Source organism: Lygodium microphyllum, chromosome 12 (genome assembly GCF_053477565.2).
Source record: "Lygodium microphyllum isolate KBCC chromosome 12, Lygodium_microphyllum_v1.1.10, whole genome shotgun sequence".
Taxonomy (NCBI): Eukaryota; Viridiplantae; Streptophyta; class Polypodiopsida; order Schizaeales; family Lygodiaceae; genus Lygodium; species Lygodium microphyllum.
The window spans coordinates 126,908,947-127,053,125 of record NC_141146.1 but is presented as its reverse complement, the minus strand read 5'-3'; positions in this window follow the sequence as shown (position 1 = coordinate 127,053,125).

Sequence of the window (144,179 nt, the reverse complement as noted above, 5' to 3'; positions counted from 1 at the left end):
ACAGGAAGTTTAGGAATGCTGGGACTTGGCTGGAGAGATGGCTTAGGGTTTGTATTTGTGTTTGATGGTAAAGCAGGTGGTCGTGTCCAAGATTTACGGAATGAAGATGGAAGGAAATGGTTTTGATTAAATCTTCAAAAATTTGAATTGAATTGTTTTGAACCAAAGTTACCATTGGTTTGAAATTGTTATGGTCACTTCTCTCGTCCTCAAATTTTGTCTTTAGTGTCATGGGCCAAGGAAATTGCATCTTCGAGAGTCGTTAGCTTGAACATGTTGACCTTCGCATAAAAATGCCTAAGTAAGCCAGACATAAACTTCTGTTTATGGATTGCCTCAGGTACATCTTCAAGCATTCGTAGTTGCAATAAAGCATTCCAGAAACGCTCGGTATATTGTGAAATAGGCTCACGATCCCTCTGTTGCAGAAGATCCCATTGTTTGATAGCTTTTTTGTGGAATTGGGGTGGAAGGAAATTCTGCAAAAAATTCTTTTGGAAAGTCTCCCAAGTAGTAGGACAATCAATGCTCTTGCGACAACAGTCCACCATAGGGATGCTCGGTCCACTAGATGATTAGTGACATACTTAATTTTGTCTTTCTCAGCATAGTGTTCTTCATAAAAATAATCATCGAATTGACTGATAAAAGCAAGTATAGTCTTTCCATCGTGTGATCCATTGAAAGTACGAAATTTGAAATTTCTTTTACTTATATTTGTTTCTTTCCGAATAGATTGCGCTTCAAGTGTTATATCGATCGTACGTCGTATAAGATCTTTAGATTACGGTCCATCTTGGTTGGTGGTAGATCGTTGCAGATTGGCCAATTGAGCTTGCAAGGTTTGACGTGCTCTTCATTCCTCTTGAAGCTACATCATAATCAAATCCAGTTTTTGCTCCATCGTTGGTTCGGGTACGTCACCTTTAGCCATAAAATCTTCCATGGTTTGATCGGACATCCTGCAAAATTCCAAAAGACCTCACACACTCGAAATCTTGTTAGCGGGATGAGCATAGCTCAAAGTCGGGTTTACAAGGCTTATTTCTCTTTTTCCTTTTATGGCTTTTTCTAGTATTTCTTCTTTATAGATGCGGTATTTGATATTACGGTCGTCTTCCAAGAAGATAATTGTGCGTGCAGGCTGTGTGTTGCAAACTGTTTGCTGGAATCTAGCTCTGTCAGTCCACAGGTGTGAACAGGGGATTCCAGAGAGTTGAAGACAAGTTCATGTTTAGTCTGGTGGGAACTACCGCTATGGAAGAGAGTTGAAAATTGGGTTTTTGAGCCTTAGTAAAGCTTTAAGCTTTAGTAAGCTTTTAAAGCCTTACGCTTTTAAAAAAACTTAACGATTTTTTTTTGAAACGTCTGAGATAAGAGGACATTGATGACGGAATCGGCGCCCAAGATTACACACCGCCGTTGTCGTCGCCGAAATTTTGGGGATTAAGCTTTATTAAAAAGCTTATTAAGCTTTTAAGCTTAAATTGACTTATTTGTCTTCTTTGGTCTTAAAGAAAAAAAAAACATGTTGATGAAGAAGCTTCCCGTGTGGTCCTCTGCCTACAAAGACCGGTCCTTCACGATCTGAGTGCGTAGCAGGGGGTTCTTGACTGTCAGAAACACGCTGGTATTGATGGATTGCCACAAGACTGACTGTAGAGCTCGATCATTCCAAGATCTCCGTCTTTGCGCGAGATGATAAGTGATTGAAAGCTCTCGATCTCAGCTTCGCTTTGATACCACTAGTGCACAGATCGGATGTTGTATGCGTGCATAGTGAGCCTCGAAAGGTCCCCAAGAATAAAAAAACTCTACTTTTGCACAAAAAACAAGAGAGAAGACTTGTACGACATGAAGCAAAAGACTATTTGGGTACAATCTCCCCCCATGCCTTGTGTGACTGCTCCACAAAGCATGTATTTGATATATTATTCATCTCCAAGCTCAAAAAATAGCCCAATTTACAATTAGCACGCTTTAGCTTTTGTGTTTGCTTTTGTCCCACTAAAGAATTAAAGCTATTGGGTGTCCAAAGAGTCGGGCGGTGCCCAAATACAATGTCCAATACAAATATTTAAATCATGCGCCCATGCGCATACAAAATAATAAATGTCAAGCGCTTCAATAAATAAGTGTGTCAAAATAAATATTGGTGCCACGCCTAAGATGCGTGCCTATAAAAAATGATAATAACTTGAATACATGCTATCCCCCAGTGCTTCCCAACGCCACCGTTGCCTGCTCTACACATCAACTGAAGCATTCACAATTGTTAGAAAATAATAAAATTAAATCGACAAAAGTGAACACCTAGCAGTCTTCAGCTACAAAATAAATAATTTGGTCAAAAATCAATCCTAACCTTAATTTATTATGAGTGCGTGCTCTAAACTCATAAACATCTATTAATTTAAATATGTATTTTGTGGAATCACTCGCTATGGAATCACCCACTTGCACATTAAATTAACAAGACGCCTGAAAAGGACAAGCGTCCCCATCGACTTTTCGCACAAGGAATCCACCTTGTGTATAAGCCTCGGCAATAAATAAAATTTTACGGAATCTATCGCAAAACCTAACGGAATCCACCGTGGAATATGCCTCCTAGCATCAGAAGGCAAGGTAGCTATTTGCAAATCGTTAGATGCAAATGTCAATCACAAGTGATAGAGCCCGTGTAGTCATACACATGGAAAATTAATTTATATATTACCATTCTTTGTGGCATCACATATGATGCCACATGTTGACAAGGAAAACCCATCTTCCTTCCTTTTTGCCATTGAACTAGAAGTTGAGAAGCAATAGGTTTCTTCTATGTGCAACTAGAACTTTTAGAGGCTATAAGTTGAGGCCCAAGAAGATAATAGGATACCATATGAGCTTTGACTGGTGGGACTATTTGGTGTACCCATAAGAATCATGTCATTGAGAGCCATTCTAATAGTTGTGTGTCTCATATGAGTTTTGACATGTTAGACTATTTTGATAAACCATAAGAGTTATGTGTTTGAGAGCCATTCTAATTATTCATATGGGATCAAGCCTAAAGGTGGAAGTTTTGTGAATAATGGATCTCAAGTTAATATTGAATCCTACTACGTCTAGAGGGAAGATTATTGTACTTTCATAAAGCCTTATACATGTCCTTTTATTCTTCGACATCAAACTTATATAGCTTTTAAAAATACGTCTTCCTTTAGCCACCTACTAACAAGTTTTGCATATTCAAACAAGCACCTCAAGTTTCCAAGGTTTATAAAAAGGGACCAATGCACTTTGTGTGCTATATAGTCACAATGCAACTTCACTTGCTTGCAAGAATTCATTATGCTTTGCATTAAGACTTGGTTTGCTTGGGCAAAGAGAGCCAAACTCTCATAATGCTCAACTTCTTATGGAAATCTACAAATGTAAGAATGTTGAAATAAGCTAACTCTTTTTTTGGATGCAAAAATGAAACAAAAGGCATGCACATAGCCTTAGAGAAAAATTCATGTGTATACCATGTTGAAGCTCAAATATGCATTTGCGCATTATTAATTGCCAATATGGGTTTTTCTAAGCTCAAAATATTTTCTATTATTATATGTAAGTGTCCCATTAAATTACTAGTAAAGGTAGTTAGCTTCTTTTATTTGATAGGTTCAAGCAAATTATAATGATTCAAACACTGCAATCTTAACTTTAAAAACCACATTTAATCAAAGGCTTGACATTATAGTGGGTTCAACCTAGTTTTACACTCCAACTTTGAGAGTTTCAAAGTTTGGGGAGTAGAGTGCTCCAAATCTGTTAGCTTTAGCCTATAAATAAACATCTTAGCATCAGAAAAGCATCAAATACACATAGGGACTTGCTTGTTTTGAGGACAAGCTTAAAGCTAGCTTTCTAAAATTATGGAGTGGCTAAATTCCTAGAAATACATGTTGTTCTTTTGGAGTATTCTAGCAAAAGCTTTTAAACTTCTGGAAACAAAGGTAGGGAATGGGCTAGTGGAAAGCTTATCCAATCTTCTAGGATGGTTGTCATGCTTTGAATGCGTGGAGCTTGTGGAGACCCAATTTCCTTTACTCAATAACCAAAAGTATTGTAAGGATTTGTGTACCCCTAGTGATGAATTCTCGAGGCCACTTCACTAATTCATTTTGGTTTTTGTCTAGTTGGCTATTTTGTAGTCCTTATTAGGATCTAGGAATGCTAGCATTTTAAAGGCCTAGATGAGAACATTTGTTGTCTAAGATTGGAAATAAGATTTTGTGGTATGTGAAGTTACCATCCCAGTCCAATGTTACTGATTGTGACCTAGTCTCTAGCATAAGGGCTTTTGTTATCTAGTTTCTTCAACATAGACCCTAAAATTGGATCTAGTTTGCAGAAGAATTTATTGATGAATCTATATTTACATGCATCCAAGTTTATCTCTATGGGTTCCTAATTGACTAGTTATTCTATCATGTGCCATTTTGTCAAATTTTAAGGTACTAAATGCTATAGCATGCACACGTGCATTCACACATGTGCACATGCACACACACTCTCCAGAAAGTGAAGGTGGTAATGACATAACCGATTGAGCTATATTTATGTTAAAAGTACATATCTAGTCAAAATGCGGATTTGATTCATCATGTATAAGCATGAAGAGCTTGTTTATGTAAATTAGGAAACTAGAACTTCTATAAAATGCTTTATTTCTATGTAAATACTTTATAGACACATAAATTAACTTGACTTCCAATCCACGGTCATAGCACTATACATAATTGAATTGATGAACCATGTATTTATTATTCAAATATGCATTGTAATTTATTGCTACCTACCAACACATATAAATTGAAAGCATGGAGATAAAAGGCTAAGTTGACTCCCGACTCCCCATTGACTTTGTAAATAGCAAAGTGGTTACATAATGCTACCTTATCATGAGTAGAAAGTGAGAAGTGAATAGACCAAATATTGAGAGAAGTTGACCTCAAACTCCATATGCAATTCACAAAGAGTAAAGCAACAACATCCTAAAGATGAAAATGAAAGTGTGAAAAGGGGTATGTTTAGGATTTCCTTTTAGTATATATATGTCCACCTACTGAAATTGGTCATGATTTTGTGAGAATGAGTACAAAAGAAGGGGTTTAGACATCCTTTGAGTACTTTATCATGTGGGCCAAACCATTGGACGTTAGTCTATGCAAGTTAAAAACACCTTTACTTTTCAATTGTAACTCCCATGCACCACTCGAGTTTCTTTCCTAGAAGACAACTATGATCACTTTTGGACCAAAGGATGCCCTCAATAAAGTATTTCAATAAATGAATCATTAGTGTTCCGCGTGCGCTTAACGCTAGACCACTTCGCTGCCTCGAAGTAGCAAGTGAAGTTGTCATGCGATTCGCTCACAACAATCCATTTCTCATCTTTCTCTCTCCTCTTTTCCCTCTCTGTTTCTAATTTTTTTCTTCACCCTCTCTCTCTCCCCCCCAATTCCCTATGTCCATCTCTCTCTCTCTCTCTCCCCCTCTCTCCTCTCTCCTCTCTTTTACTTCTCTCTCCCTCTCCTCTTTTCTCCTTTTTTTTCTTATTCTTCTTTCTCTTTTTAAATTTGTTCTTCTCTCTCTCTCTTTCTCTTTAATTTTATATTTCCTCTCTCTATTATTCACACACGCACACACTCTCTCTCTTGAAGTATGCAAATTTTATCTTTTTCCTATATATAATTCTCTCTTTATATTCATATTCTCTCTCGTCTCCTCCTCTCTCCTTTTATTCTCTCTCTCTCTCTCTCTCTGTCCCCTTTTTTCTCCTCCCCTTTCTCCTAAATTTCCTCTTTTTCTTCTCTCCCTTCTCCTAATTTTCATTTTTTTCTTCTCTCTCTCTCTCTCTATTTAAATTTTATATTCTCTCTCTCTCTCTCTCTCCTTCTCTCTCCCTTCTCCCTCTCTCAAAAAATATTTAAATTAAAAAATACTTTTCTCTTTCCTCTTTTTCCCCATCTCTCTTCCCCTTTTCCTCTTTATTATTATTATTCTCTCTCTTTCTCTCTCTCTTTCCACTTTTCTTCTCTCTCCCTCTTCTCTTTTTTCCTTTTTTTTCTTCTTCTCTCTTTAATTTTTTTTCTCTTTCTTTTAAAATTAATCTTTCCTCTCTTTATAGTTCTCTCTTTGTTCAAATTATTTTCTCTCTCTATCTCTCTTCCCCTCTCTCCTCTATTTTCCTCTCTCTTTGTCTTAAATGTATATTTTCTCTCTTTCTCTCTCTGTTCCCCCTCTCTCTCCTCTTCTTTCTTTTTTGCTCTCTTTGTATCTTTCTCTCATTCTCTCTCTCTCTCTCTCTCCTTATTTTTCTTTTCCTCTTTCTCTTTCAAGTTTTTTTATCTCTATATATTTTTTCTTCTCTCTCTCTATTGCTATTTCCTCTCTTTTCCTTTTTCTCCCCCTATTTTCTTTCTCTTTCAAATTATATATTTCCTCTCTTCTCTCTCTCTAAGTCAAAAATGATATAAAAAAAGTTTAATAAAAAAAAGACTATTCTCTTTTTTATTTCCCCCTCTCTCCATCTTTTTCTCATTCTTCATCTTCTTCTTTTTCTTCTATCTCCCTCTTAAAGTGTGTGAAAAACTATGTTAAAAAAACTCTAAATTAAAAAAAGCTTTTCAAAATGTTTAATTACAAGAAAGTTTAATCTAATTGAGAGAGAGAGAGAGAGAGAGAGAGAGAGAGAGAGAGAGAGAGAGAGAGAGAGAGAGAGAGAGAGTCTAGGCCCTACACATGAGAGAGAGGGGGGGGAGGAGGGGAAGAAAAATGTTTAATTTAAAAAAGAATATTCTCTTTCCTCTTTCCCCTCCTCTCCGTTTTTTTTCTTCTTCTTCTTCTCTCTCACTCTCTCTCTCTCTCTCTCTCTCTCTCTCTCTCTCTCTCTCTCTCTCGCTCAAAGTGTATGAAAAACTATGTCCAAAAAACTTTAAATTTAATTTTTTAAAAAATATTTATTTAAAAGAAAATGTTAAATTAAAAAGTTTAATCTAATTGTGAGTGTGTAAAAAACTATGATCGAAAAACTTTAAATTTAAAAAAGCTTTTAAAAATATTTGTTTAAATGAATAATTTAAATTAAAAAGTTTAATCTAACACACACAGAGAGAGAGAGAGAGAGAGAGAGAGAGAGAGAGAGAGAGAGAGAGAGAGAGAGAGAGAGAGAGAGAGAGAGAGAGAGAGAGGAGGGGAGGGGGTTTTAATTGAAAAAGGGAGGTTTGGAAAAGGGGGTAGGTTCGGGAAGCCCTTTGGAGGTTTGGAGCTTTCCGAACCTACAACCAAAATAATATAGTGGTAAGATGCATAGCTTGATACAAAGTAGGTAAAGTGAAACAAGTCAATGACATTTAGAATTGTAAGGTTGAAATTTATAAGTAAGTGATATATACATGTAAATATATTCGCACACATGTGCGCGCACACATGCACACATGTATGCAATGGCAAGTCTAGCAACAAAGTCTAACAATATTTCAACCATAATATTTATGTCTAAATATTATGTTATGAATTATAATTTAATGTCCTTTCCCACAATGTTAAGAAATGATTCTATCAACTATTGACAAGTTTGATTGGGCTATGGTTATGAGCAAGCACGTGCACACGCGCACACACACACACACACACACACAAACTATATTTCCATATCCGTAAAGCTAATTTAGTCTTAATTGAATCCTAACACATTGTTTAAATACTCGTGAGTATGCTTGGGATTGCATGGTGGAAAACATGCTTTATGTGTGTGGGGGGTGTATGTGCATGTGTGTTTGTTTATATGGATGTGCATATGTATATACCTATACACATCACAACACATGCACATAAAACTAGGTGCATGTTTTGACACGCCCTAACGGTTCCCTTTTTGCCTTATTAGAGAGTTATGGTGATATTTCAGTGATAATATCTGGCTCAATGGATACACATTAGGCCTATTTATTATGAGGTCATTGTTGGAGGAACTTATACATTCTACATTTGTAAGAAAGGGTAGAAACATGCCCCTTTTTTTCAAGGAAGAGACATTTAAAAAACTCATGTGGTTTCTCTTATATCTTACAAGTTTAGGGCTATTTATCTACTTAGCCATGTAGATATAATCCAATAATTTACAATGGCTTAGGGAATGGTATTGAGAAGCTATGGTTGTACAATGTGCAATACCTTTCCAAACAGATATGGCCCAAGTTTATTTATGGGCTCCTTAAAAGATGAAGTTTTGTCCATACACTTGTAATAATATTGTAATAGACAGACATATCTACTACAACCACAACAATTACTTATTGGAGAGTCTCAACCTTAGTCCAAAGTTATCAAGTGGAAAGGGACTCTTGCCTTTCAACGCACAAAGATTTGTGTAAAATATATGACCTAAATTTTGGCACCAAGGGTATACACCTACATTCAAACAATCAAGGCAATGAGATATCATCCATACCAAAGCTTATCACTGTTTTCAATCAATGCCATTGCAATGCATGTATCTTTTTGTGGCATTACATGCATCCAGGACAATGTATTTTTCATAATGAGTATATAACATGTTTTTCATTTGATAAATTTAAAAGGTTGTACGTACTACCTTTAGTTTAACATGAAAAAGAAAATAAACATTTTCAACTGACTAATATTAAGGCCAATAGAATACACATTATCATGACTTTCAAGTCATGCAAATGAACAATTACTTAATAGTCATGCCTTTTTGGATAGAGCATCATCCACATTTGCATTATAACAACTAGTGCTCCTTGTATGCTTCATGCACAAAAAGAATGCTAGGCTGCTTTATTACATCATATAAAGGTGCCACAAAGCCAAATTGTGAGGAAAGTAAAGTTGTGCTACCGCACGGCAACTCTATTTCCCTTGTTTCTTCCCTGTGCAAAACTTCACCTCCTTGCTTGCACTCTCTATGTGTGTGTGTGTGTGTGTGTGTGTGTGTGTGTGTGTGTGTGTGTGTGTGTGTGTGTGTGTGTGTGTGTGTGTGTGTGTGTGTGTGTGTGTGTGTGTGTTTTCTTTTATTCTATCCCTTCTCTCACTCACTCACTCTCCTTTCTCATTCTCTCTCTCTCTCTCTCTCTCTCTCTCTCTCTCTCTCTCTCTCTCTCTCTCTCTCTCTCTCTCTCTCTCTCTCTACAAGACATGGACGGCTAACATTAGGATTTGAGGGCACTTTCATGGTGGCCTTAGCCTAAGAGATTTAGGGATACTAAGGTAATTTGATTATGATATATAATATACAAGACTTTCCAAAGGGGTCAAAGACATATGCACCCCAATACATATATGAAAAGCTAAAAAACCCCAAGGTTGTACCTTCAATGACACTTGCTTATGATTGCATGCCATAAGATTATGCATGGATTTGGGGTAGTGTGCAAAAAGCGCGCGCGCACACACACACACACACACACACACACATCCAAGGGTTATTTATTAAATTGTAGTGAGATACATTCATAGCTTAGTAAAGTAACATGTAGCTTCAAAGGTCTCTAACTTGCATATGCATAGCATGCAATCAAGGTATGAATGTGGCGCGCGTGCGCGCACACACACACACACACACACACACACATCCAAGGGTTATTTATTAAATTGTAGTGAGATACATGCGTAGCTTAGTAAAGTAACATGTAGCTTCAAAGGTCTCTAACTTGCATATGCATAGCATGCAATCAAGGTATGAATGTGGCGCGCGCGCGCACACACACACACACACACACACACACACACACTCTCTCTCTCTCTCTCTCTCTCTCTCTCTCTCTCTCTCTCTCTCTCTCTCCCCCATCCAAGTGTTCTTTCTTGAATTGTAGTGAGATACATTCTTAGTAAAGTAACATGTAGCTTCAAAGGTCTCTAACTTGCATACGCATAGCATGCGATCGATGTATGAATGTGGTGTGTGTGTGTGCACACACACACACACACACACACACTCTCTCTCTCTCTCTCTCTCTCTCTCTCTCTCTGCGTGTCTCTGTCTCTGTCTCTGTCTCTCTCTCTTTGTGGGAGTTCAAGGTATGTGTGTGTTCTTATGTGGACCCAACATAAAAATGGTAATGATAGTCCATAAATATTATTTAATAAAAATAAAATAAAATATAGTATGTATTTTAAAATCACCACTAAAATCAAGGAGCGTGCCACCATTGATGGCTTTGACATACACACCCCTAGCTAGGCTAAAGGAGGCAATGTTTAGGAGTTGATCAAGCACCTCTCCATGTCTAACGCCATCTAGATCCAATTCGGATACACAAACTTAGCTAGTCGAGTAGTCTTTGAGTCTCCTTCGTATAAGTAGCAAAACATCAAGGCCTCAACTTAAAGGATTGACATGAGGGTTCCTAAACTACAAAGGTCTCTTAAATGATAGTCTAAGTTTTTTAAACTTCCACGGTCATTTGGACTACTACTCAACTACAATGTGATCCCGTAAAATGGTATTAAGTTTGTTCTATTTTACCAAATTGGGGGATCACATTCTAACAACTCTATCTAGTGTTTAGGAAAGCTATATTGGTTGGGTCTACTCATTCAACAACCATATATTCATTAGTTCCATGGATCTAATGCTATTTATGCTCTTAAATTTTCTTATCAGTTCACAAGCAAAATCATAAAATAGTCATGATAGAGCAATTGATACAACCCTTTTTCAATCCATAATAATTGTTAATACATTAGTCCTTACAGCTTAAATAAAATAACTAAATATAAGATAAATAATTCAAATTTGATTATACTAATTAAAATAACTAGGTATGCTCTTGTTTGTATCCTCCATGATGTCTTTATCACACAGAATGCCCTCCTTAAGTTTTCTAGAAGTGCCTTTCCCTGATGAACTCCTTTCCTTCATAATGTTTTTTAGGGGCCCTTAATTTAAACTAATATTGACAAAGATTCCATGAATAAAAAAGGTTGAATGGATTTTAATAGAGCTTTTGTGTAATTAAAAGAGAGAGAAAAAGCTAGATAAATTTTGATAGAGTTTCTACATGATTATGGCAAAGAGAGAAAAACCTCAATAGATTTTGACAGAGCTTTCATGCAAGTATAGAAAAGAGCGAAAAAGCTCGGTGGATTTTGGCAGAGCTTCCATAACAGTGTAGAGAAGAGAGCAAAAGCTTGGTGGATTTTGGCGAAGCTTTTGCAGGAGTATGGAGAAGAGAGAAAAAGCTCAGTGGATTTTGGCAAAGCTTCCATGTGATCATAAAGAAGAGGAGAAAATAATGATGGATTTTGGAAGAGCTTCTATACAATCATGGAGAAGAGGGAAAAAAATTAATGGATTTTGCTCAATGGACTTCAATAGAGCTTCCACGTAAGTGTGGAGAAGTAGGGAAAATATTTAATGGATTTTGACAAAGCTTCCATGCAAGTATGGAGAAGAGGAAAAAATCTTGATGGATTTTGAGTGGATTTCGACAGAGCTTTTGCATAAGTGTAGAGAAGAGGTGAAAAGCTTGATAAATTTTAGTGGAGCCTTCACACAAAGATTGAGGAGAGTCAAAAATCTTGGTGGACATTAGTATAGTTCCCATGCAATAGCTAAAGAGAGAAGAGAAGCTAAGAGAGAGATACTTCCTCCAACTTTTCTCGCACCTTTCAATTGGTGTCTCCTCCAAGGGATTGGTTAACTCTTATAAAATAATCAAAGTGATTATTTAGTTGATATTATGGAAAAGGAACATTCTCTTATGGATGATAGGCTGATTGCCTTGGTTGTGTATTTGCACAAAGTTCTTATGTCCCCATGGGTTTTTGGTTGCACACTAAACTTCCCTAAGGTTAGTGGTGGGAGCCCTTTCCCAAGGGGCTAGTTTAACCACGTTGGAGGCTAGGACTGGCCCTAGATACGGGTCTCTCTGTAGGGAGGGTGTTAGGCTTGGAGGTGACAAGGGTGGTAGGGGGACTCTAGCTAAAAATCTCTTGGGTTTGTTGAGCCTATGATAGACTTCCTGGAAGGCCTTGATGTTAGATAAGAGCAAATTGGTGGATTGTGTGCCATAAAATTTGGACACAAGTTCCAAATTAAGGAACAAAATGTTGGTTTGGCATTGCACCTTGGAGAAGGTGTGGATAAATATTTTTGTTTTGCAATACTTTTCAAAAGAATGATTGATATTGTCTTTATGTTGTGGATTAACTTACATGAACTCACCGTGTCTAAATGGTTAAGGAAGTCACCTTTATGTGTTAAAACTAAAACATGTTAGGTAATTAGACAACTAAAGCTGATCCAAAAAAAGGAAAGTGGGAGAGCGTGATCCTTGACATGTCATTCTAAGACACAATGGTCTCAATTAGTTGAGAGCTTCTTCAAAATGTGATAGCTAAAAGCTACACATTGACCCAATGAGAAGATTAAATAGAACCTTAACTTGATTCATTTTAGGGGACCAGAATGAGACTATGTCCTATTGACAAGAGGTTTGATGTGATGTATTCCCCTTCATTTCACATTCTCTTTGAACCAAGTGGATATGAGTTGGCTTCACAGCTCAAGTGATCTAGTGCAAAGCGGATACTCAAAGACTGATACTAGATGAACCAACATGTAACCTTAGTCTACTCTAAGAACCCAGATTTATTTTGATCCTTGTGGATTACAACCGAAACCTTTTGTTGTAAAGTGGATTTAAGCAAACCTAGGTGTACCCCATGTTATTCTAAGAAGTACTAGGTGGCATCACTTAAGAATATCTCTAGACGAGCCATTAAAATTGGTGTCAGTGAAGGCTTCTCAATTAGGCATGTTACACATGGTATTAGAGTAAAATATTATGAGTGGAGGAGTAAAAAACTTTGCATATGTTTGTCTAATGATTTGATTTATGGCTTCAAGGAGAAGAGAGCTAAACAAACCCTAAAGAGATATTCTAAACATTGTGATATTTGTTCCTAGTAGGTACTTTTTACAATCATGAACACGGATCTCTTGATGCAAATTAAGTTGCGTGAATTAATGGGGAAAGGATCCAATGTTGAGACTGATGCTAAAGTTTGGATTGAAACCCTTGAATATTATTTTTATGTAGTAGGAATAAGTGCAGCTAACAAGCTTATGATTTCCAAACTAAAGTTGATAGGTGAGGCATCCTTTGTGGTGGAAGCAATGGTGTCGAGACAACACTACCACCAAAACCCTTGTAAGTTAGGAAGATATCAAGAAGGCCGTAAGACAGAGACACTTGCTACCTTTCTATTATACCATCAAGATGAGCAAGTTCCTTCCCTTGTGCTAGCTAGGACTGAGCTTGGAGGCCTATTTTCCTAGTTCATGACACTGCAAAAATATGCACTGCCTTTGAATACTACCTAACAAGTGGCCAAAGTTTGCCCTAGATTGAATCGATTGTTGGACACTCATTTAGAGTCCCTAAGACCGATTGACTAGCAAGAAACTCTTTTTACAAGTCAAAGCTTTGATTGGGCCTAATGGAGATCAGCTTCTTAAAGGTAACTACTTCCTAATATATGCTAAAGAAGACTATGATGACTCAAAGGATCAAGGAAAGATGTGTTATGAGTGTAGTGAGATAGAGAATATTTGAAAGAGATGCCCAAATCATGGGTGCTTCCTTTGCAATCAGCTAGGGTATATCTAAGTCGATTGAACTAAATCAGATTAGAAGAGGAGGAATGGGCCACAAATCAAAGCCTCACATGTTCAGTATTTGACTTCCTTTTAAAATTGGATAGTGATGGGCCTAGAGGCCATTGCAATCTTCAAAGATGGTTAGAAGTCCTAGAAAGATCTTCATGAGATGTAATAAACCCTATACTTGTAATAAAACTACCTTGCAATGACTATTGTACATTGCCTATGTACTCATCATATTGCTTTGTAATTTGAATGCTTGTAAAGATAGGCATATATAACTAGAATAGCACAATAGAAGCTTGGTGGGTCCTAACCCACAAGTCCTACAATCCAACTTGTTCATTAGCTTTGAGATGAGGACACGTCGACTCCTCTAAGGGGGAGAGGATGTAATGCCCCACCCTCACCATGTGAATGGGGGGACTTGAAGGGGAAACTAATAAGATTTTAGACCTTAAATTTTTAATTAAAAAAGTAACCTCAAAACTTACCTTTCTTCTAATTAATGGATCGTCTTGCCAACTCAACCTACCATCACCATCATTCTTGACCTACTACCGTGCGATGCAAACACCCTCTTCATCATGGACTTCCCAACTCTCATAGAATTGCACTCTCCCCCCACCATTTCAACCATATATATATATATATATATATATATATATATATGTATATATATATATATAAAGATAGAAGGAGAGAGAGGGAGGTAGAGAGAGAAATAAAGAGAAAAGGAGAGAAGGAAGAGAGAGAGAGAGAGAGAGAGAGAGAGAGAGAGAGAGAGAGAGAGAGAGAGAGAGAGAGAGAGAGAGAGAGAGAGAGAGAGAGAGAGAGAGAGAGAGAGAGAGAGAGAGAGAGAGAGAGAGAGAGAGAGAGAGAGAGAGAGAGAGAGAGAGAGAGAGAGAGAGAGAGAGAGAGAGAGAGAGAGAGAGAGAGAGAGAGAGAGAGAGAGAGAGAGAGAGAGAGAGAGAGAGAGAGAGGGGGGGGCAGAAGATAGGAGCACATGCAAGAGGAAGTAGAAGTTGGGAGTGATTGGATAAAGTTCATAAGACCAACTATATGCATAAAGCTTGAGGTCTATCAAGAAGTTGAAAACTTGGAAGCATGAAGGAAAAGAGAATTGTTGGAGAGAGATTAGGTTCATCCATCAAAGGAAATCCCATCAAGCCCGCACATTGTAAGGGACCCCCATGTGCTCCGCTAGTTGTTCTTACTCTTAGTTTCTACTTCTTTCTAGACACAATGGGTTGGAACTATTGAGGTGAGACAAAAATATTAGTTTAAGCTCATCAACACCTAATTTAAAAACTCTTGCATAGAAATGATGGGATGATCACTTATTAAAGTGCATGTTATTCATGGGGTTAAAATGAAGAGAGTTATGCATGGCTTGTGTATGATAAAGTGTTGAATCATTCAGAGAAAAAGCTTACGATGTAAAGAAAAGGCTAGAGATGCGTTATCTTAATGTGTGACCTAAATACTAAGGAGAGTGGCATGTATCACTTTATGTGTTGCACTCTAAGAAGGAATAGGTTGTTGTGGATTGCATTTTCTTTTGCAAAGTATCTAAGGGACATTGTTTTGGTTTGTTGAATTTGTCTCTTAAAGAAAAGATTGATTCTTTTGGGAAAGAGATGGTCTCCCTAGCCAAGATAAATTGGCTAACTCTTATGTAATAATCAAAGTGATTATTTGGTTGATATTATGGAAAAGGAATGCTATCCTAGTTGTTGTTTTGCTGATGATAGGCTAATTGCCTTGGTTGTGTATTTGTACAAAAGTTCTTATGCCCCCATGGGCGGATTTTTGGTTATGCACTAAACCTCCCCTAAGGTTATTGGTAAGAGTCCTTCACGAGGCCTTTGCCAAGGGGCTAGTTTGATCATCTTGGAGGCTAGGTGTAGCCCCAAATGAGTGAGGTCTTTCTATAGAGAGGACATTAGGCTAGGAGGCGATAAGGGTACAAAGGGGGGTTCTTGCCATAAATCCCTTGGCTATATCAAGGACTAGCCTAACCCCTATGAGCCCAGGATGGATTTCTAAGAAGGTCTTGATGTTAGATAAGGGCAAATTGGTGGATCATGTGCCATGAGATTTGGACACAAGTTTTGGATTAAGGGATGGATGTTGGGTTAGCATTACATCTTGGAGAAGATGCGGATAAATATTCTTATTTTGCAACTATGTTTAAAAGAATGTTTGATATCATCTTTGTGTTGTGGATTAACTTATGTGAAAAACCCAAGGGCCCTAAATGGTTGATTAAGGAAGCTACATTTATGTGTTGAAACTTAAATTTGTTAGGTAATTAGACAATTAAAGCTAATCTAAAGAGGGAAGTGGAAGGGCATGATTCCCAATAGATTCTTCGCCCTAAGGTAAAGTGGTCTCTGTTAGTAGATGAGAGCTTCTTCAAAATGAGATATCTAGAAATGACGTGTTGACCTAATTAGGAGATTAAATAGAGCCTTGATTTGTGTCGTTTTAGGGGATCGGAATGAGACTCTGTCCTATGGATAGGAGGGTTGATGTGTTGCACTCCCCTTCATTTCTCATTCTCCTTGAACGAAGTGCGACATGAGTTGGCTTCGGCTTGGGTGATCTAGTGCAAAGCGGAAGCTTGAAGTTTGACCTTAGTCTACTCTAAGAACCTGGACCCTTGTGGACTTTGATCAGAACCTTTTGTTGTAAAGTGGACTCAAACAAACCTAGGTGACAAACCCCATATTAGTCTAAGGAGTACTAGGGAGTGTCACTTAAGGATATCTTTTGATGGGTCACTAAATTTGTGTCACTAAGGGCTTCTTGGTGAGGCACGTTACACATGAACTTCACTTGTGTATCTTCAACCTATATTGCTTGTCAGTTAGCAATATTGATGAAGAGGCAATAACTATATTCATGCTACCATGTAGGCATCCATAGAACCTATACTTTCTCACCTTGTTAGGAGCATGAGAAAGTGTACCCAACTGAGGTGTAGCCAAGACATCTCACAACACATTTGGTATTTAGTGTTATTTGATAGTTGTGCATCATTAGACGAGTCTGTAAAGAGAGGTATGTATTAAAGTTTGTACCATTGCCTTAGCTAATAATTGTAGCAAGGAGATTGACTAGTAAGATTTAGCTAAGATAGGTCTAAGGTTGGTTTTAGGATAGTGAACATATTTGATAGCTAGTTATTAAAGTGGTAGATAATTGGTAGCTACTAGAGTTTATTGGTACCAACAATCCATGTGTGGCTATACTAGTATTATTATCAAAATGCATTGCTACTTGAATGTATACTATGTGGTGGGTACCAGAAAAATTGGTAGCTAACAATATAATTGATATTTAGAAGTACAACTATACTAGTAGCTACTAGTTATAGTATAATTGATAGCTACAAGTACAAGTGTATTGGTAACTATCAATAAATTTGGTAGCTACTACTTATATTGGTAACTATCTGATATCTACTTGTTATACTAGTACACATAATAGCTACTAGTTCAACTTTTGTTCGAGTAGCTACTAGTTGTATTGGTAGCTAACTACTACTTATACTAGTGGATGCCAAGACACTAGGAGCAACACAACTATAGCTACCACTATAACTGGGACAATTGGTAGCTTCCAATATACCAATACAATTTGTATCTACTATTATAAGTGGAAGCTACTAGTGTAAGTGATAGTCACTACTTATATTGGTAGCTAGTAATTGGACCAGTGGCCACCAATTGTCTTGGTAGCTACCAATGATACTAGGATCTACCAATATTCTATGGCTCAACCATAGTATTAGTGGGTACGATAGTATTGGTAGTTATAGGTAGCCACTATAGTATTGGTAGTTGTCGCAATATTGGTGGTTACCATAGTACAAGTAGCTACAATAAACTAGTAACTATCACTATACTAGTAGCTACTTCAGTGGCAATAGCAACATATTTGTGTTAAGCACCATGATGTTTTTAGTTAGTAGTACAACTAGTGATTTGTATCTAGATTGTTTGTATACTAACCACATAGTTTAATATATTGTCACATGCTTGTAGACTGTACACCTCAAAAGGAGGTGAAAGAAGAGAAACCATATGCCAAAATCAGAGTTTGGAAATGGTAATATCTATCTACTTGAAAGATTAGATCTAGACATTTGAGCTATTACTACTTACTATCATGCTTAGCATATTGTTTCTTACCCACAAAATCTATATGTGAACAAGAGGCCAAGCACGACTAGGATCCACTAGTATTATCAAACTTGAAGATCGACACAACACCCATATTTTAAAAATATAATCAACATTTCCTAAAAATATATTTATTGCATAGAAAACTAAGTCACATCCAAGCTAGTAGTAATTAAGCATGTAGTTACCATGGTAATAGTCCAAGTTATGTAGGTAGCAACCATCTTGGTGACAACTATATTGGGAGTTCCTTGAATGCTACTATATATGTGGCTACTCACATCCTATCATTTAGGTAGCCACCTATATTCTACCATATTAGTAGATTCTACTATAGGTCACCATTCTTTGAGTGTTGATTGCATATAATGAGCTGATGCAAGCAAACCACCCCACAATTATTGTGAGTCACAAAACCAATAAAAAACCTTATAGTGTAAATATAACAATGACTTGGAGTTGCTTAAGAAGATGCATGGGGTGTATTGAAAAACATATTCTCCCAATATGCTTTCAACACATGTCTTTGTTATTGGGGGAGACATGGGTATTGGTTGTCCAAAATGACATTGCTAATTCCTTGACCTCATCATTGCTTGCGTCCTTTATACATGGTTGTCATTCACACAAAGTGAAATGTATTTCTCTTCAATCTATCTCTAGCTGCATAAAAGTTCCTTCAATGCATCCTTAAAAGTTTTGATGTTGTTGGAATATTTGTTGTTGTAGCATTCGTAAGCATCATGATAGTTTCCCTCTTTAAAAATAAATCTTTAGAGCTTCTAGGTTTCTTGATGACATTGAGTTTGTCCCTTAGAGTTGTTAGCAATAAATGTTTTGGTCACATCTGAGTTCTCCTTCCGATAATGACAAACCAATAGCTCCTTGGCAGATATACTGCCATCCACCTTTAGATGATGTTTAGTGCCTTTTGCATAAACAAAGGTCAACTTCTTTTCACCTTTCACTTCTTTAATAAAGGTCCCACGAATGACCTTTGGATACATATCTAACTTCTTCAAGAGATTATATTTCTCTTTTGATGATTATTTATTGGAACCAGCTTCTTCTTTCTTGGATTGCAACTGTTTGGATCCCTTGGGATGTTGAAATGGTACGAGTGTTGTCTCTGGTTTGGATTGTAATATACTTTCTCATTTTTAGATTTGATTTTAGTAAACCATAAAGCTTCAGCACCACTTTGTTGGGTCCCCTACCTAGGTTTAGCGTTCCTTTGAACCAATCAATCCTTGCTCGTGCTTCAAATAGCTATGGTTTTCCTAGCAACAATAGAGGAATAGGTCCCATAGGAGTTTGGATTCACCATTAAGTATATAAACCAATAATCTCTTCATGTAATTGTAGTCTTGACATATGGGAGGATGCCTAAAGACTTGATTCTACTTTGATTTGCTAGTCAACTAAGCTACTGAGTTGGCTACATGTCTTGCAAGCCCAAATTGTTTATTGTCTCATCTATTATGATGTGCACTGAAGAGCCTCTGTCTATCAATAAACTTATGCAACCTTCTATCCAAATGCTAATCTCTAGAGTGTCAAGATCTAAAAAGACATTGGCCATATCTACTTCTTTCACAAACTCTAGGGCACTATTGGTTTTGGTAGTAGTTGTAGTTTGGGCAATCCTTCGCATGAAAATACTTTTGAACCTTGTTTTATAATTGGAAGATAGCATCAACAGTTGTCACAATATCACATTAGGATAGAATATATCCATGCCTTTTACCAAGTCATACTCTTTTATGAGATCCAATGGCTTATCTACCCACTTTGTTTTTTCCTACTTCTTCAATTAGTGGTTGCATCACTATATCTTCTATTAATAGAGGTATATCCATCTCTTCCATATCTTAGATATTTGGTCCTTTCTTTTGGACTATCTCTGTATCCTTTTGTGGCACTGAAGTGCTCTACATTGTACTATCTTGTGATGTAATGCTTTATGGCTCTGTTGGGAGCTAAAACTTTATAGCTTTTATAGGTGGAATGTTTTCTTTTGGAACTATAGGTTATGTTTTCTTGGCTTGCATAATTGTATCTATTTCTTATTCTACTAGGTTAGAGGTAGGCCCTTGATTCTTTTGCTAGTTATTAGTGTGGTAGTAGTCTTAACATGGGCTAGACAAGGATAGTCTTTAGCAGTGTGGCCTTCTCCTTTGTATTGATTACAAAGAGGCTTGTAATTCATGGATCTTCTAGGGTGTGGATAGTTTGGGGAGATATGACCCTTCTCTCCATATCTATAGCATTCCACTTCTGATCTCTACCCACCATCAGAAAATCTTCCTTTGTAACTTTGGTAGGGGAACCTCTTGGGATCAAAATTTCTAGGCTTTGATCCAATGTTTTGGGTTGTCATCTTGGATTCTAGCAGGTTGAATATTTCTTCCTCATCTTTCTTTCTTCTAACATGCATCTGCATCAGAGAGGAGATTTCCTCTGTGTGGTTCTTTCTTAGGCAATAAGAATAGAAGGCTCTAGGGATGGTTGGATTTTGGGTACATTTAGTGGATAAATATCCCCCTTGGTGGTACTTTCCACACAAATTGCTTGATCACAAGACATATCTTCTTCCTCTTGCAATGTTTGATAGCTTGGTAGTATTTAGTTTAAGTGGTTGTAACTCTTTTATAATCATATTCATCAACTCTTTCTTGATGTTTATGACTAAATTGGACAAGTAATCCTTCGAATTTTCTCCTCTTGGAACACTTGCAGTGGGGCTTTGGGAGTCTCTATAATCATTGTACAAACTAGTTAGCTTGATATAGAGGGGACTCTATTTTGATTTTGGCTCAGGGCTCCTATTTAGACTATTGACTACTAATTCCAATTGGTAGGGTTTCACTCTAGTTGTTGATTTGCCATTAGGATAATTAATTGAGGCCATTGCTATTGTGGTTAGATCATCATTGGGGGCACTATCTATGACTATTGTGGAGTTGGTTCACTCCGTTGAGGCACTATAGGCATTTGAGAGATGCATTGGTAACAGATAGTCCATGGGAGTACATTAAGCAGATATGCCATTTTAGGCAATAAGGGAGGCAAGGTCCCCTGCTCAAAGTCATGAGCAATCTAGCTTCAACTTCATCATATAGTCTTATACATTTCACTATAGCTTACAAATTAGATTGTCTTCTCGATTTCACAGACTTGTGAACTTCTAGTTATAGGGCCCTAATAAGGAAGACTCCCTTTTCGATACCTTTATCGAAATTGTGGTTGGTCCATCCATCCAGTATGGATTCCATTCTAGAGACATATGCTTTCACTTGTTCTCCAAAGAAATATCTCAAATTCATAAACTCCTCTTGCATTTGCTCTTCAAAACCTTCACACCTAAATTTAGTGAGAAAGGCCACCTTTAATTCGTCCCATCTACCAAAAGTTCCTATTGCTTGTCTCTCATATTATTAAAACATTGTGCCTTTGAAAATAGGAGATAATGTTACCAACCAATGCTCTAGGGTTTTGTTATTATTGGCCACACAGACTACTATGAACTCGACTACATAAAGATCGGGGTCTTCGTTGTATTCTTCCTTGAAAGTTAGCAATGGAATTATATTTTTTGGCCTGTCATCAACATTTCTAGGATGGATCTAGCTAGGAAGAGGACCTTGATTCACCATTAGGACTTTTGCAAAGAGTTCTACAAGGGTATCAAAGGAGGCTTCTCTTACTAGCTCATTCTTAGCTCTGGGTTTTGCTTTCTATCTTCTCATGTACCTTTAGAGTCGTTCTAGTGCTTATTTCTTTATCACGTCATTCATCAGGGACTTAGCTCCACATAGTTTATTAGTACTCAAAAGAAGGGGAACATAGGGGTTTCAATTGTTGGAGAACTCTCTTGCCAATATTTTCTCCCTTTCTTTCTTTTCACAATCTCTAAATTTTTCTTTCATGCCATTGTAGAGTGTGTTATTTTTATGAGCTTTTGATTTCATGATTTTGTAATTGAAACTCATTTTTTGAGCTTTTTTGAGCTCCCAATGAAACGTATACTATCCAAACAAAGGGAGAAGCAGTATAAAATTATCACTATAGAAGAAATATTCTAGCTTTTGCATCAGCCAAAAAGAGTACAATATCTAGAAATTTTCCAAGATTGCTACACCCTAATCTTCTTATGATTAGAAATGACATGCCACACCTTATTGATGTGAGCACGATGATGAGTGGGCCAAAATAATGAATGAGCCGTGCTTAGTTTTGGGATTCTTACATGATGTGGCATATCTCATGTGTCTGCCCTAACATAAAGGCAAGGTCAGTGAGAATTAGTGCACGCTGATGTATGGCCATGTGCTCCCTAGGTTGACGGCCAAGTATGTGCATGTACACATAATACATATATTTGCAGTCAAAAAATTCATTTTGGGTAGATTCTCTTTTCTGAAAATTAGAACAAGTGCACCTAGACTAGGCTCTTCTTTGATGTGTAAATCATAATAGCACTCTGTCAAGACTAAAAATATTGAATGCTACCTCTCAAGTTCCATTTTCTCCTCTAAAGGTCTCAACCATGCAAGCAACAACCTCTATTCTCTTTTGTGCATCTTTGGAAATTCCATGTCTCCACTTGCATCTCCTCCCATTTAAATCACCTTTGTAGAAATAAGAGTTTTGAAACCATTCCATTTTAGACTACTAGTAACACTCTTCCTTTGACATATTTGCTCCTATATCAACTGGCCACAAAGATGGAACAATTGGTGAGAGTATCATTTGTTTCTACACAATGTTTATATAGCTGACATCATGATTGCAAAAACATATCCATTATGCAATGGCCTTTTTTCTATAGGCTCTCTCAAACCAAAAACATGGTGCAACTAGCCCCACTTGCTGACTTTGTAATTTGTTGTTGCAACTCTTTCTACCCTTCATATCAAAATACTTTTTCACATAGTTAGGTGGCATCCTTTGTAAAGACCACTCCTCTCGTGTCACTTCTACCTCTTCAACATATGTAGATGTTCCCATGTTTGGCACACTTACTCCACTTGTAAAGGGCTTGATTGGTATCTCTTCATCCTCCTCATCATCCCAAATATATCTCTTCCATCTTACCATCATCGAATTTTATACTCCATGGCTTGCCCCAATTTTTGTATTGCTTTAACTCTGTCACGTATCCTGACTTGTGGAAACTTGTAGGTGCTCCACTTTCCTTCTTTTTTCTATGCATAGTCTCCCTATCACCTTGCATTATGGGCTCCTCATACAAAGGATTGGCAACTACAACACCTTGCAATGCACGTGCAACATAGAGGTAGGATTTGGGGATTCCCTTTTGCTATCACTAGCCAACAAAGAGTCCATTGAAGGCCTAGATCCAATAAACCTACTTGTGGTATAGCCCAACCTCTTTGCACATTGAATATATGCATTCAAAATTTCACTAACACATGCATCATAGAGTGATATCTTTCATTTTCCACCTTCAACTACTAACCAACTAGCATGGATGCTTTCCAACAAGTTTATTCTTGGAATCTGAGCACATTCCCACAGACTTTTGTTAGCCTATAACATCAAATCCAAAAATAGAGTTAGTAGCTCTCCGCATCAATACATTATGTGGCAATTCTTTCAATGACCTAAGAAAAACAACACACCTACATGAGATTCAATTCCTCCCTAATGGGCAATTCTTTTGCTGCCACCATTTTAATCACCTATCCAAAGCCTTAATGTTATCCTTGTTTACATTTTGTGTCCACCAATCTTGGATAGTAGAGGCTTCAGGCGAGGCCTATTGAGTTGTCATTCCATGCTTCACACATTTCAATGTGATGCATTTGTTTATCCATAGTGACTAATTTCTCATTGTAAACTTTGCTCCCAATGAAAAAGACAAGAGCACTCCCTCCCTTCCATTATGTTATTTGGTCCTCCATTGTATATAGACCTTATTGACAACTAATTCACATTTGCCTCATTGAACATGAATCCAACAAAGTCAAGAGGATTATGGCCATGTCGAACCATGACAAAATTCAAATTTCTCCAAAATAAGATTTGAGACTATTTATGCTTCTCTTTATATTCACATATTGCAATCACCTGCAATGTTCTCATGTTAGCCTGATGATTGATACGCTAGTACAGTATTTGCTAGCAACAATTCAATTTCAATATAAGCTGTAATAATGTTACCACATACCCAGGAACATAAACGAAGCAAGACATTGTTGCCCATTCATCAAACTTATGGGTGTGATTGAAGTGTACCCATGCACTTTGTATATCTCAAAAACTTGTTTGCCTTATTCGATTCATTAAGTCCACCCTTGATGCTAGTCCCTTGGTGAACATTTTAAACAAGAAGCACTTCTCCTTGGCATTATCTTACCCGAGAAATCTACTTCCATGGAAAAATGGAAGGCCACAATGTTTTTGCAAAAGAAGTATATTATCATATCCATTACCATTGACTTGGTCTTGATTAGCTCTCTCTTGTGAAACAATACCTTTGAACCTATGCATTTATTAGATGGTTATTTCAAATATAGGGCATACAATGTTAGAGAAAATTAATAATACACAAGGTTACCCTTTATTCTACACTAATGGCATCATTTGTTCTAAAAAATGATTAAGATCCACCTAAGTTGCCTTTGATTTGTCTTCTTTTGTCAAATATTCAAACAACATCTACTAAGTTCTAACATCTAAATTTTTTTTGTGGGTCCCCTCTTTTTGATCTTTAGAACTGTGTTGACAAGGCTCCACACCTTTTCCATGGTTGCCCTTTTTATGCCATGTTGAACACTATAAGCATGCTTCCCAACATGGATCACCAACCATGCCATTGTAGGGTCTAGTGGCAACACATAATAGATTAAGCATCTATAAATGGATGTACAACTGACAACCTTTTTACAATAGTGACATTTTATCTTGGAGTTTCCCTCACTTGCAGGATAGCCCATGCTCACTTGTCTATCTAAGTGACCATGGAAAAAAAATTCATTGTGTCTTCTCTCAATTATGTAGTAAGGACAAGTGATCCCAAGACATTGGTCTTTGTGAGGACCATGACCAAAGGTGACCATCATATTTCTATTCCATATCCATCATTTGTTTCTTACTATGTGTAGTTGGAAGTTTAAAAGCAATCATATCATTATACCCGGTTGGGAACTCATCCACCTTTTGCAGTGGTCTACAGAGTACTGGTAATTTTTTCAATCTACTTGGCCTGGATTTCTCCTCAATGAAGGCCACAATGGACTTATCATAGTAAGACACATCCTTGCTTTTGTTGTCAACATGCAGCTCCTCAATATTTGTGTCATGTAGTCCCATGTAGACACCTCTGTCATTGTATATAGCTTTTGACATGAGCACTTTGTCAACATCCTTATTATCATCTGAGGACATATCAAGACACACTGGAGGTGATTTGCTACAACTAGGAGTATAATCAATGTAGTAATCAATTCCTCCTTTTATTGACTTAATACTATCTAACATGTGCACATAGTCATTTGAGTGTGTGATGGAGTAGGTGGTTGATAATGTGCTATCAATAAGGTAGTATGCATGCCCTTCTAGGGGTTCTAAGCCTTCATAGAGCATGAAGGTGGAGCAAAGACGGTCAATGCGTTTCTAATATTTTACATGTAGTACTCACTCAAAATAATCTCTCCATTTCTTAATGAAACCCTATGGTCTATGCAATCACCAGCTATTCTCCATGTCAAAACAACAAAACTTGACATGTTGTGCTTTTTGTTGGGTTAGAATTTGATGAAAGAAAAGACAACTATATTGAGCTTATAGTGAGGATTTGATAGAGGAAGGCAATTGAGGAATGTGCAAAGGAAAAAGGGAGGCACAAAGAAAGTCTCAAGAGGGTTTGAATAACCTAACAATTGTAGCGGCCATCACTACAAATGGAGAAGACTAAACAATGAATGAGCAGAATCATCAAAATTTAACAATCACAATGAATGAGAAAATTCATCAAAATTTTAGAGCCTTAAGTCACATAACTATCCATTTATGATATGCTATACAAAACACTTAGTAGCGATAGCTCAATAACTTTAAAACATCATTAGGTTGAGTGAGACACTTACATGACAGATGTAAAGAAAACGACACAAAAGGGAAAAAGTGAAATCCACACCCAAATCTAAGAAAAAAATGTGTGAAAGAATGCTAAAGTAGAAGTCCTAGTTTTTCTCTTAAGATGGTAAAAATCCCTAGCATGCTCAATCATAATATAATGCACACTCATCCTTTGATGCATTTATGTGTTTTTGTGGGGGAGGCAAGAAAACTTGCATTGTATACTTATGATAACTAAGATTACATGGCAAGAGTATTTATGCTTAAGATAAAGATGATCAATCTGTGAGGATTTTAAGATGCAAAGGAATATCTTATGCATGTTACTAGAAGATGGTTACATGATTGTTGGCTATATTGTATGGCTTTTTAATACATTGGATTTTTCTTGCAAAGTATTCAACAAGTTGTTGTATAATATGTTTGTATGCTAGTTATAGTGCCCTTGATGTATGTATATGGACTCGAATGTATAGTGAGGATCTTTTCTATCTCTTGAGGTTGTGATGTTGTGGGCTATATCTACCTATGCAATTTGGGACAATTATTCATACAACTATTTCTTTTGCATTTGTTGAGCAAATCAATGCATGGGACAAGAGATCAATCCTTGTTGATGCATTTTGTAATCTAATAATACTAATATTAGTACATAAAGTTTGGTTGGGTTTAATTGGTATGCATGTCTATTTTTCATCACTCTAACTTGGGTTCATTACCAAGGTGAACCATTGCATATACAATGCCTTTTTGGCCTCAAAGTTAAATAGTTTTGGACCTTGGCTTGTAAAATCACTAAGTTTAAGTGACAAAGCTTTTTATGTAAAGCAATTGGGATAATGTATATATCTAGGGACATTTGTTTATTTATACGACTTATCTATTCATGTCTACAAAGAAAAAGGTGGAAGAAAAGGGGGGTGGGGGATGCACTCCATTGGTACACTGTATATCAAGTTGTGTGTGACCTATTGGGATGTATGTATCATTATGTTTGTATTAGTATTGTTTGTTGTAGGTAAGTAGTATCACTTAAATATCAGTAATATTGACATTTTACACACACCCACTATGTAGATACACAATATATATCAAGCTACATGTGGGTTGTTTGCTAGGATGTAGGTAACATTACTATATTTGATGTTTTACACTCACACTCATTACTACAACCCTCTTGGCCTAACTAATTATGATGTGGGAATCAAAGGGACTATATCAAGCTAGTGTGGGCTTTTGTTGGGATGTAGGTAGCATTACTATATTTGACATTTTACACTCACATGCATTACTATGACCCTCTTGGCCTAATGAATTATGATGTGGGAATCAAAGGGAGTACGCATGTTGCCTTAGTAACATAATCTCCAGAGTCGTTAGAAGCTACCTTGGTATGATCCTACTTAAGAACATTGCCTTTCCAAAGAAGATGTCTACATGAACTCTTAATTTTGTCAATGTCTTTCTCTCACACTCTCTCTCACAAAACTTTGAGTGCGTCTCTCCCCCTCGCTCCCTCACTCCCTCCCTCCTCTCTCTCTCTCTCTCTCTCTCTCTCTCTCTCTCTCTCTCTCTCTCTCTCTCTCTCTCTCTCTCTCTCTCTCTCTCTCTCTCTCTCTCTCTCTCTCTCTCTCTCTCTCTCTCTCTCTCAAACCTTTATGTGTGTCTTTCTCTCTCGCTCAGGATTGTGAAGCGCTAGGTCATGGAGTTGCAGATCATCCTCCTCACAGGATCATAAAGCAATCGGATCATTCACGCACACATAGATCACAAGGGAGATGTGTAGGTGAACTTGCTCAAGATCTTGTCCTTTTCTTATGCTTGCCACCTACACTAAGAAAAAAGGGGGGCAATAGTCCCCCCCATCATCTATGTGCATGTGGAGGATGGGGGGTACATGTAATTGCACATTATGATGTAAGCATTTTATGTGAGCATTATGATGATGTAAGCATTATGATAATGTAAGCATTTTATGTGAGGCGATCACCACATTTTTCATGCACATTATTCTTCCCAAGTCTTCATCATGTCGCTACTTTCTAGAACCAGGCACTGGAAATAGTGATTGATTCCTTCTTTAGGACCCTATCTTGCTTGATTTGCTTAGCCCTTATTTCCATGTCAATCATATCTTCCTTATCTTATTTGCTTCTAAGAAAAAGGATATGACATGAGTTATTAAGTTTTTAAGCATTTTACGCAAATTAGACGGTTTTCCATGTGAACGCGCTTTTCTTGCTTCGAAACCGTGATTTGACGTCCTAGTCTTGACAATCACTTTTCCTTTGATATTTTTTCTTTTTATTCCGAGTCCTTCCGATGCACGATTTGTCCAGTATTAATTTTCCGGTTTTTGAAGACTTTTTCGTGCGTCTTTTTTGCCTTCCCTTCTTTCTCAAACTCTCCTCTTGGGATATAAGCTCACCTCTAGACTATCTCTTCATGATTTTGATCCAACTATCAAATATTTCATGGGAGCTAGCATACATCCACCTTGAAGCAAGTGTGTGAAAGGGGGACTTACAAAGGTTTAAATCAACCTTCTCTCCAACCAAAACCATGTGACCCTTAAGAAAACCACCCATCTAAGTGGTTTTAGGTAGCAAGGAGATTTTGTAGTAGAGGATGAGAGGATTGAATCAAATCACACAAATATTTTGCCACTCGTGTGAGTCTCAAAAACTGCCCCCATCTTTGCCAAACTCATTGATTCCATCTCGCCATCAATGAACGACATTGCTCCCATTTTCCCCCCACAATGATGATGCTATTCATGAAAATGTTTAAGCTACAAAGCTTAGAGCTATAAGCTTAAAAAATCTTAAGCTTAATCAAAGTGGATTTTTTTCAACTGCTAATTTTTCTAAGTGGAGGAAGAGGACCCATTACCCTTACCCCCATAAAAATCCTTAAGCCCCATTAGAGATAGCCTCCATCCATACTTCCTTTCTTTTCACTTTTTGAGAAGATTGTTCTATGTGAGAAAGGCACTATGTATTTTCCAACCCTTGCTCATACACAAATATCACACAAATAGCCTTCCATCTACAAAAGCATTCAAGAACTTCTTCACATGTAGAAAATTCCAATGTATGAGATTTTCTAAAGGCTACTCCTATGTAACCATATTGGGACCTTCAATATGGATGAAGTAAATATGGAATTGCCTATTCTAGAGATTAATTTGCAACAAAAAAGCGATATTGTTCAACCTAATTTGAAGGAAGTTACTAAAGTGCTTCAACAGTGTGAATGACAATACAATCCAACCTCTCAAGATGAAGATGGTCGTATTATTGCTTGAATTTTGAAAGGAAACTTCAAAGTGCAACAAACCAAGAATGATAAAAAAACCAGTGTTTTTATTTCTAAATTTAATGGTAAAAAGGATGAAAAAACTATTTTATCTTGGGAGCCACTTTTATGATTATTTCAATGACGAAGCTTTTTTGGAAAATGAAAAAATCAAGTGTGCTAACAATTATTTGATGGATAAAGCATCACTTGGGTGGAGCATTTTTCACCATAGCCAATTACTTGAAGAAGTGGGATGATTTTCAAGAAAAAGGCAAGAATCTTTCATATTACCTATGTTTTATCTCCATGCAAGAAGCTAAAATTGAAAAAAATTATCATGGCAAGAAGGGGATAATGTGTTCATGTACAGTAAAATGTTTTGGCAATTACTTTTGCTATTGTATATGCTTAAGGAAGTCCTTAAGAGTACATGCAATGCAAATATGAAGAGGGAATTCAATCGAGCATCCAAGCTAAATTATTTTTCCTTAAACCCACTTTACTTCATGATGCTATTTCTTATACCCATGATGCTTAAAAAGATCCAATAACAATCCGAATATGATCTAGTTGCACAACATTAAGGAGATACTTGACTATAGACACATTGCAGCAAGAGGTATTAACTAAAGAAAAACTAGCTATGCTTACTTCTTTACATTCTTTGTTTAAGATAAAAGGTTATGTGAAAGATTTTGATGTCACTATTCTGCACGATGATGGTAGTTCTCATGATTTTATTTGAAAAAAACCAATTAGAGGTTGCAACTAAAGAGTAGTGCTTCATTGTACAATGTTAAATCTGCATTTCAAGGTATTAGATATAATGGAAGATGGAAAATCAAAGGGTTAGAAATTTCTATTTGTACATATACAAAGAAATGTTATTTCCTTGTTGCACCTCTCCAATCATCAAACATCATCCTTGGTATGTCTTTTAGACATAAATTTAATCATGGCATTGACTATCATACTCACACTACTACGTTTGAATTTGAAGGCCAAACTATTTCTTTGACTAGTAACCCTAAGATTATTTCCATTGATTAGCCACACAAAAGCTAAAAGAGCACTTAGGAAGCATCAAAGGACTTGCATGTTTTTTAAATCTAAAGTAGAAACCCCTAAATCTTCTACATGGTCACCTGCATAAAAAAAGTTCTCAAATTCTTACAAGCATTGTTTTGTGGATGATTATTGACTTGAATTTCCACCCTCTCGTGGAGACCTAGATCACAAATTGAGCTTTTCCCTAGGGTCATATACATAAAAAACATCTTAGTATTGTTTTTGACTTACAGCAAAAAAATCACTTGTATGCAAAATCCTCATGAGAGTGTTTCTTCCAAAGTCAATTTGAATATTTGGGACACACAATTTGTGTTGAAGGTATCACTATTGACCCTAGGAAAATTCAAACCATTAAAGATTACCCTAATCCTAAGAGTGTGCATGAAGATTGATCTTTCCTTGGATTAGCATGTTTCTACCAAAAAGGTATATGAAAATTTTCATTGCTTTGCCTTTAACTATGTTGTTGCATAAAATCATTGTTTTTCATTGCACTCCTAGTCAATAGAAATCTTTTAATACTTTGAAATATATTTTAATTCATGCACCTATCCTTCAATTGCAAGATTTTTCCTAACCTTTTTTTCTTTGTTGGGGGTAGAGGCACTTGTGCCTAATTGCCTATGTATGTAGTACACTGATAGTAGCCACACACATGTATGTTACATGTAGTAGGCGCTTATCATTGTCACTTCATTCTTTATTCTTTCAGTGTAGAGTCTAAATGACAACACCAAATCAAGAGTAAGAACAAAGTAGGAGTTATGGTGAAAGAAGCAAGAGAGCAAGAGCAAGATACACAAAATGTGGAAACTCCAATAGTCACAATGTGTGACCGACCTTCCCTTATTCAAATGTCATTGAAAGAATAAAGAATGAAGTGACAGTGATGGGTGCCCAACCTTGTCTTTTTTCTCAAAGCTCTTAGGCTACTGCATATAAATCTCATCATGCAAGTCCCCATGTAAGAAAATTGTCTTAGCATCCGTTTGATAGAGATCTAAATCAAGATGTGCAACCAAAGCCTAAACCAAGTGTAGGGTAGTAATCTTAATGATAAGAGAGAAGGCTTTATCAAAGTCTACACCATACTCCCGTTTAAAACCCTTAGTAACCAATTTAGCCTTATAGGCTAGCTTGAGGTATCTAGGGATACTCTTCAACTTGTACACCCACTTGCATGGCATAGCACATTTTCCATTAGGCAAAGGAACCAAATCCCATGTATGATTTTTCTATGGTGAGGTATACTCTAACTACATGGCTCTCTCCCAAGAGTAAGTATCACCTCCACACATGGTCTCATAATAGGTAAGAGGCTCACCAGTATCTGTTACCATAACATAATCCATAGAGGGCACAAATCAATTAGGTTGACCTCTATCTCTAGTAGACTACCATAAAATAGGTTGTGGAGCATGTATCTCCTATCTAGTTTCATGGTCCTAGGCCACTAGGGTATCAATTGTTGTAGGATATCTAGCTAGTTGTATGGTAATAGGAGGCTCCTCCTGAAAGATTATCTTGCATACCTTAATGGCCTACTCAGGCTACCTGAGCCTATAGATCCCATAGGTGATAGCCCATCTCATCTACATCTCAATAACAAAAAAAAAAGAACCATTTTATAGACTTAGGATCCAACTTATTGCACTTGTCCTTGGGAACATGACAAAAAGCCTCACAACCAAAGACATGCAAATGAGTATATGATAGATGTTTTCCAAACCATACCTCCTCTACAAGCTGATAGTTAAGAGTAGTACATGGGGATTGATTAATCCAATGCAAAGAAATGATACCTGTCTCAGTCCAAAAGTGTTAGGTAAGCCTGCTTGACTAAGCATAGTACAAACTTACTCTTGAATTGTCCTATTCATGCGCTCAACTATACCATTTTAGAGTGGGGTGTACACGGTGGTCAATTGACACTTAATACTTCTAAATGGAGTAGCAGTGCATCTTAATGTGCTTTGTCTTCACATGGAAGATTGAATTCTTGGCCAACTAAATGGCACTCATAGAATTTGAATGCAGTATAGGGACCACATTAGTAATACCAAGGTCTGTGACTAGACAGTCTAACCAAAGAGCCTCGTTGCAAGCCTCAATGATTGTAACATACTTTGCCTCTATAGTGGAAAGATGTGTGCATTTTTGCACCCTGGACATCTAAGGAACAATACCTTTAGCAAAGGTAAAGATATAACGAGAGATGTACTTTCTACTATCTGCATGTCCTACATAATCATATTTAGTGTACCCCGTGACACATGTATCTTGTTGACCACTATAACATATGCACATACTTGTAGCTTCTTCTCTTGATATTTCACAATTAACTAATGCCTCATCTACCTATGTTCAGTGTTGGCTGCTTGATTCAAGGGCTTTATTTAATGTCATGCCTTATCAAGATTGGTTCCACTCCTATCATAGCATGACAAGATCTATCAGATTATTGGATAATGGCCTAACATTGGATATTGTTGGTATTGGAGATGTCCAACTGTAGTTTTCTTCAAGCAGTATGTTTACTTTGCATGATGTATGCCATGTTTTGGCTTTGACTAAAAGCCTACTTTCAACCGGATAGTTAGATGATGCAAGCTATGTTATCTCTTTTGGTGATTCTTTATGCAAGCTTACCCATGATAATCTTGTCTTGGCACTCTTTACCCCTTACTTGTATTTGGATCTATTGACTATGTTTTGGCAATGGCTATAGTACCACATGTATCATTATGGCATCATCACCTTGGGCACATGTCCTTAAAGAAAATGAAAATGCTTATCCATTTGTAGTATCTTTCGCCTCTTGACTATAAGTGTTTTGATTCTTGTTGTCTTAATGGCAGGTAAACCCGTTGTTCGCATAAGGGGCCATGCATTACATGTATGGGTGAGCCTTTGGCTCTTATTCATTCTAATGTTTGTGCCTTGCAAGTCATTAGATGGTACGAAGTAATTCATTACTTTCATTGATGATTACTTGTATAAGTTTAGGCATACCACATGAAACAAAAATCAGAAGTCTTGGCCACCTTTTAGCATTGGCGTACTTTTGTTGAGAACCAATGTAGGATTGAAATACATATGTTCTAATAATGGGGGAGAGTATGTCTCTAAAGCCTTTGAGTAGTTTTGTGATGAGGGTAGAGAACAAGTCTATTGAGCTTGTTAAGATCTTGATTGACGAGAATCCTACAAATCTACTCACTAAAAGTTTCTCAATTGAATGTTTTTCCTTTCTAATAAAGATGATGGGTGTAGGATGTCATTATATTTATTTCTCATCCTACTGTACTTTATGTACATTTATACTTTGTCCCTTTTTTCTTGTTCTCTCCTTTCACTAGGAGCACATTCCTTCACCTTTAAGTGGGAGGTTGTTGGGGGTAAAAGCGCATGTGCCTAACCATCCATGTATTCATTATATTGATAGTATCCACACACCTATACAATGCAGGTGGTGGGCATCCATCACTGTCACTCACTACATTTTTATTCTTTTAGTGATATTTGAATAAGGGAAGGTCTGTCATACATTGTGATATTGGAGTTTCCACATTTTGCTCTTCACCATAGCTTTTGCTTTGTTCTTGCTTCCACTTGTGTGTTTCCACTCATGCTCAACCTTTCATTCTTATAGTTACTAATACTAGTGGTTCAAGAATATGTACAATTTTAATGCATAATGGTCATCATATAGCCTATGAGAGCCACAAATTGAATCCTTTTGAATAAAAATATAGTACATATGATAAAGATTTATTGATTGTAGTTCATGCTTTAGATATTTGGAAACATTATCTCATGGGATCTAAAGTTCTCATTAAAATTAATCAACAAGTCATAAGATATCTATTGAACCAATCTCTTATATCTAACTACCATATTGAATGGGTCTCTTTTATTCAAAACTTCTATCCAATGATTCAATACTTGCAAAGTCATGTTAATGCAGTTATCAATGTATCGAGTCGTAAACCTATCGAAAATATTACATCTCATCATTTGCTTGGTTTTAATAAAAGTAAAAGTATGTATTTGAATCATGTTTCTATTGTTGAAGTTCAAACTTTTGATTCAATGATTCCTACTTATGCTTTGAATTTTGTTTTTTAAATCAATTGGCAAAGATTTCATAATACTAATACCACTACTTTTTATAATTATACTTATGTGAATGGATTTTTGTATTGTCAAGGAAAGTTATGTGTTATTGTACCTTTTACGAACATTACTGATTGAAACGTAGGCACTTGCTTACATGAAACACATAGAAATTTAATCTACTATAGTTGCATATAAAGAATATATTTATTGTCTTGAAATGAAGCTTGATATTGCAAAATTTGCATTTGAATGCATTATGTATAAACACATTAAATCATCATGAAAAATCTTATAGATTACATATGCCTTTACATGTCCCTAATGAACCATGGGAGCAATTCTTTGGATTTTGTTAGTCTTCCCATGACGTTTGCGAACCATGATATGATTCGAATAATAGTGGATAGATTCAATAAATAGGCTTATTTTCTTCCTTGTACAAAGACTATCCTCTCCACAACTGCTAAAATTCTCACTAACACTATCTTTCCTCATCACAAGTTTCTTAAAGTAATACTTTCTCATCATGATGGTCGATTTTGCAATCATTTTTAGGTAGCACTGTTTAAAAGTGGTGGGTTCTAAGATAGATTTCACCTTAACTTCCCATATTGAGAGCAATGGTTAGACTAAAGCATCTAATAGCACTATCCTTAACTTTCATAGATCTTATAGCATTGATAGACCAAATAATTGAGATCAATGCTTGCCTCTCTTCCAATTTTCTTACAACAACACTCCACATTTTGGTATTGGTAGACCACCCTTTAAAGTTGTTTATGGAAAGAAAATACATATCCCCATGACCACAATTGCTACTAATGTTCTTGTAACCAATACTTTACCTAATGATCATAGAAAAATTCTAGAAGAAGTGGTTGAAAAGATTAAGCAATCCCAATTGAGGTATACAGCCCAAGCAAACAAGAAATGTAAGGCTATTACATATTTTAACAATGATTTAGTGTGACTGCAAATCGAAAAGAGGAGGTTAAAATCTATTGAAAAGTATTTGAAAATTAAACTAGCTCTAAGGTATTATGGCTATTATGTATTGTTTATAAATTTCATGAGAATACATTTAGATTGAGCATTCCTCCTCATTGAAAAATGCATAATTTTTTTCACATTAGTTTTTTGAAAAATTTTAAGGAAACTCCTCTATTGATTGCAGTCATAGGTAACCCTCCATTGTTAGAAGAAGATAAAGAAATTAAAATACATAAAGTAGTTCTTGACCATTATACAATCATAACTAGAATTGAAAATCTACAAAAATCATTATGTGGAAGAATATCAATGGAATCAAAAGTCTACGCTAACTCTAAATTATGATAATCTAATTAATGACCACAATCACATTAATGTTCCATGGACACATTTTCCACATAAGACAATGTTTCGTACAAACTCATGGAACCTTATTTTCATGGAAAAGTATAGATTTGTCATATGCGACAACATTAGCACATGGTTGTTCACACATGGTTTTCTTTGTTTTATCAATTGAGGATAGTCGATTTTTAATCCCCAAGAAATCTTATGAAAATATGATATTTATCAAAATGTTACTATAAAAATAATATATTTTTTAATTTATTTATTTTCGTGAGAATTTTATTTATTTGCTACATGATCCATAACTTATTATGCATAGTGCTATGTGTGACACTAATCGCACTACGTCTAGTAGATATGTAGAAAGATAGTAACGTTCTTTGTGTTGTTATGAGTAGATTATTAGGATAGAGTTATATAGGATAAATATTTCGTAGAAGCAAATTTTGATGCATAGGAATTCATTATGATTCAGCAATTCACATTGTGAAATCATTATATTTTTGTGCACTTCTTAGTGCAAGAAAATCATATGCACTCATGCATAATTTATTTATTTGGATATAATTATTCTATAAGATCTAGAAGGCTTGATTATTAATATTTTGTAAGCCTTAATTTAGGTTTATTTGACAGGAGTTAGAAATATTGGAGCAAAAGCATAGAGTTTATGCAAGAAAAGCAAGAGCCTTAAAAAGAAATGCTTTTCAATGTTATTTTTAAATATAAAGTGTAATAAAATTCATTAATACATGCATGGGGAATGTGCTTACCCTTGTGTGGAGGGAGATTGTAGTCAATGAGCTTGTGTCATGCAAGTCTTGTTTATTTCTCTTCCTTCTTGCAAATTGTTCTCTATCAAATTTCTATCAATATGTGGATATTGTATGATGAAGACTAGCATTACATTAACACATTATTTAAGGCAACATGAGTTTCTTAATGATGATTGAAGGAGTAGGATAAATTTTGGCACATAATAATCCACTCACAAGATCCAACAATATTATATATATCTTACTTATATTCATAAAGAGATAAGAGAAAAGAACAATAAATAAAAAATAGGAGAGTACATGAAGAAGTGTGCTAATAGAGCACAAAATGAAAACAGTTCATGCAGGAGATGTTAATTCACAGAGGGCCTGTAGGAATGAAGGATGCAATGTGAGTTGTGATTATGGAAGCAATATCATGCAATTAGCATGGAATATGTACTAGCCTTCTACTATATAGGATTTTGAATTAAGGGACCAACAAATCATATTTTGAGATGAAGAACCACAATTTGCATATTGCTTGAGCCACACATAAGAATGGCCCAAAATTTGGATGCTTAATGGCTCTTGAGATGTGGAGCAAGAGTGAAAGCACAAGAAGAAGTAAGAGAGAAACAAGAGCTATGCAGGTTCAAGTAAGAGAGAGGAAGACAGTGTGTGGAAACTCTAATAGTCATGATATGTGAATTGCCTTCCCTTATTCTATTGTCATAGAAAGAATAAAGAACAAAGTGATAGTGATTAGTGACCACCACCTACAATAAATATAGATCTTGAAATGTGGAGCAAGAGTGAAAGCAAAGAGGAAGTAAGAGAGAAACAAGAGCTATGCAGGTTCAAGAGAGAGGAAGACAGTGTGTGGAAACTCTAGTAGTCATGATATGTGAATTGCCTTCCCTTATTCTATTGTCATAGAAAGAATAAAGTGATAGTGATTGGTGACCACCACCTACAATAAATATATAGGTGTGTGGGTACTAAGTACAAGTAAATGTAGGTAGCTATGCACAAACGATCTTTAACCCCTAACAACCTCTCACTTAAAGGTGAATTTGTTCGAGCACAGATAAAATAAGAAAAAAGCAATAAAGCATAATATGCATATAGAAGTATAATAGGATAGAAATAGATGCCATCTCATCTGACGACCATCATCTTCTTAAGGAAGGCATAAGGTTCCACTAGGAGATTTTTAGTGAGCAAATATGTAGGATTATCATCAATCAAGATCTTCATAAACTCTATTTGCTTGTCCTCAATCACCTTTCTGATGAAGTGATAATGGATCTCAATATGCTTGGTCTTCGCATAAAAGATTGGATTACGTGTCAACTAAATGGCACTCATAGAGTCCAAATATAGTATAGGAGTTAGAGTCATACCAAGGTCTACAATCAGATAGCCTCCTTGCAAGCCTCAATGATTGCAATATACTTGGCCTCGGTAGTAGACAAGGCCGTGCATTTCTATACCCTAGACATCTAAGAAACATTACCTCTAACAAAAGTGAAGACATAGCCAAAGGTAGACTTTCTATCACTTGCATGTCCTGCATAATCAGAGCTTGTATAGCCCATGACTCAAGTATCTTGGACACCATAAGAAATTCATATTTTTGTAATATCCTTAAGGTATCTCATGATACCCTTTACGATGTTCCAATGGTGCTTGCCAAATGTTGCCATATAGTAATCCACAACTCCCACTAAAAATGCTATGTTAGGTCTAGTGGCTATCATGCATACATCAAGATGTCCATTGTGAATACATATGGGATCCTAGCCATATCAACCTTCTCATTATTTGGCTAGGGACAATTTGCCCGACTAACCTTCAATGATAATGTTACATGTAGCCTATGTTCTTACCTCGTTGCATACGAAACCACTCAAGGACTTTATGAATATACTCATTTTGTGACAAGTAGAGGAGTCCATTAGAGCGATTACATGTAATGTACGTGCCAAGTATGTGAATGGCATATCCCATGTCTTTTATCTCAAAGCTCTTCTTAAGCTGTGAGGCTTCAAAGTATCTAGCTCATCATGAGCACTCCCAATAATCAGCATGTCATCTCCACATAGCACCAAAATGATAAGGCTATCATCATGGGCCTTATTTGTGTAAAGACATAGATCTATATCACTATGGAAATAATCATGTGAACACATAAAGGCATCAAACTTATGATACCGTTCCCTAGATACTTGCATAAGTACATAAAGACTCTTCCTCAACTTGTACACTAGGTGTTCCCTACCCTTTTTCTCAAAGCCCTTAGGCTACTGCACATAGATATCCTCATGTAGGTTGCCATATAAGAAATTTGTCTTAATTTATATTGAGTACAAGTCTAGGTCCATCTATGCAACCAAGCCAATACCAAGTGAATGATTGTTATTTTGACCACATGGGAGGAAATTTTATCAAAGTCAACTCCCTTTTCCTACTTAAAGCCCTTAGTAACCAAACATGACTTGTATGCTAGCTTAGGGCATCCAAAAGTACTCTTCAACTTATACACCCACTTGCATGGCAATGCATGTTTATCATTTGGCAAGGAAACCAAATCCTATGTACAATTTTTTTTACAGTGGTTCAAACTCACTCTACATGTTTACTATCACCTCATAAGTAAAAGGCTCACTAGAATTTGTCACCATGACATGATGCATAGAGGGATCAACATAATCAAGAGGATGTGAGACTCTAGCATAACATCTCAAAACTAGCTATGGGACATGTATAAATTTTCATGTCTATTTAACATCATGATCTTGCATAACATGCAAATCTTAGGCCACTACACCATCATCGATTGTTGAAAGTTGTCTAACTAAGATTGGCTATACTATAAGAGAAGGCTTTTCCTGAAAGATCACCGCGCATACCTCAACTACTTGCTTTGGTCTCATATAGATCTTGTCCTTATGAAAGAAAATATCCTATTATGGATAACCTTCAAAGCATGCGGATTCCAAAGGTGATAACCCATCTCACTTACATCACTATACCTAAGAAAAATGCATTTGATGAACTTTTGATCTAGCTTATTATATTTGTCTTCGGGAATATGGCAAAAAGCCTTATATTCAAAGACTTGCAAGTGTACATATAAGGGAGGTTTACCAAACCATACCTCCTTTGAAATTCTACCACGTTTTCTTAAATAGTTTATATTCATGTACTCTATAACATCATTTGGGGGTGGGGTGTAAGGGGCAATCAATTGATGTTTAATGCTCCTCTCATCACAAAATTACTCAAATGCCTTAGAGACATATTCACCCCATTGTTAGATCTTTGGTATAAAATCCACATAGTAAGAAAGCGCTAGAAAGAGGGTAACACCTTTGACTTCTACTTAATAGGTTAGGCCCAAACCTTATTATATGCATAGTCATCAATAAACATGACAAAATACTTAGCACCACCTAATGGCTGATAGGGCATGGAACCACAAACATCTAAGTGCACAAGAGACAATACCTCACCCATGTGCATGGAACAAGAATTTTTATGCGAGTTATGAGTTTGTCTACCATATAAACAATGATTATAAGAGTCAAAATATGAGTAATCAAGAGGCGATAAATACTATAGACACGTCAGTACTTTTATTCATTTAAAGAACATATGTTCAAATGATGATACCAAAGAGATAAGTGTGGAAAATCAATCATTGCCAAAATATGATCAACAGATCTAGATACAAGCAAGGGATACATGCTACTAACCTTGGTACCTTTAGTAAAAATGAGGTTATCATGTTTAATATTCCATGTAAAATCACCAAAGGAGACATGATACCTATCATCATTTAACTATCTAGTAGAGATTAAGCTTTTAGTTAAATCCATGACATTACATATATCATGAAGAATAAATGGAGCACCAATACCAAACTGCAATCTTACATCCGCTATGCCAACAATGTCATGTGAATATATGATTATCACCCAGTCTGATTGAACCTATAATAGTGTGGTGGATATAAAAACAATAACGATGTAGGGTAACATGGAAATAAGCTCATGAATCAAGAAGGTAACACTAAGAATAAGCAAACCAAACATTAAGTAACTAAGTAGCATTAAGTGATGAGGCAACAAGTAATCACCTAAGATGTATTCCAAGGCATTTATCTCTTCTATCTCAACATTAAACTTAGAAACAATATTGCAACCATCAAAAGATTTGGCGTTATCTTATGCTTTTTCTTTGCCTTTTTTGTGTCTATCATTACATATCTTATGGTGTTGTAGCCTTATGTGACCTTGATGCCCAATAATAACAAGTAAGAGAGGACTTAGGACCACATGACTTACCATGTAATTACCCATAAGAGTTAGACTTGCCTCTATTGGGCTATGAGTCTCTACCATGATTGTTATTCTCATCACCATGTTTGTCTTTAACAACAAGTGAAAGCTACATCAATATTCTTCCTATTCACTTATTATGTAAGTAATGTACTCTCATCATTAAAGCATTTAAAGCCATCTTCAAGAGAATTAGCATTGACAGTAGTACAGAATGTATCCCAAGACTTAGGTATTTTGACATGCAAGAATTATGACTTTATGTTATCCTCAAATTGAATGCCCTACAACAGGGCAAGCTAGTTGAAAATAGATGAAACTCATTCAAACAAGTGGATATAGAGTGCCCTTGTTCATCCAAAGGACTACAATATTCTTCAACCAATATAACTATAAGGCAAGAATTTGCTTATCATAAAGATCACATATATTTTTTCATAAATCACAAGCACCATCTTTAGTCGAAATAACATTGAAGTACACATTCTTAAATAAATAAAATATAATGGTGGACTTACATATCTCATTAAGCACATTCCGATTACCTCTTTCCCAAATTTATGGCTTCATTTCCTTGGTTTAAATGGCCTAACTTGTTTCTTTTGCACCAATACCTGTCAAATATGAGTATTTCAATACTAAAAGTTATTGCCATCCAAGTTCTCAATGTTAAAGATGGCATTGTCATTGAAGAAAGAATTTGAAACACCTGTCATTACGTCCAAACCAAAGGTAGTAGGGGCTACTGTAATAATTACAAATTAGCTCCAAAACTCAACCAAAAAACCATACAATAGGGAGAAGTTGATCTCAATACACTATATTGTCTACAAGCATGAATCACTAGAGTGTTGGATACAAGTGTTTGCTCTCAAATAAATTGTTCAAAATTGATTTTTAAAATGGTTATCTATAAAATTGAAATAAATAAACATGTAACTTTAGGCAAACATGCAAAGGAGTAAGCTTTCACTACTAGGAAAATCCAGGTAGCAACTAAGATGTACAATGCAACTAGTAGTGTAAAGATAGAGCATAAAACACCAAGTACTAAAGAACATCTAAGGTATCAAGTACATAGACGTATACCAATATACGTGCTAAGCACATATCCAACACTAAACAACCCATTGGCTAGAGGTACACAATATCCAAATAAAAGGCAAATCAATCCACAACATAAACCTCTACAGTGACAGTATATGCATAAACCAAGAAAGCATAAGACAATCCCCCATTGACTCAAATAAACCAATCTTTGCAAAGAAAATACCATTTACTCCCATTAAAAGTGAATCTAGAGTGTACGAGAGAAAATAAAGCTAAATGCATAAAGCTCATAACATGCGAGTGCCCAAAATACATCATATATATTTGGGAATATATATGGTTAGAGAAACCGCTAAAGTAAATAGCCACTACCCAAATGTAATTGATCAAGGTTAAGTCCAAGACATAGAGCTCAATATAAGAATATTTAGGCATAAACATCAATACCAAGCAATCAAATATATACACATAGCATACTTGAGTAGTATGTAGGCATTTAATACATGGACATTCATTATGAATGCTTGCTATCCAAACTTTTCTATGACAAAGAACCCTTCAAATATTGAGTTATTTGAGCTTTAATCAATCCAATAAGGTTTGTTCAAGCGCCAAACCAACATTTGGGCATCAAAAACATATCACATAAGCATCATATGAGCCATAGGCATTCAAATACATACTATGGTATTACAATAGGTTTATCTTGAATCACAATCAATGGCTAAAGGTCAATGTGTGCCTAAATGCAAGCCCTCAATGTCAAGGTGTATGCCCAAGGGTTTACCCAAGTATGAGGGACTAAACCATGAGTTGTAAGAGATTATATATGTTAGGAATAGGGGTAGGGATACTAGATGCAAACATGTGGGCTAATCTTGGTGTTGCTGCTGGTTGGAATGAAGTAAATAGCCACAAGGGGGCACTTGGCAAGTCTCAAACAATTCCCATTGGAAGACCGCAAGAAACTCTAGAATAAGTTGAAGCAAGTGAAAAGCCACCAATGCATACCTTGGTAGTATAGGGTTGGAGTAGCCAGAAAAGCTTCATGCATTCATGCAAGCTCTTCTTCCCTAGCTAAAAGTAATGCCGATGAAGCTCCTTGAATGCATGCTCTAATACCAGTTGAAAGATGGAGTAAGAGTGGAAGTATAAGTGAAAGTAAGAGAGAAGCAAAAGCTATGAGCAAGAGAGAGCAAGACGATGTCTGGGACTCCAATGGTTACAATGTATAACCTACCTTCCCTTATTCTATTATTATAAAATGAATAAAAAATAAAGTGACAATGATGAGCAGTCATTACTTACACTATATAGGTGTATGAGCAGCAAGTACAAGTAAATATAGGCAGCTAGGCATAAGCGGACTTTAACCCCCAACATCCCTACAATCGATCGCATGTAGGTGATTTACAAAAAGAAAAAAACCAAAAGACATGCCAGCTTAAATCATGACATGATATTGAATAAAAACAATTAGAGCATTAGGACAATGATTATATTGGTAGCAAGGACAATCAATCCACCCAGATCAAGAATCAATAGTGTTGTACCAAATGCATATTAATATGCAATGAGATGTAAGAAGTAGAAGGAGGGTTTCAAGGAACTTATGCAATGAAGCAACTTGAGCGAATAGTAGGGTAGAAAGGACTAATGTGGTTGTACCTGAAAATGAGAAGGCCATAGTAGAGCAGATAGAAAATTATTTTCCAGAACTAGAGCAGTCATTGTCGCTGTAGAAATATGTATTGCATTGGAATGCATGGAGGCATCACGAGTATAAACCAAATGGTCACAAGTCTCCCTTTCTAGCAACTCCTTGTGATACCCATGAGCCATGGCCTTAGAGTAGTGGCCCGATTTTGGGAGGGAAAATGGAAAAAAGCATGTTCGTGGAAGGGGTCGATGTAAGGGCCTTGTAGCTATACCATGGCATTGTTGCAAGAAACACCTATATAGAGAGTAGTAGTGACTCTAAGCCCTGCTTGGTTTCCACTCTATCTGTGATTTCCTATACCTTGTGGTGAACCCTCACATGTGTGGTGTCATGAGGGTGTAGTCATGGGATTTGTCTATGTTGTACCATTTAGATAATTGAATAATACAAGAATATACCTTACTCTCACATATTGTGTTACCTTTTTGTACCAGGTCGAGTGAGTGATCGAGTGCAAGTGCATTACACTTGGTAAGAGAGCAACTCTTGCTGGGAGTGAAGGAGAACTCACATAACCAAGAGAGAAGATCCATCCTAAGGACCCCTGGTGTGACCACACTTGGCACAATGACCTCAATACAAATCACTGTCTAAAGATGTGATGCGGCTTTGCATAGGCGTTTCCTACTAGATTCATTATCATGTTGGAAAGGATGTGTTGTCTTCAGTTTCTCCCTACGGCCACAACATTAAGACCAAGGCACAACCCCCCACAACAACATGGAGGACAATGGAGAGAATGCACCTATCCCAGTGGTTGAAGAGAGAAAGGAGAGTCGAGATCAAGAACGAAGAGAAGCTCAGGAACAAAAAATAGTCAGATTAGAGAGGCAATTGGAGGGCATGTCATGCTTGTTAGACTCAATTTGGCAGAATATGCAAATGAAGGAAGAAGAGGAGGAAAAGAGAAGAAAGTTTGAAGAGGAGCAAGGGTATAGGGAGAGGCTAACACAACAATAGGAGGAAGAGAAGAGACACAAACTACAAGAAGAGGTGGATAGATTGGTAGATAGGTTAGCTAGGAAGGAAACATTTAAGAGAGCTCAAAATACAAAGAAAGATAAGGGGAAGAAAGATAAAGTAGGAAACAAGAAGAAAGACAAGAGGGAAAACAATAAGGATGAAGAGAAGAGTAAAAGTTTAGAAGATGACTATGGCAAGTTCAAAATACCTCAACCCACCAAATACGAGAGAGAGAGAGAGAGAGAGAGAGAGAGAGAGAGAGAGAGAGAGAGAGAGAGAGAGAGAGAGAGAGAGAGAGAGAGAGAGAGAGAGAGAGAGAGAGAGAGAGAGAGAGAGAGAGAGAGAGAGAGAGAGAGAGAGAGAGAGAGAGAGAGAGAGAGAGAGAGAGAGAGAGAGAGAGAGAGAGAGAGAGAGAGAGAGAGAGAGAGAGGCTAATTTTGAAGAAATGGATTGCGGATATAGATAGATACTTGAAGTATGCTAGAATCACTAAAGATAGGAAGGGAGATGTGTAAGCCATCTATCTAGAGGAGAACACTACTAGTTGGTACCTATTGGAAAAGGAGCAAGGATGCACTATGTTCTCATGGGTAGAACTACAAGAGGAACTCAAAAGGTTACTTCATCTTGAAGATGGAAAAATTCAAAGTTAGAGATAAGTGGAGAAATATCAAGCAAGCACAAGGGAATATGAAGGAGTATATTAGTAAGTATAGATAGTTGATGCTACAACTATTCAACATGGACATAGACACAAAGTTACATGGATTCCTATTCAACATGCAAGAGTGGGCCAACAGAGACATAAAAGGACAAGAACCAACTAGTTTGGTAGAGGCCATGCAGATGACTGAAAGATTAGTAGACTAATAAGGGAGGAGGATAGCCCAAGGGAGGCAAGCTAGATTCAACACCAACCTTACTACCAACTCCTGGACCTTGAGACCCCCAAGAGGCCCTATCTCAAAGATTACAAGTTAAACTCAAGAGTAACCCTAGCCACTCCGCAATCAACCTTGGCACCAAGAGAAGCATTTGGATGGTGGGGAACATCTTATGGGTGTGTAAGATCAAACACATCATAGTGGAGACTCCAAGCCTCAACCATAGGGGTTAGATGTTTCAAGTGCAGGGGGCCACATGATCAAAATAGATGCCCCATGGAAGATAGCCTCAACAAGTAGGTCTAGGTAATAGCCACAAGTGCTTATGGAGGAGAATACCCACAACCCCCACTCATTTAGGAGATCCATAGTGGAAGTGAAGAGATCTCAGACCACCCAAGAGTGGGGAAAGTTAGTGCACGTCCCCAATACATGGTAGCTCGAGTAGCAATAGTACATCACTTATACCTCAAGGGAAGAGTTAGTACAGGGGATCAATCAATCATGGTAGATACATGATCCACTCACAATTTTATCACACCGGATTGTGCAACACAAAACATGGACTAAAATTGTTTAAGGCCCCAAAAGATAACAATGAATTTTGTGCAAGGAGAAGCAAAGGAAGTAAAGCAAGTATTTGTAGTACAAGTAAAAGCTAGAAAATGGAAGGCATGGCTCAATTTTCTAGTAATATCCATGGATGGCTTTGAAGTCATTTTGGGTCTCGAGTTCTATGAAAAGTATGTCATTGTAATGTTTGGCAAAGGAGTTAATGAGATGCCACTAGATATGCAAGGAGAGGGCGTAAAAGTACCATGTGAGAAGATGCAACTCCCAAGGTAGGATGCCAATTAAAGTGCAGCAGATAAAGGAGAGGAAGCCTAGAGTCTCTTGCCAAGCTACAAAGTCGAAACCTAGCAAACCAAGAGCTCTAGTTCAAGTAATACCTCAGCAAGTCACAAATATTAGGCCCCACATCATAATCTACCGTGCCAAATAGGTGGAGAAAATAGTAAAGTAGAGAGATATGATGTACTTATGTATGATCCAACCTATGGAATAAGAGGTCACCAAGAATTCTAAAACAAAGAAGTGGAAGCAATATTTAAGGAGTATGTAGATGTGATGCCCACAAAACTACCCAAAGGCTTACCCCCCCAAAAGAGAGATAGACCACAAGATTAAGCTAATCCCAAGGGTAGTCCCACTAGCTAGAGCCCCATACCACATGAATCACACCAAACTAATAGAGTTGAAGAAACAATCACATGACTTGGAAGAGCAATGCTTTATTCAACCAAGAAATTTCCCCTTTGGTGCCCTAGTGTTGTTTGTCAAGAAGAAGGACGAGGGACTTAGATTGTATGTAGAATATAGGGCTCTTAGCAAGACACTATCAACAACAAATATCCCATGCTCTTAGTTGAAGACCTATAAGATAGACTCCATGGACCAAAACACTTCAGCCACATAGATCTTAAGTCAAGTTACCACCAAATCTGTATAGCTGAAGAAGATATTCCCAAAATAGCTTTTTGTTCTAGATATGGAAGATTCGAGTGGCTTGTCTTAGGGTTTGGATTGAGTAATGGGCCAAGTACCTTTTATGGCTTAATGGATGGAGTATTTCGGCCAAAGATTGATGTATTCATCATTATCTACATAGATGATCTCCTAGTGTATAGCAAAACTTTAGAGGAATACAAGCAACATCTAAGATTAGTATTTGAGAAGCTAGACAACACAAATTGTATGCCAAACTCGAAAAATGTGAGTTTGCAGTGAAGAAGTTAGAATTCCTAGGGTTCATTGTAGGCAATGAACCTTGAAGGCATCAAAATAGATCTCAAGAAATTCACCACAATGAAGAAGTGGCTAGTACTTAAGACCATTAGAGAAGTTTAAGAATTCTTAGGGTTCACTATGTCTTGTAGAAGATTTGTAAAGGATTACAACATGGTGATAAACCCACTATCTCACCTAACCAAAGGAGAAAATTTTCACATGGGTAGTGAGCAACAAGCCATCTTTGAGTTGATGAGAGAGTGTATGAGTCAAACTTTTGTACTGAAAGTGTCAGACTTTACCAAGCCCTTCGAAATCTCCATAGATGCATTGGATTATGGCATTGGGGGAGTGTTGATGCAAGATGGGCACCCTCCTAGCTTATGAATCCAAGAAGTTCATAGACATAGAAACTAGATGGAGCAGACATGAGAAAGATATGCTAGCAACAATTCATTGCCTTAGAAAATGAAAGCACTATGTACAAGACAAACACACAATTGTGTTCACAGACAACATCTCACTCAAATACTTCTAGTCCCACAGTCCACGTTATCTGCCAATCAAGCTAGATGGTTGGACTTCCTAGTAGAGTTTGACTTGATTTGAAAATAGTGAGTGTGGCCAATAGCAACTTCCTAGTAGAGTTTGACTTGGAAATCAAACACAAGCTAGGGTCCATAAACAAAATAGTAGATGCACTAAGTCATAAGGCCAATTCGAAAGTAGTGAATGAGGCCAATAGCAACTTCCTCAAGTTACTGAAAGAGGTATTAGAACATGACAAAAAAATGCACAAAATCATAGAAGAAGTGTCAATTGAAAGGATGCCATATGGCATGTATGATATGGAGGAGGGAATTCTATTTGTTGACAAGAAATTGTATAACCCCAACAATGTGGAGTTGAAGAAAATCATACTACATGAGGTGCATACCGACAAGCTAGGGGGACACAAGGGCCAAAGTAAGACACTCTTTGGAAATAATTCTTTTGGCCAAACATTAAGGAGGAAGTCATAGACTATGCCAAGACTTGTCCCACTTGCCAACTAATGAAAGCACCACGCTCTAAGACAACAGGATTACTTCAACTAATGCTAGTGTTCAGTCATGGATGGGATATCATTAGCATGGATTTTATTGTGGATTTTCCAAAATCCCATGGCTATACCATCATCTTTGTAGGGGTGGATTGTTTCTCCAAACAAGCCTACTTCTTTATACTTGCCAAGCCACCATTGAATACTAAGGAGTTAGCCCGTCTCTTCTTCACGCATGTCTTCAAGGTACATGGGCTACCATTAGCCATTGTATCAAATTGAGATGGTCACTTCATGAGTGACATGTGGAAGGAACTTCTTAAGAGTCTAGAAACATAGCTTAGATTCTCATCATCCTTCCACCCTGAAACATATCAAAAAATAAAAAGACTGACCCAAGACATTGAAGACTATCTTAGAAGCTATGCCATGCCAGGGTGGACCATAAAGATTAGGCCTTGTATCATGACGTGCTCTAGTTCCACTACAATGGCTCAATGCATTCAATAATAGGTTACATACCCTTTGAGTTGGCCATAGGGAAAGAAGTCATAACACCCTTAGCCTTAGCCTTAGGAGCTACCAAATCCAAAGATCAGCATGTAGAAAACTTCTTGAAGGAATGGAGAAAGAGAAATGCACCAACTAAGCAAAGTTTGGAAAAGAGTAAAATTACCATGATTAAATAGGCCGAAAATAAATGCAAGGCGGTCCTTTTCACCAAAGGAGACATGATTCTCGTCAGCTCCAAGCATATGCCCCTACCAAAGAACAAGAGCCCCAAGTTCAACCATCGATATTATTCCTTAAATGTAATTAAGTCGAGGGTGGACTAGAATAACAACAAAATAAAAACCAAGTCTAGATGGGGTAGACACTGGCCATCTTGATAGGGAAAGTCGTGTTAAGATCCCCAAGTTGTAGTGTGGTGGACACTGACCAGCTTGATAAGAAAGGATACTTTAAGATCCTTCTAATGAGTCAAGTCTTAGACTGACAAAAATTGACTAGCTTGATAAAAGAAGCTGTGTTAAGACCCCCAAGATGAGTCAATAAGCACTACTTTTAGATTGTTGAGAACAATAATCCATTGTGTGGGGGTGAGTGTAAGGGCTTTGTAGCTATACCATGGCATTGCTACCAAAAACACCTATATAGGGAGCAGTAGTGACTTTGAGCTTTGCTTGGTTTCCACTCTATATGTGTTATTCTCTATACCCAGTGGTGAACCCTCACATGTGTGGTGTTAGGAGGTTGTAGTCTTGGGATGTACCTATGTTGTATCATTTCTTTCATTGAATAATATAAGAGTATACCTTGCTCTCACATATCGTGTTACCTTTCTGTGTTGTGTCAAGTGAGTGATTGAGTGTAGGTGCATTACAAGGGTGGGGGTTCGAGAGATAATTGGGAACCTCCCATATCTCCAAGAGAGGTTCCTATTTTCAATCAAAACTATCCCAAAAACCCCTACATGAACAACTTCCTTGTATGCCCAAGGGATAAATTCTAGAATCCAAAGCATGGGGTGATAAAAGTATCAAGGATGAAGGTAGATGTGGAGAGAATGTGGGCATGCATGAGGAAGGAGGCTAGGAGGCAAGGTTCAAGAGTAGGGCCACAACTACAAGGGCCTATCATCGGTGGTAGGAAGCGGGTCCACATGGATAGCATCACTATGATCATTTGTGATATTGGACTTGATGAATATGAATCATTGCATGAGGATATCCTAGGTGGAGGCTAGGTGATGGAGAGATTTAGTTGATTGAGGTGGGGCAAAGAAGCAATAATGGATTCATCAGGTGAAGGAAGTAGGCAAGGGCATTATCATGACAATGCAACCACTGAAGTAGGCAACAAATCAATGGTCAATAAAGTGGACAAGGAGCATCATTAGGATCAAACAAGCATCACAGTAGGTGAGGAGCAACATCATCATTGTTATAAATAGCACCATTATGATCAATCAAAAGACATTACACAAGCAAGAATGCAAAGAAGGCAAAATAGACCAACTGTGAGACCCAATTTGTGGAGTGCATGAGGGAAAGGGAGTGGTGGATTGTGTAGGCTCTAGCCTACCACCATGTAGTGAGCATACGACAACAGTCAAATCTATTTTTCTCTCTTTATAAAATGCCATGGGGAAATGTAGTGGCTATCTTGCTATCTGCATTTTAGTATAGGGTTAACAAGTTACTCATGCTCTATGCAAGACAAGTGTATGCTTTTATACTTGGAAGCCTTTACTCCAAAATGTACAATTATTGTCAACAAAGTTTTATTTAATTCTCGATTTTTGGAGTGAGTAAAAGTGTCTCTAACATGTTAGTAATCTCTTAGACGCATTGCTCACTTTTGCTTGTATACATGCACAGTATTGCTCAAGCATGATCAAGCTTGTAAAAGAATATGCAACAAATGCAATGTGGTTTTCTCCTAATTCACTCTTACTATTCCATTTCTTCACAAAGTACTCCCAACTTAGAGTTCTATTATTGCACAAATATAAATGTCACTAATATTAACATAGTGTGAGAGAGAATTGGGGAGGGAATGCTAGAGAGACACCTATAATATCTATTATTTCAATTGTTCAAAGGCTAGCCCTATCCTAGGTGGCCATTTAGAGTGACCTAAGCCCAAGAAAGCCTCCACTTATTTAGGAACTCCTACCTTTTATTTTATTTTATTTTATTTTTGGAGAGAGAGAGAGAGAGAGAGAGAGAGAGAGAGAGAGAGAGAGAGAGAGAGAGAGAGAGAGAGAGAGAGAGAGAGAGAGAGAGAGAGAGAGAGAGAGAGAGAGAGAGAGAGAGAGAGAGAGAGAGAGAGAGAGAGAGAGAGAGAGAGAGAGTGTGTGTGTGTGTGTGTGTGAGTGAGTGAGTGAGTGAGTGAGTGAGTGAGTGAGTGAGTGAGTGAGTGAGTGTGAGGCAATTAGGTTCTCTCTTAAAGGTTGCATTCATATAAATTTTTACCTTTGTCTTATTTTATTTTGGCTCTTTGGTAGCCCAAGTTGTTCACTATTAAAGGAAATCACTATGTTAAACCCAATATAATAGGTGGTTTCATAAGTGTGACAATGTAATTTGAGAAACTGAAGTGGTATGGAAAAATTATGAGAAAACATGCTTGATATATATGTTGATTGAATAGAAATGCATCAATTTTCTTAAATCTTTATGACAAGCCATGCATTTGTTCTATTATGGATATGAGTGAACAAAATGTTTAGAATGGATATGCATGATGAAGAGCTTTTATACTCCAATTTGTAGTAGTATTTCACTATTCCAATGGGTAGCTTATTGTGTTTTGACCACATCCTTCACGAATGTGAACTTGGAGATACCATTATTGGAAACACACACACACACACACACACACACACACACACACACACACACACACACACACACACACACACACACACACACACACACACACACACACACACACACACACACACACACACACACACACACACACACACACACACACACACACACACACACACACACACACACACACACACACACACACACACACACACACACACACACACACACACACACACACACACACACACACACACACACACACACACACACACACACACACACACACACACACACACACACACACACACACACACACACACACACACACACACACACACACACACACACACACACACACACACACACACACACACACACACACACACACACACACACACACACACACACACACACACACACACACACACACACACACACACACACACACACACACACACACACACACACACACACACACACACACACACACACACACACTCTCTCTCTCTCTCTCTCTCTCTCTCTCTCTCTCTCTCTCTCTCTCTCTCTCTCTCTCTCTCTCTCTCTCTCTCTCTCTCTCTCTCTCTCTCTCTCTCTCTCTCTCTCTCTCTCTCTCTCTCTCTCAAATCTATACACACACTCTAAGCTCTCTTTCCTTTCTCTAGATAGATAGAAATATAATGATGTGAACCACAAACTCAAAAGAATAGATAAATCCTTGGTCCTTGTCTATTTCAACATCTATAAGTAATGGCATTTGCATTCGCAACAGTAGTGACTTTGGTGTGAAACATAATTGAGTCATGGGAATTTCATGAAAAAATGAGTTATGTCCACATGTGCGTCTCCTTGAAGATATAATTTGAAGGGATCTTCTTGCATGTGCTTTGTATTCTTGCAAGAGCAACTCAACATCTCTACCAAGGAAGGTACTTATAATAATGGCAAAAGTAATGATATGATGAGCAAGCCATTGATATGTGTCTCCATGTGTTTTCTTTTGCTCTCCATGTTTCTTGAAGTTGAATATGCCCATCTTGGGCCACATGTTCACTTTTAATATCCACTAAATGTAATACATAAAATCATATCTCTAGGGAACTTATTTGCGTACAAATATAATTTGCTCTATAGGAAAAAGTATTGGCACCAAAAAAGTTCCGTGCATGCTCATTTCAATCTAGAAAACAATGAAAAACATCCAAAATATATTTCTAAGGAATGGAATTTTTGATGTATTTTACACATCCAAAAGTTATCTAAAAATATATTTCACTTTGGTTGTGTGTCACTAGTACCAAAAGACAAATTGAGCAAATTTATGCATGGTCCTTGCACATAGTGGGGCCAATGCATAGATCTATCCATAGTCGCCAGCACTAGCCCAACCAAGCACTTATAACCCACTTTAGCCACGTATGACCCAATTTTCATCATCTTGCAAAGCTAAATATGAAGTCCAAAAGTGTCAAAGAGGCAATGTGTTTGCATATAAAATCTTGGCTCACCTGCAAGCATGTGTGCACAATCTACCACATGTTGGTATTGGCCTCTTCAAAACTATGTTGTATGCACAAATCTCTCTCTCTCTCTCTCTCTCTCTCTCTCTCTCTCTCTCTCTCTCTCTCTCTCTCTCTCTCTCTCTCTCTCTCTCTCTCTCTCTCTCTCTCTCTCTCTCTCTTCCTCAAGCCTTGATTGCCCTGCCTCAGCCCTCTTTGGCCGATGCCTACCCTTTGCTTAGTGGCTCTTTCCAGCCTTGCCCTAACTTGCCCCATCCTACCTTGCCCCTACATTGCCCTTACCCACCCACCAGTGCCCCTTCCCTAGCCCTTGTCCTTCCTCAACATCACCCACCCCTACCCCTACCCCTAACCTACCCTACCCTCTTCATTGCCTCACCTAAGTAGCATCATGTCCCTACCTTGACCTCTCAAACCTTGCCTCACCTTTTGTAGCGTGCCTGATCTCGGCCTCTGACCTACCGCAACTTACCTCGACCTCTACAAACCCCACCTCACCTTTTGCAGCTTGCTCGACCTTGGCCCTTGAGCTACCCCAACCTTTGGAAGCCTTTCGCCACCTTCTACAAACATGGCCTATATGTAATCGACCATGGCGCACTATCGTGCCCTACCTACCTCAGCTTTGCCACCTCCCACAATGGTAAATTGGTCCTAAATATGCCTAAACCCATTTGAGCACATAGACTGCCCACCCATGGCACTCCAATGTGACTAGCCTATGGATGAATAGAAAACAAGTAGTAATTGTATATGATGTGATCCTCTAAGAAAAGTAGGGTAACCCCACCATCTATTAGCCACACAACAGGGGAGGAGTGAGAAATACTCAGCTATTTAAAATAGAATCAACAAAGTGAAAGATTCTCATACTAAGAAGGGCATGGAGGCACTCTGGGATTTATGTAAAATGCATGACCAAGATATAAAAAAGGTCAAAGAGATGATGCAACAATGTGTGATGCAGCCATACAATAAATCAGGGAAGAGATAGCTAAGAAGATGCAAGAATGGAAGAATGACATATACGAGGAGATTACAACACACTTTACCTCTTGGAAAATAGACATTGAAGCCTCTCTACAAAAAAGAAATAAGGTGATTGAATAACTTTGACATGAGATCACCAAGTATCAAACCCAGCTTGATCTCCTTAAGAAGGAGGAAGGGGAAATCACTAAAGCGATGCCCAACAAAGTACAAATTGAAATAAATGAGCTGAAGACACACATGATGAAGGACATCAATACATGGGCAACCATAGTGAAACAAGCACAAGCTAAAGTGGCTGAAAACTCCAATGGATTGAAGTGGCAAAGAAGACTCCAACAAAGAAGGAAGAGCTCGTGAACATAGCACTTGAAGAGGAGAAGAGAAGAAAAATTAGAGCTCTACCTATACAAGTGGTTGGATGGAAAGAGAGAGATATCCCTCTAGAAGATGCAAAGAGCATGTGTGGAAAAATGGGAGTGGATGAGCCCTCCGTTGTGGAGCACAAATGGCACGAAGGAAAGGATCAAGAAAAGGGCCGGTCCCTTATCCTTAAATTTGCTGATTTGGAGATAGGAAAAATATTCCTCTCCAAAAAGAAGGCTCTCAAAGGAGAAAAATCTTATCTTAAGGATGATTCACACCCACCTAGATGCCCACCACAAGGAATGCACGGCTTAAATTATGAAGGCTTGCAAAGCAAAAAAATGGGAAGTATATATAGATGGATGCATCATTATCACAATAGGCACCAATGATGGGATGTAGCCTATGAGACACCCTTGAAATTTGCATTGTGGAACTATAATGGAGCCATGAGGATTGATGCAAGGCTATTCCTGAAGACCTTCACTGGCAGAGGTATCATCTTGTATACAAAGATGCACTAGAGTTTGAGCACATACTTGCTAGATGTGAGAGGCTATACATGGGAGACAAATGCCACCCTAGAGCCAGATCATGAGGACTAGAGGGTCTAGAGGTGTGGTTGTACTATAGAGGGAGGAGTTATAGCAAATGGTTCAGGTCCTATGGAGGGATGAGGAGGCTCACTTCATGTGGATCTAGATACATACAGATCACCCCCATGATATATACATGGCAGTGTGCTACTTTTGCTCCAGAAAATTCCCCATATGCACCATGGGGGGAGAGACCATATTTACCACTATATGAGGATATTATGCATTATTCCACTATTGGATATGTCTTGTTAGTGGGGGACTTCAATGCTCGCACAACACGTAGATAGGTTCCCTTGTTTGAGAATGAGAATTACATTTACAATGAGATAGCACTAGAGGAGATGGAGCTCATCTAAAGATCACATGACATAGCTAAGAGCATAGACTATGGTGACCACCTCCAAGCCTTGGGAGGGGCACATGGATTAGTCATCCTTAATAGCTTGGATAGATGGCCTAAATTGGATGCTCTTTCATGCTTTTGACATAAGAATGCATCCAGATGTGTAGGAGGATGCCCTTTTGGAGGGTCTATATAGAGACTAGGAGCAACCACAATGAACTATCTCTTAGGACCCTATAGTGTCCCCTCATCCATTAGTAGTGGTAGCCAACCACGCCTACCTATAGTTTACCATCACCTATAGACATGATGTTATCCCTGTAGTGGTGAGTAGCCACTTGAGATTCCCCATATACCACTCATCATATTGACATGAGAGCCTACTCAGATCACCTCTATTGGAGATTTTAGGAGATGGATCCCCACCTACACTTGGAGGAGTTTACAGCATAGCTTGCTAAAGCACTTCACATCTCAGGTGCAATGTATTTTCCCACACGTGCTCCCATTCCACCCCTCCAATAAAGAATGTTCCACATAATAGCTAGTATTATGAGGAGTGCAAGGAAAATCGTCTTTGTCTCCAACAAGGTGAAACACAAGGGGTCTACACACATAGCTCGACACACTCAATCTTTTGTCACCTAGTGCAATGGAAGAAGAGGGCACATCTATCTATATTGGAGCACAAGTTCTACTAGCTATTCTTGGGACATGATAGCAAGTAGGAGTGGAAGGCATTCTAGGAGCCCCAAGCCGATACACCCATTACCTCCCCAAATATGTGGTATGCATATGCTACCTCACTATAACAAGTACCCAAGCAACGTCGGTCATCAGACAGGACCCACATCATCTACATTCTTCAGCACAACGAGGGTTTGTGACACCATCGGCAAACTCCAAAATGGTGGATGGGCCTAGGACCACGATTGACTAGTAGTTGAGCATCAACTGAGCATGAGCTCAGCAAATGGGCAGGGAAGGATCAACATTGAGCATGTGCATAGGCAAGATTTAGGAGGGGAAAGTCCACTCTGGATCATAATTTCACACTCTGAGCCATCATCAGGGAGAGCAAGCACAAGGGAAATGGGTATACTATTGCATTATGGATTTTTGTAAGGCCTTTTTGATACAATACCATGTGTCATGCTCATCTAGAGACTACTGAAGGTGTTCCAATGGAGATGAGATGGGTGGTATTAGCATGGTATCAGTGTGTTATAGGATGAGTATGAGCACTAAGAGGGATGTCAAAGGAGATCACTAGCACCATTGGAGTGAAACAAGGATGTTCACTCTCATCTACCCTATTTGGCCTTTATATGGATGAAATATCACATTACATTGATAAACTTGGAGGAAAGGGTGTCGGCCTTGGGGATTGATATCCATATTGTTGTATACAAATGACAGAGTCCTCATCTCCAACACATTGGAGGGATTGCAACACCACTTAGATGCATTGCAGGCCTTTTGTTAGGTCATAGATCTCATAGTGAACCTTGGAAAAAGCAAGGTTCCAGTGTTTAAAATACTTTCCCCTAGTGGATTCGGTGATTAGTATCTCATTTCAAATATGGAGACGAGACAATGGAGGTGGTCTAGTGATATATTTACTTGGGGATTACATTTCTAGGGCCAAGATAGACCTAAGGTTATGCAGCTCTAAGATCAATGGAGAGCCAGTGCATGTACATACAATTTCAGGAGTCTCAATTGAAGATTTGGCTCTTCAACACTTTGATCACACCACAATGTTTGTATAGAGCCCCCATATGGGGATCAAGCCTCTACCATATAAGGAGAGCCACATAGGATCCACTATTACCTAGGGGGAGGAGATATATAAGGGGTGGGAGTAGATGGAGAGACCCCTAGTACTAATCATTTCATAGATGATTTAGAGTAAGCCCTCTATACCACATTAGGTTATCAAAGTAGAGGTGGGAGCACCACCCGTAGTGGTAGAGGCCCTCTTCCATATAGTGACTTTCTTCCATAGGCTTTGGACCTTGTTGAGATAGAGATACTCCTAGCTCACACCATAGTCATCTAGATAGCTAGCATTACAGGTGGACACTGAGTGTAGGTATGCTCGGATAGAGGCATGGTTAAAACTACATGGATTACACATGGATCACCTCCTAGCAGTATAGTATAGCTTGGATTGCCCTCACTTGGAGCTTAGCCAAGAGGAGCTGAACTGCATTATCAAGATGGACATCATTTAGATACACACAACCAAGACATGGGTGACACCTATCGAGGATCTAGGGACAAAGATGGCTTTCTATTGAAGGCATCTTCTACACATATCCCCCAATGGCTTTGTTATCTACCCATGATACTTGGATGCACACCTCTCTCATGTGGTACAATGCACCATTGGACAACTCTGTACATCCTCACACTAGTTACAAATCAAGATAAGTAGATATGACGTAGGCTCCCTCCCCTTGAAGGACATAATTTTCCAGCTCTGCTAGATCAAGCTAGAGACAAAGGAATATTACTTATACAAATGTCCAATGTATCATGAGATTAGAGGGCGCTTCCATTGCCTATTTAGAGAGGGATTTGGGCCACTATCTAGGGTGATGGATTTCCTAGATCAGAGATGTCTTGGCCTCCTCCTATTGAAGCTACACCATCACACAGAGACCACTCTTACGGACCCAAGTGTAGAGACAAGGAGTTGCACACTAGTGTACACTCATAGAGTTCTGCAAAGCATCGACTACTCCCTCCACTACAAAGCCCTCATCAAACAAAATGTGGCCCCTCTACTGGGGATTACCCTAGACATAGACATAGAGAGATGCAGAGCTCATTGTCCATGCCTAGCGGTCCACACCATCCCAGGAGGCATCATCTACAAATACATAGGATATTACATTGTCTTCAAGGGACCATACCCCATTACTTCAACTTCTCTATGCTAGATAAACCCATGAGAGATATATGCGGGTGAGAGTACCTCTTGAGCACTTCCACATTGTAACTAGCCTAGATATCATTCTCTATTCATTCGCTATGTATTGTTTGTTTTCTATTTTCCATTTAGTGCTAGCCATGGCATTAGATGACAACTATTTTGGGACTTGGAAAATTCCCTAACTTTTCAAATGTAACATTTTGGTCTCATAAGCCAATTTGTCATTTTGTAGATGTTAATATAGCTTCCTTTCTTCTTTCTTTATTTATTTCTCTCTCTCCCCCCTACATATTTGTGAGGATGTCTTATTAGATAACAATTTTCATATTCGCATGATGGTAACTTCAAGTTTCCAAACCCATAAAATATATATTGTACCATAATAGCATCTAGATTATGCAAGCCTGGGTATCACATAACATGTAATGCTTTGTATTTTCAAGTGGATAACAATTAAAGAAATCTATTCGATCTTATGCATCGCATGAGCTTCATAATGAGATAAGAGTAAAGCAAGTTCTCTTTGCAAGGCAATTACTCAATTACAAATCAGTCAAACGTACATCATTACCTATCGTATGTGCTCCATGAGCTATTTGTACTAATTTATGAGCAAAGAAAAAGGACATCAACCCTACTATTGCATGATTTGTTTCTTCGCAAACTCAATGATGCCAACCACATGAAGCATGATTAGGGGGACTTGCTAGCTTGCTGCTAGCTAGTACATAGACTAGTTACACACCCATCCAAACTTTCCACCTAACCCTATAAATACAAGGGTGCAATGTTGTGTGCCAAAAAGATGTTGGCTTTTCAATTTTCAAGCCATGGACAGACCAGAACGAGCAAATAACCCTTGCCCAAGTGAACCATTTGCGCACCTAGGGCATATAAGACAAGGATATGGCACTCAAAAAATTAGTGAATTTAGTGGGATTTGAACACCCACCACTTCTTTCAAACTCAATTAGCTTAATTCCAAGCCATCAAATCATTTTTGAAAGTCTCTAGCCGTTTTAGTATGCAATCAACCTATGCCTAGTTTATTAGTTCTTTGAAGTAGGCTATTCTTCGTCATGCCTAAAAATTTTCACTAGCACAAGTTTACATAATCAAGTTTAATAGTGTGTGGCTAGTTTATTTGACCACTCTTAACTTTGTGTCATAACTTTAGAGATTTTATGGAGTACCTCTAAAACTAGTGGTACTCCATGAACTTTGAAAAGTCCAAAGACTTGGCAATCATTGATTGGGGAAACCATGCCTTCTCTCTCTTGAAGACCTTTTTCTCCCTCCTTTAAAGAGATCTCTTTCACCTCAAACAACCTCTCTACTTGTTGGCACAAGTGCGATCCTTACATAGTCAATGCGTGGGTGGCCTTGGTAGTACTCCCCAAACCTCTTTATCTTAAAAAAATTCTCTAGTCCTAGTCTTCACCATCCCTCCTCTCTCTCTCTCTCTCTCTCTCTCTCAGAGCTTATGAACACAAGGTCCAAAAGGTGTTGTCAAAAGGTGTCGTGGCAACTAGTAGTGAGGGGCAACATTTGATGTGGCAAGCATAGTGCCTACCATGTGATAAAGGAAGGTGCTGTTGAAATTGGCTATTGATCCTTCCGTCTGATGAAGAGGAGATGTCTTCAGCACACAACCATTGATGGAGATTGTATCCAAACCTTTCAATTTTGTGAAATTTGATGTCATGTGGTCTAAATCTATTGTGCAGTAGGCTACCATACCCCAACCTATTTCACTTTTGCTAACCTACCACATGCCCTCATGTGCTAGATCTCTCTCTCTCTCTCTTTGTGTCTCTCTCACATCCGCAACAAACTTTTCTTTTATTTGTATTACAAATCTCCACAAATGTGCAACATCATCATTCTCACTTGACATCCCACAATGGCCCTTGCCTTCCCATCTCTTTCTCTCATGTGGAGGTGAGGATGAAGCTCCACATGAGCAAATGCATATTTTGCAATGGTGGTGAGGATGAAGCTCTGTATGAGAAAATGCATATTTTGTAGTGGCATCATGAATTGCAGTTGGGAAAAAGCCATTATAAGTTGCAAACAACATCAATTGGTGCAAGAGGAGGCATTGTGAACAATGGCAGTTGGTGTAGGAGGAGGTTGGGGGCAAGCCATCTTTCCTAATGTGGTAGGGGAACTATGTTGCAACAACGATAGAGCACTTGGTGGAGGACCCAGTTGGAGCTTTCCTTGGATGCTAGCCAAGTCATTTATGCCCAACACTAAGTTCATTTTCTTCAATGGCAATAAAAGTTAGTTGGTTAGTTCAAAAGTTAGTTAGTCAATTAATTAGTTAGTAAGGTTACTAACTAAAGTAAATAAATTAACTAACTTTAATAAATAACTAATGTTAATAACTAGCTAACATTAATAACTAACTAACATTAAAAATAAATAAATAAATAAAATTGAGAGTTGTAACTCGATTATTATTTTTTGAATTAACAAGGACCGTTGCCACCCTTCATGGAAGTTACAACGTGAATGAGAGTTATGAGCTATATTAATCACTAATGTTAACATGTATAGTATAAATGGTCTAAAAATATTAGATTTTTGGACAAGACTAGTATATTTTAGATATTATCCTAAAAAAAGATATGAAGAGAATGGTACTCTTTTAAGTAAAGAACACCTTGTTGTCCTTACATCAAGAGAGTGTAAATAACAAAGATCCCATCATAGCTCATCAATGCTAACCAAGAATGATTGGATTGAGCTTCTTCTTACATTCTTGAAGTGAAATAGAGAAAAAGCCCCATGAATAGAACTATAATGGACCAAGGTTTAAGAGGATTATCATGATGCCCTACTATCTAAGGAAATGAGGAATGAAGAATACACCAAATCTTGAGAAATCAATGATTTGATGCAATGGTAATAAGATGTTTGATGCTGAGTTAGAGATTTAATATCATGAGTGGAGAAATGTCAAAACCCCTTCTAACCTTCAAGAAATTGATAAACAAATCTTGTTGTCCACTTACTATTCAAAAACCTCCATATCTAGGATCTGTGATGCTCAACAGAAGCTCACGAGGAGAGAATACCATCCTAGGTTGAGAAGGACCAATCTAACATGCAAAAGAGCTTGGCACAAGCTCTAGAATGGCACTCAATGACCAAAACTTTCAGCATAAGAGGGCTGAATGAGCTGTTGCCCTATTATAATCAACATTATACATGGAATGTTATGCTTCAATGGAGGTTATTAGTCATAATATGGCCCAATGGAGTGATACTTAGATTGAATAGAAGCTTTAAAGACCATCTAGACTACCATTCATGGCATTACTATGTTGTCCCCTGTAGTGCTAAAAAACTAGCACAAAATGTGTTGCTCCTCCTATAGCCCATGTGGCACTAAGTCTTGTCTTCATGCTACTTCATGGCTTCCTCTTGATGCAAGGAGTCAAGTACATAACATCTTTGCTACCATGAAAGCTTGCTGAGAGCTTAAAAGATAAGAGAGAAAAACTGTTTTTAAAAGAGTAACCCTTCTTTTTGCTCCCACAAGACATGTAAGTCCCTTCTTAGTAAAAAAAACCACCAAATTTGGCTCCAATGTATCCACGACCTAGTAAAATGTCTTGGATCCAGCCATTTCTATCAAAATCCTCTTGAAATGTCTTCAATGGTGATCATGATTAATCGTCAAAGCTTGTTTTCAGTCAAACTTTTTAGAGCGACCAAGAATATACCTCTAGTTACTTATCATAACTGTTGAAACCACGTCTATAACTTGAAACTGACCTACCAATTGGATCTAACTATAGATCTAATACCAATGTAATGAAAGGATCTTGACTTAGCCTAACTTAGCCTGATTGAGCCTAAATCTAACTAGAAAATTGATAAAAATGATCAAAGGGATGTCTACAATAACATTCTCTCAACTATCTATATTCTACTCCAACCTCATTAGTTATATTTATTTTTCTCTTATTCACAAGACTTTCATCCAGTGTTAATACAAAAGGTTTAAGGTCTATGGATTAATTTCTTACATTATAGAAGAACGTGAAAGCCACAAATTTTTTTGTGTGGAAATTACTAGGCCTTGGAAAAGAAATCAACTGTTGCAAAAGAGGAGTGGGCTCACTCCCATGTAAATTTTAACTAATTCCAATAGTACTTAGCATAGGAACATGTAATTGAGTGCATTATTAAAGGGAAGACTTGATCTTTAGCTCAAAAAGCGGATTGGATGTCCGAGGGGAGTGGGAAAACCTTCTCCCAAAAAGTTTTATAAAAAGGACAAAAGAGAATGGAAAAGGCTATTCATGTGTATGCTCATTTCTTGTTCTCACTTTATTGTTTTCCATTGTATGAGAGAGAGAGAGAGAGAGAGAGAGAGAGAGAGAGAGAGAGAGAGAGAGAGAGAGAGAGAGAGAGAGAGAGAGAGAGAGAGAGAGAGAGAGAGAGAGAGAGAGAGAGAGAGAGAGAGAGAGAGAGAGAGAGAGAGAGAGAGAGAGAGAGAGAGAGAGAGAGAGAGAGAGAGAGAGAGAGAGAGAGAGAGAGAGAGAGAGAGAGAGAGAGAGAGAGAATATGTGTGTGTGTGTGAGACCAAGGGTGAAGCCCCCACATCTTCTATTGAGTGCTCTCTCATGCCTATCCTCATGCTCCCTCTTTGTATATGAAATCCATAGAGGATGAGAAGGGAAAGTGGGTGCATACATGGAACGTGGAGCCTTCCAAGTGCTACCTTCATTCTTGAAGGAGGGTCAAGGGAGCTCAACAATGGTTTTGGGCTTCTTGTAATGTGTAAGAGGCTAGAGAGCTAGCCCAAGGATTTTACATGTCAAAACTCTTGAAATACCAAGAGTGTGTTCAATGGTCCAATACATTGAGCACATGTTGCCCAACATTTTTGGTTCCTTTGCTAGGACCAAAGACATGCCACAAAGTCACACGTGCATTGCGCATTGCAAAATAGAAGGGGTGAGTAAGTACCAGCTCCAAAAATGAGCGCCTAGTTAGAAGCTTCTTTTTTTAATCAACTCGAGTTCATGGATAAAAAGACCAATATTGCTTGCATGAAATAATGAGAATTATTTGTCCCTATACTTCTATTTGTTTTTGTTTGATTTCACTCATTTTATTTATTAATTAAAAATATGGTTTTTAATTAATTGTAGTCATGGTGTGTATTTTGATAAATGAGAAGTAAAAGGGAAGAAATAAGAAAAAGAAGAGAGAAAAAGAAGAAAAAGAAGAAGGGAAGAAAAGAAAGGAGAGAAAGGAGAAAGAAAAGAAGAAGGAGAATGAATAGGTGGTAGCTATGCAAGATCATCAAATAGTATCACGAGCTTCTTGCTGAATGGACTAACTAGCGAGCCTTGGCCAACACTCACTATCTGGTGCATTATTATATCAAATGTTGTCCTAATTAACATGGACATCCCAATTATTGTTATCATTTTGGAGATTGAGATGGATGTATCAACGATGCTCAAGAGTTGAAGTTGTAATGGCTTTGCATTGAGATTCATTTTGTGTAGTCTGGTAATAGTGAGACCACATATTTGTTTTTGTCTTTGTTCAGTAGAGACATGCACAACATTTTGTTATCATCATGTTGACTCTATGTTGTTGGCATACAAGGATGGGAATAGTGCTTAACTAAGCCATTGTTACTTGTATTTATTTTGTAGATGCATTATTTTTTTGTGAGATGACAGATGATATTGCATTGTGACTATACCACAGGATGCATCCATTGTTAGTGTTCCAATGATGCTTTCACATTATGTTGCCTAAGATGGTCCAAATTTGCGGCAAAGGGTTTTAATGATGTCTTTCTACAAGCCATAGCTTTCATTTTTCTAGAAGTCTTGGAGGATGTCCTATGACTTTAATTTTGCATAGCATCCATTATTGCTAATAAGAATAATACATTTGTATCATTCAACTACACTATACTTGTTCATGAAAATGACATGCTATACTTTGTAATTATATTTAAAAAAAAAGCTAGTTTATCTCTTTTATGTGTGAGAATGATGATTTTTAACTATTTTTCTTCATAATAATTCAAATAAATAAATAAAATAAATAAATATTAAAATAAATAAATAATATTAATATTTCAAAAATAAATGAAAAATATGCTATATAGCATATTGAAGAGTTGGCACATGTCTCTTCGTATTAAAATAATTATGAAAAAATGTGTCAATTCCTTGTCTACTCAAAATATGTTGTTTTTTCAAAAGAAATATTGTTTTGTTTTTTCCAAGTACATTTGAAAGATCGTTATGCTTTCATTTTTTTCATACGTTCAAAACATATTTTTTTTTCATTTCATTTCACAAGGATTATAATAAAATTTTACTTACCATATTTTTACTTGGTCAACCTTTTACCATAGAAAGAAATTTTACAGCAAGTGGGTTAACTCTTTCCTTTGATGACTTCTTTCTTTGGTTGATTGAGGGTAGTGCTTTTCAAGCTTGATTATGATCAGTGGTCAAGCTTCTTTCCTTGCAGAAATAAGACAAGCTCTCGACTTGGGGACTCAAGTTTAGTGTGTGCACTTATTTTTGGGTTTTTGGGTCTTGAAAATGACCATTTTATTCGTATATACAATGAGATCCATTTATTGAGGGATAGAAGTATTGGAAACCCACCATTCATAGAAGTCTAGATTGTACTCTAAGTCAACAAGAGCATCTAGGTTGTTAGGACAGATAAGGAACTCATAAAGATATGATGTGAGGTCATCCAAGAGTGAATGCCTATTGAAGTGACTAGAGACATGGAGTTGTCTTTAGATAACAACTTGTCGAGGGGTGGATGGTGAAGAACCCCTTGGATGGAGATAGCACATGAGACTTAATAATGGTGACAAGAGATGTGGTCTCACAATATGTGGATCATACTTTGAGAAGCTTACAATCTTTTTATGTTTAGCAATGGTAACGATATTTCTTCCAAGCATTGCAGCTTCATGTTGGAATGAATACCATTTATTCAATGAGTGGTAGATTTGCATAATTTTTCCAAACTATTGATAGCACAAGAGTACTTAAGAATTATATTTATCACATAGGTATTGAGTGTTGAAATGACTATATTTTAACCTATTTTTAATTAAAATTTGGGTAATTTTTATTTGATTTTGTAGTTCATTGTTTGATTTTTGGATAGTTTTGAAGTATTTTGGAGTGTGTTGGAATGGATTAAGTGGGTTTGAGAAGGTCATGATGGTTTTATAGTCGAGTTATGATGTGTTGTTTGGTTTTGATGGGTCTGTTTTGATCTGTTTTCTTTTTGTTTGAGAGGTTATGATTGTGAATGAGTGGTTTGAGAAATGATTGAGATCATGTTAGATGTCTTTTGATGTATTGAGTTGGTTTTGGTTTGAGGTCTATGGTTCTTATGCCTTCTACAAACATTATGTAGTGTCTTTTTGAGCTTATATATGCCTTTTGTTGTCTTTTGTATGCAGAATGTAAGTGTTCCGATGGGTGGATGTTTAGCCTGGGGATGTTTTCTAATCTTGAAAAGAGAAGAATGAAATCTCTTAATATCTTGAAGAAGCCGAAGAAGCAGATGATATAGACTTGAAGTGAATACTAAAGTGATAGTGACACTAATGAGCTCTCAAGGGACATTGTAGTGGCTCTAGTGTCTCTTTATATCGGACATATCTCTTAGGAGGTTTAGCCATAAACAAGAGAGGATTATTGAGTGTAATTCTTTGTTATTCTCATATACTATTGAGAGAGCATATGTGAGAGATGTATGAGAGAGAGCTAATTTCTATGAAGAAACATTGTATCTACATGAGAGAGATTGAGAGAAAGACTATGAAGACTATGAAAATGATAAAACATGAATACTATGTGATGAATTCCATTCAAAGTTAAGTATTCCTTTGTGTTTTTTTGGTTCTTTGATGGTTTGTATAAAGAATATGAAGAATATGTTGAAGTTTTGTTGTGATAAATCCATGGGAGATTCACCATATGATATTGCATACAAAGTTTATTTGTTGTTGAAGTAGCCTATTAGTGTGATACGATAGATTTTATTGCAGTAGTTTCCCCATTTTCTTGGTGTTCCTCTTGGGGATCCATATTTTTGGTACATGATTGATAAAAACTATCATCAAGAAGTACCAATAGAGGCTGAAAATGGAAGTAGTGGCATTGTTGAAGAGGAAGAAAAGCAATGAAAGATTGTGGAATTCTTGTTACTGTTGAAGAATTGGGTATCTTCATTGCCAAATCCACTTTTTATAAGAAGTGTATTTCTCGATGGTAAAAACATGTCACTATCTTAATGTAAGCTCTATGTGATAGAATGATCTTAGTATCTTCTAAAGCCATAGAAAGTTGTATTGATTATAGCCAAGTATTTTTCACAAAACAAAAAGAATGAGTATAAATGAAAGATTTAGTCTTCATTGAAGAATTTCTAGACATTATCAAGTGGGAGATTGTGAAGAAGCTTCATGAGTCATGGTATTTACAAGAATAGGAAGGAAAAGAGCTAGGACTTATTCGTAGATACACAATAGCAAGATACATGGGATGCTTGCTGCATAGACAACCTTGTCCAATTTGCAACCCATTGGAAGCTAGTAGATAGAGTGTTCTTCACAACCTATTCTACCTTTAATTTCCTTCTATTGACTATAGACAAAGTGGGTTGAGTCAACTCCCTGATAAATGATGCAATAAAGAGGAAAGCACTAGAATGAATCTAGAGGTATGTGAGAAGAGTGAAGGCAAAAATCAAAGCCACGAACAAGATAGTAGCAGAAGCCTCCTTTGACACCCTTGTGGCACTCTTCATCATAGAAGTCCCAACAAGGTCCCCTTTCTACCCAAATCCATCCTAGAGATATTGATGACAAGCCAGTGAATGTAGTCCTGTCACCAATCTTTAAGGGAGAATACAATGAAGATCCCAATCTTCATGTAGCTGAGTTCACGGTAGCATGTGTACCCAACAATGCCATAATCCCAGAGTATTGGTTGGCAATCTTTTCCACTACTTTCAAAGGTACATCATTTCAATGGTATGAGAGATAAGTATTAGAAAAGTTTGGCACATGGGATGACCTGAAGGTGGCCTTTATTACTAAATTCAAGTAGAAGGTTTTGAAGAGGGGATGCGAGAGGAGTTTATAAACTTAAGAAACTTAAGTTAGTCCTCTGGAGAATAGGTGGAAGCATGTGTCTCTAGAATAGAATCCAAATTGAAGAGATGGGACCAACCATAACTTGGATGAAGGCATCCATAAGGGAGTTTTTCTTAAAGGCCTATAACCAGAAGTTCATAAGTTTATAGAGTTGAGAAGTCTAATCAACTTGCAAGTTGTGATGGAAGGTGCAAGACTGTATAATAAAGTTGAAGCAAGGCTATCTACTATGACCTTAGGAAGAGGAGTCATACCTCCTACAATGCCAATAATGGTTTATCCACCAAATGTAGTCCCATGGATTGTTTCTACTCCTATCCTCAGATGCAAACAACGCCGCAATATAATGCATTGAATCCACAATGGCCGCAAACAATAGTGCCTCAAATGATAGATCAATCACAATATTAGTGGCATCAAAAAATTCTCCCAATGGAAAATTAACAATAACAATGGAACCCTACCAACTAGAACCAACAGCACCAACTATCCCAATAGGGACTTTGAACCAAAGTTAGAATAGAGAACCCTCTACACCAACCCAACTATTCTATGTGATGATTACAAAGATGCCCCAAAATCCTTCTTTAAGTACTCTAGGAGGAGAAATTTAGAAGGACTATTTGTCCAATTCAGTTTCTTATATCAAGAAAGAGTTGATGGATTCACATTATCGAACAACCGTAGATATTAAAAGTGAATGCTGCTAGCATATCCAACACTACAGCAACAAAAAGAGATGTGATGCAATCGAACACATGGTGTGGAAAGTGCCATCAAGTGGTACATTTAGACATTGAATATACCTAAAAGCCAACTATCCTTGGAGCCTTTTATTCTTATTGCCTAAGAAAGAACCATGCAGAGGACATGTGCTCTCTAAATGAGATGCATGATAGAAGGAAGAAGGATGAGAAAGCAAGGTTCAACATGTTGGAACCCAAGATAACAACACAAGAAATCAACCCAAATCCCAGAGAAATTGGTCTTAATTTTGGTCTAATGAGGCTCCCTGCCTAAAGTTATAGAGAAAGTTTGGTGGTGGATAGAGATGAGAAGTGAAATGCTACAAATGTAGAGAAAAGGGTTGTATCTCCCTAAATTACCCAAACTTTAGAAGATCCATGGATTACAAGCCCCTTTGTAGTTGATGCAAAGGAGAAGGCTACACCGCTAAAGACTATCACAATCAAGGCTAATGCCATAGACAACCAACAAAAGATGAGTCCTTGAGTCAAGAAGTAATTAGCACTCATTTTTTTTAAAAAAAGTATTGATATCATTTCAACATCCCAAAGAACCAACAAAATTGGTTCTAGTAGAGATTTGACGAGGACACCACTCCCTTGAAGGAGTTGGATCTGTACCCAAAAGCAATCCACATCACCTTCATTCAAGAAGTGAAAGGTAAAAAGAAGTTGACTTTTATTGATGTAGATGGCACAAAAAGACATCTCAAAGTGAATAGCAGCCTTCCAAAGAGGAGTTATTGACTCTTCATAACCTAGTGGAGGAGAATTTGGATGTTTTTGCTTAGTCTTATAAAGACTAAAGGGGATTGATCCTATTGTATGTCAACACCCCATTGACCTAGAGCCTAATGCTAACTAGTACGGTAACATCAAAGGTGTATAAATCCCAATTATTCTACCCTAGTCAAGATAGAGTTGTTGAAGCTCTTATAAGCTAAATTCATTTGCCAAATGGACAATAGTAAGTATCGTGGTTGTACTTAAGAAGAATGGAAAGTTGTGTAGTTGTGTGGATTTTCAAAATTTGAATTCCAAAACAAAGAAATATCATTTTCCTATCCCCTTCACCGACCAACTATTAGACACAATGGCAAGTCATGAACTCTATTCCTTGATGTATAGTTTTATTGGATACAATCAGGTGCAAATTGTAGAAGAAGACCAGTCCAAACTAATCTTGACTATAGAATGGGGGACCTATGCTTACAAGCTAATGCCATTTGCACTATGTGACACCCTACTACCTTTCAACAAGTTATGATGGCTACATTCTAAAATCACCTACATGATTTCATTGAGGTATATCTAGATGATTTACGCTTGTTCAACAATAATTGTAGACTCTCGGCCTTAGTGAAAAATACCATATTTTCATAAAGAATGTAATTACTAAACTTCTTGGTGGCAAACACCATAGCCAAACATACTTTTTCTAAATAAGTATAATAGAGCTCCAAAATGCCTAATTTTCAGCTTACAAAAGCGATCGGATGATAAAGCTATGTATCCCAAATCTGGGATAGGCAACAATTGATACTACACCTCATTGCAGCTATAAAGATATTAAAAATCTCACCCCTCTTTGGAGCTTTTAATACTTGCATTTTGGATGATTCCATCTTATAACATCCTCAAATGCCACTACACACTATTCAATCCATTTGAAAACATGGCTATGCACTAAGAGATTTATCAAAGGTAATGAAACCTTGGCCAATGCATTAATGAACCAACAATAATAGCCCATAGATAAAACAAAGCTATGAACCTCCCTAGGGTTGGTGGGTGGGGGCCACAATTACTACTACTTTCTCAAGATCAATGGCAATGCCAATCACACTCACAACATGGCCAAGCAATAAGTAGTAAAGTGACCCTGAATACACACTTTCGAGGATTTAATGTTATGGAGTACTCACGACAATGCTCAAAGCACTTACATAGAACAATGAGTTGTCTATCACGGGTTGTGGTAGCCGCCCCCGAATCATTTGTAAGAAATATCGAGAAACATATTATTAGCATTTCTTTGCCAAGACCCATGAGCATTGCATAGACCAAAAGCTATGACATGGTATGGAAAGGTACCAAAGGCTATAATGAACATCATTTTCAACTTATCCTCCTCAACAATGGCCATTGATTATACCTTGTAAAACAATCCATGAAGGAGTACATTTCTCACCCTGCCAACTAGTTTAAAATCTGTTCAATAAAGGGCAAAGTGTAGTAGTCATTTATTGTCTGCTTATTCAGTTCCTTAAAATCTACTAATAGGTAGATTTGATTATTATTCTTCTTTCTTATCACAATCGACGAACACCATTTAGTATGTTTAACAAGAAATATCAAACCTACCTTCCTTAACCACATCAATTCCTCAAAAACAGGCTCTCTTAGCTCAAAAGGCATTTGCCTAACTTTCTATCTTATTGGCTTACTGCCTTCTTTAATGGGATTATGTGTATGGCAATAGTAGGGGGAATTCCCTTCAATTTATCGTAGTTCCATGAAAATATATCCCTAAACTCCTATAGGAGCAATACATAGTTTGCATACTCATCATTAAATAATATGGTATTGAGTTTGATTGGATGGGGATCATTAAGAGTCCCAAGATCCCACTCTATTACAACAGCGTCGCTTATTCGATATTTTTTCCCTATCGACTCATTTAAACATACTTGATATATTTCCTTTGATGTTGTGAAACCCTCATCAGACTCATTGGAGCTAGAAGTTTCGGTGACAAAGGTGCCCTCAAGTGCCTCCCATTCTATAGTGGGAGGTGGTGCCCTTTCATTTAGTGGGCATTCAGGGTAAACATCCAAAATCATTCTCCTTGATCCATGCCCAAAGATCAATTGACTAGGATATCTACCAAGAATTTAAGAGTGTAATATCCACAATTGCCCCAATAGCAACTAATAACTTGGTTTCCTAGCAAATCGGATAACACAAAAATCAAGAACACTATCAATATGCACTATTGTTACATGTACTTGAGATACTATTCCTTCTAGCTATCTTAAATTGTCATTTGCCATTTTTAGGATAGTTGTAACATCATTTTGAATGGGTAAACCAAGCCTCTCTAGTAAGTCCATACTCATAATATTTACGGATGCTACCATAGAATTTCCTATCATGATGCCATCAATATACGCTAGCACCCTTGGCAGCATTTCTCTACATATTCCCACCATTCACTGCCCACTCAATTGACACCAGCAGGTTCTACAACATAACCCATTCATAAGATTTTCTTGAACTCCTTGCAAATGTTAGGTGACAATTGTATTAATTGTGGCAAGTTCACATTTGGCTTGACTTTACATAGAGCATTTGCTAGATCGAACTCACGAAAGTTTGCAACAACCTTTTTTCCTTGCCAGACCATCCTCTCTTTTGGATCTTTGATAACCTTAACAACTTCCTAATCTTTTGACTTGCGCTTGCTATTAACCGTAGGCTCCTCTAAAATACCATCATATTTAATAGGAGCTCATGGTCAGATTTACTTGTACCTAGGTATTGGGATTTGCAGCCTTCTTGTCAACCACGATAGACCTAAGAGTTAGATTTACTTATACTTAGGTCATCATTTTGAACCTCTTTCATTTTTTGGCCCTAGTGACCACTCTTACATTGTTGGAGTCTGTGTTCCCATCAATTAGAAGTGCCTCTACTAGATTAACCCCACTGGGAACTTTCTCTAGGGTGGGCTTTTCTCTTTGCAAGATTTACTTAGGGCCCTTCCCTCAAGGATTTGTATCATTTGAACAATGATTCACTAGCCTGGGTTGTTGACTACCTTGTTGGAGCGAAGTAACTCTACTCCAACATGTATTGGCCATATGTCCTGAATTCTCACATATATCACACTTCATATAAGGGCAATTTTGCAAGAGGTACTGACCACCACACCACTTACAACTAAATCATGATGGACCACCCTTTCAGGGCATAGACTTTTTATAAAATTTTACTACTTCTTCAAGAAGTTTATGTCTATAGCTATTTGTCTATATTGTTCATTCATCATGTCAGTATCATGCTTCATCATGTCCTTGACTTTTCAAAGAACATTTGGTGTATTAGACTCATAATTGTAATCATCCCTGTGGTATCCCAATGGCTTAACCACCTGGTTAGGTATTGGGGGTTGATTAGTTGGCATTACATTGAGGTTCATCATTTGGCTCCCACTATTTAATGGTCCCATTTGACTAGGCATTGGCATGGTAGCATTAGGAGGAGCTAGCAGCATAGACATATTTTGCATAATGCCTCCTCTTGCATTAGGATTTGTTATAGAGGTAGACATATCACACTTGACCTCCACTAGTTGTAGGTAATACCAAATTATTGCTAGGACATAGACTTGAATACATATTTGCCCTAGATATATAGGCCACTTGTAATCACGACTTTATCTCCTCCGCTCATGTAGTGGCAATATCTATATTAGATAGAGGAACACTACTCAATTGCACTTGGATGTTGAAATCGGATCCATGTAGAAAATACTGTAATTGGGCAACAAGTGGAATGGAAATAGAGGCTTGCAATTTGCAAAACCCCTCCTTCAATTTCTTAGCATAAGCTCGAGTATTCTCAAGAGGCTCTTAATGTGTTACATTCAAAACACGCAACCAATATTGACCACCTCTCTCAGGGGGAATCTCCCTTTGGAAGGCCGCATAAAATAGATCTATTATGGTTGTGGTTCTGATTTCCAAAGCTATGATATCACACCGGAGCTCTTCCATTCAAAGTCATATTAAAGAACATCATAAGATGCCCTTCGTCCTGAATCTAACAATTAAACTTTAACTTTTGGAACTCACAAATATGGAGTCATGCATCTTCTTCTCCTAACCCATTAAAAATGGATAGGGAAAAACTGTATGTCATTTGTTGAGATATCGAGCTCCACTCGTGATACGCCAGGGTGACCGTTGTGTATTTATGTCACCGACTTGTCAGTTGCAGACGCGGTTGGTACACCGCCCATGAATAATAGCTACATGATAGCTATCCTTATCTACTCTAGTTCATGGCTCAGTTAGTATGCCACCTTAGTTAGTTGAGTTTGGTTTGAGACCCATACATAGGGTTCTTCTATTTCTTTGTACTTGAGTTCTTTTGGCTTACACAACTAAGAAGAGGAAAACTGTTTTCAGCCTCCATCCTTGTGTGTATTCCCCCATTGTGCAAGCAAGAAAGCTTCAAGTGAGACTCCTTCCTTCTCTCCCACAATCTTGACATGGTATCAGAGCCTTGTTCGTGGTAAGGAGCTCAAGAAAGCAAGCCAAGCTCGCGGTGTTCTGGTAAGAGGAGCAGTGTTGCTTTCATTTTCTATTTTGGGAGCAGATCTCTGCAGATAGCACAGCCGGAAAGTGGATGAGTGCATTGTCTCAGGTTGAGACGCCCTTCGCGGTGAAGCAAGAGGGCAGTATATGCTTGAGGCCATTTCGGGGCCTGTTTTTTTTATTTGAGGCCATTTCGGGGCCTGTTTTGGAGGCGGAAGTTTTCTGCACGCACTCAGGAAAAGGCCCAATTTTATGTTGTGCAGCCACTGTTCTACAGATCGGTGAAAAGTTACTGTAGAAATTGCATCGTATGCTTGTGCGCAGAGACATTGGGAGTTACAGAATCATCCCTGTTGCTTGTTGATGCAAAATCGTCACTAGGAAGTGACTGTGTGGTCAAATACCACTTTCGTCAGTTTTGCAGATTTGCCTTTGTGAGGCTGAAGCTGTGTTCTTTGCAGTGACAGAATTTTTTGCAGTGTTCTGTAATGGCGTCTGATTCTCTCTCACAGATTGTCACTGAAAAGCTTGACAAGAACAACTTCCAAGCATGGAAGTTTAGAATGACGAATTTCCTTATGGGAAAAGGATATTGGGAATTTGTTGCAGGAAATGAAGAAGAACCAGTTCTTCCTGATGTTCCCAATCAACAGCAAATGCAGGCATTTAAAGCATGGCATGAGAGAGCCAGGAAAGTTATGTACTGGCTGTCTATCAGCATTTCAGACTCTATGATTGTGCATATTCAAGATGCAAGTACGCCAAAGGAGGCATGGGATACTTTGTCAAAAATGTATAGCACAAATACGCAAGCCAGGAAAATGCAACTCAAGCAAGAGTTGCATAATGTGCAAAGAGAAAATATGAGCATCAATGACTACCTCATGAAGGTGAAGAAGATTGCAGATGCACTTGCTTCCATTGGGTCGCCAGTGGAAGATGATGATTTAGTTTCTGTGACCTTGAATGGTCTAGGAAAGGATTATGCACAGTTTCGGACATCCATTTTAGTTCGTGAAAGATTTTCTGATTTTGAGGAGTTGATTGCTCTTCTAATTTCTGAGGAGCAGAGAAATGGTGGTGCATCTTCTTCACGAGGAACTTCAAAAGAAGCTGTCTTCTACTCAAATGCTGGAAGAGGTAGAGACAGAGGTAGAGGAGGACGATTTGGAGGCCGTGGTAGAAATCAGAATATGCAGCAAACTCAAGATAACCAGTCCTATGGAGGAGGACATGGTAACTCTAGAGGCAGGGGGAGCCAAAGAGGTCGTGGTGGATGGCAAAGAGGCCAAAATGGAAACAGTAATGTTGAATGCTACTATTGTGGTAAAATGGGTCATATGGCTAAAGACTGCTATAAAAAGCAGAATGACATCATGAATGGAAAACTGCAACAAGAAAATTATGCATCCTCTAGTAGACAGGGTGATGACATAAATGAGCATCTGTTTATGGTGCAGCACATGAACAATTCTGTGACAAGTGCAGAAGAAAGCAACGATGTATGGTATGTTGACTCAGGTGCATCAAACCGCATGATAGGTCATGCAGAATGAATGGAGGATGCAAGGAAAATGGAAAAACCAGGATTTGTGGAGACTGGTGATGATACTGTACATTCTATTGTGCATATTGGAAAAATTCCTTTGTCTATGCAGGATGGGGAAAAGAAATACCTGTCCGATGTATTTCATGTCCCGAATATCACCAAGAATCTGGTTTCTGTTGGTCAAATGGTTGAGCAGGGCTTGCAGGTCAGATTTAATCCTCATGGATGCTTTGTTGAAGATATGAAAAATAAAGGTTGCTTGATAGCAAAAGGAAAGAAGAAGGGTAGAATGTTTACATTGGATGCAGACATGTCTGAATTGAGTGTAGCAATGTTTGCACATGGGACCGGTGTAGTTGCAGATATTGATATCTGGCATAAACGCATTGGTCATGTTAATGTACAGCGACTTAAATCAATGCAAGCCCAAAATATTGTTGCAGGTTTGCCTAAATTCAAGGTTGCAGAAATGCATAAGGTATGTGAAGCCTGTCAGTTTGGAAAACATGCAAGGAAACCATTTCCTAGAAATGTTCAAGAGAGTGAGAAGCCATTGGAATTAATCCACTCTAATGTGTGGACTACTAAAGCTGCATCTCTTGGAGGCTGTCATTATTTTGTCACTTTTATTGATGACTATAGCAGAAAAATTTGGGTGTATTTTATGAAAAAGAAAAGTGAAGTTTTTGGGCATTTCAAAACTCTTAAAGCTATGGTTGAAAAAGAAACAGGCCTGCAGATAAAATGCCTAAGGTCAGATGGAGGGGGAGAGTACCTCTCAAATGAGTTTGCAAGGTTCTTGCAGGAGCATGGCATAAAGCAGCAATATTCATGTAGTCATACCCCACAACAAAATGGAATTGCAGAAAGAAAAAACAAGCATATTGGAGAGGTATCTCGTGCCATGCTCAATGAAAAAGACTTGCCAGATTTTTATTGGGCTGAAGCAGTTGCTACAGCAGTCTACATAATGAACAGGACTCCCACTGTAGCAATACATGGAATGATTCCAGAGGAGAGGTATACTGGTAGGAAACCAGATATTTCTCATTTGAAATTTTTTGGTTGCATTGCCTATGTACATGTGCCAGATGAGTTGAGATCCAAGTTGGATCCAAAAGCTGAGAAGTGCATCTTTATTGGTTACTCTCTGCAGCAAAAAGGGTATAGATGCTATAACCCTTCTATTCGTAAGTTTACAGTGAGCAGAGATGTTGTTTTTGATGAGATGAGTAGCTGGTATAAACCACTAAATGTGATTGATGATGTAGATGCACAAAATGGTAATGCTGCACAAAATTCACAGCAGCAGTCACAAAATATTAGTGGACCTGGAGCATCCTCTAGCAGTGGTTCACATTCTTCGCCATGGACAGGCAGATTGAGATCAGGAGAATCTTCTCAAAGTAATGCAGATAGTGGTATGCAGGTATCACGAAAAGGAAAAGAGAAGGTTGATCAGCCCATGTTTGATGTGAATGCAGGTCACTCTTATGTGGATGGTGAATCCAGTGGCTTAGAACAGAGCATTGATGATGAGTTGGGTATTCCTTCTATTGTTACACCTGGATTAAGGAAGACCAGGGATGTTTTGAGAGCACCTGGGAGTGAACCTACTTTGCGCAGGTCTACGAGAGCTAGGTATCCTGTGGATAGGCTGAAATATGATGGATTTACAGCCACTCACTATGCATATATGGTTAAAGTGATACAGGAACCAGAACCCACTTCTTTTGAGGAAGCCATGGGAAAAGAAAAATGGGAGAAAGCCATGGATGAAGAAATGGATGCCTTGGAAGCAAATGCTACATGGGAATTGGTACCTTTGCCTAAAGGTAAAAATGCAATTGGCTGTAAGTGGGTTTATAAGGTGAAGCACAATGCAGATGGTTCTGTGAATAGATACAAGGCAAGATTAGTAGTCAAGGGGTATGCACAAACATATGGCATTGACTATGAAGAAACGTTCAGTCCGGTTGCAAGGATGGCAACCGTAAGAGCAGTCATTGCTATGGCTGCATCAAAGGGATGGTCTTTACATCAGATGGATGTAAAGAATGCCTTCTTGCATGGTGATTTGCAAGAAGAGGTCTATATGGAGTAGCCACCAGGTTATGTGCATGCTGTTCATCCTGAGTTTGTTTGTAGGTTGAAGAAAGCCTTGTATGGCTTGAAGCAAGCACCTAGAGCATGGTCTGACAAGATAGGACAGTATCTTGTCACTATTGGCTTTCAGATTTCCAAGGCAGATTTCTCACTTTATGTGAGAAAAACAGAGAAAGATATTATGCTACTTGTCATTTATGTTGATGATTTAATTATGACAGGTGACAGTGATGAAGATATCCTTCATGTGAAAATGCTATTGAAGCAGAAGTTTGAGATGAAGGATTTGGGAGAGCTGCGTTATTTCTTGGGCATTGAGGTGATTAGATCACCAAGTGGGATACAGCTCTTGCAGAGGCAGTATGGATTGGACATGCTGTCCAAATATGGGATGACAGGCTGTAAGCCTATTTCAGTTCCTTTGGAGCCGAATGTGAAGCTGAGCACAGATGCAGGTGAGCTTCTAGAAGACCCTACTATGTACATACGCATAGTAGGAAGTTTGATTTATATGACTATTACCAGGCCAGATTTGAGCTATGGTGTTGGATTGGTAAGTCAGTTTATGCAGGCTCCAAGGAAACCACATTTGGATGCGGCTAGACGCATACTTAGGTATGTGAAGTCCACATTGCAGCATGGACTATTTTATGAGACTGGGGTTCAGATACAGTTGCATGGATACACTGATACTGATTGGGATGGTAGTATTTCTGATAGAAGATCTACCAGTGGATATGTGTTCTCTTTTGGGAGTGCTGCAGTCACTTGGAGCAGCAAGAAACAGCCTACAGTTGCCTTGTCGAGCACAGAGGCTGAGTACAGGGGTGCAGCAATGGCTGCATGTGAGGTAGCTTGGTTGCATAAGCTACTTTATGATATGCATCAGTCTACAGATGGGCCATTTGTCATTTATTGTGACAACATGAGTAGTATACACTTGGCAAATAACCCAGTCTATCATGCTAGAACAAAGCACATTGAGGTGCATTATCACTATGTGCGAGAGAGGGTTTTACTAGGTCTTATTGATCTAGTTTATGTCAGCATAGAGGATCAGGTAGCTGACATATTCACGAAGGCATTGGGCGCAGAGAAGCTGCGCAAGTTCAGAGACCTGCTTGGTGTGCAGGAATTGGGATTGAGCTCGAGGGGGAGTGTTGAGATATCGAGCTCCACTCGTGATACGCCAGGGTGACCGTTGTGTATTTATGTCACCGACTTGTCAGTTGCAGACGCGGTTGGTACACCGCCCATGAATAATAGCTACATGATAGCTATCCTTATCTACTCTAGTTCGTGGCTCAGCTCGTATGCCACCTTAGTTAGTTGAGTTTGGTTTGAGACCCATACATAGGGTTCTTCTATTTCTTTGTACTTGAGTTCTTTTGGCTTACACAACTAAGAAGAGGAAAACTGTTTTCAGCCTCCATCCTTGTGTGTATTCCCCCATTGTGCAAGCAAGAAAGCTTCAAGTGAGACTCCTTCCTTGTCTCCCACAATCTTGACATCATTCTTGCAGGTATCACAATTGGTTATGCCATCATGAGAACTGGGCTTGCTCTAAGGATTTGTATACTAATGGGTTTACACTCCTACTCAAAGTAAACTGACTTTTCAGGAAAAGGGGGAATGCTAAAGCTTTCTCCTTCCCCCGATGGACTAATTGGGATATTAATTTGGTCAATAAGGTCTCTCACTCTTAGCGATATTAGACTGATGCGCTTAGGAGAATACCTCATAATGAACTCTACTCTTCGTCTAGCATTTTCAGCTCTTTCTTGTCATTGAATCTCTGCTTGAAGGTTTCTATCGAGATATATTGGATTTATCTCCACACTTTTTGGCATGCATTAACTAATTGGGTCCCTATTAGGCGATGTTCAAAAACCATCACACTTATTAGTGGCTCTTGGCAAACACACCACCTGTCGTCGCGACTAAAAATGGGCTCAATACTAGCTCTAAGGCTCTAGCCATTGAGCTCCTACACACCAAACAACCCCCACATGGCCTCATGGCTAGTAGTGTCTGGATAATACGAAATGATCTATCTATCAAATACATTTTTAGACATGAGTTTCAAACTATAGTCCAACGTACTGCTCATCCTAACTCCAAGCAAAGGGAATATCCCATATATATATAGGTGACTAATACCTCATTATATATACAAATAGAGCATCCCTAGCTGATTGTTGTGGCTCCTATGGCTCTCCTATACCCTTGGATTGGCCCCAGGATGCATCATCTCAAGCATAAAGAACAAACATGACAAAATCCTCTCATGATATATATAACAATCCAAGAATATTTCAATCTCACATAATGTCTCTCCAAAGATCAGTGTGCTATCCTACAGTAAAGGAACCTCACACTGTCAGCATAGGTCACGACTACGCATACAAGTACTATGCATCTAGGAGTTTCCCTTTTGATACCATAATCAAATGAAAATGCAACATGTATGACTCATTGTGCTCAAATAATTTCAATTATAAGCCAGCCATGTGTCGTGTGAAAATAGCCTTTTCATGATTTCATTTCTCTAATGTTATACTGTGTTACAAAGAGGTAGTACTGGGCTAACCCGTGCTACTATTCCTCTTCAAACTTAAATAAATTGAAGTCTAAATGCCATAATATGTAATGAAATCAAAACTCATTTAAATCTTATATCTTTTTAGTCATTTTTTCCTTGCCATTTAGTTTTTTCTTCTGTGCATAGGTGTAAAAGGGTTTTTTTTGGTTATTTTTTGTATGAATAAGTAGTAAATACATACTTTTCAAACACAAATAGAGGTAGGCTTAGGAAATTATCATGCCCTATCCCCATTATACATCCACACACTCTCTCTTAATTTTTGATACTTTTTCACGTATTAAAACTATTTTTTCTCTATTGTTCCCTTTAAAAGTGTTATGTTTTTTAATACAAATTACCGATTTTTCTTGATTTTTTAATTTATGAGACTAGTATGGATTGTGGTCCATCAATATTATTCCATGCGAAGAGCATTGAGCTCTCAAAATCCAATAAAAATTCCATTTCTCTATTAAATCCCACATCTCAATTTTTGTGATTTTAATTATTTTTATATAAATGACTAAAAGTGACTAAGTTTTTAATCATTTTAGACATCAATATCTCAACCCATACGAATAACAATTACAGCAAATGAGAAAGAGAAGAGAGAAAAACTAAAATCTAAACTTTCCATGGACTGTATCATTTCTTGCCGAAAAAATGGCATCCCCCCTCCCCTTCCTTATGTTTCTTGAGATTTGCTTCTTAAGCCTAATTAACATGTAGCTTGCCAAATAACTATTCGATCCCATTGCATTTGCATTGTTTGAAAGTGGTTTTGGGCCAAACAGAGGGGCAAACAACCTTGGATTCGCAATTCGACTATACGAGCGACTTCTTGGCATCGTAAACTATTACCTTAGCCTTCTCACTTACTTTTCAGCTTCTAGATCAGGTAGTTGCTTTATAATGCTAAACCTTGGACCATTAAATGGGGGGTCAATGGACTCAGATCGACAAATGGATGCTTGTGTTGAATTCCCAATGTCAAAATGCACCTAGGAAAACTCTAGCTTCTTGATCCATGATCGACACATTTTCCACCAAAACTCTAGCTCTCATGCCACTACTGCGCTTTAAATTCCCCCTTGAAATTAGCTCTCATTGACCTTACAACCTTCCATTCCTCAATCCACCATCATGAATGTTAGGGTTATCACCACCATTAGCAACATAGACCCACTGATGAGCCTCTTATCCTAGCCATGCATACCTTCACATCCGTCTCACTTTCACTCACGCTCAAATATAACATGTGAATGCATAAGGCATCATGGAGCCAAGACCGTATGTCAACAGAGCATCCAGAGCACAAGGGATTGGTTAGGCATCCCCTACAACATCCATACATCATGTAATAGTCAATGTCAAATCTTTGACAACCCAAATAAGCATCCAAGAGCTCCAAAGTATGCAAATGAATATCTATTTGAAGCTCCAAGTGGCAACCAAACACAAACAATGTAAGGAGATCAAATGCCAACCAAGACGGAGCTTGATAGAATCTCAAAAGGAATTTCAAGCAATACAAGACATGTACCAACCTCTGTATACATTTGTGTAGTCATATGAGTCACCCGGGAAGCACCTGTTGACCAATAGGTAGAGCATACATTGACCAAATAGGCTTCAGCCCTGGTTATTACAACAACAAATTCACTATCAAATTTGAGTAAATTATTCCTCAAATGAAGCTCAAAGCCACCTTAAATCACAGGCATATGATATACCAATGTATTATCATCAATGGTGCACATAAGGAGTGCATATAGAACACCTGAATCATAGCTAGAAGTAATAGGCATATAAAATTCATGTTAAAAGAGGTTCAACTCTGTTGTATATAATAATGAATAGATTGTCACACCAAGCTATTTCAATACCAAAATCAGCACTAAATCCAACCCATAACACGGGCATAGCATTCCCATACATGTAGACATCACTTCAGCATAATCGGGCTTCATAAGACCAACAAAGTTGACCATAGAAGCATCCAATAGAGTGCTGCCCTATATTTCTAGCCAGCAAACCTCAACAAAAATAGAGTAAATGAAGTGGTTAAATCAATCCAAAGTCAACTCCAAGAAATGGCATAGAATCCCCATATATATAAGCATCAACCGGGCATCATCCAACCAATGGCAATGAGTGTAGACATCAAAGAAAGTGTTGCCCTATTTTATAATAGTCCAAAACTAAATCTTAGTGCTCAAATGGAATGCTAAGAGTGGAAGGATCAATATCAAGCATCAAAACCAAGCATATAAGTGCTTGTATAGCTACCCAATGAAGACGATATGCTGTAGGAGATGAAAAACGTGAGCTGTTGCTTAAAAAGGTATTGTTCCACACAATGTGATGCTACACCAGCAAGGTGAGGACTATGGGGGCTGCTCCAACTTACTCGAGAAGGCTCAAAGAGTGCCCAAGAAGAATGCAACCGATAGAAAGCTCGAATGGAGTAGCTATGGTGGCTACCAACAGAGAGATGGCTACTGTAGATATTCAAATGGAAGTTGAGAGTGTGCTCGGACCAAGCTCAAGCTCACAAAGAAGAAGGCTCTGATACTAGTTGAAGGAAGGTGGGCCCTAAAGTGGAAGCATGAGCACGAGTAAGAGCTATGGTGGAAGGAGCAAGAGCAAGAGAGAGAGACCGGCCTTCCCTTTTTTCAAATGTCACTAAAAGAATAAAGAATGAAGTGACAGTGATGGGTGCCCGCCGCCTACAGTGTGCAGGCGCAGATACTGTCAATGTAATAATACACGGGCGGCTAGGCAAAGGCGCCTTTACCTCCAATAGAAGATAAGAACCCCTTATTGTTACTCATGTGTGGTAGAACAAAGTCTCAAGTAGTTATATATCTACTATTTGTTGAGCACATTGCTTGGAGCCCCAAGAGGAACACCAAGGAAAAGGGGATTCTACTGCAAGAAAATCTATCTTGTGACATCAATAAGCTTTTATTTCATTCTTTTGATGGCCAAAACAAAGGAAACAACAATTCTTCACGTAACATCATAGTAGAATCAACCATAATCTTCAACATCTTCATAGAATCCTTCAATAGAACAATGAATATGAAAGAATACACCATTTTTGAATGTAAATCAATCACATAGTATTCATCTTCAATGTCTTCATAGTTTTCTCTCTCAATCTCTCATATACAAATACACTGTTTTAATAAAATTGGCTCTCTCTCTCTCTCTCTCTCTCTTTTGAACTTAGATTCATCCTTTCCAAAAGTTAGAAAAATTTTCCAAAGTCACACATACATTCTATAGAACACTTACAAAAGATCTACAGAACATAACAGAACAGGAACAAAGCAGAGACAGAACAGAGACAGAGGCTCTACAAAAGATTTACAGAGGGTTATAGAAGGTCATTAGAGAACATCAAATCCTCATAACTCATACTAAAACGATTCCAAACTATCAAAAGCTATTCGATAAACTTCCAAAAGATTTCAACCTTCATCAATAATCAATTCATGCTTCATAGAGAAGAAAATCAGAACAAAACAGAGGCTATACAAAAGGTATCAGAACCAATCAGAACCTCAACAGAACCTATCAAAATATCACAGAGCCTCATATTTCCACTGAGAATCATTATGAGCTTCCAAAACATCATCAATACCATCCAAAACACTCTCAAACACTTTCATTAACAACCATACATCACTCAAAATCCATAAAAAATCAATCACTCAGATCTCAAAAACAACAAAAATCAGTCAAAAATTCAGTCTTTTCCCACTCTCAACATATCCCCACACTTAGAAGGAAGCGTCCTTGAGACTTAAGGAAAAGAAGAATATAAGTTCACTAAAGAGCTCAATTTAATCTTCTTTAGTATCTTCAACAATCACTCAACCACGACCCCAACTTATCACTGAACAAATAAATGAGAGAGATAAAGGGAAAATAAAAGAGAAAGAGAGAGACTATGCCTTGATCTATTAGGATAGAAACACATACACACACACACACACACTCACTCACTCACTCACTCACTCACTCTCTCTCTCTCTCTCTCTCTCTCTCTCTCTCTCTCTCTCTCATCCATCCACCACTACAACCTCAAAATCAAATCCTCATGCCCAATATTCTAAGGGATGTGTCATCCCAAATACCATTATCTTGAGTCCCCTCTAAAACTTGACCTCTATTCAAAAATCATAAATCCTACCCTATGACTCCTAAGAAAGATGGAGACAATAGAAACACATGCATGCATGCACATTTACACAAAAACAAACCCCCTAACATGAAGTCTTAATCCTTTGATCCCTAGATTGACATTCTTAGGTCATCTTTGCTCCAAACTAGATCCCCTTGCCAAAATATTAGCTAGAATAAATCACATAATTTTTCTCCATCTTTTGTCTTGGACGATTTATTCCCTTCAAAATAAGTCATAATATACATTTGGATCTATCTAAAGTGGGAATTTAGTCATCTAAACATGATACTAGAGATTTTAGACCATTTTAGTAACCTAGTCCTGCTTATTGTAAATCTTGTAGGGATTCTGCAGTACGTATACACACAAATAAACTAAGTAATGGGGACATTACACCATATTGAAAGTTTGATTTCTCATACATGCCCATCACACACACACACATACACACACACACACACACAAAGTGTGTAAAAAGAAGAAGAAGAAGGAGAAGAAAAAAAGAACATGGATAAAAGGAGAGAGAGAGAGAGAGTGTGTGTGAGTGAGTGAGTGAGTGAGTGAGTGAGTGAGTGAGTGAGTGAGAAGAAGAAAATAATATGGATTTAAAAAATAGAGGAGAGAGAGAGAGAATGAAAGAATAAAGGAGAGAGAAAGAGAGATAAGGGAAAAATAGAAGAGAAAGAGAGAGTGTGTGTTTGGATTTTTTGGAAGAGAAAAATGGAGGAGAGAGAGACAGAGAGAGAGAGATCCTAGCTCTAATCCACACTTCACAACCTCAAAACCTAATCCACATGCCCAAAACTCTAAGGGATGTGTCCTTCCAAATACCATTGTCTTGAAAAAGGAGAGATGAGAAAGTTGAGCTAGTGGGTCTTTAAAGCTTATCAACATAACCTCGAAATAGTTCATTTGGCAAGCCATCCCATCCAAGGCTTTTATTGCATGGAAGATAGGATATGATACCCTCCATCTTTGCATTAATTATACCAAACAACATAAAATTTTCCCATTTGGGATTTGCTTAGTCCCCCACCATATCCACAATATATTACAAGCAGCATGAATCCTAAGGCCAACAAAGGTTGATAGTAATGCAAGCACATTTCAATTATAGTGTGAGGCTCAACAAAACCACATACTCTTGAGCATCACATCAAGGGAAATATATTTTCAAGGGAATATTTTTTATGGAGCTGAGTAGAAGAGCTATGAGTTTGATGTGTGTGTGTGTGTGTGTGTGTGTGTGTGTGTGTGTGTGTGTGTGTGTGTGTGTGTGTGAGAAGGAAAGTGAACTACAATGTGTAGAAAAGGAATGAGAAAAGAAAGTTTTCATGCTATCAAAGATAAAAACAAAATACAATGTGTGTGAAAGAAGTGAGGAAAGCGAAGTTGCTATGTGACACAACAACTTTGCTTCAGTCTCACAAAGCTGCTTCAATGGTGGCTTCATGGAATCAAAGTGATAAAAGCAAAGTTTCTATGTGGCACAATAACTTTGCTTCCCTCACAAAGTTGCTTTGTGCTAGCTTTGCATGAATCTATTACAAAGTAGCTTAGCATTCCATGCACACTTCCTGTGTGGCAAAATAACTTTGCTTCCCTCACAAAGCTACTTCGTGAGGGCTTTGCATGATAGCACGAAGCTATTGTGAAGTGACTTAGCCTCCCATGCACATAAAGTGTGCAATGATAGCTAGTCTTTTTTATGGAGATGAGTAAAAAAATTGAGTTTGATGAGAGAGAGAGAGAGAGAGAGAGAGAGAGAGAGAGAGAGAGAGAGAGAGAGAGAGAGAGAGAGAGAGAGAGAGAGAGAGAGAGAGAGAGAGAGAGAGAGAGAGAGAGAGAGAGAGAGAGAGAGAGAGAGAGAGAGAGAGAGAGAGAGAGAGAGAGAGAGAGAGAGAGAGAAGAAGGAGGAGGAGGAGGAGGAGGAGGAGGAGGAGGAGGAGGAGGAGGAGGAGGAGGATGATGATGATGATGATGATGATGTAATGTTCCGCCCCCTCTCCGCATAAAACCCCCCTTTACTTAGGATAAACCGCCATTGAACAAATGACGGGGGGAAGGAGGATGACGAGAAAGCCGAGGCGGGGGGAACCAAGAGGAAGTAGGACACGACAGTGGCATGGAGGAAAGTCGACGTGATGATGCTAGGACAACGTCAACGAGGGAGGAGGAGCTACAAAAACCAAACAACGTGGAGGGTGGCGACGAGCACGAGGAAGGGGAGTTGGCGATGATGACGACGAAGTGGATTACATGGTGGCAGCTCCACCTTGGCCGCCCACATGGAAGGGAGGGCCTCCGTCACACACCCCCCCCCCCCCCCCCCCCCCCCCCCCCCCCATCGTAATAGGAAAAAGGGATAGGAAGCCTTGGAGGGCCTGGACCTGCTACTAGCCATGAGGGGGAGAGAGAGAGAGAGAGAGGAAGAGAAAGAAGAGAGGTGAGTAGAAAGAGAAGAAGAAGAAGAAGAGGGAGAGGGAGAGGAGAAGAAGAAGAAAAGAAGAGAGGGAGAGAGAGATAGGAGAATAAGAAAGAGAGAGAGAGAGAGAGAGAGGAGAAGAAGAGAAGAAGAAGAAGAGGGAGAGAGAGAGGAGGAGGAGGAGGAGGAGGAGGAGAAGAAGAAGAAGAAGAAGAAGAAGAAGAGGAAGAAGAAGAAGAAGAAGAAGAAGGAGCCCTTCCCCTCCTTAGAGGGTGACCACACGCGTTGCTCTTCTCCTCATCTCCCCGCGAATCTAATCCTTTCGAGAAGAATCACCCCGGCACACCATCTCTCTAACGAGAGAAAATAGTGATTTATAGGCTGGAAGTATGACCCCAAAATGGAGAGAGACACGCATTAGCAGAAATCCCGCATCCAACAATGGAGCCACCGGCCAAGGCATTTCTGCGAATATGAATACCACGTCGGGTATGGATCATTCATATCCAAGCATCCAGGTACAAATTTCCATCTCCGCTCTTCATTGAGGCACATGTATGTGCATGAATTCAATACAACAAGTAACTTGAATTTATCTTTTTCGACAATTAACGAACTCATAGGAGATCATAGGAATACCAAGTCGGGTATGGATAATTCATATCTGAACATCCAGGTACAAAATTCCATCTCTGCTATCCATTGAGGCATAGGTATGCACACGAATTTAATTCAACAAGTAGTTTGAATTTATCTTTTTCAACAATTAACAAACTCATAGGGGATCATAGGTTAATTCTTTATGCAACCATAGATGGCCTCACATAGATTTATGCATATGGTGCATTGAGGTTCTCACAAACCCATGTACTCAAATACTTTGCATCCCAGTGCTACGCGACGAAGTCATACGTGGCATAAAAAACATAAAGGTTACTTAAGGGTTATGCACATAGACGGTGCATGCATGGGAAAGATTATATGGCACATACATCGATGGTACACAAATTGACCTTGCATTAAAGTCTTGCTAATATCACGAGCTACTAGTTCATTGGGTTCTTGAAGTTATGCCTAGCTAGTGCAAACAACATTCATTAGGATTATAACTATGATGCCTTGAGATCCATCCGATAGTGAATATGTTTATCAATCCTATTCAGAGTTAGGCTAGATGCAACAACAACCTTAGGGCAAGTGAAGAGCTCAAGGACTAGGAAACCCTAAGTCAAAGGAAAGACCAATGCTTTTGTACTTGCTAGGGAAAAGGTCGGGTTGTCGATCAAAGTAAGTGCTCAATAAAACTTACATTCTTGAGACCTTGGCATGTGTCTAAGGCAACATGTTAAGTAAATTTTGTCATGGAACTACTTAGATCCCAAGGGGGAGAGCGAATATGCAAGGGAAGGGTTATCACGACTATTCTTGCAATGTTTGGAAAGGAGTACCATTGTTTGTTGGTTGATCAAATAACGTCCTAAATGCTCTTGCATTAAATTGACTGTTGGGATGTGGCTAGATGATTACTCCAAGTGCTTGTGTTTGATGGTAAATCCATGGCAGGGTTTATGATGACAATTTGCCATGAGGAGTAAAGGAATGTTTTCCTGGAAAATGATATTAGGCTAATTGCCTTGATTGTGCTTGGTTCTTAATTGGATTAATTAAGGAAGGATATTTTGAGCGAGCGGATCATCTCCAAGGTCACACCGCATTTCAACCCGAGAGGGCACTGCTCTATTCACGGCCAAAGGTCGAGTGGTGAAAAGGCCAACCACAGATGTTGTGTCTCACTTCTAGGACTCTTGGGGTCAGTGGAACAAAGTTGTAGTCTACCATAAGCCCAATGTCTAGGGCGTTGGAAGATCCTATTCTAGATACTGGATGAAAATTATGGTGCCATGTGATTTGGACCAGGTACTTCTATTGGACAGAAGGAATACATAATTCTCCTATATGGGCAGGAGACAAAGATTAACTTGAAGATAAGTTAAGAAACTTGTTTGTCAAAAGCACTGCTGGTTTTGTTTTTGTGTCAGTGCTGTAAATTACGCAAACGAACCATGTTCCCTAAAAGTCTTAATTAATGAAACTAATTTTGAATGTCACACATAAATGTGATAGGACCTAATTAGAAAACTAAAGCTATCTAGGGAAGCGGGTGAGCAAAACCTTGACGGGTTTGTCCTACGGCAGGGTGGTCCCAGAGAACTGGGAGGCTTCTCACAAGGTTTTACCATTGGTTGACCTTTAGGTATGGTTAAGCTAGAACTGGATTCATGGCATTTTAGGGGATCAAAATGGGACTATGCCGCCCTACAGACAGAGAGGTTGAGCAACACATCCCTCTTATTTCCCATTCTCTTTGAACCAAGTGCAGTATAGATTTGCTTCGAATTGGGTATCTCTACGTAAAGTAGGATGTCCAGAATTCGACACTAGAATATTATCAGGAGACCTTGACCCCTAGGGGCTCAAGTTTTAGGTCGATCCTAGTGGGTTCAGCCACGAATGTTTCATTGTGAGGCAACTTGGGAGACCTAGGCGACAAACCCTGGAACATTCCATGGGACTGTCGTGCGTCGACGCTTAGATTTGTTTCTCGATGGACTGCTAAAACGTGCCTAGACAACCGATAGGCAGGCACATTACAGAGGAGGAGGAAAATGGAAGGGGGAGAGAGAGAGAGATGAGGAAAGTGAAGTACAATGTATAGAAAAGTAATGAGGAAAGAAAAGTTGTCATTCTAATAAGGAGAAAATCAAAATACAATATGTGGAAGAGAAGTGAGGAAAGCAAAGTCGTCTTGTGGCACGACAACTTTTCTTTTCTTGCAAAGCTATTACATGGCAACTTCACGTGATAGAAGCAAGGAAAGTGAAGTTGTCATGCATCACAATAACTTTTCTTTCCTCACAAAGCTACTTCATGGCATGTAATAGTGGAAAGTTACCACAATGTAGCCTAGCATTCCATGCGTACAAAGCATGCAATAAATGCTATTATTTTTGTTGTAGGCAAGGGAGGTCCTGAACCTCCATAGAACATTCCAAGCCTAGAGATTTTTCTTGACAAAGATATCCCAAAGTCTCAAATTTGATTTTTAAAAAACTATTTGATTCTTTTTCATAGTGTACTAGCTTTCTCTCTCTAAACTTCATAGCTTGCTCTTCTTCTTCTTCTTCTTCTTCTTCTTTTCACTCTCTCTTACTCACACACATTGTGCAAGCTAATCTTGCATATGTTTAGAATAAATATTGGGGTCAAGGAAGTGAAGGTTGGATGACATGTTGAGAGTATCTCTCTCTTGTCATTATTGTGGGCAATAAGGTCACATAAGGCCACATTGCCATAAGATATGCAATGATAGATGCGAAAGAGACGAAGGGAAAGCACAAAATAATGCAAAATCTTCTAATGGTCATAGCATTGTTCCTAAGTCCAATGTTAAGATAGAAGAGATAAATCACTTAGTGTTGCTCAATTGGTTAATATTCCTCTTCTTACTCTCAGTGTTGGCTTCTTGATTTGAGGGCTTTATTTTATGTTTACCCCACATCATTCTTGATTTTGTAAGAAGCTAGGAATACTTAGAATACTAATAATATGCCATGTCACATTGACACTGGTATATAAGGAGAGAAGTTGTAATTTTTCACATCTTTTTGACATATCAATACACTTACAATCTTTCTCTCCCTTCTTGCTCCAAGCTTCCATGGCTTCTTCATCTTTCCTGTCTTTCTCTCTCCAATTCTAGTCTTTCTCTCTCCTCATCACTCTATTTCTCTCTCTTCCTGCAGTCTTTCTCTCTCCTCTTCTTCTCTCCCTAGTTCTCTCTCTGACAAGTGGTATCAGAGCTTCAGTCTTTGATCCATTATTTTCTTCCATTTTCACTCTCATTTTCCTATTTCAAAACCAATTTCAGACAAAAATGGTACAAGATAGTGACTAGTGGAGTGCTGCAGGACAACTACAGTTAGCAATGACTACATCTGGAGATATCCAAGGTCAGAGATGGCGGGTAAAGGCTTAAATGGCTGGACGTCATCAAATTTTATGCAAAAATGGAGGTAACTAGGGTAAAGAATGGTTAACCGGGTTTAGTTTGAGAACAAACTGTGGTTACTTTGAAAAGAGGGGTTTCTCTTTCCCCTTTCCTGGAAATTCCTGTAGGTTCCATGGAGGTTCAGCCCCAAGATCTGTTCATATCTCTCTTACCTCTGATCTTCCTGACCAACAATCACCTGGAATAGAAGCCTTTCAGCATGAGCTTCAAGTTGAGCACCTACTTGCTCAAGATTGAGCAGGTATTCAGGCCAGGAACAGCCCCGAAAATTGCGGCGCAATTTTCGTGCTGATTCCAGCCCTGCCCTTGCTCAGCCTGCCTCACCTCCAGCTCCTGACACTCTCCTTGGTCCTTGGCAAGAGAAATCTTCAGCAAACAAGGGAGGATTCAGCTCCATTCATGATTCTTCAGCATCTCTTGAACCTTATATGAACAGTCCATGGGCAGCCATGAAAGCTTCAGCCCAAGCTTCTATTTCTTGACAATTTCTTGAAGATTCTTCATCCTTTTGGCCCGTGGAATCATTTCAGCAAGGATTCTTCAACAAATTGCAAGGATTAAGCACGGGATGGCTTAAGATTGAAGATCAAGAGCTTCTATGGAGCAAAAAATTTGGGGGAAACGGGTTTATTGCTTCAATTTCAAGCATTTGAAGCTTCAAGATTGGTCTCTACCATCAGATAAGCAAGCTTCTTGGATTATTTTGCTAACATTGGACAACTGGGAGCCCTATCAAGCATTTGGCAAGTTATTTTCAGCCATGTCAAGGTATTTCTCTTCAATTTTTAATCTCTCTCATTAATCCAATTGCTGAGCTTAAGCCATTTGACTGAGAGATTAAAGAATTGAACATTTTCATCAAATTCTCAGCCAACCTTTGCTTGAATCCATTTATTCATGAATGCAATGCTTGCCTAATGCATATTAGCTTCAATCAGTGAATGAATGGCCTTAATCTGAGATTTCAGCATAACATTTGAATCCTATGGACTGAATACATTGATTGATTCCTTTGCTTACTCTAATCCAATTGATTGGTTGATTCTCTTTTGCCTAAATTGGAAAATTGTAAAGGGTAAGTACTAGCAATCAGTGAGTCACTGAATTGCATAGGTAAAACCCTTCTCCCATCTCAAGTTCTTTTATCTCAATCAATTGCATCTCATGAAAGGCTGAATGGTTATTTTTCAATTGCATATCATGCTGATTGCTTAGCACACTAGCCTCTGCCATGTTGATATTCCCACCGAGGAAAAAGGTGGATGCCGGGGGAGATAGTGGGACAAAAGAGAGGTGACCCTCCCTCACTATCGAAGATCCCGAAGGGGTGCAACCAACCGACCCGGGGGGAACTTTGCCCACCTCCCGGTGATTCGGAGCCCGTGTAGGGAGCCCGTCCTGCCGTTTTATCCCTCACACAGGTACAGCGAGTGGAGAATTGAAGATTGAAGACTTTCCAACGACTCAAGTACCTATTGGAGTAAAACAGGGTAAAACAGGGCATTTTCAGGTTACCCACAGGGTATTTACAGGTGGATACAGGTACACCCTTTGATACTAAAGTACAGGTGCAGGTACTACAGGGTACCCACAGGTCCTATATACCCCTTTGCAGGGTTTGGTAGCCATTGGAGGTTACTTTCTTGCATTACAGGGTCAAAACAGGGCACTTACAGGTCTAAACAGGGTGTAGGACTGGACAGTTCAGACTCTGAAATTCAGTTACAGAATTTTCTGTCCTAAACCTGTTATAGCGTGCTATAGCTCATCTCGAAGAGGGCATTGTAAGCTTCGATTCGCACAAAAAATTTTTGCAATCGGAGTTTTCTAGCCAAAGTTATAGCCGTTTTACTGACAGGGGGTACTGCAGGACTGCACTAGTATGGCAGGGCATAAAGGCAAAAATAAGGTCTAGGAGGACTATGCACAACAAATCAGGGATTCTATGATGGAAAGCACATTTCAAGAGAACCCTGAAGAGCCTCAACAAGGAGAAATTAGTATGCTCAATGATACTTTGTGTGCCCATGAACTAAGGCATAGAGAGCGACATGAGGCCATGCTATCAAGAATGGATCAGATGGTTCAATCTACTGATCAGACCAAGGCTTCCATTGATAGATTGGTAATGTCCAACGACCTACTCATGGCAAAAATCTATAAACTTTTACAATTACAAGTGGCATCAAAAGAAGCTAATGAAAAGGCCTGTTCAAATACTGATCCTTCAGTTCCACTTCAGCCATCCAACCAAAATGGTCATGGAGATGGAATCATAGGAAGAAGAGGCATACCCAATAGTCAATATGAAGTGGGAGAAGCTTCACAAAGGCATGATGACTATTTGGGCAATTTGAACGGCGCCAATACTCAAGCTTTTGGACTGCATACTCAGCATTCTAGGGGTGCTTTACCAACAGGAAGATTACAGGGTAATTCTCAGCCACCTGTTGGAAGATTTCAATCTCATTTTGGGGGTTCTGTACTTGGAAATTCTGATCAGCCAATTTTGGGACAGCAACCCTTCCATGATAGAGAATTCAAGGACAAAATTGTTTTATCCAAATTCAATGGCCAGTCATCTTCACCATCAGAATTAGAGGAATGGACCTCTAAGATGGAGTCTTATTTTGATATATTTCCTAAAACTGATGTTATGAAGATACACTTTGCCTCCTTGCACTTAGAAGGATTTGCTCACACTTGGTGGAGGTATATCAAGAAAGAGAATGTACTTATTGAGAATTGGGAAGCTTTCAAGGCACTTATGGCTGAAGTCTTTGTTTCACCTCTTGAAAAAGAGAAGTTAGAACGAAGATGGTATAACTTGGAACAAAGGAGCCTAAGTGTAAGAGAATATACAAACCAATTCCTTAACTTGACCATGTACGTGGAAAACATCAGTGATGAGGCCAAGTTACACAAGTTTATGTATGGTTTAGAACCATCCTTGTCAGCTGATGTTATGGCACAAAATCCTACTTCACTTTTCAAGGCTATTGAGCTTGCAGAGCGCTTTGGAAGGAAGTATAGGAAAGAGTCTTCATTTCAGCCAAGTTATGGACAGCCAAGGACTGTTTTAAAGCAAGGGCAAGTTGGTAACAATTATGGCAGCAATCATATGCCTAGTGGGAGCTTACGGATACCAACTTATCCTCCATTTAATGCTTCTAGGCTTCAAGGCAATTTCAGGACAGCAAACAGTCCAAAGGTTGAATTTAAGCAAAGTGACAATAAGCCTAAGTCTACTTCAGCCAATACAAATTCCAGAAATATTCCCATGGATCTTTACAAGGAAAGAAAGGACAAAGGCTTATGCTTCAAATGTGGAGAAAAGTATACTCCTGACCATGCTTCAAAGTGTGTATACAAAAATACCAAGCCAAAAATTCAGAGTATGCTAGTTCTTGAGGATCTTGAAAATGACATAGATGAAGTTAATGCAGTCCCAATCAATGCTGAAAATGAAGATTTTGAGGATGATGATGGACAGGAGTACTTCTATGATCCATCTGACTCTTTTCCTTTTGATCCAGGCGGTGATATCCCATTTGATCCTGGTGGATTTTGTAATGAGTTGCCTGCTGCCACTAATTGTTCTATCTCTATGGATGCTTGGACGGGATCTAAGAACCCTAATACACTTCGTATGAAGGGAAGCATATGTGGAAAGCCAGTGTTCATCCTGATAGATAGTGGCAGTACCCACAGTTTTGTCAATAAATCCATTTTGTACAAGTTGAATTGTGTTCCCACCGACTTACAGCAGCCCATTAGAGTACAAGTGGCTAATGGTGAAGAGGAAATCAGCACACAGATTTGTCCACAGGTTTCTTTGCAGATGGCTGAAAATTTTGAAGTCAAAGTAAACCTGATCACTTTGGAAATGGGGCCCATAGATATTGTACTTGGTTGTGATTGGTTGATGACCTTAGGCAGGATTACTATGGATTTCTCACAGTTATATATGGAGTTTTTCTCCAATGGACAGCTCATCCGTTTACAGGGGATCCCTAGTAAATCTGATTTTCAGCTTATCACCATTCAACAACTCAAGAAAGAGTACAAGAAGCGCTCACAGATATTTGTATTGCATTTGAACAAAGAAACACATGATCAACCCAATAATTCAGCAGACCATCCAGCCTTGACAGCTCTTCTTGAGGAGTACAGAGATCTATTTGAAGTACCTACTTCATTGCCTCCTAAGAGAGTGGTGGATCACCCCATTGATTTGGAACCCAACTCAAAGACGATCAATAAGCCACCTTACAGACTATCAAAATGTGAACGAGAGGAAGTAGCCAAGCAAATCAAAGAGCTTCTTGAAATGGGATTCATTGAACCAAGTTCTTCACCGTATGCATCTCCAGTCCTGTTAGTCAAAAAGAAAGATGGATCTTTCAGAATGTGCATTGACTACAGGGATCTTAACAAGATAACAGTGAAGAACAGGTATCCTATACCCAGGATAGATGATTTGCTTGATGAGCTTAAGGGGGCTCGATTCTTCACGAAGATTGATTTGAGATCAGGGTATCATCAGATTCGCATGAGAGAGGGTGATGAGGTTAAGACTGCTTTTAGGACCGATCGTGGGCTTTACCATTTCTTGGTGATGCCATTCGGCCTTACAAACGCTCCAGCTACCTTTCAAAGCCTGATGAATAAGATTCTACAACCTTTCCTCTTTCAGTTTGTCTTGGTGTTCTTCGATGACATTTTGATCTACAGCAAGACTTTTCAGGATCATTTGTCGCATATGAGGAAGGTTTTTGATGTGTTGAGACATCATAGGCTCTTTGCTAAGGAAAAGAAGTGTTCTTTCATGCAGACTGAAGTGGAATACTTGGGACATATAGTCAGTGAAAAAGGAATACAGGCTGATCCCAAGAAGGTGCAATGCATAAAAGATTGGCCAACGCCTACTACTACTACCTCTCTTAGAGGATTTCTTGGTCTATCTTCATTCTATCGCAGATTTATAAAGCATTATGCGGCAATTGCAGCCCCTTTAACTGACAGGTTGAAGAAAGAGGCTTTCTTTTGGGATTCTCTTGCAGATAGCAGCTTCAACCAGTTAAAGGAATTACTTACCTCCGCTCCTATTCTTGTATGCCCGGATTTCTCTAAAGAGTTTACTATACAATGTGATGCTAAAGGCCGTGGCATTGGGGCTGTTTTGCTTCAGGAGCATGGAGTAATTGCATTTGAAAGCCGTAAGCTTACTGATAAGGAGATGGCCATGAATGTTTATGATCAGGAGATGTTGGCTATTTTGCATGCAATCAAGAAATGGCACCATTACTTATATGGCAGCCGATTCAGAGTACATAGTGATCATCGCGTACTCAAGTATTTCCTTACTCAGTCAAATCTTACTCCAAAGCAACGACGATGGGTAGCAACATTACAAAATTATGACTTTGACATCACTCATACAAGGGGCAAAGATAACATAGTGGCTGATTCTCTCTCTCGTATGTGGGCCTGCAAAGTATCAGCCATGACGGAATTACATAGTGATTGGATTGAAGAGCTACAAGAGGCATATCTCTTAGATGAGGAATTCAGCCAAATCTTTCAGAAATTACAGCAAGGTCTTATGGAAGAAAACTCGCAGTACCAGCTTAAAAATGGTCTTATTTGGTGGAAGGGCAAGATTGTTATTCCCTCTACTTCTTCTTTCAAGCGAAAAATTATGGAGGAGATGCATTCTTCGCCTTTAGCTGGACACTTGGGAGTTTTCAAGACTTATGACAGGATCAGCAAGAGCTTTTATTGGAAAGGACTGTGGAAAGATGTCAAGGACTTCGTTATGAAGTGTATGCCTTGTCAGCAAAATAAGGATAGCACCCATAAGCCAGGGGGTTTATTGCAGCCATTGCCTATTCCTACGGGTAAATGGACTCATATTACTATGGACTTTATCACTGGCTTACCTACTACAAGAAGGGGTGGAATAGTATTTATGTGGTGGTTGACAGACTCACCAAAGCAGCTCATTTTATCCCAACAAAAATTCAGTTTACTGCTTCTCAGGTGGCCAACCAGTTTATGGAGCATATTTTCAGATTGCATGGATTACCGCAGGTGATTGTCCATGATAGGGACTCAAAGTTTATGAGTAACTTTTGGCAAGCGGTATTTACATCTATGGGTACCAAGTTGGCTCCATCTACGGCTTATCATCCCCAAACTGATGGACAGACAGAGAGAGTTAATAAATGGTTGGAGACTTATCTTCGTCATTTTTGCTATGATGTCCAAACCTCATGGGATTCTTGGTTACACCTGGCTGAGTTTGCTTATAATAATTCCACTCATGCGAGCATAGGAGTTTCACCCTTTGAGGCTTTGTATGGTTACAAGGTGCCCCTACCCACAGTCATTTTTAACGAAAAGATCAACCCTCATGGAAAGGAAGAGTTGGATAGAATGCAGACCCTTCTTCAGCAATGCAAGGTGAATCTAAGGAAGGCTCAAGATCAGATGAAGATGTATGCTGATGAGAAGAGGAGATCTTTAGAGTTCCAGGAAGGAGAGCTGGTTTTGTTGAAGGTGCCCAAATCCAAGTATTCTACATTGAAAGATGGATCCAGTAATAAGCTTGCCCACAGATTCTATGGCCCTTACAGGATCCTTAAGCGGATTGGAGATTTGGCATATAGATTAGAGCTTCCCTCTTCTACAAAAATTCATAACGTCTTCCATGTTAGTCAGCTCAAGCCCTATTATGGTGATCCAGTGGATTTAGTTGATGAGCTGCCACCTATTGATGAAGATGGTATCGTTCAGTACATCCCAGAGGCTGTTATAGGTCAGCGTGAAAAGAAGCTTCGATCACGTTCTATTGTGGAATATTTGATTAAATGGAGAGGTTTACCCTCTGAAGAGGCTTCTTGGAGACCTGATTCAATATTGGATGAGTATCCATACTTGAAGGATACATTGGTGGCTGAAGCCTATTGCTTATGGAGCTAGTATTGGTGCAGACTGGTTCAGGACAGCACGCTGTTTTAGAACAGTTTTTGTCGTACTTCATTTTCAGAATTGAGCTATCTACATGAGCTTAAAGTACTCTTCAAGAGCTTCGTTTTGATATGTGGTACACTTCATTTGGACACTTCTATCAAAAGTTATGGCTGATTTGGTCCAGCAGGGACTGTTATTTCAGCAAGCTGTTTACTTTCCTCTGGAACTATTTGTTGAAGATTCTATGGCTCCAATGGCTTCTAAAGTTCTTCAAATCATGTATATAGTAGGGTCCACTTTCCGTACTTCAAATTCAGCCCTTGTAATGATAAATTCTTCACTCATTCCCTATTTGTAAAGCTGTAAAACAGAGTAATACTTTGTTCTATCCATCTTTTCTTTAGCTCTTTCTAGTTTTGTTTTTGGGGACAAAAACTTTTGGGAAGGGATGGATTGTAAGAAGCTGGGAATACTTAGAATACTAATAATATGCCATGTCACATTGACACTGGTATATAAGGAGAGAAGTTGTAATTTTTCACATCTTTTTGACATATCAATACATTTACAATCTTTCTCTCCCTTCTTGCTCCAAGCTTCCATGGCTTCTTCATCTTTCCTGTCTTTCTCTCTCCAATTCTAGTCTTTCTCTCTCCTCATCACTCTATTTCTCTCTCTTCCTGCAGTCTTTCTCTCTCCTCTTCTTCTCTCCCTAGTTCTCTCTCTGACAGATTTCATACCTATTGTACTATCACAAGTTTGATGAGATTGAGAGATGATATTTTATTGGATATTATTAGCATAGGTGATGTGAGATTGTAGTTTGGTACTAGTGCTCTATTTGTGTTTCATGATATACATCATGTCCCAACTTTGACTAAAAGCCTTATCTTTGTTAGACAATTGGATGATGACAACAAGTACCATGTCTCTTTTGGTGATTCTATATGGAAGATTACTCGTGGCAGTCTTGTTTTTTGCTTGAGGTGCCAAGCTTAGTAGCCTCTATCCTTTACTTATATCTAGACCTATCGATTATGTTTTAGCCATGATTGATTTTCTTCATGTATCTCTTTGGTATCACCAACTTGGACATATGTCCCTTAAAGGAATGAAATTCCTCACTCATTTATAGTATTTGTCACCTCTTGACTACTCATGTTTTGACTCTTGTGATCAATGTTTATATGGCAAATAGACACGTAACTCGTATAAAAAATTTAGTTATATGCATGTGGGTGAGACTTTGGCTCTTGTTCATTCTAGTATTTATGGTCCCATCTCGAGGGGGGTCACTCATGAATATATGTATATATAATGTGAGTTCAAAATAAGGGGTTTTTAAAACACCATTTTTTTACATACAGAAGGGCGTCATATAAAGGGGTTACGTACAGATTGAATAGAAAAGGGTTGTGTTTTATTCAAGAAAAAATCACAAATTAGGATATTTATAAATAGGCCATGAATGCACATTATATAGAGAATATATATATAGTGAACCCCCTAAGGGTCCCATGCTATGTCAATCTCATTAGGTGGTGCTTAGTACTTTGTGACATTCATTGATGATTATTCACATAAAGTTTGGGCCTATCCTATTAAGCAAAAGTTAAAGGTGTTAGTTACTTTTCATCACTATCTTGCTATGGTAAAGAACCAATTTGGGCATAGATTGAACGACAATGAGGGTGAATATGTCTCTAAGGCATTTGAGAAATTTTTTGATGAGAGGGATATTAAGCATCAATTGACCACCTCATACACCCCACCCTAGAATGGTATTGCAAAGTGCATGACTCAAGCTATTTAGAAAGAGTCCACAATATGCTTAGTCAGGAAGGCTTACCATAGCATTTTTGGTCTAAGGTAGTTAGTATTGTAATCCATTTGATTAATAAATTCCCATACACTACTCTTGTTAGTAGAATTGTAGAGGAGGTATGGTTTGGTAAACCTTCCTCATATGCACACTTGCATATCTTTGGATGTGAGGCTTTTTACCACATTCCCAAAGACAAATGTAATAACTTGGATCCGAATTCTATCAAATACATATTTATTGGGTATACTGATGTAGGTGAGATAGGCTATCACCTTTGGAATCTACGGGCTTTAAAGATTATGTGTAGGTGAGATAGGCTATCGCCTTTGGAATCTAAGAGCTTTGAAGATTATCTATAACCATAATGTCATATTCCATGGGAAAAAGTTACATATAAGACCAGAGTAGGTATTTGAAATACGGGAGGCAATATTTTAGAAGGAGCCTTCTATTACAATATAGCTATCCCAAGTTAGATAGCCTAGTGTAGTTGCTGATTATATAGTTGCCCAAGATCCACTTATTGTGCAGGATCACAATGTTGGACATAGAGAAGAAGAAGAAGAAGAAGGAGGAGGAGGAGGAGGAGGAGGAGGAGGAGGAGGAGGAGGAGGAGGAGGAGGAGGAGGAGGAGGAGGAGGAGGAGGAGGAGGAGGAGGAGGAGGAGGAGGAGAGACAGAGGTAAGAGAAGAGAAAGAAGGAGAGATAGAGATGAGAGAAGAGGGAGAAGAAGGAGATGAGAGAGAGAGAGAGAGAGAGAGAGAGAGAGAGAGAGAGAGAGAGAGAGAGAGAGAGAGAGAGAGAGAGAGAGAGAGAGAGAGAGAGAGAGAGGAGGAGGAGGAGGAGGAGGAGGAGGAAGAAGAAGAGAAAGAGAGAGAGAGAAGATAAAGAAGAAGAAAAAGATAGAGAGATATGAAGAGAAGAAGGAGAAGGAGAAGGAGAGAGAGAGAGAGAGGTGATATAATAAGAAGAAAAAGAAAAAGAATGAGAAGAGAGAGTGAGTGAGAGAGAGAGAGAGAAGAAGAAGAATCAAAGAGAGAGCAATTGGTAGTATTATATGGAAAAAGGCTAAGTTCGGGGCATGGGAAATAAAAATTCAATGGCTATCGGTTGATTGGACATGCATTAGAAACTCCAACCTCATGCTTGTGTGGAGCTAAGAGAGTGGAGGAGAAAGCAAAGCTCAGCTTACTAAGCTTTATCTAAAAGCAAGTTAGCATTGAATTTGTCTTTGTCTATTTTGGGAAAGGTTTGATAATAACGTCCTTCCTTCTCATGATTTCTTTGGATGATTCTTGCATGGCTATGATCACGTCCTCTTTGTCCTTTTCAAGAGCTTCTTTCATGTATTGTGTATCTTTCAAAGACTCCTTGATGGCTATGTGGTGCTCTTTGGGAGGTTGTCATGTATGATTTCCTTTCTTGCTCATTTTATTGAGTGGCTTCACAATACTTGGATCATGTTCCTCCCTTGGTATTATGTCCTTCTTTTGACCCACCTCTACGACCAATGGAGCCACTTGCAAAGGTTCTAAGAGTCCTAGGGCTATTGTGATGACTCTTATGTGAGTACCTCCAAAGTTAATCATAGTCCATGTGAGGTGACATTAGTCTTATCCTTCCATCTTTAGTCAACTAGAGAAATTTATAGGGTTTTCCATGTTTTCTTGATCCTTGGAAAATTCCTAAGGCTTGTTCTACTAACTTCAAGTGAGTGACACTACCTTATTTTTTTGTTCCTTGCCTTCCTAGTACCTCATCATACTTGTTTTAGTCTTAAGATCATAGTTTTGCACAAAGTTGTAAGAATGGGCAAAGTGAAGAGGCACATTGGTTGTCTTAATATACCATGTAGCCCACATTTAGTCACCAACTCCCTAAGCTTAGGATACTTGTTGATCGTGTTTTCCAAATTAGGAAGTTGGCAAAACTTCAAGGCTCCAAAGCTCCATAAAGTAGTCTCTAGAATAAACTCATTACATTGCTCCATAGTAAACACTTCCTTTTCCTCATAGCAAGACTCCTCAATAGCCACAATGTAGACATTTTGGTTTGTGAGCTTGCCATCTATCTAAGAAACAAATAAGACCACATCTTGAGAAATTTTAGTGAACTAATTATGAAAAGTACAATAAACATACTATTTTCTATCAGCAAAAATGCCCAAAATTTATTGGCCCTAGTTCCCCTCTACAAACAAGAAAGACAAGCAAGCTTCCTCACTTGCAAGTGTGACAAGCAAAGGACTAGGAAAGGTGTTAGCTCAACACACATACAAAAAAAAAAAAAAAAACAACAACAAGAAGAACAAAGTATGTATAAGGAAAATCCTCAAGCAGCTATATTGGGGGTGAAAACGAGGGTTGGTGGACAACCACTAGCTATGAAAGTTGGGGTAATACTCTAGCTTGGGAAAATGCATCCAGGTCAAATGGGTACTTACAAAGCTACATAAAGAAGTGGTAATATGAGTGTGACCAGCCAGACTAGCAAAGCCACTAGCCATATGCAATATCTCCTCCATAAGAATCATGTTAAACAATGGATGGTTCTACAAATTAGATGGTATCTTGAGCTCTTAAGCCAAAATAATGGCATAGAGTGAAACATTCGAATAACTTGTAGGATCAGTTTAAAGAGTTGCTTTGTAATGGACCTCAGGCGATTGCCAACTTGAGTGATTTCAAGGTGGTGGCCAAATCAACGGGATAAAAAAGGACTAGGAGTGGTGCATTAGCCATAAGTTTGGAAATCTCATCGACAGCTTTGCACTTGTTCATTGAAGTATAAGGCATGATGAATTGGGAGGACTAGAGACTCGGAAAAGTCTTGGCATACTCAGCTTACGCTAGGAGACTTTTGCAGAAGAGATACTCATTCTCCTCCAACATGAGATTCCATCATGTAGCAAGTTTGAGTGCCTCATTGTTGGCAAGGCCAAAGTTGATCATAACAAAGAGCTTGGCAAAAGTGATAAACATGGAATCAAACTGGAGTAACCAACTAGCTTTAGAAGAATTGTCCTTTGTGGCCAAGTCAGTTTTTGCCATGTCACTAAGAGAATGGTAGATAAGTAGAGGTTTAAGACAAGTAGAGGTTGACATTGGTATTTTCCAAGAGAAACTAGAGGGCAAGTGCAAGATGCAAGGATAGATGGGGACTTAGAGCATCTAGGGATCCAAATATGGGCATTACCCTTGCAGTAGCCTTGAGCCTCTAAAAGGGAACATGCCACCTAGCACAAGGAAATCATGGGTTGTTGAGGAGTCTTGTGACGTTCGATGGGATTTCTATGCAAGGCTCATGAGGGTGTTGGAGGTGGAGATGGAATTGACAAGGTGGTGCAAGGTTACCAATTGGTGGACTTTTTAGGTTGGGGAGTGGAGGCTCAAATCATAGAAGTAGTGTGGATATGGTGGTCTATAAGCAATTGATGAAGGAATAAGCCATTCGAGTGAGAATGGGTGGGATGAGTGGTTGGCATTTTCCCAACAAAAACATCCCCTTTGTTGAAAGTAGAAACAATGTGAGCACTAGGGAAATGCAAAATAATGTGGTAATCAATGTTGAGAGTGGAAAAAGACTGAATGTTGAACCGATTTTTGTTGTTTTTGGTGGATTGAATGATTGATTTTGTATGATTTTTGATTGATTTTAGAATGATTTGTATAGGTTTGGATTGATTTTGATAGCTTGTTATATTTTTTGATGAAGATATATTGATGTGATAGGTTCTGATGATGTTCTAATAACTTCTATATGATCCTGTTTGAGCTTGTTGAGCTTCTATTTTCTTCTATTTTGCTTTGTTTTGTTTGACTAAGTGAGGTTGGGATATTGAATGATGAATTTTGAGGTTGTATGATATTTTATTGATTGATATATGATGGATTTATTTGGTTTAGTTGAGCTGAATGTTTGATGTTTAGTTGCTATTGAACCTATATAGACCTTTTGTACAACCTTTGCTCCTGCTCTGTTCCTGTTCTGTTCTGTTCTGTAGATCTTCTGTATGTGCTCTATGATATGAGGATGTAATTTGGAAAAGTTTTCTAACTTTTGGAAAGGATGAATCTAAGTTCAAAAGAGTTAAATAAAATGGAAGAAGTAGTTGTTGAAGACTCAAGAGAAGACTGAAGTGAAGTGACAATAGTGAGCTATGAAGAGTCATTGTAGTGGCTCTGGTGCCCTTTCATACCTCCCATACCTTTTGGAAGGGGCATCCAGGACCAAGAGAGGATTATTGAGAGTCATTATTGAGTATTATAGTGAGGAGATGATGTACTATTGATTGAGAGAGAAAGAGAGAGTCAGAGATAGCCAATTCTATCAAAACAATGTATCCTTCTATGAGAGATTGAGAGGAGAGAAAACTATGAAGACAATGAAGATGAATACTTTGTGATTATTTTCATTCAAAAGTGGTGTATTCTTTTGTGTTCTTGTTAGTTTTGATGGGTTATATGAAGATGTTGAAGATTATGGTTGATTCTATCAAATACGTGGGAGATATCTACTATGATGTTGTGTGAAGATTTGTTCTTTTCCTTGTTGTGGTTCTCTAAAGAATGAAACAAAAGCTTTTTTATGTTATAAGATAGATTTACTTGTAGTAGAAACCCCTTTTCCTTGGTGTCTCTCTTGGGGCTCCATGTTTTTAGTGTGCAATCGGGGAAACTTACCATCAACAAGCATCAGAAGAGGCTAAAAATGAAGGAAATGGCATTGCCAAGAAGAGAAGAATTCAATGGATTTTTGCAAAGTTCATTCTTCCACTAAAGAGTTGGAGATTATTATTGCCAAATCCACTTTCCACAAGAAATTCATCCCACAATGGCAGAAATATATTACCATCATGATGCAAGCTCTATATGGTGGGCTATTTCCTCTTTCAATTGAAGCAACAGAGACATGCATCTTGGTGACAAATTGTTTGGGAACAAACTGAAGTGCAAAAATAGAGACAACGACCATCCATGGAAGATTTGGCATTCATAGAGAAGTTTATAGACATCATAAGCAGGAGATCGTGAAGAATCTTTAGGAATCGTGGTCAGTGGAGGTTCACAAAAACAAGAAAGAAAAGAGTTGGAATTTGTTCGTGTGTGGATGCTCAACAGTAGGACATGTGGGATGCATGGTGCACTGACAATCTCCTATTTGTTCAATTAGCAAACCGCTAGAAGTTGGTGGATAGAGTATTCTTCACAACATACACTATTGAAACCATCAGAAGATGGCATTATTATGATGATGGCACAACAATGATCCTTAGAACAATGAGTTTTGATACCTTTAGAATGGAATATCTTCCCCTTTGTAGTGGCGTGAAAGCAGAATTCAGAGACGTCGAAAAGAAAAAAGTAGAATAGATGTTGGCCAAAGAGTCCTCTAGAGAGATTGAAGCCCCTCTAATTCTGTTATGTTGAGTATAGACCAACTGATTGGACCTAACCCTTTGATGAATGATGCAATCAAGAGAGGCAAGCACTAGAATGAGTCCAGAGGTACATGAGAAGAGAAAATGAAAAAATCAAGGCCGAGAACGAGCTTGCAATAGAAGCCTCCTTTGATGCCTTAAAAGCTGATGCCAGGAGGCATATTTCACGGTGAATTCCGTGCCACTGTGGATTCCGTGAGGTTTTACGATGGATTCCGTAAACTTTGATGATCGGGGCTCATACACAAAGTGGATTCTTTGTGCGAGAAGTTGATGGGGACGCCTGTCCTTTTCGGGCGTTTCATTAATTTAGTGTGTACATGGGTGATTCCATAGCGGGTGATTTTGTACGCGCATGGACGCACGGTTATGTTATTTCTATTTGGACATTGTATTAGGCGTGCCAGACTCTTTGGGCACCGTCCATTAGCTTTATTCCTATTTTTGTGTTAAAGCAAACTCAAAAGCTAAAAGCTTGCTATATTTTTGTAAATTGGGCTATTATTGAGCATGAAGATGAAATATACATAAAATACATGCTTTGTGAAGTGCTCACACAAGGCATGGGGGGAGATTGTACCCAATTGGTCTCTTGCTCTTGTCGTTCATGCTTTTTACCTTGTAATTTGTGCAAAAAGTAGAGTTCATTGTTCTTGGGGACCTTCCGGCATTCACTACGCGAGCATACAGCGTCCGTTCTGCGCACCAAAAGCACTTTTTACCGAAGTCCCCATGGCAACTCAAGGTCCCCTTCCTAGTCAGATTTGTCCTAGAAATATTAATGACAGGCCAACAAATGTAGTCCCATTGCCAATTTTTAAGGGAGAGTGCAATGAAGACCCTGATCTTCATGTAGTAGATTTATGGTAGCATGTGTGGCTAACAATGCCAGAACCCCTTCCCTGCCACTTTCAAGGGTGTTGTGTTTCATTGGTATGGGAGACAAGCAGCAGGAACTTTTGGCACATGGAATGGCCTTCCTCACTATATTCAAGCGTGAAGGTTTTAAAGAGCGATTGCAAGAGGAGTTCATGAACCTAAGTCCTCTGAAGAAAGAGTAGAAGCTTATGTCTCGCAAATGGAATCCATCCTGAAGAGATGGATCAATCATCATTTGGATGAAAGCATCCAGAAATGAGTGTTCCTCAGAGGCCTTGGAATTGAGAAGACCAGTCAATCTACAAGTTGCAGTGGGGGAAGGTGCAAGACCGTATGACAAAGTTGAAGCAAGATTATCAATGACCTCATGAAGAGGAGTCTTACCTCCTCCCATGCTAGGAATGGTATACCCATCAAATGCAATTCCAGGGACAGTTCTCTACCCCTATCCCTAGATGCAAATAGTACCGCAGTACAATGCACCTAATCCACAATGGCCACAAACAACAATGCCATCAAATGATGGCTCAACCACAATAGTAGTGGTCTCAAACAATTCCTCCAATGGCGACTCAACAATAGTGGTCTCAAATAATTCCTCCAATGGTGACTCAACAACAGTGGAATCCTACCCACTGGAATCAACAACTCCAAGTCTCAATAGGAGCTTTGAATCAAAACCATAACAGAGGACCTCTTGGATCAATCCAACCCATGTATGTAATAATTACAGAAGCTTCCCAAAACCCTACTACAAGTACTTCAAGAGGTGAAAATCTAAAGGACTACTTGTTCAATTCAGTGGCAAGTATCAAGAAAGAGCTTATGGATGTGATTACAGAGAAGCTACAGACACTGAAGGTGAATACCGTCTATATATCCACTCTTGCAGGAGGTGGGAGAGATGTTATGCATTCTAATACATGGTGCAGAAAGTGCCATCAAGTGGGACACTTAGCCACTGAATGTGCCCGAATACCAACCATTCGAGGAGCCTTCTGTTCATACTATTTGAGGAAGAACCATACAGAGGATATATGCTCTCTAAAAGAGATGCATGAATGAAGAAAGAAAGATGAAGATGCAAGATTCAACTTGCTGGAATCCAAAATGACAATGCAAGACATTTGACCAAAGCCTAGCGAGTTTGGTCCTAATTTTGGTCCAAGGAGGTTTCCCTCTAAAAGTTACAGAGGATGGAAATCTGATGGGAGGTGGTCAAAGATCAGAGGTGGAATGTTACAGATGTGGAGAAAAGGATCATATCTCACCGAATTGTCCAAACCCTAGAAGATATGTGAATTACAAGCCCTTATGCAGTCGATGCAAAGGAGAAGGCCATAGTGCAAAAGATTGTTCAAGTCCAACCCCTCTGAAATCTACTTCTGACACTCAACAGAAGACCCAAGAACATGCTTCCAATTTGGTGGAATTGGAAGTGGCCGCAATCACTCCACCACGACCCCAACTTATCACCTGTATCTCTAGAAAAGAATACTACTAAAGGAAAACTTCATTATTCATTAACACATCTAATAATCAATAAAAAGTCATAACAAATTTGTAAAGGATATAAGAGGTTCTTCAGCTTTCCATCGTAGGCTTGCCATCCACCATCACCATCAATAGTTAAAAAGAGAGCTCTCGAAAAAATTATTCAACCATCACGAACTCATCACATACAAATTAATACAACATGCACACAAACACAACCATCTGAATGGCACATCCAAAAACTGTCTCATTAAGAAGCACAGAAGATACATCCAAGGGTATCAATGAAGATGATCCCTCTTAAAGGCTTGATGATTTCGAAAGCGATCCAAGGATAAAGACTCGTCTACAAAGGATTTTGGAGGATTCTGAAAGAATTGAAGGCAACATATTAGTTCTAGCAAAACAAGGTATCTACTAGGTAGACAAAGGGCATGAAAATATAGGACACCCAACTGTTGGGAATCAATGTTCACATTGACATTCATACAAAGCTTTGGAATGGCCTTTTAATCGTTATGGGAATGCCTATGCATATATGCTAAGTACCAAGAAAAATGGGCTGTCAATCTCACTGAAGGATCTAGAGATTGTGAATATTGTTGAGAAAAATGGAGGTAATCTTGGTATGCTTGACTAGCAGTTGTCGAGTCCCCTAGAATTAATGGCCAATTAATATGTGGTCCCGTGAGAGAATCAGTTGAGCTCCATCCTCTTCTTCTTGGAATCTGCTGATCAAATCCTTTGTACCCACTAACCAACTGAGGGGGTTGAGAAATAGAAGTGGCAGGAGATGGAAGAGGAATAAGTAAAAGAGGATGAAGAGATGGGTAGGCAAAATCATAAAATGAGGAATAAGCTAAAGAAGGAGTCGCTGAAAATTTAAGTGAATCAGTTAGGAAAGGTGTCAATTGATAAGCAGGAAAAGTAGAAGGTATATGGATAGATGGAGAAGGACATGGCGGAGAAGGGGAAAAGACTCGATCTTCAATGAAATAACAATAGGTAAAGATTGGAATTTGAGGAAAACCCTGAGGTTGAAAAAGGAGACGTAAGATAGCTGCTGAGTTGCATTGATAAAGAAAAAAATAAGCATCATAGCGATGGGCCATTTGTTGATAGTACAATAAGCTAGGAACATAGGGACCTAAAACAGATCATCGATGGTAGGCATCAAAGAAGGATGAATCAAATGGATGGTTCTTGGAAAGATAAGCTAGGAGATCCACCCTCAATTGGTTAGTGGTCTGTACATAAGTAGAAGTTGTATTTTGACATTGGTTCAGGACTACATAATCAATCATTGAATGCCATGAAGTGTCAAGGCAAGTAGCCACTTTAGAAGAATAGCACTGGAACATGTCATCTATCCTCAAATGGTTGACATATAAGACAGCCTGTAAGACCACATACCAAGCTAGATCTACATTATCTGAAATTAACAAATCACCTCGTAGACACATATAAGATAGAAACATGGTGTCCGTCGTCACGGAATCTTCAAAGGCCATACGAACAACTTCTGTCAGCAAATCAGAAGACCAAGCCCCACTCCAACCATCCTCTAGAAGAGGGAGATCCATCGTTGAGAGCTTAATATAGAAGGCCAACTTCTGCAGAGCTGATAGTGGAGAAAAAAGGAATGGTCGGGATGAACATACTCTTGAAAGTGCTCAAATGTAGACCATAATAAATCCATCATGGACTGCAATCTTTCCACTTTATCTTGAAACAACAGACATAATGTGGCTTGTCTCTAGAGAACTGCCAAGTTCTGCTGAGATATAGAAGGAATCATAGGAACACTAGGGCTTGGAGAAATGGACCGTGACTGCGCCAGTTGGTCCTTCAACTGCTTAATCTGGGAAGCTTGGGATTCCAATGTATTATGAGCAGTCTGCAAAGCTGATTGTATCGTATCTAAAAGAGTCTTAAACTCTTGAGCTTCTTTGGACATTTTCTCTCTCTTCCAAAACTCTAGTGACCTTTGATTGAGCCTCTGCTAACTAAATGTTCAAAGAAGATATTTCTTCTCTCTGGGTCTCAATCATTTGGGTCTGCTGCTCCATCTGCTTAAACAAATCGGCAAGAGTGTCTTTAGTAGAGGCTAACTCTGTGGTTGCCTAATGCATCTGGTCTTTGGATTGCATCAATTCTTCATAGAAAGAAGCATATAATTGTTGAATACAAGCTGTCACTGAGAGTTCAATAGAACTCTGGATGTCATTACAAAGGAAAGGAATGGCATCCTCTTACACTAAACTATTTAGCGAAGGAACTGATATTTCCAAAGAACCCTCTCGATGTGCCCTAAATAAGTTGTTGCATGTGAGGTAGGCAGAAAGGTCACTTCTAGAGGTAGTAGGAACTATTACCGAAGGAATGACTAGGGGAATTTTCTCTGCCACACGCTTCAAGCGCTTTCGCTAAATGACCAATGGAGGAGGGGAATCAAGATCCTCTATGTCAATGGGTTCTGAATCCTCTGAAGGTGGAGGGGGAGGAACTTGATCAAATGGAAGAGGATGTAGCACACCCTTCTTAAGGCCTAAGTATGTCAAGAAAGCTGATAAATATGAACCATAGGTTACATTGGTAACATTGCCTCTGGTCACTTTGACAAAATGTTGGTCCATCTTCGTAAGAAGGTAAGTATCCCAGACAATGGCAACCCCTTTTAACACCATCCTGGAAGCTGTGAAGAGCTCCTTTGGACAAATAGTGAGATGGTGTTTTGGCAGGCATGAACCTATCTTGGAGAAATTGGAGAAGCTTGAGGCGCCATTCAGATGGAATATACACACACCACAAACACAGACAATCACAGAGAATACTTGCAAAACAATAAAATAGCTATAAAAAAGAAATCGATCAAAATAAGCACACACAGACGTAACTAACCAATTGACCACCCCAAACAACCCACATCCTAGAAAAAATTCGACATGACCCCTACACATATGCGACCGAAAGCTTCATGCTATGTAACAAGCAGGCAAAAAAAAAACTACAAACTGCACCCGTAATCGTATTACACAATCAAACCATAATACCTCAAAAACCTAATCAAGGCATAATCAAAACTTGGATAAACAATGTCGGCTTAAAGGACTATACGTACCCATCCCATGAAGCGTATTTATTGAAAAGGGGAAAAAGTGCAGTAAGAGGAATGATTTTAGTGAAGGGCTCATTTTAAGAAATTATTAACAATGTTTGAAATTTTATTAGGTTGTAAACCTTAATAAGAAAATGACTGTTCATTTTTAAATTATTAGTTACAGTTTATTAATATGAAATGGTGATTTTAACGAAACCCGGACTACGATCCCCAGACTTAGGTCTCTAAATACATATTCATTGATTAAAAATTTGATGTGTCTGAAGCACTCTTCTTTTTCAGCACGTGCATTTTTGTGACGACTGTTTCGTTTTTATTTAAAATTAAAGTGCCTCTGAAGCGTACGTAGGGCGTGCAAAGTGAACGACGAATTGATTTTAATTTATTAGAAAAATGTGTGTTTAGCACGAGTGCGTGTGAAAAAGTGGGTGAATAAAGTGTATTTTAACAATTAACTGTGGTTAAGGGATGAGCAAAAATAAATAAAGCACGAAAAATAGATACCTGGTAGGGGTGTATATACAAGAGACTGAGGGCGCATTGAGTAGTTTCAAATGCAAGGAATCCAACAAAAAAGCAAAAACCATTGACTGGAAAAATAAAACACCTTAGAATTGGGAAAAATAACAAAAACAAAAGAAATATCAAGGCAATGTTAGTGGGATCACATTTGCTTTAGGTAATGTTAATAAGTGTTTTGGTGAGATTGTTATTAGTATTATTTTAAATTGTACTTTAGGTGTATTTGTATTTTGTATTTTGTGTTTTTTTGTATATTTTTTATTTTAAAATATTTGATTTATTAGGATATCAATCAAACCGAATTAAAAATGAAACTATCAGGCTTCAACAATGGATTTATAATTGATTTTTTTAGTTATTTTGTAATTTGACAGCTTATTTTTTAAACTTAAAATATCTTTTTATGAATTTAGATTAAAAGTTTATCATTTGGGTCCAAAAATAATAGGATGATCATGTGCCAAGGTGTTTTCAGCTTATAAAATAATCCAAAAGCAATCAAATGCATTGATGGAATTTTTTGTGTTTTTTAAAATTTAATTCTAATTTTTAGGGATTTTTAATGAGTTTTTCTCAATTTTTAGTGAATTTTAAAAGGATTTTAAATATTGTTAATTTTTTACAATTAATTATTTATATTATAATTAGCAAGATCGGTCAAGAAATTACCCAATTTAGGAAGGAATTTTTCAGTAAAATTTTTAATTTTTAATTAAAATTTATGAATTTTTTAATGTTTTTAAGTATTTTTAAATGTATTTTTCTCGAGTTTGTGGAAAATCAAAAGACATACCGGGCTGCGTGTGAACAGCTGTATGTGCTTAGGGACTATACACACCATTGCACGAAGAAGACCAAATGCTCATCCTCACGCATGAACACTCGCGGGCAGCTCCCGTACGCACATGCACACTTGGACGCCCGCGCGAACACGCGGAGACACGAAACCACCAGGCAGCAAGGGGCCAATGTGTGGAAAGTGGGAAAGGGGCGGGAAAGGGGGCTAGAAGGGGGAAACTAGGGTGAGGTGAGAGGGGGGTTAGGTTAGGGTGACTAGGGTAGATTAGGTGAATTAGGGAGAGGGGAGTCAACTAGGCCAGTTAGGTAAGCTAAGTCAGTGGATTAGGTAAGTTAGGTAGGGTTGTTAAGGCAATTAGGTTAGCTAAGGCAAGTAGGTTAGTTAGGCAATTTAGGTTAGCTAAGTAACTTAGGTAGTGAAGTAACTAAGGTTAACTAATTTAATTAGTTAGTTAAGTAACTTAGGGAGGGTTAGGAGAAGGAAGGAGGAGGAAAGAGGTGGCGGAGGAGAAGAGGGAGGGAGGGGAGGAAAAGGTGAGGAAGAGGGAGGAAGGGCGGCGGCGGAGGAGAAGAGGGAGGAAGGGTGGCAGCAGAGGAAAGAAGGCAAAGGGGAGAGGAAGGCGTGGAGGGAGAGAAGGTTGAAGGGAGGCAATGAGGAGAAGGCGAAGGGGGAGGCAATGAGGAGAAGCGAAGAGGGGAGGAAGAGGAGGTTGGAGGGAGAGGAGGTTGGAGGGAGGCAATGAGGAGAAGGCAAAGGGGGAGGCGATGAGGAGAAGAGAAGGGGGGAGAGGGCGAGGGTGGAGAAAGAAGGCGATGACGAAGAGAAGGAAAGGAGCGATGGAGAAGAAGGGGAGGAGAAGATGAGGGCGATGGAGGAGAGGAGATGGAGGAGGTGCGATGGGTGGAAGGTGTGGCCGAACGAATAGGTAAGGTGGCTTTTTAAAAAAAATAATTTGTGTTTTTTTATTTTTTTAATTTTTAATTTCTGTCTTTTTTTGTTTGTCTTTGTTTTTTGTTCTCTCTCTTTTTTTTCTTCTTTTGTTTGTTTTGCTTTTTTTTTTAACTTCTTTGTTTTTTTTAGTTTTATTTGTTTATTTTTGTTGTGTTGTTTTTTGTTTTTGTTTTTTTTTTTAAATTTATTTGTGGTTGTTTCGATTTTTTGTGTTTTGCTTTTTGTCTTGGTTTTTTTTTCTGTGGTTGTTTTTTTTCGTGTTTTTCTGTTAGTTCTTTTTTTTGGGTTGTGTGTATGTGTGTGTGTGTGTGGTTTTTTTCTGTTTTTTTGCTCTTTTTCTTGTGTTTTTGTTTTGTGAAATTCATTAAAAAGTGAGCACACCCCCGGGCATCCCCGCTGAAAACCAAAAACATGTGCGTTCACGCGCGACACGAGAGACGCGACCACACGCCAAGAGGAAGAAAAATTAATAAAACCCAAACCATACACTAGATCAAAAAATCGTACAAAGGAAAAATGTGTCAGGAGATGAAGGGAAGATGATAGATAAATGTGACATGGGTTCAGGGCAAAATCAGGGTGTTCACATGGAAAAAACACGAAAAACGGCTCAAAAAATACATATGAGGATTAATATGGAAAAATCCGCTCGTCGAAACGTAGAGCGGAAAGAAGGCAAAATGTGCCAAATAATGTGCATGATAAATCTATCACATCAACACACGGTTTCGATTGAGAGAGGACGCGTTCACATGGAAAAAACCCAAAATTCATACTTGAAAAGGGATTCAGACATTAATATGGAATGATCCGTGCACCGGAATAGAGGACAATAAAAAGGAAAAATGTCCAAAAAAATAGAGTCGTTGGGGCTATCACATCACATCTCAGTTCGGATGGGGTTAGAAGGCGTTCGCATGGAAGAAACAAGAAAATGGCGCTAAAAAACACCAATGAAAGTTAATAACAAAAATCCAGATGGCGAAACAGGGCAAAGAAAAAAGAAAAATTATTCAAGAAGGGTGGTCCGACAAGGCAATCCAGTCAGAATGGAATTCCGAAAAGAGTAGGGCAGATTCACCTGGAAAAATGTTAAAAATATGCACAAAAAGGGTCCTAAAACCCACAAAAATTAATAGCGGACCATCCATGCATCGGAAGGGCAAGGAGCAAAAAGGAAAAATGTCAGGAGAAAGATGGAGGACAATGCTGTCATGTCCGATTGTTGTTCGAAAGCAAGAAAGGTGCATTCACATGGAAAATCGTCCAATTTGCAAGAAATGCTTCAAAAATTAATAACTCAAGGACCATTGGTCGGAACAGGGATTGGTAAAAAGGAAAAATGGGAAGTGCAAAGGGATGAATACATCTATAAGATTGGATTTGGATTCCGATAAACGTAGGATGCATTCACATGCAAAATGTCAAAACAAGGGAGAAAAGAAAATAGGGAAGGAACGGCCCAAAGGGTGCGGCAAAGTTAGACGGGTGGGTGGGAAAGGGACCCATGAGGGCAGAAAGAGGTCATGGCATACATGCATGATCAACTTGAGGCATATGTAGGGGGGTATGCCCATGACACACGTAAGGACGTGTCCCCACACTTAAAACCTTAACGGACATAATAGATTGATCGACAGAGCCACAAACTTGTCAATTGACTAGACACTAGCATCCCCACACTTAAGACATCACATACACTTGTAAATAGAAAAGCAGAGTTAGGAACACTTGGCCTGTTTCGCGTATGGTCAAAGGAACAGTCATTGCTACCGAAGGGTTGAAGTCACTTGTAGTAGGAAAGGTACCACGGCTCGCTCCAGCGTTTAGCCAGCATGGCAGGGACCATGCAGCAACACCCAGGGAGGTAGCTAGTTGATAAAATCCATCAGGGGAGGTGTTGTTTGACGAAGGATAGTCACTCAACTCATGGGCACTCAAATGGAATGAGAGAACAGTCACTCGCCCCATAACTTACATCACGTGAGTTAATATTGATAGAAACCTAGATCTCATATCTGGTTTAGGAATCGATAAGGAAATGGGGCAGAGGGAGTATGCCAGGGTGCACAATTAATGGTGCATCAATGCATCCAACCCGTTTGGCATAGGTGCAAGGAGGAAGGCCAGGGAGCCTTACAGTACTGTGTACAGAATAGAGTGGCGTGTCCTGTGATGATAGGAGAGGACCCATCCTGTGGGTGTATAGGAAAACAGAAACGTACCTAACTCCACTGCTCGTAACGTCCCTGAATCCTCACCTCTCAATACTTGATTGAAGAAACATTCGTTATACTCAGCCCACCCTCTATCTCATGCTCTGTTGGAAGATACAAAGGGCAGCCCATTCCTGAAACCCATTGATGTAATCCTCATTGTCACTTGTGCAGAGGTTGTATGCCTTGTGTACATTTGATGGTACAATAGTGCGTCCCGCCCTGTGCCGGCATACAATGCAAGAAGGAAGGCCAGGGAGCCTTATGGTGCAATGCACAGGAACAGATCGTGCGTTTTGCATTGAGAGGCCCAACCCGTACGTGCAACACTCCATGCACACATCTCACCTCTCATTTGATTTGAAGGGAAAAACTGGTTACTCACCCCATCCTCTGTCTCACGCTCTATTGAAAGATACAAAGGGCAGCCCATACTCATGTCCCCATCCTGTTAGGATGAAAGCTCACATCACTCAAGGGGTTGGTGATGAAGATCATGTTAGCTATTGTCATCAAGATCTTGAAGACGAGGCGTACCCAGGGAGGTAGTCAACGAGTCTCGTACTTCAATGATTTGTAAAAAAAATCGTCTAATAATAAGGGCAGACAGATTGATATTGCATAGACAGCACACCAAGGGAGGTGGCCTCAAATTGCTTGCTGAAAAGGTACGACTGGTGAGTTAGCTATCCTGAACAGTGGGGCATTACAACCTTTTCCACAGTCGGCTTCCCACCCAAGGGTGTTTCCACCTTTTCTTGGAACGGGGCTTGTTATGACAGGGAATTTCTTCCTTTTCTCCCATAACAGTTTTGTTTGTTTTTCTTTTTCTTTTTCTTTTTCCTTTTTTTTTTTCATTAAGAAAGAGAATGGTAGAAATACCATGTGTCAGGACCAACCTCACCACTGTTGTTGGATCATATGAGAAGAGAACAAGGTCGGGTTGAGAGGTATTTGTGAGGGGCTAACAGAACGAGACCGCCTCATGAGGAGAATCATAAGGGCTATCAAAAGCACGAAGAGAAAGACAGTGCGATGCCCAAAAGGGAGAGGGTAGGTCGATTGTGATTGTCAAGATCCCTAGGGAGGGAAGTACTTCTTCAGACGATAGCCATTGATCAGGAAAGGATCATCAAAGGCATCAATGGTCTGCACCTGAACAGAGCCATTAGGATTGACAGCAAGTACCTTGTGTGGGCCCATCCACTATTGTTGAAGCTTGCCAGGAAACTTGCCAAATCTCGAATCATAGGCTAGGACAAGATCACCTTCTTTGAACTACTTGTACTTGATGAAACTATCACAATAGGCCTTGCGTCGTGCTTGAGTGGTTTCCATGCACTGTAGGGCCATCCGGCATATCTCATCCAAGCATTCCAAGTGTAGGAGGGGGCATTGCAGTGACTCATCATCTCCCAAGCATTCTTTAATTGCCACTCACAAAGAGGGCAATTCCAGTTCAACAGGGAAGACGGCTTCTGTACCGTACACTAGCTGGAAAGGGGTCCGTCCTGTAGCTACCTTATGGGAGGTTTTGTATGCCCAGAGGGCCTTTATAAGTCAATCGTCCTAGTCGCGACGATGTACAGCAATCGTTCTTGTCAGGATCGAGCAAAGGATGCAATTAGTGACTTCAACTTGGCCATTGGCTCTGGGATAGTAAGGAGTGGCGGATCTTATACAGCTCCGTCAGCTCCTCCATGATTTTGTTAAGGAAATGAGTACCTTTGTCACTTACCAGCTCGAGGGGACTGCCGAAACGGGTGATAATATTCTCGTATATAAATATGGCTATGTTGTTTCTATCGTCCCGCTTCAAGGATTTAGCTTCACACCACTTTGTGGCATAATCGGTACATACTAAGATGTATATGTTCTGTTTCCGTTTGGTGGGTGGAGCAATGGGACCCATAAAATCAATCCCCCACTTCTCGAACAGCTTTAGGGGAAGAATAGATTGCAGTGGCATGGCACTTGTTTTGGTGGGTTTCCCCATTCGCTGACAAGTATCACATCTTTTATAGTAGTCGTGTGCATCCTTGTAGAGGGTCGGCCACTTGTATCCTGCTAACAAAGCCTTCCTGGCTGTCGCTTCTCCTGCGAAGTGTCCACCACATGGTTTATCATGGCATGCTTTCAATACTGTGCTGATTTCATCCCCTGCAACACATCTTCGCAGCACTTCATCTTTGCCTCTCTTGTACAGTGCACCGCCTAGCAAGGTGTAGGGGGCTGATTCTAATAGAAGCTTCTTCTTCTCATGGCTTGAGATGCCAGGAGGATATTGTTGAGTTGCCAGGAGGTTGGCTATGTCTACATACCAGGGAGTAACTATTTCAACTAGAAACAAGGAAGCATCAAGAAGGTCTGGATCATCCTGTTCCTCTCTTGCAACTTGAGGGATCCGTGATAGATGATCGGCTAGGACATGGGAACGGCCAGGCTTAGTGACCACTTCAAAATCGAACTCCTGGAATAGGAGCAACCATCTCATCATCCGTCCTTTAACATTTGCTTTGTTCATCAAGAAGGATAGGGCTTCATGATCCACGTAGAACTTGAAATGCTTTTTCACAATCTCCCACAGACCACAACTCCTAAAGCTTCTTCACAATCTCCCACTTGATGATGTCTTGAAACTTCTCAATGAATACCAGATCTTCCATGGATAGTCATTCTCTCTGCTTCTGCTCTTCAATTTGTTCCCAAACAATTTGCCACCAAGATGCAAGTTTCTGTTGCCTCAACTGGAAGAAAAAATAGTCCATCGCATAAAGCTTGCATCATGATGGTGATATGTTTCCACCATTGTGGGATGAACTTCTTGTGGAAAGTGGCTTTGATAATAAGAATCTCCAACTCTTCAATGGAAGAAGGAACTCTGCAAGCATCCATTGAATTCTTCTCTTCTTGGCAATGCCATTTTCTTCATTTTCAGCCTCTTCTTATGCTTGTTGATGGCAAGTTTCCCTGGCTACGCACCAAAAACATGGAGTCCCAAGAGGAACACCAAGGAAAAAGGGATTCTATTGCAAGAAAATCTATCTTGTAACATCAACAAGAGTTTATTTCATTCTTTTGATGTCCAAAACAAAGAGATCAGCAAATCTTCACACATCATCATAGTAGATATATCCCACGAATTTGATAGAATTAACTAAAATCTTCAACATCTTCATAGAATCCATCAATAGAACAAAGAATATAAAATAATTCACCATTTTTAATGGAAATCAATCACATAATATTCATCTTCAATGTCTTCATAGTTTTCTCTCTCAATCTCTCATATACCGATACACTGTTTTGATATAATTGGCTATCTCTGGCTCTCTCTCGTTCTCTCTCAAAATATTACATTATCTCCTCACTACAATACTCAATAATGACTCTCAATAATTCTTCTTAGGTCATGGATGCACCTCCCAAGAGGTATGTCTGATGTGAAGAGGCACCAGAGCCACTACAGTGTCTCTTCATAGCTCACTACTGTCACTGTCACTTCAATCTTCTCTTTAGTCTTCAGCAGCTGCTTCTTCCATTTGTTTTAACTCTTTTGAACTTAGATTCATCCTTTTCAAAAGTTATAATACTTTTCCAAAGTCACACATACATTCTACAGAACACTTACAGAAGATCTACAGAACAAAACATAACAGAAACAAAGCAGAGACAGAACAGAGATATAACAAAGGGTTACAGAAGGTCATCAGAGAATAGAAAATCCTCATAACTCATACTAAAAACATTCCAAACTATCAAAAACTATTCAATAAACCTTCAAAATATTTCAACCTTCATCAATCATCAATCCATGCTTCATACAGAAAAAAATTAGAACAAAACAAAAGCTATACAGAGGGTATCAGAACCTCAACATAACCTATTAGAACATCACAGAGCTTCATATTTCCACTAAAAATCATCATGAACTTCCAAAACATAATCAATATCATCAAAAATACTCTCAAACACTTCTATTAACAACCATACATCACTCTAAATCCATAAAAAATCAACCATTCAGACCTCAAAAATAACAAAAATCAATCAAAAATTTAGTCTTTTTCCACTCTCAACATGGTACCTTTTGGAATGATCCATGAATCATGCCATATGCAAAGCCTTTATAAGAAATGGATTAAATAAGATAATAAGCCTTCCTTTCGGCAGTGGCTCTTGTCATCCAAAGTTACCCTTCCTTAAAGAAGATGTTGAGGATGCACTTGCCAACAACCCCCGCCCCTGCACCTCAAACAGAACACAGGAAGTTCATGTTATATGACATTCTTGGATGCAGCTTCAGAAAACAAACTCTCAAGCCAAGAAGTAATTCATCCCCAACCCAAACTCAAAACCTTAATGATACCCTTTCAGCCTCCCAAAGAGCGAGCTAAGCATCCATTAAAAGACAATAGTAGTTCCAATGCATCATCAGAAGATGAGAGCACTCCTTTGAAGGAATCGATCTTTACCCAGAAGTAATACGTGGGACATTTATCCATGAAGTGGAAGGTGAAAGGCAATTGATGTTCCTAGATGCTGACGGTATTGAATGTCACCTGAAAGTGAGTCTAAATCTTCCAAAAAAAGAACTAGTGGTCCTGTGAGACCTACTAAATGAGAACTTAGACGTCTTTGCACGGTCATATAAAGATCTAAAGGGGATTGTTCCCACAATATGCCAACACCACATCAATCTAGAACCTAATATCAAACTTGTGAGGCAAAGACAAAGGCACATGAATTCCAATTATTCTGCTCTAGTGAAGGCTGAATTATTGAAGCTCCTTGAAGCTGAATTCATTTATCCCATGGCTAATAGTGAATGGGTTTCGCCCATTGTGATTATACCCAAGAAGAACGGGAAACTTCGAATATGTGTGGACTTCTACAAGTTTAACTAAGAAGGATCATTTCCCTATCCCATTCACAGACCAACTGTTGGACATAGTGGTAGGCCATGAGCTCTATTCCCTCTTGGATGGATTGAACGGATACAACTAAGTCCAAATCGCAAAAGAGGACCAATCCAAAATAACCTTCACAATAGAATGGGGGACCTATGGTTACAGAGTGATGTCATTTGGGCTCTGTAATGCTATTGCTACCTTCTAACGAGTGATGATGGTTGCCTTTCAAAAACCATCTACATGATTTCATTGAAGTGTATCTCGATGAGTTCTGTGTCTGTAGCCTAATCCGTGAGCATTGGGGATACCTAGAGCAATGTTTTGACCAATGCCGAGAGTATGGGATCTCCCTCAATCTTAACAAATCCATATCTGGTGTATCTTCCGGAGTCTTGCTAGGCCACATCGTCTCTACACAAGGGATATCCACAAACCCGGCAAAGATTGAGAAGATTGTAGCACTGACATCACCAACAAACCTCAAGCAATTGAGAGGATTTCTTGGCCATGTGGGCTACTACAAAAGATTCATTGCACATTTTGCAACCAAGGCAGCCCCTCTACACAAGTTTCTAAGGAAAGATGTGGATTTCCTAACTGCAAAGAAGCTTTCAATACCGTAAAAAAGTGCCTCATCAGAGCACCCGTCCTATAGTCTCTTAACTGGACAAAGGAGTTCCATGTGCACACAGATGCATTGATCGAAGGGCTAGGCGTTGTCTTATCCCAGAAGGGCTCTTCCAAGTTGGATCAACCAATATATTATGCAAGCCAAAAGGTCACTGATAGAGAACGGAACTATACAGTGGCAGAGCTTGAGTTCTTGGCAATGGTGTTTGCATTGGAGAAGTTTCGACACTATCTACTAGCAACCCACTTCAAGTTTTATGTGGACTATGAAGCTCTATCCTTCCTGATTAACAAAGCAAATGTCAAAGGACGAATGATGAGATGGTTGCTCCTATTCCAGGAGTTCGATTTTAAAGTGGTCGCTAAGCCTGGCCATTTCCATGTCCTAGCCGATCATCTGTCACAGATCTGTCAAACTGTAGAAGAGGAGTAAGATGATCCGGACCTCCCTGATGCTTCCTTATTCTTGGTTGAGACTATAACTCCCTGATATGCAAACATACCCAACCTCTTGGCAGCCCACCAATATCCCCCCGGCATCTTGAGCTGCAAGAAGAAGAAGCTTCTGTTGGAATCATCCCCCTACATCTTGTTAGGTTGTGCTCTGTACAAGAAAGGCAAGGACGAAGTCTTGTGAAGATGTGTTGCAAGAGAAGAAATCGGCATAGTATTGAAAGCATGCCATGATGAGCCATGTGGTGGACACTTCACAGGAGAAGCAACAGCCATAAAGGCTCTGCTCGTAGGATATTGGTGGTCGGCCCTCCACAAGAATGCCTATGACTACTACAAGAGATGCGATGCTTGTCAACGAATGTAAAAACCCACCAAAACAAGTTCCATGCCCGTGAAGCCTGTTCTTTTCCTAAAGCCGTTCGAGAAGTAGGGGATTGATTTCCTAGGCCCCATTGATCTGCCAACCAGACGAAAACAGAATAGATACATCTTGGTATGTACAGATTATGTTACCAAGTGGTGTGAAGCTAAAGCTCTAAAGAGGGACGATGGTAATAGAATGGTCTTGTTCATGTACGAGAATATCATCACCTGTTTTGGTAGTCCCCTAGAGCTGGTAAGTGATAGAGGTACTCATTTCCTTAACAAGATCATGGAAGAGTTCACATAGCTGTACAAGATTCACCATCACAAGTCCACCCCCTATTACCCTCGAGCCAATGGCCAAATTGAAGTCACTAATCACATCCTTTGCTCGATCCTGACAAGGACGATTGCTGCACATCACCGTGATTGGGATGATCGACTTACAGAGACCCTCTGGGCATATATAACCTCTTACAAGGCTATTATAGGACATACCCCTTTCTAGTTGGTGTATGGCATAGAAGTCGTCTTCCCTCTTTGCGAGTGGCATTCAACGAATACCTCAGAGATGATGAGTCTCTCTAGCGCCACCTGCTACATTTGGAATGTTTGGATGAGATTCGGCAGATGGCTCTATAGTGCATGGAAACCACTCAAGTGCGACGCAAGGCCTATCATGATAGTTTCATCAAGCACAAGAAGTTCAAGGAGGGTGATCTTGTCCTGGCCTATGATTCACAATTTGGGAAGTTTCCTGGCAAGCTTCAACAATGTTGGATGGGTCCCTATAAGGTACTTGTTGTCAATCCTAATGGCATTCAAGTCCAGACAGTTAATGCCTCTAATGATCCTTTCCTGATCAATGGCTATTGCTTGAAGTACTTCCCTCCTTGCGGATCTTGACAATCACAGTTGACCCACCCTTTCCCTTTTGGGTATCACACTGTCCTTCTCCTTGTACTCCTGATAGCCCTTATGATCTTCCTTATGAGGCAGTCTCGTTCTGCTTGCCCCTCCCAGTGATCTCCCATCCTTACTCTATTCTCCTCTCGCCTGATCCAGCAAAGGTGATGAGGATGGTCCTGATACATGGTATTTCTACCATATTATTATTAAAAAACAAAAAAAGAAAAAAATATATATCGGTCATGGGAGAAAAGGACTTAGGTCCCTGTCATACCGACCTATTCTTTGAGAAAAGGTGGAAACACCCTCAGGAGTAGGAAAGAGAAACAAGCCAAAAAACAATAAGAAAAGAGAAAAAAAACAAACGAACTGCTATGGGAGAAAAGGAAGCCATTCCCTGTCATAGTAGGCCTCATTTCAAGAAAATGTGGGAAACACCCTTGGGTGGGAAGCTAGCTGTCGAACATGTGGTAACACCCCACAATTGAGGATAGCTGACTCACCAGTAGAACTTCTTCATATACAATTTCAAGCCACCTCCCTTGGTGCACTGTCCCTGTACCTTCATCAGTTCATCCTCTTTAACCGATGATCTTTCATACAAATCATTGAAGTACCAGATCTGTTGACTACCTCCCTGGGTACACCTCTTCATCAACACCTTGTCGACAACCAACTAGCGATCTTTATCGACAACCCATTGAGTTATGTGATCTTTCATCCTAACCGGATGGGGATGTGAGCACGGGCTGTCCTCTTGTATCTCTATCAAATGAGTGCGAGACAGAGGGTTGACCAGTCCTTATCTTTCAATCAATGAGAGGTGAGTCATGTGGCATGGAGTGTTGCACACATGGGATGGGCCTCTCAATTCACAAAGCATGATATGTTCATGTGCACCACACTATAAGGATCCCTGGCCTTCCTTCTTGTATCGTATGCCAACATAGGACAGGATGTACAATTGCACCATCAAATGCACACAAGGCATACAACCTCTACACAAGTGACTGTGAGGCTAACATCAATGATTTTTAGGAATGGGTTGCCCTCCTATATCTATCAATAGAGTGTTAGTCAGAGGGGGTTGAGCGTGACTGGTATTTCCATCACTTATTGAGAGGTGAGGATTGAGGGACGTTACGACAATTGGAGTCAAGTACATTCTCGTTTCCCTATGCACACACGGGATTGGTATATGCTATCACCACAGGCCACATCATCCTCTTCTGTACACTGCATGACAAGGCTCCTTGGCCTTCCTTCTCGCACCATATGCCGACACTGGGTGGAACGCACGAATGCACCATCAATTATACACACCAGCATGCTCCCTCCAAATCATTTTTCCCTTGTTCAAATCTAAACCGGGTGTGAGTTATGGGTTTTCATGCTTATTCATTGAGCGATGGATGTCATGGGGCGAGCGACTGTTCTATCATCCTCCTGAGTGCCCGTGAGTTGAGAGTTCTATTCTTCATCATCGACACTTGAATCGACAAACTTTATTGACAAAAGCTACCTCCTTGGGTATTGTTGCATGGTCCATGCCATGCTGGATGTGTTCTGTGGCGAGCCATGGTACCTCCTGTCGCTCGATGGCTTCAATCTTCATGCATCAACAACGACGGTTCCCTTCAACCCTCTACAAAATGGACCAAGTGTTCCTAACCCTACCTTTCTATTTGCAAGTGCATGTTATGTCTTAAGTATGGGGACGTCAGCATCCAGTCAATTGACAAGTCCTAGACCATGTCAATCAATCTACCCTAACCGATAAGGTCTTAAGTGTGGGGACACGTCCCTACGCGTCTATTGTGCATACCCCCCGCATATGTCATTAATCAATCATGCCTGACTACCATGTACTAGTTTTGCCTTGCTGGGGTCCTTTCCCCACCCACTTGCCCTCATACCCCCTGTCATCAAGGCCATTTCCCTTGTGGTTGCTTTTCTTGCGTAATTTTTTCCCTTTTCAATGTGAACACACCCTATGTTCACCAAACTCCCAATCCAACCTTATAGCCATGTTTGTCCCTTCAAATGATACAATTTTCCTTTTTAGATCCCCCCTTTTCAACTTACTATTTTTGCGTTATTAATTTTTGAAGCTTTTCCCGCCCAATTGGATGTATTTCCATGCGACCACACCCTTATCGCTTCGAAACAGCGATCTGATATACCACCCCTATCCTATGCCTTCCCCTAGACATTTTTCCTTTTACCTACCTATTATTCCATTGTACGGTATTTCCATAATTAATTTTTGCAAGTTTTCATGTCTTTTTCGTGCATATTTTTACCCTTTTTCCATAGGAACCTGCCCTATTCTCCTCGGAATTCAATTTTGATTGGATACCTTGTCCGGCCACCCTTCTTACACATTTCTCCTTTTTTCTTTGCCCTGTTTTTAACCTCTCGATTTTTTGTTATTAAATTTTATTGGTGTTTTTTAGCTCCGTGTTTTTTTTTCCATGTTAATGCCTCTTAAACCCATCAGAACTGTGTCATGACATTTTTATTTTTTATTTTCCTCCATTACGGTGCACGGATCATTCCATATTAATTTTCGAATCCCTTTTCGAGTACGATTTTTGGTTTTTTTCCATGTGAACAGATCTTATCTTCGTCGGAATTGTGTTTTGACATGATAGACCTATCCGCATGACTTTTCATATATTTTTTCTTTTTCCAGCGCTTCATTTTGACAAACTAATATTTTGATATTAATTTTCGTATGCGTTTTCGGGCTTGATTTTTGTGTTTTTCCCATGTGAACACCTTGAATTGTTCTCAGACACCCCGCTATACTTTTTAGTTGTCTTCCCTTGTCTTCCGGCATAGTTTTCCTTTTTAGAGCATTTCGTTCTGATGCATGGTTTGGGTTTTATGCATTTTTCCATCCATTTGCACTTGTTATGCCTCTCGTGTCGTGCGTGATTGCCCGTTTTTTTCGCTTTTTAATCATGACATCACGTTCATCGCGTCATCTTGCACCCGTGCCGTCGTCTCGGTCCCTTTTGCTTCTTGTCCACACAATTTTTTTTACCCCTCGCCTCGCGCACACACGTGAGATGGGGGCGGCACCCCATTTTTTCTTTCTTTCTTTCTTTCTTTTAAAATTTAAAAAACCATTTAAAAGAAAAAAGTAACGATTTTGAAAAGAAAAGAAAAAAACAAACCCAACCACCCGCGTCCCTCCCATTCTCCCCTCTCTCTCTTTCTTTATTTCTCTCTCTCTCCCTCTCTTCTCTCTCCCCGACTCCCTCTCCCTGCATAGCTTCTCCCTCCCTCCCACCTCGTCCTCCCCTCTCCTCCCCCCTCCCATACTTCTCCACTCCCTTTCCCTTTTCCTTTTCCTCCCCCACCTCACCTTCCCTTCACCCGCCACCTCCTACCTCCCTCCACTTCCTCTTCTTTTTTCTCCTTGCCTCCCCTTTGCCCGCCACCCTTCCTCCCCCCTCCCATTCTTCTCCACGCCCCTGCCCCTCCTCTTGATCGCCACATCGGTGCTAGCCATCATCCTCCCCGCCACTGACACGGCCATCACCGCCAACCGCGCCTACCTTCGCAGCCAGGTCGCCCCTCGCTTGTCATCGTCACCATGCCACGTCGCCTCCCACCCGCTACTTGCAACAAACCCAACCCCCCTTAACCAAAACCCGCCTCCCCCTTTACTTGCCCACCCGCCCTACCCCACCCCTCTAACCAAACCCCCCACCCCATTACCCTAACCCCTCCCCTTAAACCCCCCACCCTAACTAGTCCTAAACCCCACGCCATTACCCTAACCCCCCACCCCACTAACCCCCCCGCTAAACCCTTACCCTACACCCCCCCCCCCCCCCCCTAAATCTAATTAACCACTAACCCCCTGAATTTCCCATTATGCCCCCCTTCCCACCCTCCCACCCCACTCCTCTTTGTCCCCATTCCCCCTTTCTTTTGTCCACTCTACCCGCACCTCCATTTCCCTCTCCCTACGTGTTCATGCAATCATTCATGGGCATTCATGCGTTGTTGCGCGGGAGTACGTCTGGAGTTCACATGTGTGGCTTTGTGCAGGAGTCTGTGTGGTTTTTCGAGCGGGTGTCCACACGCGAGGACATGCGTCGGACTCGTTCGTGGGTGTGTGGGTACCCAATTTTTCCTTTAAAAGCTGTCAAAAACCCTAAAAAACACATAAAATTGAAAAAAAAAACATATTCCTAAAATTTCTAAAAATTTTCCAGAAACATAGCTAAAAATTCCTTTGACTGACTAAACAATTTTTGGATTATTTTCCAAAGCTAAAATTCCAAAAATTAATTGCAAAAAATTCAAAAACTTCAAAATTCATTTAAAATCCATTAAAAATTGGTAAAAATTTGTTAAACAAATAGATAAAAATTCAAAAAATTACATCCACCTTTTTTTATTAATTTTGAAATTTTAAAAAAATTAAACATGCTTTACAAAATGGTCAAATTTTTATTTTTGGATAAAATTCTTGGAAAATGCATATTAAATGTCAAACATAAATGGAACAATGTTGGCAAAATCTAGCCACCTTGCTAAAATTTGTTGGTTCAGTTTTCACTCATGTTGGATGGTTGAAACATCATACTTAAAATTCGAAACTTTTTTTTATATATCCAACCTAACACATTTTGAAAAAAAATCTAACCTCCAAAATGCTTTTAAATTGGATCCACACCTAAACATTTCAACCTGGGGGATTTCTTCATTAAAAACAACAAAACAAAAATAAAACAAAAGTCTCCGCACAACTGAGACACTAACCCCAACCAAATCAAATACACCCACTCGAGCCTTATGGATGACACTTTGTAGGAGAAGCAACAACCAAAAAGGCTCTACTCGCAGGATACTAGTGGCCGACCCTCCACAAGGATGCCTATGACTACTGCAAGAGATGCGATGCTTATCAACGAATGGGGAAACCCACCAAAACAAGTGCCATGCCACTGCAACCTTACTCTTCTCCTAAAGCCATTCGAGAAGTTGGGCACCGACTTCATGGGCCCGATCGACCCTCCCACCAAAAGAAAGCAGAACCGATACATCCTGGTATGCACTGACTATATCACCAAGTGGTGTGAAGCTAAAGCTCTGAAGTGGAATGATGGCAACAATGTAGCTCTGTTCATGTATGAAAATGTCATCACTCATTTTGGCAGTCCCCTAGAGCTAGTAAGTGACAAAGGTATTCATTTCCTTAACAAGATCATGGAAGAGTTGGCAGAGTTGTACCTATTATCCAAGAGCCAATGGCCAAGTCAAAGTTACCAATCGTATCCTCTGCTCAATCCTAACACGGACAATTGCCGCACATCGTCGCGATTGGGATGATCAACTTACAGAGGCCCTCTGGGCATACAAAACCTCTTACAAGGCTGCTACATGACAGAACCCTTTCCAGTTGGTGTATGGCACAGAAACCGTCTTCCCTGTTGAGCTAGAGTTTCCCTCTTTGCGAGTGGCAGCCAAAGAATGCCTCGAAGATGATGAGTCTCTCCAACGCCGCCTACTGCATTTGAAATGTTTGGATGAGATTCGACAAATGGCCCTACAGTGCATGAAAACCACTCAAGCACAACGCAAGGCCTATCATTATAGCTTCATCAAGCATAAGGAGTTCAAAGAAGATGATCACGTCCTGGCCTACGATTTTCGATTTGGCAAGTTTCCAGGCAAGCTCCAACAACACTAGATGGGCCCTTACAAGGTACTTGCTGTCAGCCCAAATGATTCTGTCCAAGTGCAAGCCGTCGACGCTTTTGAGGATCCCTTTCTGATAAATGGCTATCGCCTGAAGAAGTACTTCCCTCCCTTGAGACCTTGACAATCACAATTGACAGTCCCTCCCCCTCTGGGATGTCACTTTTTGTTCATGATATTATTTTTTATAGCCATTCTGTTCCTGCTGATGATGTGTCTTGATCCCTCTATCCCCTCAACTCCATCTCCCGCCCCTATTCTTCTCTCTTCCATTTTCAACCAACAATTTGGGCGAGGATGGTTCTAAAACTTGGCAGTTCAGCCATTCCATTTATTTTGAAAAAAAAAGAAAAAAATAAATATAAATATGGGAGAAAAGGACTTCAGTCCCTGTCATGCCAACCTACTCTTTGAAAAAAGATGGAAACACCCTTGGGAGTAGGAAGAAAAAAAAAGAGAAAAAATAAACTAAAATAAAAATAAAGCTGCTATGGGAGAAAAGGAAGAAATTCCTTATCATAGCAGGTCTCGTTCCAAGAAAAGATGATAAATACCCTTGGATGGGAAGCTGGCTGGGGAAAAGGTGGAAACACCCCGCACTCCAAAACAGTTGAATCACTAGCCGAATCTTTTCCGACGCAACTTTCCAAAGCCGCCTTCCTTGGTGCACTGTATTAGGAGTCTCATTCGAAGGTCTGATTCCCTACAACAGACTATATTTTCCAAAGACGACATGCTCTACAGATAAAATCAAGTACCAAATCAGTTGGCTACCTCCCGAGGCACGCCTCTTCATCGGCACCTTGTCAATAACCAACAAACGATCTTCATTGATAAGCCATTGTGTGACGTGAGCTTTCATCCTAACCGGATGGGGATGTGAGAATGGGCTGCCCTCCTATATCTATCAAATGAGTGCGAGATAGAGGGTAGGCCGAGTGACCAGTCCTTATCCTTCAATCAATGAGAGTTGAGTTGTGTGGCATGGAGTGTTGCACACACGGGATGGGCCTCTCGATGCACAAAGCACTATATGTTCCTGTGCACTGCACTATAAGGCTCCTTGACCTTCCTTTTCACACTATATGCTAGCACAAGGAAGGATGCACAATTGCACCATCAAATGCGCACATAGCATACAGCCTTTGTACAAAGCGCAAGTGAGGATTACATCAATGGGTGTACGAAACGGGTTGCCCTCCTATATTCTCAAACAGAGTGAGCGACAGAGGGGGTCAGAGAGTGATTGGTGTATCCTTAATCAATTCTTGAGAGGTGAGGATTGAGGGATGTTACAACATTGACGTCAGGTACGCTTTCTGTTTTCCCATGCACCCATGGGATGGGTCTTTGCCATCATCACCAGACACATCACCCTGTTCTGTACACTGCACCACAAGGCTCCTTGGCCTTCTTGCCTTGCATCTATGCCAGACACGGATGGATGTACTAATGCACCATCAATTGTGCACCCTAGCATACTCCTTCTATCCCATTTCCCTTTTTGATTTCTAAACCGGGTGTGCGATGTGGGTTTCCTTCATTATTCAATGGAGTGATGTGAGTTATGGGGAGAGCGACTGTTCCTCCCTTTCCATTTGAGTGCCTATAAACTGAGTGCAACCTTCTTCACTATCATTGGATTTCCTACGCCTTCGTCAGCAATGCTACCTCCCTGCATGCTATTGCATGGTCCCTGCCATACTGAACGTATGCTGTGAAGACATTTGGGTACCTCTTGTAGCTGAGTGTGATACAGGATGCGACGTCAACCGTCTACCGCAACTCTCGACAAAACAGGCTAAGTTTTTCTAACCCTACACCTTATGTTTGCAAGTGATGGTAAACGTTTTAAGTGTAGGGGCCTTAAAGTACAATCTGGTGACAAGTCTTGTGTTCATGCGGTGTCATTTACCCCTACCCAGTACGATTTTAAGTGTGGGGACTTGTCTCTACGCGTCTACTAAGCATATATTTTGCATTTGTGATTCATGGAATTTACGTCTATTCCAAATCTTCATTTTATCTTAATGGGTCCATTGCCCACCCACCAGCCCTCGTCTACCTTTCCTAGAGGCAGTTCACATGGTTATTTCTTTTTAAATAGTGTTGGTCGTTTTCCGTGTGAACACCCCCTACGTTCACCAAAACCCAAATCCAACTTTACAACCATGTTTATTTCTTTAAATTGTTTATTTTTCCTTTTCACCATCCCCTATTCCATGTAATGAATTGATGTTATTAATTTTTGAAGAATTTCCTACCAATTGGTTGTTTTTCCATGTGAACACTCCTTTATTGTTTCGGAATGCTAGTCTTATGTGACCCTCCTATTCTACACCTACCACATGACATTTTTTCTTTTTACACCTTGCCATTTCAACATCCAGTTTGTCCATTATTAATTTTTGCACATTTTTGTGTCTTTTTCGTGCATATTTTTGTCCTTTTGCATATGAAGATGCCCCATTCTCCTTGGAATTCAATTCTGACTAGATAGCCTTTTCCGACCACCCTTCTTGCACATTTCTCCTTTTTTCTCCTCCCTGTTTCAACCTCTGGATTTTTTGTTATTAATTTTTATTGGTGTTTTTAAGCTCTATTTTATTGATTTTTCTGTGTGAACACCTCCTAACCCCGTCAGAACTGAGTTCTAATGTGACAGCCATGACGATCATTTGTGTCCCGATATTTTTCCTTTTTATTGCCCTTCATTTCAATGCCCGGATCTTCTTATATTAATTTCCACTTCCCTTTTTAGGTATGATTTTTGGGTTTTTTCCATGTGAATGGGTCTTATCTTCATTAGACATGTGTTCTAACATGATAGGCCTGTCTAGCATGACTTTTCACACATTATTTCTTTTTCTTGCGCTTCATTTCGATGACCTAATTTTCCAATATTAATTTTCGTATATGTTTTCGGACTTGATTTTTATGTTTTTCCCATGTGAATGCCCTGAATTGTTCTTGGACCCCATTGCACTTTTCCACTATCTTCCCCTCGACTTTCGGCGCACTTTTTCTTTTTACAAAATTTCATTTTGGTGCATGGTTTGGGTTTTATGAAAATTTTCTGCCCATTTGCACCTGTTGTGCCTTAAGCGTCGCGCATGACCGCCTATTTTTTCGATTTTTAATCATGACGTCATGTCCGTCGTGTCATCCCGCTCCTCTGCCATCATCCTGGCCCCGTCTGCTCTCACTGACGCAAAATTTTTTTTACCCTCGCCTTGTGCTTATGTGCGGGACGAGGGGGGCACCCTTGCTTTTATTATTCTTTTATTATTTTTATTATTTATCTTTTTTAAAATTCTTTTTATTTATTTAAAAACATTTTTTTACACCGCCTCCTTGATGGTTTCCCCCCTTCTCCTTCCTCCCTCTTTTCTCTCTCCTCTTCTTTCCCTCCCTTTCTTTCTTCTTTTCTCCCCGACCCCTCCCTCTCTCTCCCCTCTCTCCCTGCTCCTGCTCCTCTTCCCTCCTCTTCCTCCCGCCATCTCCTCCTCCATTCCCTTCTTCTTCTTCTTTTCTTTCCCCCTGCTTCGCCTCTTCTCTTCTCCTCCCATCCTTCCTTCTCCTTATTGCCCCTCCTTGCTCGGGCGCATGTCGTCTCCCCTCCTCCCCTTCCCCTCCCATCCTCCCTGCTGCCATGCCGCCCTGCCCCTAGCTGCCCGTCGTCCCTACTGCCACCCGGTGCTAGTCATCTGCGCCACCACCGCCCGGTCTCATTGTCGCCGAACGCGCCACCCGCCTCCCACCTCCCGCCTGCCCCTCTCACCACCTATCACACCCTGCCCGCCGTCCCCTAACCCTCCTCCCCCTACCCCCTACCCTACTCACTACCCACCCCCTGCCCACCGCCCTGCCCATCCATCCCCCTACCCTTAACCCAACTAACCTAACCTCCATCCAACTAGCCTTAACCCCTCAGCTACACTAAAGCCCCACCCCACTAAATCCCACCCCCCAATTTAACTACACCCCACCCCCTACCCTCCCCATTAAACCCCCTTACGCACCCTCCCCTCAACCCCAGTCATGTGCCGCCCCCTTCTTGCGCATCATCCCACCAACGGGTCTTTCCCCGCATTTTTGTGTGCATCGGCGTTCGCATGTCTTGCGTGTAAGCGGTTGTTCGCGTGCAAAAGCGTGTTTGTGTTCGTGTTCGAATTCGTGAGCTGCAAGTGGCTGTTCACGCTTAATGATGCGTGTTTAGACTTATCCATGTAGTGGCGCGTGCCCGTCTATTCCCAAACAGTTGTTCATACATAGTCGGGTACCCAATTTTTCATTTTAAAACTGTCAAAAACCCTTAAAACACACAAAAATAAGAAAAATTAATAAAATTTCATTAAAAATTTACAAAAAATGGCTAAATTTTTCTCTGACCAACTAGACAATTTTAGAATTATTTTCCAAAGTTGAAATTTTGAAAAATAATTGCAAAAATAAATTTAAAAAATAAAAATTCATTTAAAATCTAATTAAAATTGGTTAAAAATCGTTAATAAATAAATAATAATAAGAAAATACCATTTTTTAAAACAATTCCATCCACATTTTTCTTTACTTCTAAATTTTTTTAAAGCTGAACATGCTTTACCAAATGGTCAAATTTTTATTTTGGGATAAAATTCTTGAAAAAAACATGTTAAATGCCAAACATAAACGGAAAAATGTTGAAAATTTTTAGACACCTTGTTGAAATTTTTTGGTTCAGTTTTAACTCATGTTGGATGGTTGAAACATCATACTTAAAATTCAAAACCTTTTTTATGTGTCCAACCTCTAACACATTTTGAAGAAAAAAAATCCAACCTTCAAAATACTTTTAAATTGGATTCACACTTAAACATTTCAACCTTGGGGATTTCTTCATTAAAAAAACAAAATAAAAATAAAACAAAAGTCAACACACAATCGAGACACTAACCCCAACCAAATCAAATACACCCACCCTACTCTTGTCGGTAAAAGTATTGTTTTGCTACAAATCTAGCCAAACACCACATGTTTTTTTATTATTTTTTTAAATGAGGTGTTGATTTGGTTTTTTATGAGCTTACCATGTTCAAATCTTTTTCAGTTGTTGGCTTTTCTCTTTTGAGAGTCATTTACATTGTGGGATTGATACGTGCACATTCCATATCCTTGCACGCACACACACACACACACACACACACACACTCTCTCTCTCTCTCTCTCTCTCTCTCTCTCTCTCAAGTAATTCTTTTCCTCTTCTCGTTTATTTTTTCCACTACCCCAAAATTCACCTATTAATTCCTATAATGAACCCTAATCACCACCATGGCATGTACACTTACGCTCAATACACCTTCTTTTTAATTAAATAAAACTCAACCAGTCGTTCACTTTGCACACGCTACGTGTGCTTTAGAGGCACCTTAATTTTAAATAAAATGAACCAACCGTCACAAAAATACACACGCTGAAAAAGCAAAGCGCTTCACACACTTAAATTCTTAATTCATGAATTTACATTTAGAGACCCAGTCTGGGTATCGAAGTCCGGGATTCGTTAAAAGCACCGTTCCATCTTAATAAATTGTAAATAACAATTTAAAAACGAATCGTCGTTTTCTTTTCTAAGGTTTACAACCTAATAAAATTTTACCCATTTTTAAATAATTTCTTAAAGCACACCATTCATTAAACCTAATTCCCCTCACTGCACTTATTCCCCTTTTCAATAAATACACTTCGCAAGATGGGCACGTGGAGTCTTTCGAGTTGTCATTGCTTACCGAAGTTCTGGTCATGTTATGAGTGGGTGGTTGTTGTATTATGTTTTGTTTCTATGATACGATTAAGGGTATGGTTTGAATTTATTTTTCATTTTATCTACCTGATACGGGGTCTCGAGTGCATGTCTGTTGCATATCACCAAGCTTTTGGCCGTATTTGTTTAAAGGTCATGTCGAATTTTTTCTAGGATGTGCCTTGCTTGGGGATAGTCGGTCGACTCTTGTTTCAAAACCTTGGTTGATATCTTATCTTTGGTCTTTTCTGCTGGTTTTGCAGGCATCCCTTTTGTTTGTGAGTTGTGTTGTGTGTTCACTACCTGAATGGCACCCCGTACGCCTCCTCCTGTTCAGTACATCCCATTAATCAGTAGGCATTATTTTTCCCTACTGACTTTTGAGCCTATTGCAAAAGGCGACCTTGCATCTTTTGTGGCTGCTCCTCTCCCTATGATTCTAGATGATCTAGCCCTTTGTGATGAGTTTCTCACATCATACAATAAGAAACCGGTCTTGGTTCATGGTACTTCCATGGTCCTGACACCTAGAGGATTAGGGAAGGCTTTGTCCCTTCCCTACAAAGTTTCCTGACACCTAGAGGGTTAGGGAAGGCTTTTTCCCTTCCCTTTGTCACAACCAGACAATTATTCTCAAATTAAGAGATCCTCAAGCTATTACAAAAGCAGACTAAAGAGATCCTCGATGTCAAGAAGGTGATTAACACTTCAGGAGTGTCTTTCACAATGATCACTGATCCTCTCTAGAAGCTAGTCTGCCAATTTCTCCACGAAAAGTTCATGCCTACTAAGACACCATCTCACTACTTGTCCAAAAAGCTCTTCACAATTTCCAAGATAGTTTTAAGAGGGGTTGCCATTGACTGGAGCACTTACCTTCTTACGAAGATGGACCAGCATTTTGTCAAGGTGACTAGAGGGAATGTTACCAATGTAACCTTTGGTTCATATTTATATGCTTTTCTGACATATTCAGGCCTTAAGAAGGGTGTTTTACCTCCTCCTCCATTTGATCTAGTCCCTCCCCCTCCACCTTTAGAAGATCCAAAATCCATTGACATAGAGGGTACTGACTCCCCTCCTCCATTGATCATTCAGCAGAAGCACTTGAAGAGTGTAGCAAAGACAATTCCACTAGTCATTCCTTCAGTGTTAGTTCCTGCTACCTCTGGAAGTGAACTCCCTGCCTACCTCACATGCAACAACTTATTCAAGGCACATCGAGAGGGTTCTTTGGATATATCACTTCCTTTGTTGAACTACTTAGTGACAGGGGATGCCATCTGTTTCCTTTGCAAAGGCATCTAGAGTTCTATTGAACTCTCAGTGACAGCTTGTGCTCAACAATTATATTCTTCTTTCTATGAAGAATTGAGGCAATCCAAAGATCAGATGAATAAGGCAACCACAGAGCTAGCCTCTGCCAAAGACACTCTTTTTGATCTGTTTAAGCAGATGGAGCAACAGACCAAAATGATTGAGACCCAGAGAGAAGACATATCTTCTTTGAAAATTTTATTGTTGAACCTCTATAGACCTTCTGAGCCTCTGTTCCTGCTCTGTTCCTGTTTTGTTCCATTCTTTAGATCTTTTGTATGTGTTCTGTGATATGAGGGTGTACTTTGGGAAAGTTTTCTAACTTTTGGAAATGATGAATCTAAGTTCAAAAGAGTTAAAACAAATGGAAGAAGTAGTTGTTGAAGACTCAAGAGAAGATTCAAGTGAAGTGATAGCAGTGAGCTATGAAGAGTCACTATATTGGCTTTAGTGCCCTTTCATACCTCCCATACCTTTTGGAAGGGGCATCCACGACCAAGAGAGGATTATTGAGAGTCGTTATTGAGTATTATAGTGAGGAGATGATGTACTATTGATTGAGAGAGAAAGAGAGAGTCAGAGATAGCCAATTCTATCAAAACAATGTATCCTTCTATGAGAGATTGAGAGGAGAGAAAACTATGAAGACAATGAAGATGAATACTATGTGATTATTTCCATTCAAAAGTGGTGTATTCTTTTGTGTTCTTATTAGTTTTGATGGATTCTATGAAGATGTTGAAGATTATGGTTGATTTTATCAAATCCGTGGGAGATATCTACTATGATGTTGTGTGAAGATTTGTTCTTTTTCTTGTTGTGGTTCTCTAAAGAATGAAACAAAAGCTTGTTGATGTTACAAGATAGATTTTCTTGTAGTAGAAACCCCTTCTCCTTGGTGTTTCTCTTGGGGCTCCAATCAACATAGTTGATATTGCAAGAAACTTGATACCAAAAGGGTCAACCAAAGAGAAGCACTTTCCCCACATCTTCTCGGTTTGGAAGAACATAAAAAGAAGGGGGATGGTTTTAGTTGCAATAGTAAGCAAGAGCTTACATCTGCCTAGGAGTGAGTAGGGTCGAGAGCTTACATTTGCCTAAGAACTTGATACTGAAAGATTCAACCCAAGAGAAGTATCTTCTCCATGTCTTCTCTCAGATTCAAAGAACATAAAAAGGAAGGGGGGTGCTTTTAGTTGCAATATTATCAACACAAAGCACCAACATAATAAGGCTACCATTAGGGGTCTTCTTTGTATATAAAATATAGATCCATATCACTACAAGAATATCCCTATGAATGCATGAAAGCATTAAACTTATGCTACCACTCCCTAGGTACTTGCTTAAGCCCATAAAGACTCTTCTATAATTTTACACTAGATATTTCTTGCCTTTCTCCTCAAACCCCTTAGGATGCTATATATAAATCTCATAATATAGGTTCCCATGTAAGTAATCCATCTTAACATCCATTTGATAAACCTCCAAATCCAACTAAGCTATCAAGTCCAAGACTAAGTATAATGTAGTCATCTTGACTACAAGAGAAAAGACTTCATCGAAATCAACACCATGCTCCTAATTAAAACCCTTTGTAACCAATCTAGCCTTATATGCTGACTTAGGGTGACTAGGGGTACTTTTCAACTTATACACCCACTTGCATTGCAATGCATGTTTCCCATCAAGCAAGGAAATTAAGTCCCATGTATGATTATTCTACAGTGAATTAATCTAAACTACATAGCCCTCTCCCAACAATGAGAATCACCTCTACACATTGCCTCCTCATAAGTATGTGGCTCAGAAGAGTCTGTCACCATCACATGATTCATAGATGTCTTATAGCAATCAAGGGAATGTGAAGCTCTAGCAAAGTGCCTCAAAGTTGGATGTGGGGCATGTCCTCTCTGCCTAATAGCATGATCCCGCATAACAAGCGAATCTTGAGCCACTACATCATCAATTGTATGCTTTCTAGTAAGTTGTACTATAATAGGAAACTTCTCCTAAAAGACCACCCTACACACCTGGACTACATGCTCAAGCTGCTTATGCCTCTTCTTCTCATGGAAAGTCACATCATGGTTATGGATAACCTTCTAAGCTTGTGGATCCCAATGGCAATAGCCCATCTCAACTACATTCGCATATCCAAGAAAGATGCATTTGACAAACTTTGGATCCAACTTATTGTGCTTGTCTTTGGGAATTTGGCAAAAAGCTTTGCATCCAAAGACCCTTAAATGAGCATATAATTGAGGTTTCCTAGACCACACACCTCCTCTACAACTTGACAATCAAGAGTAGTGAATGGGGATCTATTAATGAGATACATGGCAATTGCAACTACTTCAGCCCAAAAGTACTACAGTAAGTCTACTTGACTAAGCATACTATGGACTCTTTTTTGAATAATCCTATTCATGCACTCTATAGTAGTACCATTCTGAGATGGGATGTATGAAATGGTCAACTGACACTTAATAACCCATTCATTGCAAAACTACTCAAATGTCTTAGAGACATATTCACCCCTATTTTTAGACCTTAGCCATTTTACCTTATACCCAGACTAGTTATCAACAAGAGCAATAAAGCACTGAAATGTAGCTAGAACATTCGATTTTTTCTTAATAAGATAAGCCTAGACCTTACATGAATAATCAGTAATAAATGTCACATAATACTTCATGCTACCCAATGATTGACAGGGCATGGGATCACATACATCTAAATGCACAAGAACCAGAGGCTCATCCATGTGCATAGAGTCAAACTTTTGATGATTATTAAGTGTCTACAATGATCACATGAATCAAAATGTGAGTAATCAAGAGGTGAAAGATACTGCAAATGAGTCAAGACTTTCATTCCTTTCAAAGTTTGCCCAAGGCAACAATTCCATAAAGATACATGTGGTAAATTGGTCATAGCCAATACATGTCAATAGAACTAGATACAAACAAAGCATAGAGGCTGTTAGCCTTGGCACCTTGAGAAAAAACAAGGCAACCATGGGTAATCTTCCATCGCCAAAAGAGACATAATATCCTACATCATTCAACTATCCAACATAGAGTAAGATTTTGGTCAAAGTCGGTATATGATGTATATTATGCAACACAAAAAAGTTGCTTAAAGCAAACTGTAATCTAACATCCCCAATGCCAATGATATCCAATGCAATATCATTACCTAGTCTCACAAAACATGTAATGTTGCAATAGGCATACATCCAATCTTGATGTGGGACAACATGAAAATAAGTCATCGAATCAAGTACCCAACACTGAGAGTAAGTAGACAAAGCATCAATCAACTAAGTAGCATCCAGAGAAGAAGTAGCTAAGATATAGTCATCATCAGACTTAATATGCACTACATTTATCTCATTAATCTTCATGCTGGGCTTATTGGGGACAATGCTATGATCATTAGACTTTCCATTATCCTACACTTTCCCCTTGCCTTTCTCATTATGCATTTTATGGCATCACGCCCTATATGACCATGTTTCCCACAATATTGACATGTTAAAATGATTTATGTTTGTGGGACTTACTACAAGATTTCCTCCACAAGATTGAGACTTGTCCCTATTGGGCTATGAGTTTCTACCATGGTTGTTATTACCATTTTTGCCTCTAACAGTCAATGCATAAGAAGTGCAAGCTACATCAATATTCTTCCTATTTACTTATTCTATCAGTAGAACACTCTCTATATCACTACATTTATAACCACCCTACCCTCTAGGGGATGAGCACTCATAGTAGTAAAGTATTCCATGACTCAACTAGTGTGACAAGCAAGAACAAAGACTTGATATTATCCTTAAACTTGATATCCTATGAAACAAGCTAGCTGAAAATAGAATGTAACTCATCTAAATAAGTAAAGGAGTAGACAAAAGGGTAGAAATGAAGGAGACTAGAGTTGTCCACAAATTGCAATCAAAAGAGTGCTAAATTAAAAGGACTTCTCTCCAAAAGAATGATATAAACTATAATTACACTATAATAAATGTAGTTGTATAATAAAGACCATTGTGGCAAATAATTTAAAAATACAAAGCTTCCACAATAATATTCGAGTAATAACTGGGATATATAAAAGCAATTGGCAATGAAATACAACTGAAACTAAAGTCTAACATAAACTCAAGGTGTCAGTAACTAATACATCCCATAGGCATACATATCATGTATGTAAAGAGATCGTAAGATCAAGTGCAAAGATACACAACTAACTGAATAGAGAGTAATGAAGCTCAATGCATAACCAAGAATCATGTATATATCACTAACATCCTACTAACAACAAAGATAAGGGCCAGTGTCCAAAGCATGTAAAATCAAATCAGCCCACTAACAAGTTGCATCCAAGAGTATCAATTTGAGCATGTACATAAAGCAAGAGTCCCATTCTCTAGTAAACCAAGCTCAACTGCATAGAAGATCCAAAGCTCTAATGCACAATATCCAAGTACATGCAAATATCTCAAATCATGTCCAGTGAAGCATATCCAAAGTGTAAAAGGGTAATAAAAGGCTCAATACATCAAGTATATAATATCTAGGTGCCCAAAGATATCAACCAATAAATCTAGGAGCATAAAATCCAATAAGCCTTCAAACCCATAAGTGATAATCACTAAACCAATTGGAGCATATAACCAAAGCTCCAAGACATCAAATGTAGCTCAAAGATAAGTGCCAAAGCATCAATACATCCAAGTAGTATACCCAAATGGCATAAAATCTCAATAAGTATAACCTTCCTAGTTAAATGCTTATTTCCCAAATAGTGTACAACAGTAAAATCCTACACAACCTAAGCTATTTGAGCTCAAAGCAATCCAATAAGCACCTCAAGGCATTACCATGACATATGGCCATCAATACCAAGCTCCAAGGGCATCATATAAGCAATGAGAAGCTCAATACATGCTAGCTTGAAGTATTTACAATAGGCCTATAGTGTTCCATAGTCAATGGCTAAGGTATTTCAATTCAAAGAAGGAGCCAAATGTAACCAAGCAATGTTTGAGTGATTCACAAGTGCTCAAAAAAGTGCCCAAGGGATCAAGGAGCTAGCCTAGATGTGAAATCTAAGTAAAAAAGAGATAAATGGCAGATCTAAGTGCCCTACTTGCTAACTGGTTTGAATGTCACATTAGGGAAAATATGGACTTAAAAAGGACCCTTTAGCTTAAGAGTTGATGACTCTCCTAATTACAAGAGATTTGAGATGGACCAATAGGAGAGGGGGTGGTGTGCACATTTTATCTACTCCCTTTTTCCCTTGTCCCTATCACTTATAGGATTGTTTCCCTATGTCCCCTTCCCTCCCCTTTTGCCACCCCATGTTAGATGGGTCCCACTGGGTATCCAAAAAGGTGACCCAAAATTTGAAAATTATTCCTCTCCTTTAAAAATGTCTTTTTTCTTCCAAAGAATTTCTCTTATGATATGTACAGTCAAAAAATACTTTTTTTTGGTGTCTTTCTACAAGACATGCTTTCAATTTAGTCAATCTCTTACCTCCATTCCACAAATCTTCTCAATTTTTTGTGCCAGTCTCTTACCTCTATTCCGCAAGTCTTCTCAACTTTTTCAAAGGACAAGATGGAGCTCTCTCTAGTCATTGCTAGATAACCCTTTGAAAAGTGGGGAATTGACTTTCTAGGACCTATCACTCTAGCCATCCGATACTCCCAAGCATGCTATATCATTGTGGCAACTGATTATAGGATCAAATGGGTGGACGCACGAGGCACATGTAAGAATGATGCTTGCACCATGGTTAAGTTCTTGTGGGAATACGTGATTTCTTGCTTTGGATGCCCTATTAAATTGGTTAATGACCAAGGGACTCACTTTTTGAATGACATTATTGAGCATTTGCTCTCTACCTCTTTGATTATCCACCACAATTCCTCTCCTTATTGTCCTCAAGCTAATGGCTATGCTAACTCTACCAACAAGATTTTGTTTAATGTACTAACTAAGGCTATTTTTGCCTCATGTTCAGATTGGGATAACAAGCTTATGGTAGTCCCCCTATGGACTTATTGCACAACTTTTAATCATGAAATAACTAAACTCCATTCTGGCTTACTTATGGCACTGATGCCATTATGCTAGTAGAGTTTCTCATCCCCACTCTTTCCATTGTAGTACAGGAGCATTGCAAAGGCACTAGTGCTTTGACCAACCACCTTGTGAAGTTAGAACACCTCATAGAAACACGTATTTTGGACATGCATGCCCTCCTTGTTGAAAAGGCTTGATGTAAAGCATGATTTGATAGTCATGTGCAACAGCGATCCTTTCATAAAGGTGACTTGGTGCTCTAATAATCTCTTAAGGGTCTTAAACAAAAGTTGAAACTCTAAGGCCTAGGCCCATATCATGTTCATCAAATCAATAGGATAGGTAATTTCAAACTTAAGACCCTAGAGGGAGAAGGCGTTGTGCACTTTAGTGGTAGTCGTCTTAAGAAGTATTACCCCCCAAGCCATCACTTACATGAATGCCCCATGCACCCTCCTAATGTTCGTGTCCACACAATCATGGTGGCTAAAGAAACATGGTATGAGCAACTTGAGCACTGGGATGATGCTCATAAGTTGCTTCCATTGAGTCGCCCTATACAAAACTCCCATTCACTCTTTAATGTCAAGATGACTCTATTTTTTAATAGATCCCGAGGATGACCCTATCATTCCTCCAGTATTTCTTCAAATCTAGTTGATTGCTACACAACCAACCACTACGGATGCCCTCATTAATGAGTGTTCTAACTCTAAGATGAGCACAGAGGCTGAGTACAGGGGTGCATCAATGGCTGCATGTGAGGTAGCTTGGTTGCATAAGCTACTTTATGATATGCATCAGCCTATAGATGGACCAGTTGTCATTTATTGTGACAACGTGAGTAGTATACACTTCGCAAATAACCCAGTCTATCATGCTAGAACAAAGCACATTGAGGTGCATTATCACTATGTGCAGGAGAGGGTTTTACTAGGTCTTATTGATCTAGTTTATGTCAGCACAGAGGATCAAGTTGCTAACATATTCACGAAGGCATTGGGCACAGAGAAGCTGCGCAAGTTCAGAGACCTACTTGGTGTGCAGGAATTGGGATTGAGCTCGAGGGGGAGTGTTGAGATATCGAGCTCCACTCGTGATATGCCAGGGTGACCGTTGTGCATTTATGTCACCGACGTGTCAGTTGCAATGTGGTTGGTACACCGCCCATGAATAATAGCTACATGACAACTATCCTTATCTATTCTAGTTCGTGGCTCAGTTAGTATGCCACCTTAGTTAGTTGAGTTTGGTTTGAGACCCATATATAGGGTTCTTCTATTTCTATGTACTAGAGTTCTTTTGGCTTACACAACTAAGAAGAAGAAAATTGTTTTTTCACCCTCCACCCTTGTGTGTATTCCCCCATTGTGCAAGCAAGAAAGCTACAAGTGAGACTCCTTCCTTCTCTTCCACAATCTTGATAGCGAGTGCCCACATCGCACGAACCAATGCATAGTCATGGGCTACACTCTCTTCTTGGGCCAAGCTCTACACTCACGACGGGTGACGCTGCAATCGTACCGATATCGCAGCAACGGCTCCCCTAACAACGAGGCTAGGGCCAAATCATCACGGTCATATCCATTTCCTGAGCCTCAGAGGCTTGACATGTTCCGACCCATTGAAAGGCTCAAAGCCTCTGCATATTGCAATGGTTGTACTGTGGCAAAAAAAAAAACACCCACGATCACAGCACCGCACCTAGGGGTCCTCAAATTAGGTGTGTCCAGTTACCTTGGTCAGTTGGCTCCGTCCCTAGTCCCCTAGCCCCCTAGCATCACCCACAATAGTTCAGGGCGCATCAAGGCAAAACGCATGTGGTTAGACATGTTACCCTGAACCATTCACATAATTCCCGCTTCCACTCTGCCTTAAAACCATGGCAATCAATTGGGGCACGCACCGCACGAATGGCCATGAACAGTACACCGTCCTCATCTATAGGCCCAATGTCTCCCACCTACGGCTCATACACTATCCCTGTGTCCTATCCTACTACTCGTGCAATCACAATGCATAGGATATCGCATCCACCTTCACGTGTACTTCTTTCCACCATGGACCACTTTGCTTCATTCACACGATGTTATGAGCCACCAGGCCGTGGTCTTCTACCTACATAATATCTAAGTATGCACGAGCACTCACATAATATCTGCACAAAAGTCTATACACAGTTTGGGTCCTCAAGTGCAGGACAATACTCTAGGCTTGCTTAGAGTTCGACCTGTCTCCCAAACTCATCAAAATATGTATTGTGCACGCTAAGACGACTAGCACTACCCCTTAGGGAGAGACCACCTAAGAGGTTTTCCAATTGCAGGTATTAAAGACTCCAACAAAAGCGCCGTTAGCTCTACATCAACGCTCAACTCTAAACTCTTGTCCTTCACTCCATCATGCCAATCACCAGAGAATCATCATGCACAAACTCCACTAGGAGCATCCTATGCACACCAACCCCTGTGCCAGCTATGAGTGGCCATTCCCAACAAAGACTCGCCCTATCGCCACCTACAATAATCATATCACTAGCCAATCAGAATAGCCAATGCCCCCAATGACCTTCATCTGCACCAACATCAGAACTCCCCCAAGGCAAACCAGAACCGTCCTTGCCACCCATGTCTTCGATGCATGCTAACGCTTGCTACCTACGACGGTGAGTGCCATGGGACTGACACTCGTCTAGGAGGGGGGTAATGTTAACCGCAACACAAAGAAAGCAAAAGGAAATAAGAAAGACGCAAGGCAAAGGCGGAAAAAAGGTAGCTCGACTGAAGAAAGAAGAGGAGAAAATGCCAAAAGTGCAAGGGCAACCTTAAAAAGTCCGAGGCAAATGCAAAAGGGGAAAGGTGCACCCTAAAACCTTGTAAAAGAGTGCTAGGCGGTGGAAAATCCAGAAAGCTAAAATAGAAGACAAGGACAAAGGCCAAGGCGAAGAGAAACGGAAGACAAATGCGCACAAGGAAAAGCGCAAGTCAAAACTTTCGTAAAAAAGCGCAAGCGCATCATGGTTTAATTCAAAGAGTGCCGGGCTCTCACTCATGCAATTTGTAAATGTAGACGGGCGGTGAAAAGGAAGTTAGGAAGAAAGAAGAACAATGGGAAAAGGGCCTAGGCTACGGCCGGCCATGTAAAAAAG